The 144179-nt window shown below is 39.0% G+C and overlaps 10 protein-coding genes, 3 long non-coding RNA genes and 1 pseudogene across 15 annotated transcripts; 8 read left to right on the top strand and 6 right to left on the bottom strand.

Moving 5' to 3' along the window:
* Nucleotides 1-39956: 39956 nt before the first annotated feature.
* Nucleotides 39957-41696, top strand: LOC129767732 (fumarylacetoacetase). Its single transcript, XM_055768889.1, has 4 exons — nt 39957-40186; nt 40254-40337; nt 40447-41182; nt 41279-41696. The coding sequence occupies exons 1-4, from the start codon at nt 40103-40105 to the stop codon at nt 41617-41619; spliced, it is 1245 nt and encodes a 414-aa protein (XP_055624864.1). The 5' UTR covers nt 39957-40102; the 3' UTR covers nt 41620-41696.
* Nucleotides 41697-45671: 3975 nt separating this feature from the next.
* LOC129766547 (uncharacterized) lies at nt 45672-46283 on the top strand. Its single transcript, XM_055767119.1, has one exon. The coding sequence runs from the start codon at nt 45672-45674 to the stop codon at nt 46281-46283; it is 612 nt and encodes a 203-aa protein (XP_055623094.1).
* A 9735-nt stretch (nt 46284-56018) lies between these two features.
* Nucleotides 56019-59906, bottom strand: LOC129766546 (uncharacterized). The gene is made up of 2 exons (XM_055767118.1): nt 59738-59906; nt 56019-59623 (listed from the first exon to the last, which is right to left on the bottom strand). Exons 1-2 carry the CDS (start codon nt 59904-59906, stop codon nt 56019-56021), a joined length of 3774 nt encoding a protein of 1257 aa, XP_055623093.1.
* A 12711-nt stretch (nt 59907-72617) lies between these two features.
* On the top strand, nt 72618-74714 carry LOC129770343 (PHD finger protein 7-like). Its single transcript, XM_055773091.1, has 3 exons — nt 72618-72900; nt 72958-73417; nt 73474-74714. The coding sequence occupies exons 1-3, from the start codon at nt 72742-72744 to the stop codon at nt 74442-74444; spliced, it is 1590 nt and encodes a 529-aa protein (XP_055629066.1). The 5' UTR covers nt 72618-72741; the 3' UTR covers nt 74445-74714.
* Nucleotides 74575-75595, top strand: LOC129770345 (dynein regulatory complex protein 8). Of its 3 annotated transcripts, none has more exons than XM_055773095.1 (5): nt 74575-74714; nt 74779-74895; nt 74952-75075; nt 75138-75348; nt 75533-75595. In XM_055773095.1, the coding sequence occupies exons 1-5, from the start codon at nt 74693-74695 to the stop codon at nt 75542-75544; spliced, it is 486 nt and encodes a 161-aa protein (XP_055629070.1). In that variant the 5' UTR covers nt 74575-74692; the 3' UTR covers nt 75545-75595. The 3 variants fall into 3 exon arrangements, with proteins under 3 accessions (XP_055629070.1, XP_055629068.1, XP_055629069.1); XM_055773093.1 differs by having other exon boundaries at nt 75413-75539; XM_055773094.1 differs by lacking the exon at nt 75533-75595 and having other exon boundaries at nt 75138-75424.
* On the bottom strand, nt 75575-77321 carry LOC129770344 (INO80 complex subunit B). The gene is made up of 2 exons (XM_055773092.1): nt 76592-77321; nt 75575-76536 (listed from the first exon to the last, which is right to left on the bottom strand). The coding sequence occupies exons 1-2, from the start codon at nt 76626-76628 to the stop codon at nt 75590-75592; spliced, it is 984 nt and encodes a 327-aa protein (XP_055629067.1). The 5' UTR covers nt 76629-77321; the 3' UTR covers nt 75575-75589.
* A 432-nt stretch (nt 77322-77753) lies between these two features.
* LOC129770438 (uncharacterized) lies at nt 77754-79231 on the top strand. The gene is made up of 3 exons (XR_008742114.1): nt 77754-77989; nt 78047-78953; nt 79004-79231. It is a non-coding gene; the product is annotated as an uncharacterized LOC129770438 (long non-coding RNA).
* Nucleotides 79232-79597: 366 nt separating this feature from the next.
* LOC129767246 (uncharacterized) lies at nt 79598-82006 on the top strand. The gene is made up of 5 exons (XM_055767941.1): nt 79598-79802; nt 79868-80378; nt 81416-81473; nt 81539-81739; nt 81798-82006. Exons 2-5 carry the CDS (start codon nt 80307-80309, stop codon nt 81821-81823), a joined length of 357 nt encoding a protein of 118 aa, XP_055623916.1. The 5' UTR covers nt 79598-79802; nt 79868-80306; the 3' UTR covers nt 81824-82006.
* On the bottom strand, nt 81803-88478 carry LOC129766545 (DNA damage-binding protein 1-like; annotated as a pseudogene).
* Nucleotides 88479-96894: 8416 nt separating this feature from the next.
* On the bottom strand, nt 96895-97675 carry LOC129769797 (uncharacterized). Its single transcript, XR_008741975.1, has 2 exons — nt 97537-97675; nt 96895-97475 (listed from the first exon to the last, which is right to left on the bottom strand). It is a non-coding gene; the product is annotated as an uncharacterized LOC129769797 (long non-coding RNA).
* A 3030-nt stretch (nt 97676-100705) lies between these two features.
* On the top strand, nt 100706-101746 carry LOC129769653 (uncharacterized). Its single transcript, XR_008741935.1, has 3 exons — nt 100706-100825; nt 100885-101319; nt 101376-101746. It is a non-coding gene; the product is annotated as an uncharacterized LOC129769653 (long non-coding RNA).
* Nucleotides 101747-106154: 4408 nt separating this feature from the next.
* Nucleotides 106155-107521, bottom strand: LOC129765318 (BTB/POZ domain-containing adapter for CUL3-mediated RhoA degradation protein 3). Its single transcript, XM_055765495.1, has 2 exons — nt 107316-107521; nt 106155-107041 (listed from the first exon to the last, which is right to left on the bottom strand). Exons 1-2 carry the CDS (start codon nt 107479-107481, stop codon nt 106317-106319), a joined length of 891 nt encoding a protein of 296 aa, XP_055621470.1. The 5' UTR covers nt 107482-107521; the 3' UTR covers nt 106155-106316.
* Nucleotides 107522-107721: 200 nt separating this feature from the next.
* LOC129765317 (intraflagellar transport protein 20 homolog) lies at nt 107722-123032 on the top strand. The gene is made up of 3 exons (XM_055765494.1): nt 107722-107941; nt 122651-122805; nt 122860-123032. The coding sequence occupies exons 1-3, from the start codon at nt 107818-107820 to the stop codon at nt 122974-122976; spliced, it is 396 nt and encodes a 131-aa protein (XP_055621469.1). The 5' UTR covers nt 107722-107817; the 3' UTR covers nt 122977-123032.
* A 56-nt stretch (nt 123033-123088) lies between these two features.
* LOC129765316 (probable protein phosphatase CG10417) lies at nt 123089-139215 on the bottom strand. The gene is made up of 6 exons (XM_055765492.1): nt 138587-139215; nt 136704-137779; nt 136479-136642; nt 136236-136417; nt 135973-136170; nt 123089-124247 (listed from the first exon to the last, which is right to left on the bottom strand). Exons 1-6 carry the CDS (start codon nt 138695-138697, stop codon nt 123918-123920), a joined length of 2061 nt encoding a protein of 686 aa, XP_055621467.1. The 5' UTR covers nt 138698-139215; the 3' UTR covers nt 123089-123917.
* Nucleotides 139216-144179: the final 4964 nt, after the last annotated feature.

Below are 144179 nucleotides of genomic sequence, written 5' to 3'. Positions count from 1 at the left end.
AGTAATCTTTCGGTTTTTCCTCAAAATAGGCCTCGGTTTCGGTAATCACTTCATCATCGGTCTTAAATTTCTTGCCAGCGTACATTCTCTTCAGGTCTGCGAACAGAAAATAGTCGCTGGGGGCCAGATCTGGAGAATACGGTGGATGCGGAAGCAATTCGAAGCCCAATTCATGCAATGTTGCCATAGTTTTCATTCGTTTGTGATTTTTAAATTTTTTCACAATAATAAAAGTTGCTTCACTCTCAATGCTGTAACTCACGAACCAATCGACCGATTGCTGTCAAATTTTGACACGTATCCATGATGGTGCTTTGTGATTTTTTTTTTTCCAAAATATATATTTTTATAAAGGCTCATATGGCGTTAGCCTCACGGGGCCGGGAGTTCAATACAAATTTTCTTATTATCTATGTTAGTAATATGTAACCGATTACTCGCGGTTGGCTCGAGGTTAGTATTACAAGTGTTTTCGTAATTCGGATGTTGCTGTCTCCAATGCTCTGTACGTGTGCCCGACACGGGATACTTCTTATTGGGATGCAGCTGACCATTAATCAGCAACGCCCCCCTAGTCTGTACTCATTTCTAGCGTGGTGCGTCTTTCTCGACTCGAGGAATCCAGGATAGAATGGTCACTAGCCGGCGCAATCATCAGTTCGTGTAGAGTTGTCATGAGCGGTACAACCTTTGGCTTTTGTTGAATCATCAGTGGACTGCACATCCTTTGGCCCGTGTATCTGTAAAGAGTGTGTGTATGTATTGCCGCGACTAAGTAAAAGTTTATAGATCGGATAGGAGGGATATGAAACGGGGACACAACGAAAGAAAAATCATTAAACGTTGACATCGGCGTTCCTGAGGAACAGGTATAGATGAAGCAGAAGATCAGGATCACGGCTACCTAAGATATCCCGGACGGGGATATCCGATTGTCTGCCTTTTGCTCTTAGTGCTCTAGAGAGCTGAGAGCGAGCAGCATGGAATCGGATACACGACCAGACAACATGCTCGATGTCGTGGTAGCCATCGCCACAATCACAAAGATTGTTTGCTGCGAGCCCAATGCGATAGAGATGCGCGTTTAGGTTGTAGTGATTGGGCATAAGCCGAGATATCACGCGAATGAAATCACGACCTACATTCAATCCCTTGAACCATGCCCTCGTCGAGACCTTAGGGATAGTCGTGTGTAACCAACGACCGAACTCATCTCCACTCCACATGCGCTGCCAACTTACGAGCGTATACTGACGAAGAATGTGGAAAAATTCATTATAAGCAATTTGCCTTTCAAAAAGAGTGCCTTCTAAAGCGCCCACCTTAGCTAGCGAGTCCGCTTTCTCATTCCCCGGAATTGAGCAATGAGAGGGAACCCATGCTAAGGTAATCTTGAATAATTTTTCGACCAAAACACTCAATAGATGTCTTATTCTTGTTAGGAAATAAGATGAGCGTTTATCAACCTTCATTGAGCGGATTGCCTCTAATGAGCTGAGACTGCCTGTATGCTTTGTGATTGTCAAGTATATTTTTGCAAGAGGTTCTAGATGGACCGTCAACCTTATGAATTTTTCAGCCGAACTGTTACAGCTCAACCAAATAAATAAAATTGGCAAATAATTGTATATGATTATAAAGAATGATAATAAGAATAAGAAAAAAAGAATTTCCGAGAATAGATTCTCAAGTGATTTTTTTATATGGATTTCAGCGGTAAAAACAACCTGACAGCATAAATGGAATTTAGAAGAAACTAAAGAGCGATACAAATAACTTCCCGGAGAATGCTGGATAGAGAATAAACGAATTTAAAATAAACCGCTATTATTATTTAAGCTAACATTGTTATCCATAAAACTATAGAACACAAAATAGAATCAATCCCAAAATGAAATTTAAGAGAGGTTCAATTTTATTTGGATTTTTTTTAGAAATAATTGGTGTAATGTCCACGTGGACAACAGGGGGAGGGGTATAGTAAATGTCCACGTTTGTCCACGGAGGGGGAGGGGGGTTCAAAAACACGATTTTTCTGTCCACGTGGTATGTGGACAGCCCCTAGATGGATAGTTTAATGATTTATGTATTGATAAAACATAGTTTTCATGCCGAAATTTCTTTTTTTTTGCGTTTGGAATTCATTTTAGTCCTTTATAGCGTTATCCGTGATTTTCGTTATCCGCGGTGAGCTAGCCCGACTATTCCGCAGATAATCGGGGTTCTACTGTATTATGTTTTTCAGTAAAACCTTTTTTATTGTTTTTTTTATTGGCAATGTTTTGTGAGCATATGAAGAGTAGCAGTTGGATCTTCCACGAGATCTTTCAACTATTTCCTTTTAGAGATTTTGTTTCACAGATCACGGTGATATTTTTGTGTTTTGTCTCGATATTCCAAGTTAATTTTTGACGTAGAACTACGTCTTCCATTTCCGTACCGGGGTGTAAGCTCAATGTTACGAAAACGAGAGAGTGATTCCACATTAGATACGGAAAAGTAAATTTTCATTTATTCTGAAAGTGCATTCATTCCACCTGAAAATCCAACAAGATTTTCGCTCCATAATATTAGAAATAAATTTCTAAAGTCCGCGAATTGAACATATGAATAATGAGGAAAATGCTGGATTTTTTCCTCTCACTCCAGAATCTTACTTCAAGGATGAAAGATTTACATTTGGCAGGTTTTATATGTATAATTTGTAATATTCTCAAACGGTTCAAAATTCAACACTTCAAGCATAATCTTTCGCAAGTAATCTCGAAGCTAAACCTATATATAAACTTATTCTCGAATCACATAAAATCATCCAGGCCAGTCGCTTTCAGAAGAAGAGTTGATTCTGATGAAAAAATAAAGCGGCAGCATCAGTGATTGTGACAGTGTCACACAATTTGACCGTAAAACCTCAAATGGATTGCATCTCCATTGCGTTTAGGAAGCAACACACTTCATAAACGCAACGAAAATAAGTGATAGTCGCTTGGGGCGAGGGGCGAGGTCTGGGGAGTAAGGAGGATGTTCGAACACAGTCCATTTGATTTTTTTCAATTGCTCTTTAGTTACGCGAGAAGAATGGGGCCGCGTATTATCGTGGATTAGGAACACTCCTTTCGTCAATAAACCTGGCCTTTTGTTCTTAATCGCGGTTCTTAATCGGTCCAAAACTTCACAATAGTACGGTGATGAAACAGGCGTTCGGCGGTCAACGATTCGATAACATTAAAGAAATTCGTGACGCAGTTACATCGTACTTCAAAAAGTTGGACACTACGCACTTCGCGCTCGGAATAGAAAAACTCGTGCCACGCTATGAAAAATGCCTCGAACGTTACGGCAATTATGTAGAAAAATAGAAAATAAAACGTAGATTACGAAAATCACGTTGTTTTTTGTCCTAACTTTATTTTTCTACGATTTATGAGGCACTGAAACTTATTTTTTTAACGACCATTGTACGATAGAAATATTCTTTGATTGTGTCTTCATCTTAGTGGAAATAAATCTATCTTCATCTACCAATGGAAATAAATCGATCGCTCTCAGTTCATATGGATGACTTTCAGAATACATATTTCAGGGAAGAAATTAAGCCATATGAAAAATACGGATGTTTGATGCACTCAAGCAGCTCAACCCTTTTTTTAAAAACACAGAATGCTGAGTGTTCGAAAAGTTCAATAATTATTGAAAATACAGCTTGAAAATTTGTCGTGTTCACGTGGATATTATCTAAACCTCTTCCTCCCTCACCATGGACAACCGTGGACATTTTCGCGACCCCTAGAAGATGCACCTGGAACTGGCCCTTGAGTTGTTTTCCTCCGGCCAAAACCGAAAGGAAAAAACCTTAACGTGATTCAGATCATGAAAGATCTGGCCAGATACACTTCTGTATCTGAAATTCGCAGAGTTAGACCGAACAAATTGCGAGTTGTCGTGAATGTACGGAAACACGCAAACGAGTTTGTTGCTGATCAACATTTCACTCTCGAATATCGAACATTTATACCCTCCCATAACGTAGAAATTGAGGGAGTGATAACTGAAACGGGTCTGACAAGCGAACAAATAAAAGCAGAAGGAAAAGGCAAGTTCAAGAAGCTCCCCTCAATGGAAGTGAAAATCTTGGACTGTAGCCAACTCGGGAAACTTTCCCATGATGGGGACCAAACTAAATTTACGCCGTCCGACTCGTCCGACTTTGCTGGTGCCGTCCTCCCTGACTACGTTATGGTGGACAAATTGAGACTACCTGTGCGACTCTTCGTGCCAAAGCCCATGACTTGCAACAAATGCAAGTCAGTTGGTCACACTTCGGATTATTGTGCCAACAAGGAGCGCTGTGCCACTTGCGGAGAGCAACATGAGGGGAAATCCTGCAGTGCGACTGAGCATAAATGTCCATATTGCGGGGGATCCCCACACGAGCTCTCAGTTTGCGAAAATTACAAGAGTCGCTGGGAGAAACAGAAGCGCTCTTTAAAGGAACGCTCGAAGCGCACATTTGCGGAAATTTTGAAGGGCGCTTCGCCACTGACCCAACAACAAGAACAACCAATCTCAACACACAATACCTTTTCCACGTTGCCAGTTGATGAAATGGAAGCGGACGCAGCTAGCGGGGGCACACCGTTTATTTTCAATGGGAATCCCGGCGCAAAAATGTGACCACTCCCAAAGTTCAAGAACAAGTCCCCACGGTTATATCCTCTGTTAGCTTGCCTAAAAAATCGAGTGCAGCGGACAAGCAAAACCAGGTTCCTCCTGGCTTCCGTGGGAATATTTCATCTTCGAACGACCCAGCACTCGAGGGGACATCAAAAACCCCAACTGTCCCTATTTTTCCGTCCAGTTCAACTTCCCAATCGGGATTTATAAAGTTGTCTGACCTTTTGGATCAAATCTTCAAGTGTTTTAATGTAGCCGACTCCATCAGAACCATTGTCATCTCAATGCTTCCAGTATTAAAGACAATTTTGCAACAATTGATGCAAACATGGCCCCTCCTTGCAATGATTATCTCTCTTGATGTCTAATTCAAATAGAGAGGTCGGAAATATCACTGTTTTACAGTGGAATTGTCGTAGTCTTATCCCTAAATTGGATACATTCAAATGTTTAATTCATAACTTCAATTGTGATGTTTTTGTTCTGTCCGAAACTTGGCTTTCTTCGCGAGATGATATCTCTTTCCACGATTTTAATATTATACGCTTGGACCGTGATGATAGATACGGAGGGGTGCTTTTGGGGATCAATAAGGGCCACTCATTTTTTAGAATTGACCTTCCACCTATTGGAGGGATCGAAGCTGTTGCTTGTCATGCAAACATCAGAGGCAAAGACCTCTGTATTGTCAGCTTGTATTGGCCTCCGAGAGCTGCGGTTAGCCGCAAACAACTTGATGACATGTGCTCACTCCTTCCTGAGCCACGATTGATCTTGGGAGACTTCAACTCTCACGGAACTGCCTGGGGGGAACAGTACGACGACAATCGTTCATTGTTGATATATGACCTTTGTAACAGCTTCAATATGACCGTTTTGAACACTGGGGAAACAACACGTGTACCTAAACCTCCTGCTAACCCAAGTGCTCTTGACCTCTCGCTTTGCTCGAATTCACTATCGTTAGATTGCAAGTGGAATGTAATCCAGAACCCCAACGGTAGTGATCACTTGCCAATCAAAATTTCCATCACCATTGGGTCGAATTCTTCTGAATCTAAACATGGCATATGACCTCACAAGACACATTGACTGGAAAAAATATGCGGACGCGATTGCTCTAGCCATCAATTCCAGAGATGGTTTACCTCCATTGGAGGAGTATAACTTCCTTTCTCGTTTGATCTATGACAGCGCGGTTCGCGCTCAAACGAAACCCATCCCTGGTTCCACCGTTTCCCGAAGGCCTCCCAATCTATGGTGGGATAGCCAATGTTCCAAGCTTTATGTAGAAAAATCGAATGCATTTAAAGCTTTTCGGAAACGTGGAACCCCTGAAAATTTTCAAACGTATTTAGCCCGTGAAGATCAATTTAAAAACTTAATCAAAGGGAAAAAACGTGCTTATTGGCGAAATTTCGTGGGAGGTTTGTCACGAGAAACGTCAATGAAAAAATTATGGAATGTGGCTCGAAACATGAGAAATCGCTCTTCAACGAATGAAAGCGAAGAATATTCACATCGATGGATTTTTAATTTTGCACGGAAGGTTTGTCCTGATTCCGCTCCTGTGCAAAAAAATTGTTCGAGATATACCACAAGGTAGGGGCGATCTTGATTCCGAGTTTTCGATGGTAGAATTCTCTCTTGCTCTGCTTTCATGTAACAATTCTGCTCCGGGATCGGATAGAATTAAGTTCAACTTGCTGAAAAACCTCCCTGATGTGGCGAAACATCGCTTGTTGAATTTATTCAATCGGTTTCTGGAGAATAATATTGTTCCAGATGATTGGAGACAAGTACGAGTTATAGCTATTCAAAACCCCGGAAAACCCGCGTCCGACTTCAATTCGTACCGCCCAATAGCAATGCTGTCTTGTATACGGAAATTGTTGGAGAAAATGATCTTGTTTCGCCTTGATCGATGGGTTGAAACGAATGGCCTACTCTCAGATACACAATATGGGTTCCGCAGGGGCAAGGGGACGAATGATTGTCTTGCGTTGCTTTCTTCAGAAATTCAAATGGCTTACGCCGAAAAAAAACAAATGGCTTCAGTATTCTTGGACATAAAGGGGGCCTTCGATTCTGTTTCAATAGAGGTTTTGTCGGACAAATTACACTCTCGGGGTCTGCCGCCTCTATTGAATAATATGTTATATAACTTGCTTTGTGAGAAACATTTGAACTTTTCTCACGGAGATTCGGCAGTAAGTCGGGTCTCTTACATGGGCCTCCCCCAGGGCTCATGTTTAAGCCCCCTTTTGTACAACTTCTATGTAAGCGACATCGACAATTGCCTTACACAAAATTGCAGCCTAAGACAACTTGCAGAGGATGGAGTGGTGTCTGTCGTAGGATCAAACGAATCCGACCTGCAAGGACCCTTACAAGATACTTTGAACAATTTTTCAACCTGGGCCATTGGGCTAGGGATCGAATTCTCCACGGAGAAAACAGAGATGATGGTTTTTTCTAGGAAGCATAGACCAGCAACCGATCACTCATGCTATGTCATTCAAGTATCTTGGGGTCTGGTTCGACTCCAAATGTACTTGGGGGCCCATATTAGGTATCTGAGTAAAAAATGCCAACAAAGAATAAACTTTCTCCGTACAATTACCGGCACCTGGTGGGGAGCCCACCCAGAAGATCTTATAATGTTGTATCGAACAACTATTCTCTCAGTGATGGAGTATGGCAGTTTCTGTTTTCAATCAGCTGCCAAAACACACCTCATTAAACTCGAGCGAATTCAGTATCTTTGTCTCCGTATCGCGTTGGGATGTATGCCCTCAACGCATACCATGAGTCTCGAGGTTTTGGCAGGCCTACTCCCACTAAAAGATCGCTTCAATTTATTATCTCTTCGGTTCTTCATCCGGTGTAAGGTCATGAACCCATTGGTGATCGGAAATTTTGAGCAGCTGATCGAGCTAAATTTTCACTCCGGATTCATGAGTTCATATCATGAATTCATCTCTATGCAGGTTGATCCTTCTTCGTATATTCCCAACCGTGTTTGTTTCCCTGACTACATAAATTCCTCTGTGCATTTTGATCTGTCCATGAAGCAAGATATCCATGGATATTCAGATTACCAACGATCGAGGATCGCTCCAACGATCTTCGATGAAAAGTATGGTGGTATCAATTGTGATAATATGTACTTTACTGATGGGTCCACTATAAACGAGTCCACAGAATTTGGAGTGTTCAACGAATTTTTTAGCACCTCACACAGTCTTCAGAATCCTTGCTCAGTGTATATTGCTGAATTGGCAGCAATTCATTGGGCGCTGGACAGCGTCGCCTCACGACCTGTTGAACACTATTACATTGTAACGGATAGTCTTAGCTCTGTCGAAGCTATCCGTTTAGTGAGGCCGGAAAAGCACTCGCCGTACTTCCTTGAGAGAATACGAGAAATTTTGAGTGCTTTATCCAGACGCTGTTATGTCATTACCTTTATCTGGGTCCCTTCACATTGCTCCATTCCGGGTAATGAGAGGGCTGACTCATTAGCAAAGGTAGGTGCAATTGAAGGCGATATTTATCAGCGTCAAATCGCCTTCAATGAATTTTATTCTTTAGTCCGCAAAAATACCATCGCTAACTGGTAACGCAAGTGGAATGTAGATGAATTGGGCCGGTGGTTTCACTCGATTATCCCTAAGGTTAGCCTCAAACCGTGGTTCAAAGTCTGGAATTGAGTCGGGACTTTATTCGCACCTTCTCCCGACTCATGTCCAATCACTGTTCGTTAGATGCACTACTCTTTCGTTTGAATCTTGCCAGCAGCAATCTCTGCGTGTGTGGCCAAGGTTATCACGACATCGAGCACGTTGTTTGGTCGTGGGAGGTGTATCTGGTCGCCAGATCGAATTAAGAAAACTCCCTTCGGGCCCGAGGAAGACAGCCCAATGTGCCGGTGAGAGATGTGTTGGCTCGGTTAGACCTTGATTACATATCCCATATATATGTTTTCCTTAAAGCTATAGATCTTCGTGTGTGATTGTCCCTACATCCTTATACCCTCCTTTCCTTCCTTTGCGGGTAATTCGTCCCCTTGGTATAAATAGTAGAATAAGTTGAAATGTAAATACACTATAGATATACGAATAGATTTATGAAATGAGTGTTCATCAACATTGTTACAATTTCCTTATATCCCATCCTTCTCCTAAAAATATGTCACCCTCCTAAACTCGAGTACACCGCGAGTAATCGGTTTTCCACCTTACTAACCATAGATGTAAGAAAATTGTTTATATATATAGTTTTAAAATTATATTTAAGAAATCGGCTCCTTTAAACTTAAGTAACTGAGCCTGTAAAAATAAACGAATTAATAAAAAAAAAGTAGTCTGTAATAAATAGAAATAGAAAAATTTTCATTCCACTGTAATACTCCATAGAAACCAGTTGTTTCATTCAACTACGCATTGCTAACAGGTTATGGGCCATTATCAACATACTGTTTTTTCACTTGGAAGATTAAAAGTTTCTGGAAGATCGACGGCGAGTCAGTTCTGCAATAGGATGGATCTGAAGAATTCCACGAAGCTGAACAACACAAATTATGAAGCATGGAAACTTCGCACAGAAGCGTTGCTGATTCGTGAAGGTTTGTGGGCCTATGTCAAGAACGACGCACCGGCAGCTGGAGAAGGTCACGTTGGTATTCCGGCAGTGTGGGCCCAAGGTGATGAAAGGTGCGAGCAACGATTTTGCTGCTTCTGGAAAATAACCAGTTTGGTGTTATTCGAGCCGCGAAGACAGCGAAGGAAGCGTGGGCAGCGTTGGCCAAACATCATCAGAATGCCACCCTATCGACGAGGGTTTCTTTGTTGAAACGGATGTGTGAGACCCGCTACACGGAAGTTGAAGATATGGAAGATTATCTATCGAAAATGGAAAGCCTGTACACAAAGTTGTGTAGTGCTGGAAAGGACCTGAGAGAAGACACCATAGTTGCTTTCATCGTGCGGGGACTCCCGAAATCGTTCGACGCATTGGCAACAGTTTTGGAAACGCGTGCGCATGATGCTCTGACGCTGAACTTATTCCGAAAAAAGTTGCTGGACGAGCAGAATAAGCACAATCGCGATGTGAAAGGTGAGTCGGCGTTGAAATTGTTAAACGGAAAATGGAAAACGATCGTTTTTGAAAAAAGCCTGGCCACAAACAACGCGACTGTAGGTGGCAGAAGAAACAAGCTGTACCCAAGAAACAAAACACGAAAGAAGCTCAGGACGGGTGTTCCGGGAATATGTTTGCGTTGACCGTTGGATCCTCTGTGAATGACTGGATCATCGATTCCGGCGCAAGTTCACACATGACATAGAATAAGGAATTTTTCGATGATTTGAAGCCATTTGGACACCGCGATCCGGATGCATTGGAAGTACTCATGAAGAAGAATCTTGTTACGAGCATGAAGATCGCCGACAGCGGAGTACGTGAAGGGTGCGAATGCTGTTTAAAAGGTAAACAGGCTCGAACTCCCTTCCCCAAGACCTCCGAGAAAAAGACAAATGCGCCTCTTGACCTCGTACACGTTATTTCTCAACATTAGTGGATGATTACAGCCGAAAGTTGTATATCTCCAAAACTATTTACCATCGAGAGCTGTGAATTCGACGCCTTACGAGCATTGGTGGGGACGCAAGCCGGACGTTTCATACTTGAGAGTGTTTGGCTGCAAGGCGTTCGTCCATGTGCCAAAGGAGAAACGAAGGACGCTAGACGATAAGGCAAATGAGATGACATTTGTGGGCTACTCCAGCAACCATAAAGCCTACAGGTTCATTGATATCATTACAATCAAACTGGTCATCAGTCGTGACGTCCGTTTTGTTGAGGAGAAGGTAGTCCTCCCTGGACAGGACCTATTTAATCCGGAGGAAGTTGAATCAGTTGACGAAATTCTTCAGCCGTTGGCTTCGATAAAAGTTGTGAACCATGATGTTCATCAGGAAAATGTCATTGAAGAAACTACGAATCCTGTACGGGATGAAACAGATGATACCGCTGAAGACATCTTAGATGATGAGACCGACGAGATTGACACTTGCGATGAGGAAATCGAACTAAGGAGATCTGATCGTTCAACCAAAGGCATCCCGCCAATACGATACGAAGAAGCAAGTAATCTGGTATACGGTAGTGAACCAAAATCCTACGAAGAAGCAATGAATGGAGCAGAAGGTGCATCTTGGATCGCAGCGATGAAGGAGGAGCTTCAAAATCTTCAGAGAAATTCCACGTGGACAATCGGTCCTCTCCCAAAAGAAAGAAAAGCGGTCGGCTCTAAATGGTTGTACAAGCGTAAGTTGGACGAGCATGGCAACGTTATACGATATAAGGCGAGACTGGTCGCTCAAGGCTTTAGTCAGAAGTATGGCACTGACTACGACCAGGTATTTGCTCCTGTGGCGAAACAGATTACTTTCCGTTTTTTTTTTGTTAACCATTGCAACTCATCGTCAACTTTTGGTTAAACATGTTGATATCAAAACGGCTTATTTATATGGAACGCTTTCCGAGGCCGTTTATATGCGCCAACCTAAAGGTTACGAAACTGCAGGTCTGAACGAAGTATGTCACTTGAAGAAGAGCCGCTACGGCTTAAAACAATCTGGAAGAATTTGAAACAAGACTATCGACGACTGTTTCAAGGAGTTGGGATTTGTGCAACCATCGCTGACGCTTGTTTGTACGTAAAGACCAAGGATAACATGCAATCGTTTATCCTCTTGTATGTCGATGACATGCTGATAGTTTGCCAATCAGATGCAGAATATGGAGTAATATTAGAATCATTGCCTAAGCAATTCAATACCACGCTCCTTGGCGATGTGCCAAATATTTGGGCATTCAGGTGGATCGCACAAGCGATTGACGTTTCTTGCTAAGTCAACAGTGCTATATAGAAAAACTGACCTCTCGATTCGGTTTGGAAAAAGCGAAACCATCATCCATTCCAATGGAACCAGGCAATCTTCAAGCAAAGGAGGAGAACAAACTACCAAATATTGATTTTTTTTTTTCTAGTTTGGTTGGAGGTTTGCTTTACATAGTGGTAAATACGAGACCGGATGTGGCAATTAGTGTATCCTTGCTTGGGAGAAAGATGACTTCTCCTGATGCTGCTGACTGGACTGAAGCTAAACGTACGATGCGGTATCTGCTGACAACGAATAACTTTCGACTGAACTTGGGCGACGCGAAAGGTGTTCATAAAGCGTATGCGGAAGCAGATTGGGCAGGTGATCACCGGGATCGCAAGAAAACCAAATATGCGTTGCACTGTCGTCGACAGAGGCCGTTCATTGCAGCTGCGGAAGCTTGCCAATAGCTTCTCTGGATCCGAAAACTAATGGAAGATTTTCGTGAGCCTGTGAGCAAAATCTTACTCTACGAGGACAATCAAAGTGCCATCCGTCAACTGGAATCGGAGAAACTTGAACGACGTTCTAAACACATGGATACGAAATTCCAATTCACCAAGGAGTTGATAAAACAAGGTGTTCTGTCGGTAATTTATTGTCCATCCGATCATATGGTTGCAGACATGCTCACAAAACCACTGAACAAAATGAAACTATCAAAGCACCGTGAAATGGTTGGTGCACTACCTGGACCGTTCGAGGAGGAGTGTTGTGTTTCATTCCACTGTAATACTCCATAGAAACCAGTTGTTTCTTTTCAACTACGCTCTACTAACACGGACAAGGCGTCTTCCCATTAAGTCAAGAAGACGTACCCGAGGAAAAACGAATACCGCACGTACCCAAGAAACGGAACCCGACCAACTTACCTCAGTCCCTTCCGATCGAGGATTTTATCGGCTCCCTCGGTGCCCTGAAGAACCAGAATAATTGGTGGGCCACAGACACCAAACAGCTGACCACGAGGATCTGTAATTGGATCCGTAAGATAGATGTCGGTGCCGTCCAGCGCTCTTGTGAGAGCATCTCCACCAAGTTGCGTCGTACGGCTGAGCACGACCCCTTTGCCAACATTCCCTTTTTTTTTTTGAATAATAACCGTTATGTTTTTAATAAATAGTACTGAATTGCTTGAAATAGTTTTTTTTTATTTTTACTATATCACTGAAGAAATTCTCATTATTTTTATTTTTTATTATATTTTTTTTAAACACCCTTCAAGATTTCTAGTGAACGTCCATCCGTCAGCGATTTATTTTATCATTTGGTGAGAAGTTTCAAACCCACCTTATTATTAAATTTGATGAATCTACTAGATGAATGGATGAATCTACTAGATTTTGCCACACCTCTGCCAGAAACAAAGAATATGCAATTTTGGTGTTGCCCTATGACTGAGTATAGTTCAAATGGTTACTGTTTATTATAGGTTTCTAAAGCTGGCAACTTAATCCAAAAGTGCAAATGTTGTGCGAGTGAACTCAAATCAAAAAATAAAATTCTGATACTCATTTGCTATCTAATTGATCACATTAAGAGTTATTTTTATTTCAACATACAATTATCGAAATTTAATCCACGAAGGGTGGAATGGTTAAAAATTGATCAAACATGATGAAGACTATGTCAAGGGAGTCTTCGTAGCCACTTGGTTACGCGTTCGCTTACCAAGCGATCGATCGTGAGTTCAAACTCAGGGCCCTCAATTGACCATCTTTGTGTTGTTATAGAATAACTACGTCCACGCAACCATCATCAGCGATGGAGATCGATCCACGGTGGAACAAAGATCGATTCATCCATACAACTGCTCTGCTCTGCAAGAAACATCGGGCTGCTGTTCTATAAATAACCCAACAATGATCAATATCAACTGTCTCCGCTGTCCGGTCTGCTGAAAAATGGAAGAACAGAAAGAATACCCTTAGTAAAAAGGTAATGTTGATGCTGGGAAATCAATATATTCGATCTACGGTGGGATGATGACAGCCATTGAAGTTTCGCAAACCCAGCCGAGAACTTTAATACTAGATTAAGTGCACGATCTTTTCTCCCGGCAGTTTACACATTTCTATGTAATTTGTACTACTGGTGCGATGTACTAAAGGATAGAGGGTTGCTGAGGAAAGACAACAGACTTTTCTCCAGGCATTCCTTGACGTATAGGTCCTGGCCTGTGTTGCTAAACGTATAGATTTATCTGGAATGGTACAGATTTTTTCGTCATTTTTGGTACAGATTCTGTACGGTACAGAGTACGGGTTTTCTTCAAAAAACTGGAAGTGGGTTATATCTATGGTATAACCCCAAGGGTGACGTAGGACTATCGTTGATTTAGAGATCATTTGTTTGAAGTTGAATCTAAATCCATTCTGAATGAATGAAAAAATGTTCTGAAGAATAATCTTCAGAAGCTAACCTGCTAACTGTACTTGATTGACAAATCACAAACCCAAATGTATTATATGGATATTTTATGGATAGAAAACATTAAAATAAACTTTTTCGCTTGAATGTAATTTTCAATTCCAAGGAGAACTGGCAGATTATTTTCCAGCAACGATTAGATATTTCCACATTTTCCTCGATACTGGAAGCCCACCAGTGGTTAATACTAACTCGATAACCACCTGTTAATAGTACTTGATTGAAAAATATTTGGTCACAGTGTTACATGGATAGAAAACATTCAAATAAACTCTTTCACATGAATGTATTTTTAAATTCCCAGAGGAACTGGCAGATTATTTTCAATAACGATTAGATATTTCCACATTTTCCTCGATACTGGAAGCCCACCAGTGGTTAATGCTAACTCGATAACCATCTGTTAATAGCACTTGATTGAAACATATTTGGTCACAGTGTTACATGGATAGAAAACATTCAAATAAACTCTTTCACATGAATGTATTTTTAAATTCCCAGAGGAACTGGCAGATTATTTTCCAGCAATGATTAGATCTTTCCGGAACTTTCTCGATGCTGAATGGCATCCAAACGGAAAGAAATCTGCGCGTGTATGTGTGTGTAGCGATGTCTTCCCGGGGAACCGTTTGTGGCATCACTCTCCTCCTGATGGATTCCCTTCTGGCCTAGGGTGCACAAATAGGCTCTTGGTGACACCGTTCATCCGCGCTTTCATGATAAACGAAGAGCTTCACCACAACAGCGACAACATGCTCCAATCGCTGTTCAATTAGAACTGAGTGGATTTCCGAGCGGCGCTCGCTTATATACCGATTGGTGATTTCAATAGCCTGTTTTGAAAACAATTTTAAGACTATTGAAACAAGTTTTTGGATCAAAAAGTAACAAGTATAGAACGCGTAGACATTTTATCTTTCGAATGGAGTGTTTATCATACCATTTCGTTCAGTTGTTTAGGAGCTATTAACGCTCAAAATCTCGGTCTCCGGCGTAACGCTTTCGTTTTCGAAACTTTGATTTTACACTCCGGTATAGAAATGAAAGACGTAGTCCTACGTCAAAATACCTCATGAACGCCCGGCCTATATTCATTTGGGTCAAGTACTTCACACTAGGAGGTCTCCGTAGCCACATTGGTTACGCGTTCGCTTAGTAAGCGATCGATCGTGAGTTCAAAACTCAGGGCCCTCATTTGACCATTTTTGTGTTGTTAAAGAATAACTACGTCCACGCAACAATCATCAGCGATGGAGATCCGATCCACGGTCGAAATAAGATCGATTCATCCATACAACTGCTTTGCTCTGCAAGACACATCGGGCTGCTGTTCTATAAATAACTCAACAATGATCAATCAACTGTTTCCGCTGTCCGGTCTAACTGGATAATGAAGGAACAGAACGAAAAAACTCTTACGCCTAAATGGCTACTGTGTAAATGTGTACCATATGCAATGGTATAGAAGGGAATATTCTAACGCCGAAAAATGGCAACTGTGTAATGTGCTAATTATAGATATGATAAACATGTGACATGCACACGATTAAAATTCGGCTCTGTTACAGCTAAAATGCTAATGAGCCTAAAATAAACAAAAGAGATAAAAAATAAAGTACTTCACCATTTGGCCGTATGCTCCAACCTCCCGACTCAAGGCCGAGAACGATGAGACCGCATTGCTGTACTGTACTGTACTACCTTAACACGTTCGGCGCTCAACGCGTTTTTGAGTTTCTTGCAGAGCCCAACTTGCGATTAAATTATTAAATGAAGATCAAACTTAGTTTATAGATAACTTTTACATGATCTAGCAATGTTTGTTTTCAATTGAAGACGAATTGATGACAATAACACATGCCAAAGTCATAGTATAGGGGTTTTGCAAAAAACTGCAGTTCAAACCATCGGTACTATAAATTAATAAAAAGTATAGTATAAACAGTATAATATTATGGTTATGATTTCATTATTTTTCTTCATATCCTATAGGGACATTTAGGTGCCTATTCTATCAAATACCTTCTAAAAATCCTACTCAATTCGAGCGAGGAAAGTGTCACCCATATCTGGGTGACGGGGCGTCGAAAGTGTTGATGCCGTCTTTTTCATCTATCTCTAGATACCTTCTTTTATGATTAAATTATTTTTTTTATTATTTTAATATCTTTAGGGTTTTTATTCAACCACAATTCTATATTTATTTATATGTCCTGTCCAGCTCTCATTAGTGTTTCATCTTTTTTCCCAAATTAATCCATTGAATGTCGTGGGAGGAGACAAAGCCTCGAATAATCTAAACAAACAGGTGACCTGTCACATTCTGCTGCGCTTTACGGTCACGTAGCACCGTCTGGCTGCCGGAACCAAAGAGAGAAAGAATGGTTTTCATACCAACACCACCTCCGGATGACTTCGGGGCTCCCATAGAGCTTTTGGCGGAGCATTCCGGTTCAATATATATTTTGATTGAGGTTGCTGCTAGCCTGTCCACTGGCGTTAACACGACGATACGCAGTATCACTAAAAACGGAGCATCAGCATTCTACGGAGCAAGTGGATGAGATACTGTAATCTTATTTACAGGCAAATATTCCAGTAATGTGAAAATCTAAGAACAGACAATGAAAAGTCCAAGTCGAACTAATACTTTATGGATTACAATGAGTTCATTGCATCATTCCACCAACAGTCCTCTTAAAAAATGCGGTGAACATCAGATAAACAGATTTTTTGGAATATTATTTTACTCTGACATCAATTTCATTTAAATTTTTAACTGTTTTAAAAATAATTAACTCCCAACTTTGATGATAGTTATACAACGAATTGAACAATCATTCTCTGAAATCTGTTCGAATAATTGAACAGTGACGGTAGAATATGTACCAAGCTTAAAACAGGATCTGTCGGATATGGCTCTTTGTTTGGGTGTTCATTTCTGCAGTAATACATTAAACCAGTGATTTTCAACCGGTGGGTAATTTCCCCCAAGTGTGAAGATGGCAATGATTAGCAAAAATTGCCACAAAAACTTTTTTGGATACGCTAAAATTTGCGATCCTCTGCAAACATTTCCAAATCTGAAATTTAATGTTCAATTGAACAATTTCGCAATGTTTGAAAGACTTTCATCAGTGAATGTTCATGGAACAGACGACGAAACAGTACAGAAGATCGTAAACAAGGAAATTGTACAGCATTTATCAAAACTTTTTACAACAAATTAAACTTGAAACATATTTTCCTTATATCAAACCTTATATCTTTTTTTGTAATCAGATATAAAAGTATAAAATCAAAAAGCCTGGCCGGGTAAGGGAGTAAAAAGTGCCCCCAAACCAAATCACGAGCTGTATATTGTATAAGATATTAAAAATAAGAAATTTTGACGGTTTATTTGAACCCCTATGTGGTTTAACATAAGATCTATAGTGAAAAACGTACTCTTTCGTTTATTTCACGCCATCCTCAAAAGCTTCGTGATGAAAATTTGAAAAAAAATACTGAATGTACATCTTACTACGGTGTATCAAGAAAAATTATCAAAAAAAAAAATCATCAAAAATTTTAGTATTAAAAAAAATATTGAAATTTTGAAAACAAACATTTTTTGGGATTTAGAAGTTCAGTACTTCTCTAATTCATATTCAAATGTGTTTCTAGGGCTTTTTTAGACATGTATGTTTTTTTCAGGTTTTTTTCAGTTTTGCGCGATTCAAAAAGTAGTACCATATATTTGAGTCCTTATATGGTACACCATTCTCAATAGCTTTGAGACAAAAATATGAAAAAATATACTGAAAGTACATCTTATTTAGGTGTATCGATTAATATTTTCAAACATTTTTTTCATCAGAAAATCAAACACTAAAAACATTTAAATTAATTTTTATTTTTATTTTAAATTAATTTTTTTTTTTTGAGATTTAGTACTACTCTAGTTGTATTTAAATTTCTTCCTACGTCTATTTTAGGTATATGTGATTTTTTTCAGAATTTTTAGAGTGTTTTTCGCGGTACAAAAAAAATTATATATATTTTAGGCATTTCGAAATTTTGAAAAAAAAAATACTCTGAGACCCAATTTTACTCTAATTTTTATTTAAATGCATTCGTATGTGTTGTTTTTTTCCACATGTAGCGTTTTTTTTTCTTGAAAAAGTACGTTTTTCACTATAGATCCTATGTTAAACCACATAGGGGTTCGAATAAACCGCCAAAATTTCTTATTTAATATCTCATATAATATTTGCCATACAGCTGGTGATTTGGTTTGGGGGCACTTTTTACGCCCTTACCCGGCCAGGCCCTTTGCTCCGAATATAACTTGAAAACCGTTTGTGTTTCTTTATTATTTTACTGATGCTACAGACTTTCTTCCGAAATACTGACAGGAGGGAAAGACTGGAATTAGTTTTCGTAAAGGGGGGAATGGAGCAAAAAGGGTTGAAAACCACTGCATTAAACAAACCAAACCTCAATGCAATGAACCAAAATATTTCGGCAGGAATAAAGTTTCTTTGCGAATTAGCGTACTTTTTTCATCAGTGATTGGTGTCAACACTTAACCATTGCTTGGGCAGTGTTGGTTTTTATTTTTTTATTGATGTTTGCATTTTTTTTATCAAAATGGCAAGTTAGAGGAAAGAAATAGATATAGTTACACGTACAATGATAATAAATATGAACTGTCGTGGAAATACATTGCAGGAAATAGCAGATATAGTCGGGAGGACTCACTTTACAGCAAATAAAATCATAAACAAGTGGAAATGCGGAGGAACATGGAAAATCTCCCGAGAAGAAGACACAAACATGTCCTGTTTTCTGATGATGAACGAGTAATTATGCGAACTTTGCGAATGAACCCTATAACAAACATTCCTAAATTGACTACCGAAGTGGCCGGCATCATTGGAAGACCTGTTAGCGTAGATACTGTTCGAAGAGCAGCATACAGGAACAATCTGAACGACGTATTGGCCGTGAAAATTGTTTCATCTCAAAGGTGAATATGAAAAAAACGACTATAGTATGCTAATGCATATGTTAACGGACCTAAGGAGCTCTGGAACAAGGTCACGGATAAGCCGAAAGGCAATATCTTTGAATCGGATGGAAGACAGATGGTGTGGACAAAACCAGTATCGATGCTCAGGTTCAGCATTTGGTTCCACAGTAAAACACGGCTGCGGTATTCAGATGGTACATTGGCGGCCTCTGGATCTGGAACCATGGAGTTTATCGATTCGGCAATGGACACAATGGCTTAAGGCTGATTTAGACGGTGCCAGTCAACGCGCTAGTAGAAGAATCCAATCACTAGAGTTTAGTTATTAGATTCATGTAAACACCCGGCTCCAGTTACTTGCGCAAGTATCGCACAAGTAATTGGCCACGCCAGCGAATAGAAAATTTTCTAGATACTGGCGCCAATAGATAAATGACAATTGCTTCCAAACAGTGCGTCATATTAGACATTTGTGTGAAATCGAAATGTGCACCCGTGGCCGAGTGGTTAGCGTCCCACACTATCATGCCGGGTGTTCAATTATTAAACGGTGTTATTTGGCTTGCTCTGTAATTTTTATGTTTGTATGTTTGTAACATGTTTGTTTGTAGCGCTTTACCACATTAAAAGAAATTTAGCCCCCTTCCTGTTGAGCGATTGGTCTCAAATTTGGAACACACCTTTATCTCTGCAGTCATTATAAAACTGGGTATTTCATTATTTTAAAAATCCAAGATGGCGGCTGCTACAAAATGGCGGATTACATATTTTCTCAAAACCCCATCAACATGGGTATCAAATCAAAGGGCTTGACTAGTAGAACACAGTTATGCATGAGGAATGCAAATCCAAAATGGCCGCCTCCACAAAACGGTGTTTCACATATTTTCTCAAAACCCGGTTAATATTGGTATCAAATGAAAGGGCTTGACTAGTAGAACACAGTTATTCATAAGAAATGCAAATCCACGATGGCCGCCACCACAAAATGACGGTTAACATATTTTCTCAAAACCCTATCAATATGGGTATCAAATGAAAGGACTTGACTAGTAGAACACAGTTATCCATGAGAAATGCAAATTCAAAATGACCGCCACCACAGAATGGCGGATTACATATTTTCTCAAAATCCCATCAACATGGGTATCAAATGAAAGGGCCTCACTAGTAGAACACAGTTATTCATGAGAAATGCAAATCCGAAATGGCAACCACCACAAAATGACGGATCACATATTTTCTCAAAACCCTTTTAATATGGGTATCAAATGAGAGGCTTTATCCATATTTGTTCTGATAAAATGTGTAATCCGCCATTTTGTAGTGGCCGCCATCTTGGATTTGCATTTCTCATGTATAACTGTGTTCTACTGGTTAAGTTCTTTTATCTGATACCCATATTGATGGGGTTTTGAGACAACGTGTAATCAGTCATTTTGGAGTGGCGGCCATTTTGATTCGCATTTTTCATAAATAACTGTGTTCTACTAGTCAATCCCTTTCATTTGATATCCATATTGATCGGGTTTAAAGAAAATATGTAATCCGCCAAAACAAAATCGATAAACATTAATTTGTCTCCCAAAATGGTTATCGCCACCAGACGTCGACACTGTCATTTGTCATCGAGGATAAAGTGGCAGCCAAGCTGTCCAGTTGCTGAAAATGTGTATATACGCACAACACCAGTCAACTGGTGATCTAAATATGGCGTGCCGTTGACGTTCAAGTAACTGGCGCCAATTACTGTTCAATGTGTAAATCAGCTATTAATTGATCTTCCTGAAACGTAACCTGCAGTCTCCCGTTCTGAAATTGGGTCTCCCTCGTGATTACTACTTTCAACAGAATAATGACCCGAAGCAAACTGACCTCATCGTGCGGGAATAGCTGCTCTATAATGTTCCAATCAACTCAAAACACCTCCACAATCACCGGACTTCAACACTATTGAGTATCTATGGTGGGAAATAAAAAAAAACATCTGAAGAATAAAATCCAGGAGACAAAGCAGAACTCAAAACGACGATTACGGAAATCTGGTTGGCACTTCCGTCGACAGTGTTCAGAAATATCGACACGGCGCTTGCAGAAAGTGTTGGACGCCAAAGGGGGTGATTTGAAGTCTTTTGTTACAGCTTAGACATCGAGGGACGTGGATTAGCAATGTACTACTCGCCATGAGTTGAGGTGTAAGAATTTTTTTTTTTTTTTTTTTTATCTGTATTATAGTGATTTTCAACTCATTTGGCTGGTTCGTCACTTTTTACTTCCATTTTTGGAAGAATGTCGGGAGTGAGAATTGAACTCGTGACCTTTAGCGTGAGAGGCATGGATGTTACCACTACGTCAGATCGCCTCCACAGGTGTAAGAATGATTTTATTAACTCTCTCAGACATATTCTACCATGCATGCGGCGATGCCTACCTGACACTTTCTGCCGCGGTCAGCATAAATCGCAATCGCCTGTTCTCGGAACTCGGGACTCTTGCTAATTCTGCTGATCGCGCGCCTTGAATGTATCGTTAAGGCGGCCATCCACCACACGCTCTTTCTTATAAAATTCAAAAATTATGCTATAGTTTAATTTTTAAATCAAGTTTAAAGTTGTTATAATCTTCTTCTTATTTATAGTAGTATTATAAGCAATATAATAAATTGAGTTGATGATAAACTGTTATTAATTGATATTGAACTGTTAACACTAAAAATTAATATTGTATGAATATATTTAATTGAAGATCATTTAATGTTTCAAATAGAGTGTTACAATGAATTATTATGGTGAATTACAATTATGGCATATTATAATTATTATATAGAGTTATGGCACTTCTCAGCATTGAGCTGGAATATTCACCTACCCCCGGGCTTCTTAAATGCCAAAGGGGGATTAGGCTCTGTGGTATCTTTTTTTTTTCTTTTTTTTTCTCTTTATAATAGTGTCTGCACAATCATCGTGTTCTAATTATGGTGATTCAGGAACCGTCGCACTATGTTACACGTTCCAAGAATCACCGCTTTCTGCATAACCGCAAGCTGCTCTGTTACTTGCAGCTCCTCCAATGACTGCGTGAGAGAGTGTGGAACCAAACCAGTAGCAGAGATCACTACTGGTATAATACGGATGCCTTTCAAATGCCACATTTGTTTTAGTTCTTCTGCCAAGTCGTGATACTTGGTTATCTTGGCAGCAAACGTAGATTGTAGATTGTGGTCTAACGGTACTGCAATGTCTATTATCAGCACTTCTTTCTTATTTTTATCGTAGACCACAATATCAGGGCGATTAGCTGGTATTCGGACATCCGTAATAATCTCGCGATCCCAGTACAACTTGTAGCAGCTATTTTCCAAAACCGGATCCGGAATATACTTGTAGTAGGGTACCAACTGATCTACCAAGTTGCGTTTTGATGCTAGCTGTTGATGAACAATCTTGGCAACCGAGTTGTGACGATTGAGATAAGCTGATTCGGCTAGCGCTTCACAGCCGGCTATGACGTGTTCTATCGTCTCTCCTACTTTATTGCACTTTCTGCAACAGTCAACAACGTTTTCGTGCAAGATGTACTTCCGGTAGTTTTTGGTCGCTATTATCCGGTCCTGGATGGCTACCATAAACCCTTCTGTTTCAGAAAAGAGTTCACCTCGCACCAGCCACGTGTTCGATAATACTTTGTCGATATGCGCTTGCTCTAAACGATGGGGGTGTGTCCCATGAAGTTCCTTTTGCTTCCATGATGTTGTTTTTTCTTCTATGGTCTGCAAATTGCAGCTAAGTTCGTACTGCTCCTGCGCCAGATGCAGGGCACTGAATCCACGGTCCGCTTCACAGACAGCGCGATAGATATCGTGACGGGTCTGACTTTCCACGAAGTAACTCCGCAACTGCTGGATCTGGGAACTGCAAAGCGCTCTAATGTCAGTGACACCTCTTCCTCCTTCAACACGTGGCAAGGTGAATCTTTCTATGGACGACTTTGGATGGTGCATACGGTGCTTTGTGAACGTCACTCTCATTGCTCTTTCTATTGTTTCTAAATCGGTTTTCGTCCACTTCAGCACCCCGAAACTGTACGTGAGTGAAGGAACGGCAAACGTATTGACGGCTTTGATTTTTTTGCCGCCGCAGAGGTTTGTTTTCAAAACCTGGTTGATTCTGATCAAGAATTGTTCCTGGAGTTCCTTCTTGATTTTTGTGTGACAAATCCCTTTCAATTGCAGAAATCCCAGGTACTTATAGGATTCGCCTTCCACCAAATCTTGAATCACTTCACTCTCGTTAATGCGGAATCCTTCAGTCTCCACCAATCGTCCACGGTGGAGCTGTACTGCCTTACACTTTTCGATTCCGAGTTCCATCCGCACATCGGAACTAAAGTCGCTAACACACTGTAGAAGACTATGTAGCGCTTCTGTTGATTCCGCAAACAGTTTCAAGTCGTCCATATAGAAGGTATGGTTTATTGTCGTTGTTCTGTTGATATGGTAGCCATGGCTGCTTCGGTTGAGTGCTCTGCTCAAGGGGTTCATCGCAAGGCAAAACCACAAAGGACTGAATGTGTCACCTTGGAATATTCCCCTGCGAATATTGAGAGTTCTGGATCTCAACATAGTTGTTCCGTCGGTGATACTAAGCGAGGTGCTCCAGTTTACCATTGCGTGTTCCATAAACCTGATGACGCCATCATGTATCTTGTACATTTTTAGTACCTTTATCAGGTACGTATGCGGTACTGAGTCGTATGCTTTTTTATAGTCAATGTACGCCATACTCAGGTTCCTTCTGTTTCGGCTTGCTTGTCCGACGATGACTGCATCGATAACGACTTGATCTTTGCAGCCCCGCGTGTTCTGTTTACAGCCTTTCTGTTCTTCTGTTAATATTTCGTTAACTTCGCAATGGTTTTGTATCTTTTTATTAATCACCGACGTAAGTAGCTTGTACAGGCTCGTCAGACATGTTATTGGCCTGTACTTCGCCGCATTCGCTGTGTCTTGATCCTTTGGCATCAGATGAGTAATTCCCTTGGTCACGAACTCCGGTGTTGTTTGGGGATTTTCTAATACCTTATTGAAGCACTCTGCCATTCGCCCATGAGTTGAAGAAAACTTTTTGTACCAGAAATTGTGCACGAAATCTGGTCCTGGCGCAGCCCAATTCCTGGAATATCGAATGGCTTCGTTGATATCATGGGCGGTTACCATAACGGCAGGCATTGCTTCAAGTCCGTTTCCATATTCCTCTTCTTCTGCCAGCCACATCCTGTTACTTCGGTGTTGAATAGGGTTCTCCCATAAGCCTGACCAAAACTGGGTAACTTCGTCAATCTCAGGAAGACCACCATCGTAATTATTGCGTTTCTTTTTGATGCGGCTGTAGAACTCCCTTTCGTTCATACTGAACATACGATTATCCGCATGCCTTTTCGTACATTCCGTATAACGTCTTAACCTTTTTGATAGAGCACTCAACCGTTGTACATGGGTGTCGAGGATCTCAATGATGCGGTTTTCATTAAGATCAGAGAGCTCTGCCGGCTTCACAATTTCAGCAACTCCACGAATCAGCTTTCGCGATCGACTTCCCCTCTTGTACTGCGTTAGTCGACCGATTTTTACTCGGAGCGTTTGGATACGACCTTCCAGGCGTCTCATCCAAGCAGGTTTCGGTTTTTTGGAGAGTACGCGGTTCTGTCTATCGTCTTGGTGAAAGGTGCACATTCCTAACGTCCGTACAACAGCTACAGTTCCGCAATAAACGATAAATTGCAGCTCCTCTAGATTCTCTACCACTTCCAGGTACACAGGTAGTACTTCCTGGTCGAGTACTTGGACGGCACTCGTTAGTCGGTGGGAATACTGCAACTTCGGAATGTTGTGTCGGGTTAAGGGGTCCGTTCCGTAAAACTGGGTCACTGCTGCATCCATGTGGAAAGCCAATTCGTTCTTTAATTGACCTCGTTGTTGATCCTCTGCCGGCTCTTGTCCTCTAGGCTCATCCACTGGATCCGGTGGTGGTGCAATAGATTCGCGCCTTTCACTAGCGAACGATGCACTCAGCCTAGCAGAGCTCCTTCTCGACATATCGCTCGATCTTCCACTCTCTCTACGCAGTTCTCGTTGCACTTCCAACTTGATGGCCTCTATTTCAGCCGGGGACAGCATGTTGTGTGACAAAATCGCTCGTCTCCGTGTGTAGAGCTTATTCCGATCTAGTTGGCCGGCAAATCGTGGGAACTGCTCGTTGAACATTTCCAGCATTCTTGGTCTGCCGGACATGTCCGTCTCCAATCTTGTGCAGACATAATAGCAACGAATCACGAATTCATTCATCTCTCTCGTCCACATGATTCGTTGCCGTTGGCGGCCTGTCAATGTGAGCGACTGACGTCGTCCAATCGCAGCATCATTTGCAGGTGCAGCATTGCCATTGTGATTTCTTGTGCTGCGGGTTCTGTTTAGCGTTCGGTTTACGGGCTGAGCCCGATGACTAGGGGTCCGCTCTTGCACCAATTCCTCTAGCCGCTGGCCACTCGCATGTACGCCCGTTCCAGGATCAGCTCCAGTCCGGGGGCCCTCCTCAGGCGATCGCATTACTATAATTCTCCGATTTCTCAATTGCATTATTGGTAGTTTTCCTTTTCCCGGGAAAACACGGGTTGGCACAGGTTGCTTCTTAGAGTCCTCAACCTGCCTGAAGGACGGTATCTCAGCCGTTCCTAACCTGGAATACAGACGCTGTTGTGGGCTGCTCCTAACATGGAGAACAGACGCTACACTAGTCCCCCTTCCCTGTTTGCATACGACCCAAGGTCCCACCGGGGTTGGTTACCCGATCTTTCCAAGGGTTGCTCGCATCTCAGCTAGTACCTCGTGAAGGTAGGGATCGGAGTTCCTGGGCAGAGGCTGAAGGTCGCAATGGGAACTACGAGACACGTGCACCAGGCTTAACTAATAATTAATAATAATTATTATTATTATTATTGTTATTGTTGTCATTTTCCAAACATCCACCACACGTCCTATGTATGGTTTTACTCTACATTTATGCACTAAATCTTGTTTTCCTTGAATTAAAATTTTTATGTTTGGATCTAAATCTTCCAATACTTGAAATGGACCAGAATATTTCTCATCCAATTTCCTTGCTGTTTCATTTTTTAGTAGGATTAAATCTCCTTGTTTATAATTCCTTATTTTCGCGTTTCTATTTATGTGTTCTGTCCTGACGGTTTTTTCTCGTAATAATCTTTCCTTTACTTCGTTGTGACATATTTGTAGTCGTAGTTTCATGCGTTTACTATAATCGTCAAAGTTATAAATAGGTTCAGGTTTGTTGTCTGTAAGGTTTGATGGCATTCTAGACTGTTGATCATACACGAGATAGAAAGGTGTAAATTGTGTAGTAGAATGAACCGTATTATTATAGGCAAATTCATAATATGGTACCCAGTCTATCCATGAAAATAACTTGTTATCACACTGGATTCTTAAGAAATTTCCAAGTGCTTTGTGTGAGTTTTCTAATGCTCCTATTGATTCATGGTGGTATGCTGTGCTATTTAGTTTTTCAATATTCAGGAGTTTTGCAACTGATGTGAACAGTTCCGACATAAACTCTGTTCCTCTATCAGTCGCAATCCTCTCTGGCACGCCATATTTTAATACGACGCTTTTTACGAAAGCTGAGGCTACTGTTTCAGTTGCTTTGTCCTTTATTGTAGTTGCGGTAATGAATTTTGTCAACTCGCACTGCGTTGTCAAGATATACTCATAACCTTCTGAAGGAATCAACGGTCCAACAAGGTCTAAATAAATCTTTTCAAACGCTGCGCCAGCTGTTGTAGTAATTGTCATAGGAGTTTTCTCTTTGTTGATTGACTTATATTTTTGACATTTTACACAAGATTTAACTAATCTCGCTACATCTTGGTTCATGCCTTTCCAGTAGTATTTTTGTCTGATCGTGTTTATTGTTCTTTTGATGCCTGCATGTCCTGCAGTTGGCAACAAATGATAGTCATTAAGGATCAACTTTTTAGTTAATTCGTCCGTTATAATTTTCACCTTGTTTGAGATTTTAATTATATTTGGTATCCCTTTGATTAAATCATGATTTATTATTTTTTCATAGAATTTGTGCGCACATTCATTGTTGATTTTTATGTATAATTTGTCGACGTTATTAATTTTGCATATTGCTCCAAGTTTATCCATTGTTCGTCGTAACGATACCAAGGATTCTGTTGGTTTAATAATTATTTCTTCTTTCTCAGGGATCCACGTTATGTTCTCTTGAAAATCATTATTTTGTATTTTAATTTGAGCTTTCTTTCCATGTGAAGTATCATGGCCATTGATCACATCACCTGTGGAAGATTCCGATTTTTCTTTTCTAGCTTGCATTCGGGTTGTTATGAATGCATCTTGGCTTAATTTTGTATTCATGTCTTTCAATTCAGCTGTTGAAATACGTGATAGCGCGTCCGCTACTACGTTCTCACAACCTTTTTTGTAATAGACATCGAAATTGTATTCTTCAAGAGCTAGACGAAACTTCGTCAGCCTGCTTGAAGGGTCAGTTAATGTAAAAAGGTACACTAAAGGCCTGTGGTCTGTGTACAATTCAAATTTTCGCCCATATAAATAGGTACGGAAATGTCGGACTGCCCAAACCACAGCCAAAAGTTCCTTCTCTATAGTTGAATAATTTTTTTCTGCGCTATTTAGTGTCTTGCTTGCAAAGGCTATTGGTTTGTCATTATTGTTACTGAGTACTGCACCTATACCATAACCTGAAGCGTCAGTATGTAGTTTAAAAATATTTCGTTCGCTAAAATCTGGATAATCTAACACCGGTGGGTTTATAAATTGTTCCTTTAATTTTTGGAATGCTGTTTCACATTCCGAAGTCCAATTGAATGGAATGTTTTTTCTCGTAAGGAAGTTTAATGGAATACACGTTTCAGCAAAGTTTCGAATGTGTTTCCTGTAATAGTTGGCGAATGCTACGAAGCGTTTAACTTCGTCAGCATTTGAAGGGCTTTTCCAAGTTTTTATAGTTTCAATTTTTGAAGGGTCAGGAAGGACACCTTCTTTAGAAATAAAATGTCCTAGATAAAGCAGTTCTTGCTTCAAAAAATTACACTTAGAAGGATTAAGCTTCAATTTTACTTCTCGAAGTCTTTGAAATATAGAAATTAAATTTTTATTGTGTTCGTCAAATGTTTTACCAAACACAATAATATCATCAAGGTAGATTAAACATCTTTCCAAATTAAGTCCCGACATCACTACGGTCATCAATCGTGAAAAAGAGGATGGGCTGGTTTTCAGTCCCATCGGCAGTCGGGTCATCTGATATTGGCCCGACGGCGTTGAAAAAGCAGTAATGTGTCTGTCTTCAGGCTTTAGGTTACATTGGTAGTAGCCTTGCGACAGATCTAAATGAGTAAAGTATTGCGCACCTGCTAGTGAATCAATCACCTCCTCAATATTTGGAAGAGGGAATTTATCATCTTGAAGACTAGTGTTGACTTTTCTATAATCAATCACCAATCTCCACTTCTTAGTATCATCACTTGATTTTTTTGGTACAAGCAATAATGGACTGTTCCACTCTGACTTGGCTTCTTCAATAATTTTTTCCTCTAACATTTTGTCAATTTGTCGACAGATTTCATTCTTCTGTGAGACTGGTAGTCTGTATTGTTTACTAAACGCTGGTTGACTATTGGGTTTGGTGGTCAATGAAGGACAATAAACATTGGTGGTTCCAAGTTTATCTCCCTTTACACAAAATATATCTGAGTACTTCAGACAAATTTGCTTAATTGTTTTTTCATCATCCCCAGATAGATGACTAAGTTTCAATTCTTCCAATAGTTTTTCCGCTCGTGTTTTGTCAATATTATTCTCTTGTTTTTTATTTTCGATAACATTGTACTTTTCAGCTGATGTTATCTTCGGTTCCAGTTGCTTGATTATTACTGGTTTATTTTTTAAATTGATTATTCTAACAGGTATAGTACCTTTCGAGGGTTGACCAATTGAGTTTGCAATAAATACATTTGGCATAACCTGTTCGCTAAGTACTACACACGTGTTGCAAAATTTTGTTTTTACATTGGTAGTTATTTCTGTTCTTGGTGGTATAACAATCGACACAGTTCCATTAAGTGTTAGGGGTATCTGATTCATTGTATTTTGGTTGTTTCTTAATGTCAAATTTAAAGCTTCAAAATCAATATTGGCTTTATATTTCAATAAGAAATCCGTGCCTATCAATCCTGCTATGCTGCTCGGCAATTTTGGAACAACATTAAATTTAATGTCGAAATAGTCATTACCGAACTGCAATACAGTGTTGACGGACCCAACGGATTTTGTTAATCCATTTATTCCTTTAATTGAGATTATATCTTGTTTGTCTATTCTCACATTTTCAGGTATGTGTTTTATATCAATAACACTGCACGATGCTCCGCTATCAATAATAAAACTAATAGTATTGTCAAAAATGGTAAATGCTGTTCGGGGTGACGAGCTTAATTTTCCTTGATTCAAGTCAACGAAATAACTCGATCAGATTAGCTTCCTCTGTAGGTTGCTGTGCTGCAACTGATGCATTCGATTGCTGAGGCTCGTGATCTGCCAAATGTGCATGTTGCCTATGGTTTTGCTGTTGCGAATGTTGTTGGAAATGATTATTACCGTTCCCCTGGTTTTGGTAATTACCGCGTCCTCTTGAGCCTTGATAATTACCTCGACCTTGGTAATTACCTCGTTGTTGTTGTTGGTGGTTACCACGGCCTCGGAAGTTTCCCCTTCCACGAGAGTATCCACGGCCTCGTGGATTTCCACGGCCTCTTTCATTGTTGTTCTATCTTCCTGATCTGTTTGAAAACCCAAACCAGAAAGCATTTTCAGTTTTTGACGCTTCTGGTGCACATTCTAGTGCGTCTGAGATCGCCTTATTTAAAGTACTAGGGTTTCTAGCCTTTAAGAAAAACATGGTCTGGGGATTTTTCAATCCTTCTATGAAAGCTTGTACAGCTATTGGCTGAACAATACTGGATGCAGCAGCTTCCGATGTGAAGGTATTGTTCGACACGTGTGCCGCTGCTAGTTTTGTCGCTAGCTTTTCAATATCAGCGCCAAACTCGCTGACAGATTTGTTCTGTTGTCTTAATTGACGAATCTCGCTCTCCACCGCTCTAGGGGTGAGGCGTATGGTAAATTTGTCTTTCAGAACTTGCTTAACTTGTCCTAACGTAGTCACATTTTCAATGGAGCCATGGGCTGCTCCTATTAATCGAGTTTTTAGGAATTTTATGATGGATGCCTCAGGAACATCTTTCGAATATTCTTTGAGCAGATCCATCGTTTCTAAAAATAATGATAGCCCAGTTGGCTCGCCATCATATTTTTCAATAAGTTTCATAGCTATTCCAAGATCTAGCGTAGCCATTTTGGATGGTTCAGGTTCAGATTCACTTGTTTCCTCTTCTGACAAGTCTGAAAATTCACTATTCTGTTCTTCCTCTTCTTCTTGTTCCAATTCTACCTCTTCTTGCTCTTCGACTTCGTCTTCTTCTTTGTCTTCCTTATTTTCAGTATTTTCCCCAATTTCTAAATCATCATCCTCTATAGCTGTGCATTCGAGGTCGTTTGATTTCAATATTACCAAACACTCCCTTGCTATGTTTTTAAGATCGATGTATCTGTTTTTGAAAGCTATCTGATTTTCCGTTCCTCTAGCATCAATCACTACATGTTTAACTTCTAATAATAGCTGTTTGATATCTTTAATTTTTTGTTTCTTTGTGGGTAGCGTATATGATTTATGCTTTTTTGAATTAGTTAAAAGCTTATTTAATCTATCCCCCACTGTAAAAATAAAATCCATTTACTTACATTAATTTTCGTTGTTTTGCTTTGTACTAATCTACATGGTCGTTGAACTGATTGAAGAACACTTCACTGGCGGTCGTCTGAATCAGGTTTCCGGTTGCTCGTTGTTTGGATGCGGCCTGCGGAGGCGCTCTCCTCTACGCAGCCTGTTGATAATGTTGCTGTTGGCCTGCGGAGGCGCTCTCCTCTACGCAGCCTGTTGTTAATTTTGAAGTTAGCCTGTGGATGCGCATTCCGCATTGCGTCGTGAAATGATAACAGGACAATGTTGATGGTCGCATGCATTCACTGATGTTTGCTGCGGTTGATTGTTGCTGCTTTTAACCGTTCTGCTGTCCCGGTGCTCTCATTCGGTCACAGTATTTTGATAATTAAATTAACTGTGTGCTATTTTTCGTTTTGAATTTCGCACTACGGTGCGGCTGGTCTGAGTCTTTATGAATTATTCACTTTATGGTCTTTATGATTATTCACTTCACAGTTCACATAGCACAAACGTTAAACATCGTTAGAAGTTTAAGGGTTAAACGTTCGCTGCTAAATTGATCATTTGAATGGTCCGGTTGGCCACTCGCTTTGTCTGTTGGCGGTGCAATTTCGCAATTAATTTAATCGCGATGTATCCCACGGCGGCTGCCGCAAGTATGCAGATTGCTATCGTCTGTGCGTGGCTGTTTTCGGCTGTGCTGTTAATTGCTGCCGGCGCGACGATCTCGTCGCTGCTAAACCAACCCATTGTTGGTCGGTAATTAATGATTGCTGTGATCGATTTTTCTTCTGCCACTTATCACTCGACTTTTGCACTGTTAAAACTCAACTTTTACTCTGTTAAAAAGGTTAACTTTTTACTCGACTGGCGAAGGATCGCCATGATTTGAAGTCTTTTGTTACAGCTTAGACATCGAGGGACGTGGTATTAGCAATGTACTACTCGCCATGATTTGAGGTGTAAGAATGATTTTATTAACTCTCTCAGACATATTCTACCATGCATGCGGCGATGCCTACGTGACACTTTCTGCCGCGGTCAGCATAAATCGCAATCACCTGTTCTCGAAACTTTGGACTCTTGCTAATTCTGCTGATCGCGCCTTGAATGTATCGTTAAGGCGGGCATCCACCACAGGGGACCGTACCAGATACTAGGGGATTGATTTTTGTTATCTGTTAACATTTCTGAACTGATTTTAATTTTCTTTTTAAGAAAAACTTAAACTGTACACTCAATTTTGCCACGTCTTATTTGGAGATTTTTTGTTTGTATAATGAAGTAGAAATATGAAAATTTTATTTTTTTTCTTATCAGTACATGAGAGCCTGTTGCTGACGCTCCCAATGCAGGAAGTTCCGGTACATCGCAGGGTGCCGTCAGGAAAAGAAAAAATTACTTCTTTTCCATCACTCCCCAGAAAGACGACCGAAACATCCCAAGTTGGAATGAAAACTCGAATTGAACGTGCTGAGAATAAACCGAAGCAAGTACCCCCTGGTTTAAGCGGTTCTTCTACGCACCAGGGGTCCTCAGCACTGCCTGGAGCAGCACCCACCCCGTCTGTTCCATTTTCGCGGTCGAGGCAACAGCCACAATCTGGTTTGCTTGCGCTTTCTGACCTGGTGGACAACATTTTAAATGCTTTAAATATAAATGACCCTCTTAAAAGCATAGTATAATGTTTACTTCCGATTGTGAGAACATTTTTGAAAGAAAGCAGGTTTTTTAGCAGCGTTCATTTCCCTCGATGACTGATTCAGTGCAAGAGGTCAAGGATTTGACCACTGTAATACAGTGGAATTGCAGAAGCATCATCCCTAAACTAGATCAATTTAAATTTTTAGTTCATAGCTCTAACTGTGATGTATTTTCCCTCTGTGAAACATGGCTTTCTTCAGCCGACGTGCTGAATTTCCACGATTTCAACATTATTCGCCTCGATCGAAATGACTCGTTTGGTGGCGTACTATTGGGGATCAAAAAATGTCACTCCATCTATAGAGTCACTCTCCCATCGATGACAGGCATTGAAGTTGTCGCTTGCCAGACACAAATCAATGGCAAAGACTTCTGCATTGCCTCGATATATTTATATTCCTCCAAGAACCATGGTCTCGCTATCAGTTTTTTGTTATCATCGAGGCATTGCCGGAGCCGCGGCTAATCTTAGGTGACCTCAACTCCCATGGAACAGCAAGGGGGTCACACTACGATGACAGCCGTGCCACGTTGATTTATGATCTGTGCGACAACTTCAACATGACAGTTTTAAATACAGGGGAAGCAACTAGGATAGCCATCCCTCCTGCACGGGCAAGTATGCTAGACATATCACTTTGCTCTTCTTCGTTATCCCAAGATTGCACGTGGAAGGTAATCCAAGATCCCCACGGTAGTGATCACCTGCCAATAATTTTATCGATCGCCAATGAATCAGGTTCTCGTGGGTCAGTCGATATTGCGTATGACCTCACGAAAAATATTGACTGGGGAAAATTTGCAGTAATAATATCTGAAGCACTTGTTTCAATGCATGAACTTCCTCCACTCGAAGAGTATAACTTTATATCGAGTTTGATTTACGAAAGTGCCCTTCAAGCCCAAAAGAAACGTGTTCCTGCTACCACTTTCCGACGTCGCCCTCCATCACTTTGGTGGGACAAGGAGTGTTCAAAGGTCTACCTTTAAAAATCATCCGCTTTCAAAAAATTCAGGAAAACTGGATTAGTGGAATGGTTTCGAAAGTACCAAGCTCTAGAAGCCAAACTAAAAGGTCTGATTAAAGCAAAAAAGCGTGGATATTGGCGGAAGTTTGTTAATGGTTTGTCAAGGGAGACAGCTATGAGCACTCTTTGGAATACGGCTAGGAGAATGCGTGGCTGGAACCATACGAATGAAAGTGAGGAATACTCTGATCGTTGGATTTTCAAATTTGCAAGAAAGGTTTGTCCCGATTCCGTTCCTGCACAAAACGTCGTACGCGACATTCCGCTCCAAGGCGATTATGAGAATTTTTCGATGGTAGAGTTCTCAATTGCCCTCCTCTCATGTAACAATTCAGCTCCGGGATCGGACAAGAATCAATTCAACTTGTTGAAGAATCTTCCCGACTTGGCGAAACAGCGTTTGCTGAACTTGTTCAACAAGTTTCTGGAGCTGAATATAGTCCCACATGACTGGAGACAAGTGAGAGTGATAGCCATACGAAAACCCAACAAGCCGGCTTGCGATCACAATTCGTATAGGCCGATTGCAATGTTATCCTGTATTCGTAAATTGTTAGAGAAAATGATTCTACTGCGTTTGGACAAGTGGGTTGAAACGAACAATTTGCTGTCAAATACGCAGTTTGGCTTTCGCCGAGGTAAAGGGACGATTGATTGTCTCGCGCTGCTATCTTCTGAAATCCAAATCGCATTTGCTCGTAGAGAACAATGGCTTCCGTTTTTCTCGATATCAAAGGGGCATTTGATTCAGTTTCCATGGAAATTCTCTCAGAGAAACTTCATAATCGTGGACTTTCACCAATTCTGAATAATTTCCTGTACAATTTACTCTCAGAAAAGCACATGTTTTTCAATCATGGCAGCTTGAAATTTTCTCGATACAGTTTTATGGGCCTATCACAAGGCTCCTGCCTAAGACCCTTCTTGTATAGTTTTTACGTCAATGATATGGATGATTGTCTAACTAGAAACTGCATGCTGAGACAACTTGCAGACGATGGAGTTATTTCCATCACGGGTACTAATCCCGCCGTTCTGCAAAAATCCTTGCAAGATACCCTGAACAACCTGTTCACGTGGGCTCTCAAGCTGGGTATCGAATTCTCTACGGAGAAAATTGAAATGGTCGTTTTTTCTAGGAAGCACGAACCCGCCCAATTCCAGCTTCACCTATCCGGCAAAGCGATCAGGCACTCGATGTTTTTCAAATACCTTGGAGTATATTTTGACTCTAAATGTACCTGGGGAATACACATTGCGTATTTGAAACAGAAATGCCAGCAAAGAATCAATTTTGTTCAAACAATAACCGGAACATGGTGGGGCGCCCATCCAGGAGACCTCATTCAGTTGTACAAAACAACGATATTATCAGTGTTAGAATATGGCAGTTTTTGCTTCAGATCAGCTGCCAGGATTCATATTCTCAAGCTAGAGAGAATACAATATCGTTGCTTGCGTATAGCAATGGGGTGTTTGCATTCGACACATACGATGAGTCTCGAAGTCTTGGCAGGAGTACCCCCGCTTACTCTTCGGTTCACAGAATTATCCTACAGATTTCTCATCCGTTGCAAGATCATGAATCCATTGGTGATTGATAACTTCGAAAATCTACTCCAACTGACTCCTCAGTCAAGTTTTATGTCTTTGTACCATGATTTCCTTACCCATGAAGTGCACCCTTCACCGAGCACCTCCAACCAAGTTTGCTTCCCATACTTTTGCAATTCCTCTGTCAATTTTGATCTGTCCATGCGACAAAAGATCCATGGAATCCCAGATCATCTACGCTCCGATTATATTCCGCCGATATTTTCGGCAGAATATGGGAAAGTTAGATCTGATAAAATGTTCTATACTGACGGTTCATGCATAAACGGGTCCACTGGCTTCGGCATCTTCAATGAAAATTCCAGTGCCTTTTTCTTTTTTCGACCACTATTTTATTTTTTCAGACAGTCTCAGCTCAATAGAGGCAATCCGCTCAATGAAAGTTGATAAACGCTCATCTTATTTCCTAACAAGAATAAGACATCTATTGAGTGTTTTGGTCGAAATATTATTCAAGATTACCTTAGCATGGGTGCCCTCTCATTGCTCGATTCCGGGGAATGAGAAAGCGGACTCGCTAGCTAAGGTGGGCGCTTCAGAAGGCACACTTTTTGAAAGGCAAATTGCTTATAACGAATTTTTTCACATTCCTCGTCAGGACACACTCGTTAGTTGGCAGCGCATGTGGAGTGAAGATGAGTTCGGTCGCTGGTTACACACGATTATTCCTAAGGTTTCGACGAAAGCTTGGTTTAAGGGATTGAATGTAGGTCGTGATTTCATTCGCGTGATATCTCGGCTTATGTCCAATCACTACAACCTGAACGCGCATCTCTATCGCATTGGGCTCGCAGCAAACAATCTATGTGATTGTGGCGATGGCTACCACGACATCGAGCATATTGTCTGGTTGTGTATCCGATTCCATGCTGCTCGCTCTCGGCTCTCTAGAGCACTGAGACCAAAAGGCAGACAATCGGATATCCCCGTCCGGGATATCTTGGGTAGCCGTGATCCTGATCTACTGCTTCATCTATACCTGTTCCTCAGAAACGCCGATGTCAACGTTTAATGATGTTTCCTTCGTTGTGTCCCTGTTTCATATCCCTCCTATCCGATCTATAAACTTTTACTTAGTCGCGGCAATACATACACACACTCTTTACAGATACACGGGCCAAAGGTTGTGCAGTCCACTGATCATTCAACAAGAGCCAAAGGTTGTACCGCTTATGACAACTCTACACGAGCTGATGTTTGCGCCGGCTAGTGACCATTCTATCATGGATTCCTCGAGTCGAGAAGACGCACCACGCTAGATATGGGGTACAGACTAGGGGGGCGTTGCTGATTAATGGTCAGCTGCATCCCAATAGGAAGTATCCCGTGTCGGGCACAGGTACAGAGCATTGGAGACAGCAACATCACAATTACGAAAACACTTGTAATACTAACCTCGAGCCAACCGCGAGCAATCGGTTACATATTACTAACATAGTTATAAGGCAAACATTGTCGAAATATTGAACTCCCGGCCCCGTCAGGTTGACGCCTTATGAGCTTTAATGAAAATATATATTTTGGATAAAAAAAAAAGTACATGAGAGTAATATGGATCAATTTCACGATGAATATGAGTCGCATTTAATTATTTACTTTTTAACCCCGAAAATTTCAAAAATAACAAAGCCGCATGAGGCGTACACTTAATTTTGCGATAGACTGTATATTCTACTGGGAATCTTCTATATATATATATTTATATATATATATATATATATATATATATATATATATATATATATATATATATATATATATATATATATATATATATATAAATGGATTTCTGTCTGTCTGATTCTTATGGTCCGGTAACTATAGAACCGATCAACTTGAAAATTGGTATGTAGGGGTTTTTGGGGCCGGGAAAGGTTTTCGTGATAGTTTGAGATCCCTCCCCCCTCTCTAACAAATTAAACACAAATTTCTACATTACTCGGGTATTAATCAAGCAAATGAAACCAAATTAAACATATTTAGGTTTTAGGGTGCAATAAATGTTTCTATGGTGGTTGGACTCTCCACCCCCCTCTCTAAGGGGGGGCTGCCATACAAATGAAAAACAAATTTCTGCATTACTCGAGAATTATTCAAGCAAATGAAACTCAATTAGGTATATTGAGGTTTTAGGGTGCAATAAATGTTTCTATGGTAGTTAGACTCTCCACCCCCTCTCTAAGGGGGGGCTGCCATACAAATGAAACACAAATTTCTGCATTACTCAAGAATTAATCAAGCAAATGAAATCAAATTGGGCATATTGAGGTTTTAGGGTGCAATAAATGTTTCTATGATGATTAGACTCTCCACCCCCCATACAAATGAAACATAAATTTCTGAATTACTCGAGAATTGATCAAGCAAACGAATCCAAATTTAGCATGTGGAGGTTTTAGGATGCAATAAATATTTCTCTGGTGGCTAGACACTCCTCCCGCTCTCTAAGGGTGGGCTGTCATACAAATGAAAAACAAATTTCTGCATGACTTGAAAACTAATCAAGCTCAATTTAGGATGTGAGGGTTCTTGGGTATGAGAAATGTTTCTACAGGGTGGGCCATTTAATGTGGAAGCATCTGGCAACCCCATAACTTTTGACAGAGATGTCAGATTAACAAATGTCATACCGCGTTGGAAGCGTCATTTCAGTACAATTTTAACCATCTAAACAATACACACCTAAACAACGCGCTGAAATTGTTCAGCTGTACATTCAAAATAACTTCTCAATTGTGTTAACTAAACGTGCGTGGAAAAATAAAAATAAAGTTAAAACATCGCCTGGAGACAACACGATTTATATGCCAAATTTATATCGTCTGGTAGTGTTGGTAAACCAGTCATCTGTCCAGACAACAACCAAGACGTTTCGACGAGAATATTGATGCCGTTCGAGCCAGTGTTGCAGAGACTCCATCGACATCAGGTCGCCATCTTCGCAAGAGTTAGGCCGATTTTTTGTTGCCATTTGTTCGTGAAAATGAATTGGACAATTACTGGTTCCAACAGGACGGCTACGTACAATACAGCGGCTGCCACGACCAAATTATTGCGCGAAATGTTCCCCGGAAGATTAATATCGAAAAACGGCGATTATGACTGGCCACCGAGATCACCTGATTTGACGCCTCCTGACTTTTTTTTATGGGGATATTTAAAATCCAAGGTATACACTGGTAAACCAAGGACCCTGGCTGCGCTGAAAGACAATATCCGACAAGAAATTGCTGCCATATCGGCCGAAACATTGGGCAAAGTGATGGAAAATGCCGAAAAAAGGACACATTTTGCGGTCAAGGCCAGAGGCGGTCATTTACGAGATATCATAATCAAAAAGTAGTTAGAACAAATCTCCTTGGACCAAAATAAATGAATTTCAAAAAATTTTTTTTTAAATTCCACTTCTTTACTTTGCTATTGCAAAAACAAATCCTTCCACTTTAAATGGCCCACCCTGTATAATGGTATGACATCCCTCCTTCCTCTGGAATGGAGAGGGGGTCCCATAAAAATATTACACATAATTCAGCCAAAAGTATTCCAACCAAACTTGACAATTGAAAATTTTCAGAAAACTCTGAAGGAAACAGGAAAATTCGGAAAATCAAATTCCCATATGTTCTAAAATTACATAGTGACAAGTGCTGTTAGTCCATTTGATGTTTGCGCTAGCGAAATAGATCTTTGTTCGAAACTGGAAATGGATTTTAATATGATGAAACGCACTCCTATATCTTCTTCTATCTATACCAAAAAAAGAATCGCCGGATGTGTTAATAAGAGCAGAACTCGAGGAAAGAATTGTCCGATTTAGGGCTGTCTTTATTCTATCATATTATCTGTATAAAACATTTATTCCATGTAAAGGAGAAACATGTTATTTGCAAGTGGTTGAGAAATCTTGAACGAGAATTGTGTCTGAAAATGATCTGACTTTGAGTTTTAATGAGTTTTGTTAAAAATACTAGGAATTTTGTAGTAAAAAGTAAATTCAACGGGGACGAATAGAAGATCAATCAATGAACAGTTCTGCGATTGGACCCATGAACTTGCTCATAGTAAGAAAACGTGAATGTTTGAAGGTTGATAACAAAAAACAAATTTTGGGCGGGTCGAAGTTTGCTGGGTCAGCTAGTAAGGCATAAGAATTTTACAATTGAGCAACCTCTGCCGGTCTCTCAATTATTTTCAGAACAAGAATTTCATGCATTTTCTAATCTATCATAATGTTCGCACTTCATACTGTTTATATATATTTAAGAAATAATTGATTGGTGCATATAACGAAGCCATGGTACACAAGCATCCTGGCTTTATACCAACTGGCAAAAAGGTCCGTTAACCTAAACATCCATGGTTGTGTTCGAACCGGATGATTCGAATTTCATGAATCTGCATCTCCACAGGAACGGAATACTTGCGTATTCCTTCAATTTTTTAAAACCATTCGCAAAAAAATGTTTGGTTTTACAATATCACACAGTTTTACAATACACACACAGTTAATATTATTCACTAATACTATTGGCCATTGCTGTTGATTATAAATTCAAACCCGGTACATACGTATACAACCGGCAAGAAACCCGGTAGAACAACAACAGGTTTTAAACAGATAAACAGAACTGAATATGATAATTTGGTTCAGTTCGTCCGAACACGCAAAAGGAATAGGAGCTAATCTCGTTCTTGTCTCATTCGTTTTGTATGTGTCCACACGAATGACGCTTTATGCATTGAAATAAATTTCTCTCAGCGCATTCCTTCAAAGTTAAGATGAAGTCTTTCGTACCAGCTCCCAAGTCCAGTGATTTTCCTATTGAAAACCTTCCGTATGGGATTTTTTCCACTCAACAAAATGTAAGTAATAGTAATATTTGACTTATGTGTTCTATTAGAAGGCAAATTATTATTTTTTTCAAACCAGCCCCAGCATCGCATTGGAGTTGCAATCGGCGAATTTATTCTCGACCTTACAACCGTTCACAGCTTTTATCCTGCGAAATACCATGTAAGTGAATTTTTTTTATTCTCCCATCGTCTCGTGTTTTGATGACGTTCTAAAGTCTGAGAACGAATAATTTATTCACCATCTCATATTTTATGTTTATGTTCTGTAGGATGTGTTGACCGCAGATGTTCTAAATCCGCTGATGTCCTTGGGGCATGAAGCATGGGATGAAGTGCGTAACATCACGAAAAACATTCTTCTGGAAGGGTCTGAACTGCATTTGGACGAATTACTTAAAGACAAAGCTTTAGTTTCTATGAGTGCAGCACAAATGCATCTTCCGGTAAACATTGGTGATTATACTGATTTCTACTCATCGATACACCATGCCACAAACGTGGGTATTATGTTTCGTGGCAAAGATAACGCATTAATGCCCAATTGGAAACATCTACCAGTTGGATATCATGGTAGAGCAAGTTCAGTTGTTGTATCGGGAACTCCCATTCGGCGGCCTTTTGGGCAAACTCAACCTGTAGATGGCGCAAATCCTGTTTTTGGACCTTGCCGATTGTTCGATTTTGAACTGGAGGTAGCTTTCTTTATTGGGGGACCACCAACCAAGCTTGGGGAACCGGTAAAGGTCGACGATGCCACTAAGCGCGTGTTTGGTTTCGTACTAATGAACGATTGGAGCGCACGCGATATTCAAAAATGGGAATACGTCCCTTTGGGTCCATTCACAGCAAAAAATCTCGGTACAACAATATCACCGTGGGTCATACCCATTGCCGCTCTGGAGCCATTCAAAGTGAATAATTTTCCGCAAGATCCTGCACCGTTCCCTTATTTGCGACATGAGAACAAATTCAACTTTGACATCAAGCTGGAAGTGGACATCAAATGTAAGAATTTCTCATATCTCGTTCTACTATTTCATAGCAAACCGGTTTGTGTTTGGTTGCTGATTTGAATTTGCTTTTTTCATTTCTCAACTCTAGCAAAAGGCGTCTCAACCACAGTTTGTCGCTCGAACTATCGAAACCTGTACTGGACAGCATTGCAGCAAATTGCTCATCATACCGTTACTGGGTGCAACCTGAAACCAGGCGACTTAATGGCATCGGGAACGATCAGTGGAGATGCATCTGACTCATTTGGATCAATGCTTGAGCTGAGTTGGAAGGGAACTAAGTCCATACCACTTTTAAGTGGCGAAACCCGAAAATTCCTCCAGGATGGTGATGAAGTTGTTATTCGAGGATATTGCCAGAATGATCAAATTAGAATTGGGTTCGGATCCTGTAGTGGAGTAGTGTTGTCAGCAACGGCATACGAATGAGGTCGACCTTTAGGAATCACAATGTTGAAATTATTTCAAATCAAAAAATAAAATTCTGATACACATTTGCTACCTAATTGATCGCAATAAGAGTTTTTTATAATTTTTTTTCTCTGTGATTAGTGACTTTCAACACATTCCGACTGGTTCGTCACTTTTACTTCCAATTTTTGGAAGAATGTCGGGAGTGAGAATTGAACTCGTGATCTCTGCGTGAGAGGTATGGATGTTACCACTGCGCCAGATCGCCTCCATAGAGTTATTTTTATTGCAACATACAATTATCGAACTTTAATCCACGAAGGGTGGAATGGTTAAAAATCGATCAAACATGATGAAGACTATGTCATGCTATCGTATCCACTTCATTTGATGCTAAACACCGATTTGCTTTGAACTTTTTCTTATGTCGAACTGTTTTCTGATTCTACTTGAGGCTCCGCTTAATCATTGTCCAGTATTTTTCAAATTGTTCGCAGCTTCGACTATTTTGAAGAAGTTTCATCTTTGAGGATGATTTACACGTTGTTGGCTATATAACACCTAATTATTTTCCAATAGTCACAAAAAGCCGGGTCTGGCCAAAACAACAAGGAGCAACTAAGAAACACAGTTTTTTTTTGCAAACATTCTACGAACATCTATGTCAACCATTTAGCATATGTTTGTCGTCCATTACCACGCAATCGAACTTTGCTCTATTTCCTTATAAGTCGACATTCCCAAGCCTTTTTATGTTCATTTAGATGGTAGACGATACTCTCAGTAGGCGTTCAATTTAAGATCTATTGTGTAAGATCATGCAATTTTTTCAATAAAATCAATGGTGTATTTGATGAAAATTTCAGGACTAACGTTTGCATTAAAAAAATTGACTTTTTTCGGTTGGTGATAAAAAAAACTAAGACAGATAATTGAGTTTGATAAATTTCCCATGAAAGTTAATTATGTTAGCTTACCTGCAAAAAAAATGTACGCCCTTGCGAGCGGTCTTCCGGCAGTTAACCGGAACATTCGCCATGGCGGACGAAAACATGCATGTAGGCAAGTTTTTGAATTCTTTCTTCGTTTTATTTGTCAATTCCTTCTCAGTTTTCGCGACAAAATTGTTGGAGTAGATCTTACGCTTCTGGTTTGCCCAGAAATTCTCGATGGGACGCATCTGGGGGACGTTGGGCGAGTTTGCCGATCCTAGGTACCACATCGATATTCGGCCAATCCATCTCCTCTAACGATCGCTCCGAGTAGTGGGACGACGTCATATCCGACCAGAACACTGCGTCTTCGCCCTCATGGTATTTTTGATGTCAGTCCGGAGCTAAAGAAGAGCGGCTTGTGGTGTGTGAAATAAACTTCACTACGGAGCTCACTTCACTTCTTCCGATGCTCTGATTGTTATCCAATAGTGCCAAGACTGAGAGCTGTCAATTTTTTTCTGCTGACTCAATACTGTTTATATCTACTACTATCTACTGCCAAATACTGTTTATATCTACTTATGAAATAACTGATTGGCGTCATATAATCAATTCATGGTACACAACCATCCTGGTGGAGCAACTAGAGGTTGTTTTTGAAACGGATGATTCGAATCTCACAAATGTGCATCCTCACAGGAACGACACTGCTTGCCGTCATTTTCTTTTTGTTCCGCAATCTTCATCATTCCGATAGAAACGCTTTGAGAAACGTGTGTTCATCCATTTTGTATACTTCAAATAAAGGCTAATAAACGTATGTAATTCGCGGAGTGTACTGTTTTATTGACCCACAAACAACAGGTTATAGGCCCAGCATCAAAATGACATCGGAAAAGTGCGATTGTCCGGTGCTCGAAGGCAAAGATTTTGGCGATTGGAAATTTCGCATCGACTTGATTCTGGCTTAGAAGGAGCTGCTTGATTTTGTCGAAAAGGAGCCGACAGAAGCAAACGTTCAGGAAGCAGAATGGAAAAAGGGCGATGTGAAAGCGAGGAATGTTATTGTTAAATCACTTGGTCAAAATCTTTTGCATCTTGTAAGAAAAGAAAAATCGGCACATGGTATGATGAAGGCGTTTTGTGACGTGTTCCAGAAGGCAGGTACAGTACAGGAGCGCCACTTGCGGATGAAGTTGAATAAATTGAAGTGTCCGGAAGGTCAATCACTGGAAGCGCATTTTGCCAAGTTCGATTCAATAGTTTCCGATTTGAGAGCGGCAGGTGTTAATGTTTCTGAAGCAGAAGAGGTAACACATTTGCTTTTGTCACTTCCAAGGTCGTACGAAAATGTTGCAACAGTACTGGAATCATTTGACGACCTCACAGTAAGGAAAGCAAAAGGAAGATTATTGAATGAGGAGATTAAGTGGTTCGAATTAGACCAGACGGTGCCGGAAGAACACAGTGATAGCCGGTCTGCTTTCTTGGGAGACAAAAAGAGAATTTTTTTGGGAAAGTGTTGGCGCTGCCGACAGCAAGGTCATAGAGCAGCGGAATGCAAAAACGAAGCTGTAGATGACGTGTCGGAAGGAGCACTTCAAGATCGGGTTGCATCGAAGAAGAAAGTGTTCAGTGTTGTTCGGAAAGCAACGTAGTTGACAGTCGGTAATGATGATGAAGAATCTAACAAAGAGGCATTTGCTTTTGCCACAATAGGAGCTGGAAAAGACAGAGAAATGCATGGATATTCTAAGGTCAAATGGATCTTCGATTCCGGATGCACTGATCATATGATAAATGATGATACGTTGTTCCTGATGCTGAATGAATTAGATTCGCCGTACCCTATTTCATTGGCCGAAAAGGGACAAGCTGTTGTGGCAACGAAAATCGGATTTATTGCTGCAGTTATCACAGTGGGAAAAATGATACATGAAGTTCATATTTCTGATGTACTGTACGTGCCAGGGCTGCGGCATAATTTGCTATCGGTGAGTCGACTGGAAAAGACTGGTTTTACCACACTGTTTCGTGATGGTTGTGTGTAACTGTGGGCACGCAATATACTATTCGCTGTTGGAGAAAGAAAGCACGATTTGTATGAACTGCAGTTCACTTTGAAGGAAAAACAAGCTAACATTGTTGAAACGATTGAGACCAACTCTCTCTGGCACAGGCGTTTTGGACATATTTGTATGAAGAGAATAAGTGAAATGGTCCGGAAAAAAATTGTAACCGGAGTTCACTCTATTACAGATGCAGTTGGAGTTTGTGAACCTTGCATAATGGGAAAACACAGCTGTGCGCCATTTCACAAGCGGAAATCATCAACGTCTCGACCGCTAGAACTCGTACATACTGATATATGTGGTCCTATATCTCCTGAAACATGGGACGGCAAAAGGTTTTTTATAACATTTATAGATGATAACACGCATTTTACCATCACTTTTCTAATCAAATCAAGGACTGAGGTGTTCGATTGTCTGAAAGAGTATCACTCTATGGTTATTGCTAGATTTGACTTACCTGTCTCTCGTATACATTGTGACAATGGAAAGACATCCTCCGGTATGGCACGATGACTACGTAATAGATGTATCTTCCTTATATGCCAGTGGTACTGACGAAGTTTCTGATACGTACGAAGATATTGATAGACGTACGGATTCTGCTGAGTGGCGACAAGCAGTACTAGCAGGTATTGACTATCATGAAACTTACGCCCGTGTTGCAAAACTATCAACAGTTCGATATCTGCTAGCAGTAGGAATGCAGTTTGGGTTCCAGTTTTACCATATGGATGTTACCACTGCGTTTCTTTATGGTAAATTAAACGAAACTATCTATATGAAACCGCCTCCTGGAATGCAGGTAGACACAGGAATGGTTTGTGAGCTATAGAAATCTCTCTATGGACTGAAGCAGTCACCTAAGTGTTGGAATGACAGATTTCATGATTTTCTGGTTAGCCTTGGATTCAATCGATCGACTACAGACTACTGTTTGTACATGAAAAAAACCTGTAACTCAATCGTTTACGTACTCTTGTACGTGGATGATCTACTTATTTGTGGAAGCGATGATGACCAAAAAAAAAAATTTAAGAGAGGATTGTCGTCAGAATTTAAAATGAAAGATCTAGGGCAGGTCGAGCATTTCATGGGTATGCGAATCAACGTTGACAGTCAGAGAGGCAGGGTTACAATTGATCAAACAGCCTTTGCCGAACGTATTCTTCTGCGCTTTGGAATGGAATCGTGTAATTCGGTATCGACACCCGTGGAACCAGGAACAAAATTGGATCAAGTGACAGGAAATAGCAAGAATGCTGATTATCGCCAAGCAATTGGATGTTTAATGTATCTCATGCTTGGAACGCGGCCTGATCTTTGTTATGCTATTAACCTTTTCAGCCGATATCAGGACAAAGCAACAAATGGCCACTGGACTTTATTAAAAAGAGTACTTAGATACGTGAAAGGCACAACATCAATGCAGCTAGTTTATCAAAAGCGTGAAAATGTAAATCCGTTGGAGGGCTACGTGGATTCCGACTGTTCCAACGATTCGAGTGATCGACGTTCGACAACAGGGTTTGTGTACGAAGTGTTTGGAAATGCTGTGTCTTGGGCTACAAAAAGCAAGGTGTTGTTGCAATGTCTACATCCGAAGCTGAATACATTGCTGCGGCTCAAGCAGTTACTGAAGCGATGTGGTACAAAAAGCTATTCGAGGATATAGGCTTCCCGATCACCGACGCGATTCCTATAAATGAAGATAATCAGGGATGCATATTTATGTCCAAAAATCCGGAATCGAAAAGAACAAAACATGTCGACGTGAAGTTCCATTATGTTCGAGAGAAAGTTTGGGAAAATGCAGTAGATCTACTGTATATACCATCGAAGCAACAAAAGGCGGACATCTTTACGAAGGCTTTATCTCGTTCATCCTTTGAACGACTACGAGATCAACTAGGCTTGGAAAGAGTAGGAGTGTAGGCGATCTGTTCATCTATGGCTTTCCAACAGCCTGTAGTTATTGTCGTTCTGGCAGCACTGCTTGCCGTCATTTTCTTTTTGTTCCGCAATCTTCATCATTCCGATAGAAACGATTTGAGAAACGTGTGTTCATCCATTTTGTATATTTCAAATAAAGGCTAATAAACGTATGTAATTCGCGGAGTGTACTGTTTTATTGACCCACAAACAACACGACATACTTGCGTATGAATTCGATTTTTAAAACTATTTGTAAATAAATGTTTGGTTTTACAATATCACACAGTTGGTATTATTCACTAATACTGTTGACCATCGCTGTTGATTATGAATTAAAACCCGGTGCATATGTTTACAACAGGCAAGAAACCCGGTAGAACAGCAACAGGTTTTAAACAGATAAACAGAACTGAATATGATAATTTGCATAACCAAGGACTTCTAAAAGAATGATTTTTTAGAAAAGAAGAAAACAGAAACAGAAACAGAAAATTCTGTTTAAATTGGTTGGAAATGCAACAAGTTGATAAGTTTTTCACTAAAAACGTACTATGTAGGATCTACTGTGTAAAATCATGCAGTTTTTTTCAATCAAACAAATGGGGTTTTTGATGAAAAATTCAAATTTTCAAGTTTGTATTGAAAAAAAATTTTGCTGCACAAGAAATATTGTTTTTGATTTTGGTAAACAGTGTTTTTGGGGTTATCGGGCAGTGGCAACTATATTGCCACCAACTGTTTCAATAGTTTATTTTTTATCTACGGTAAACACACTCGACAAAAAATTGAAGGAACAGAGTGTGAAGTCGAAAATTTTGATTATTTTTTTATATGCTGTAACTTTGTAACTGTAACTACAGATGAGATATAGATACTTTGAAGCTCTAACTTTCAGGTACACCCATACCTCGCTATACGGCCGCTCTTTATACGGCATTTCGCTATAACGGTACTCATAAATTCAGGCACGTTTTCGATTTACGACCTAAAATGATTTGTTGTAACGGTAAAAAAAAATTGAGGATTGGTTCAAAAATCACTATTGTACAGAAGTGAAAAAATATTTGCGATACAATAACTTAACACTAAACCTACCGATATTCATGTATACCCATTCCTACCACAGAGGTCAAATGACCCTTCTTTGAAATATTACTATGTAAAGCTCAAAATATATTATTTTGCACAATTTGATAAGGAGTAAATATTGAAGAATACACTGATGATTTTTTTAAGAAAAGTAGTAAAGACAAATGACGATGACGTAATGTTACTTATATAGCAATTTTGAAAAAAAAACGAAAGGGGTCATTTGACCCCGTCGTGGTAGGTTTAGTGTTAAGCAACAACAAAATTAGGTATGTATACATACACATATTCCATGTAACATGAAGTTTTTTAATTTTTGTTAATAGATTATTGTTGGTTTTTATGTATGTATGTTGTATGTATTGTATGTTTTATGTTGATGTTATGTATGTATTTTTGATTGAAATGAAAAAAACAGGAAGTGGGTTATATCTATGGTATAACCGCAAGGGTGACGTAGGACTATCGTTGATTTAGAGATCATTTGTTTGAAGTTGAATCTGAATTCATTCTGAATGAATGAATATTTGGGGGACTTCGAAAACGAGAGCGTTACGTTGGAGGCACGAGGTTTTATGCATTCAATATTGGATACGGAAATATCCTACTGATGGGGAAGAATAATCTTCAGAAGCTATCCTGTTAATTGCGATTGATTGAAAAATCACAAAACCAAATGTATTTGGTCACAGTGTTACATGGATAGAAAACATTAAAATAAACTCTTTCACATGAATGTAATTTTAAATTCCTAGAGGAACTGGCAGATTATTTTCAGTAACGATTAAATATATCCACATTTTCCTCGATACTGGAAGCCCACCAGTGGTTAATGCTAACTCGATAACCATCTGTTAATAGCACTTGATTGAAACATATTTGGTCACAGTGTTACATGGATAGAAAACATTCAAATAAACTCGTTCACATGAATGTAATTTTAAATTCCCAGAGGAACTGGCAGATTATTTTCCGGATCTTTCTCGATGCTGAATGGCATCCAAACGGAAAGAATTCCGTGCGTGTATGTGTGTGTGTAGTGGCTGCTTCGATGGTCACCTTCTCTTCTCCTGAAGGATCGGCTTTTCTGTGCTCCCTCACAGGTTCAAACAAACTGCTTGCGTTTCAGGGCAGATCTCGATCCTTCGCCGTCCAGCACCCTCAGCAACGATGTTGTCTTGTCGATGTCCTCACGAAAAATGAAAATGGCAAACTAGAGGGGAATGAACTCTCTGAGCTCGGAACTTTCGGCGACTGAGCAATAATCGATTGCGGGCGCATACAATATTGGATACGGAAATATCCTACTGATGGGGAAGAATAATCTTCAGAAGCTATCCTGTTAATTGTGATTGATTGAAAAATCACAAAACCAAATTTGGTCACAGTGTTACATGGATAGAAAACATTAAAATAAACTCTTTCACATGAATGTATTTTTAAATTCCCAGAGGAATTGGCAGATTATTTTCAGTAACGATTAGATATTTCCACATTTTCCTCGATAATGGAAGCCCACCAGTGGTTAATGCTAATTCGATAACCATCCGTTAATAGCACTTGATTGAAACATATTTGGTCACAGTGTTACATGGATAGAAATCATTCAAATAAACTCTTTCACATGAATGTATTTTTAAATTCCCAGAGGAACTGGCAGATTATTTCCCTGATCTTTCTCGATGCTGAATGGCATCCAAACGGAAAGAATTCCGTGCGTGTATGTGTGTGTGTAGCGGCTGCTTCGAGATCTTCCCGGGGAACCGTTTGTGGCATCACTCTCCTCCTGATGGATTCCCTTCTGGCCTAAGGTGCACAAACAGGCTCTTGGTGACACCGTTCATTCGCGCTTTCATGATAAACGAAGAGCTTCACCACAACAGCGACAACATGCTCCAATCGCTGTTCAATTAGAACTGAGTGGATTTCCGAGCGGCGCTCGCTTATATACCGATTGGTGATTTCAATAGCCTGTTTTGAAAGCAAAACAACAAGTTTTTGGATCAGAAAGTAACAAGTATAGAACGCGTAGACATTTTATCTTTCAAATGAAGTGTTTATCATACCATTTCGTTCAGTTGTTTAGGAGCTATTAACGCTCAAAATATCGGTCTCCGGCGTAACGCTTTCGTTTTCGAAACTTTGATTTTACACCCCGGTATAGAAATGAAAGACGTAGTCCTACGTCAAAAAATTAAATGAATTTAATTATTCATTCAAATGAAATAAAATAAAAAGATAAAATGCATTTTGAATGATAAACCATGTTACACATTCAACAAATTTGGAGCCGATTTGATTGAATTTGTATGAATTTGTATTAGAATAATTGTTTGCTTCTACGGCCTCTCGCTTTGCGGCCAAATTCCGTGGAACGTATCTAGGCCGTAAAGCGAGGGATGGGTGTATTAGAATATTTTTCGTACATATTTTTATCTTGTATGTGCAGTGGTCAAGAGCATTTGAAAGAAATATAAAAACGATTTATTTCTCGGTTTTTTTAAAAGATTTTGTGGACTAACACATTTCTTTGCAAATACAATTAACGTAATCAACCAGCTTTCATTTAGTTATTATATTTTATATATTTTGTTCGAATGAAAATCCCTTCGACTTTAATGATGAATAATTGAATAAGTAATCTAGCTTCGCAAATCGGAAGGCAGTTTCGAAAACTCCAATAAATCCTATACAATGTTTTTATTGCTATGACGAAAACAAATATTTAAATTATTCGCAGCTTATAAAAGCAGTTTTATAAAATCATCTGTAAATTTGCAAATATTGCAGTAAGTTCAAATGTTTGCAGGCAAATTTTTAGTCTAGTGTATCCCCAAAACACCTATTCAGCCGATTTTCAAAGTTTGGAGTAAATTAGAGGAGCACTTCATCGCAAATCGATTCGTAACTTTCGTTTCCATGAGTTTGTGGGTGAGTTAGTAAGTGCGTGTTTATGTGTACGTATCATCACTCTTCGCAATCCTCTGAATCTACTGCTACTAATCTAGTAGAACGTTAGATGTTTCACTAACTATGATGCATTGAGTGCAGATGACGTGATAAACATTACGCATACTGTTTCCAGGAGTATGATATACGTCGTGTTGTACTAGGAAAAAGCCAGACCTGAAGTCTCTCGATAACTCAGCAATTTTTTTAGGAGTTTGGCCGGGATATGCGAATCCACTCAACGTAGTCACCAAATAATGCACCTGCAGATTATCATTTGTTCAGCTCTCCACCAAATTTTCACAGGGGCAAGAACATCAACTTTTTGGACAGCAGCTTGCATAGTTTTTTGACGAGAAACCAAGAATGTTCTGGGAGGATACAAACGTTTGTAGAACAAAACGATGCACACAACCCAAATTTATGGAGTTGCACAAAAAGCATTGGTAAATGAAACCATTAATCACGGGAAGCTATTACATTTTAATCGTTTTGACTAGGCCATTGTAGCCACTAGAAACCATCTCTACCCAGTTCTGTACTATATCGTTGATATATTTCTGCAATAGTAAACTAATCCTAATGGAATGATGAACCTTTCGGATCAGCCACGTAAACGGCGTCAAGAATTGTGCACTAATTAGAGTCTATGAGTTTGAACGGCAATTTGGGCGTTGAATGAACCAACTTTGCGTTACACAACAAATTCACGCTGTTAGATGATATCTATTTCGAGATTCAGCTTTTCTTGTATAATTTTCTTTGGAACTTTGCCCTTTTCCCTTGATTTCATTGAAAGCTCAAATAGCTCAGCCATCTCACGTCGGTTAATATAGGGTTGGGGAAAAATAAATGTCGTATTTCTGATCGAAATTTGACGCTTTATTTAACATACTTAAAATTATCCAATTTAAGTCAAATATGCGCCGTTTTGTTCGCAAACTTGTTGCCTTATAAAACCCCCCTCCTTATTTGCAAAAAACTCAAACAGCCAGTTTTCGCAAGCCTCTTTTGAGGCCAACTTAGTATCACCAAGAGCGTTTTGCATGGACCGGAAAAGATGATAATCACTTGGAGCCAGGTCCGGACTATACGATGGGTGCAAAAGGACATCCCATCCGAGCTCCCGTAGCTTCTGGTGGGTCATCAAAGATCAAAAATGGGTCAAGTTCGTTCCGTTTCAGCAGTGCATCGCAGGCGTTGATTCGGTCGAAAAGATTTTTTTGCGTCAACTCGTGTGGCACCCATACATCCAGCTTTTTTTGGAATACAATCTTCTGCAAATGGTTCCAAACGGTTTTATGGTCTATACCCAGTTCCTGGTCAATCGAGCGAGTGCTCACATGCCGGTCTACTTGGATGATTTCAACGATTTTATCGGTTTCCACGACGATTGGCCTGCCAGTACGGGGTGTATCTTCGACAGCCACTACACCAGAACGAAATCGATCAAACCAACGCTGTGCTGTGCGAATCGTTGCAGTATCGGGTCCATAAACTACACGATTTTTTTCGGCCGCTTTCATTGCAGTTTTACCTCGCAGGTAGTAAAAACGTAAAAAATGGCGAATTTCTTGCTTGGTGAACTCCATCTTTGACACGCTATAACTTGAGACTGAGAAGGACAATCACAACACTGTCAAAACGACACCTGTAGCACAGATTGTCGTCATTAAATAGCCGTATAGTATGACCCGATGCGATCAGTACAACACAAGATATGTTCAAGTGTTGCCATATATTGACAATATACGACATTCCTTTTTCCCCAACCCAATATAACGAGAAATTAGAAAAATTCCCCACATCTTCATCGAGATGCATCTGCGATGGGAAGTTATTGCTTTTTAGCTTTTTTTACGTAATTAAAGAATATATTCGGGCACAATTTGACTTCGGTTTCCACCATTCTATAATATTCTTCGCGTGCACTTTTAATGGAAAAATTTTGTTCTTGGGAAATATTCTAATATTATAGCAAATATTAACCCTCCCCTCACTCGCGTGCAAAACAGCGACAACATGCTCCAATCGCTGTTCAATTAGAAATGAGTGGATTTCCGAGCGGCGCTCGCTTATATACCGATTGGTGATTTCAATAGCCTGTTTTGAAAGCAATTTTAAAACTATTGAAACAAGTTTTTGGTTCAGAAAGTAACAAGTATAGAACGCGTAGACATTTTATCTTTCAAATGAAGTGTTTATCATACCATTTCGTTCAGTTGTTTAGGAGCTATTAACGCTCACAATCTCGGTCTCCGGCGTAACGCTTTCGTTTTCGAAACTTTGAAAACTTTGAATCATAACACGTATACTCGCGCACGGTGTCACAGACCGAAAATTGAACTTCTCTGTAATGTTGCCATTTTGTATTTTCAGGCTTTATTGGCATTTATTTTAAGAAGAGGGTATAACTAAATGAAAAAACTCCAGAACATGCGTTTTCTTCGTCTTTATTATGTTTTAATAGTCATCTAATTCAGCCTCCTCAAAACAGAGTAATTTTTGATACTCCAACACAAATAACGAAATTCGAATTTTTCACTGTTATTAATTAAAAGTAAGCAACGGAATATAATCCATGGAAGTATAAAGAGCTATAAAGTAACATAAAAACGTATCAATCGATTGTGGTTTCATTGGAGTAAGAATCAGAACACAGCATAACTGCATGCTCGAAACAAACATAATTTTTACATTTCATGCAGTTGTTGCGTGTTCGTTTTTCGAAGTCTTTTATTTTATCGGGTCTTTAATCGAAGAGAAGAATGTATACCGACCTTCTAGATAATCACCAGATGATAAAGGTTCTAGAATATAAAGTTTGCATATTTTTAATATTCTTTGTCTCTGTATTGTTGTTTGTAAACTAAGAATTAATGCCTTTTTATAGATAGGGCATAAAAAGATGATATAAAAGGATTTCTAGGAACTTCCTTTTCTTTCTCTTGTTTTCTTGTTGATATATAAAAAAATATCCCCGAAACTGTAACTGTTGAAAATTACTATAAGCCACCGATTAGTTTATAGTTTACTGTTTACAATTCTGCCACAAGTGAAATTCTTTCACAAGTGTGCATATGTATGACCATTATATTTAGCGAATAATTATACGAAAGTCAAATATTTATATTTAGCTTTTGAGCGTATGAATCTAACGGCGAATAGTTAATATTTGGATCCGTTCAGTCCAGTTACAAAAGGGACTGAAATCAAATAAGAATAGTCCGGTAATGAACTTATGCATTATATTCAATAAATATTCCACGCCACTAACATTAATTTAAACATTTCATTCAACAATATTCTATCCCCTCCTTTTCCTGAAGAAAATATGTCACCCTTCTAAACTCGAGTCGACCGCGAGTAATCGGTTTCCTATATTATTAACATTAGAATTAAGGAAAAATGTATATATACTAGTAACAATACAGTAAGGAGTTCGGCTCCTTTAAACCTATGTAACTGAGCCTGTAAAAATAAACGATTTAAATAAACAAAAAAACAATATTCTAGAAAATGAAAAAAGCCACTTGTCCAAAAAAGTTACTCCTATACTCGCGTCGGTGTGTCAGACCGAAAATGTTAAAAAAGCGACACACGTCCCCTTTGTACCAACACATGCGCTACGCTGAACGATGACGAACGACGAATAACGAAGCTAGAGAGAAACGCAAAGTCGTAGTGTGGATATTTTCTGAGAAATAAACAAATTATTGATTTCTCGGTCTGACAGACCAATGCGCGAGTATAGGAGTGTTAATGACTTTCGTCTATTTTGTATCATTTATGGGCTTTTTGCTTTCCATTCTTCAAATTTCTTATTTGAGCGTTAAACTAAATAGGATTGATGGTTGAATTTCTTCGTCTCCTTTTCTTCGGCACAAATTCTGATATTATGTTATTCAGAATTCCGTGAAAAATATGTACAGAAAAGTTGACATCTCCTTCGCTGTTTAATAAAGTTGCTATTATGTGGCTTGTAGGCTGTAGGAGATGAGATGAAGATAAGAGAAAAAAAATCTTAAATAAAAAAAGAACCAGCGTTGCCAAATGTCTTTTACAATAAGATGCATGAGAAGTATAAATAAGAAAATTGGGAAACATTGGCACCATTGGTCCGAAAGAGTATACGTATAAAAATGAGCAATTACCGAATATCTCTTTGGCTGATGCATATCACTAGTTCGATGGAACGTCAGTATCTAGAGTAAAGTTAAAAAAACGGTCGCTTAATTTTAACGATTCCAAAACGGAAACACGACAATGGTGCAGTCGGTAGCAGTTTTTTTATGTGAGTATAAAGTGGCAAATTGAATAGAATGCAAAAGGAAAACTTTGCAATTGCTTGGTTGTGTGACGAAAGATTTTCTATTTTACAGTACTACTATGACAAAGGCAAAAATGCATCTCAAGCTGCCAATAAAATTTGTGCAGTTTATGGACCAGATAGAGTTTCCATTTCCACCGCACAACGATGGTTTCAACGTTTTCGTTCTGGTGTAGAGGTCGTCGAAGATGTGCCACGCTCCGGAAGGCCTGTCGTCGAAAATTGCGACAAAATCGCTGAATTAGCCGAGAAAGACCGGCATAGTAGCAGCCGTAGCATCGGCCAAGAGCTGGGGATAAGTCATCAAACCGTTATTAACCATTTGAAGAAGCTTGGATTCACAAAGAAGCTCGATGTATGGGTGCCACACACGTTGACGCAAAAAAAAAAACATCTTTGACCGTATCGACGCATGTGAATCGCTGCTGAATCGCAACAAAATCGACCCGTTTCTGAAGCGGATGGTGACTGGCGATGAAAAGTGGTCACTTACGACAACGTGAAGCGCAAAAGGTCATGGTCGAAGCCCGCTGAAGCGGCTCAGACAGTGGCCAAGCCCTCATTAACGGCCAGAAAGGTTCAGCTGTGTATTTGGTGGGATTGTCAAGGAATAATCTATTATGAGCTGCTTCCCTATGGCCAAACGCTCAATTCGGACCTGTACTGCCAACAACTGGACCGCTTGAAGGTAGCACTCATGAAGAAGAGGCCATCTTTGATAAACAGAGGCCGCATTGTCTTCCATCAGGACAACGCCAGGCCACACACTTCTTTGGTGACGCGCCAGAAGCTCCGGGAGCTCGGATGGGAGGTTCTTTTGCATCCGCCGTATAGTCCGGACCTTGCACCAAGTGACTACCACCTGTTTTTGTCCATGGCGAACGAGCTAGGTAGTCAGAAGTTAGCCACAAAAGAGGCCTGTGAAAATTGGCTATCCGAGTTTTTTGCCAATAAGGAAGCGAGCTTCTATAACAGGGGTATTATGAAGTTGGCATCTCGTTGGGAACAAGTCATCGAACAAAACGGCGCATATTTGACTTAAAACAGATGATTGTTACTTGTTGCGAAGCAACAGATGAAACAGATTTCCGAAATTTTAATATTTATTCACGGATAATTAAAATTTTCCTGCAGGTTTACCGAGAGCCAGCATAGGACATCGCGAGCATCCGTCCAAAAATAGCGTTTGTTGATATTATACGTGTGACCTTGTTGGATATTGCTCGCCAATCGAGAAACAACAACAGCTGCCTGGAGCTCGAGACGCGGAATGGAGGTAAATTTAAGAGGAGCGACTCGACTTTTTGCTCCAACACATTCCACTTGACCGCGTTCCTCGAACCGGAAGTAGCACACTGCAGCGTAGCCTTCTTCACTGGAATCTACGAAAGTGTGGAGTTGGATGTTGGTGCAAAGACCAATTGAGAGAGACAGCCGATAGCAGCGTGGGATCTGCAACGATTCCAGGTTCGGAAGTAAGCGCAGCCAAGTTTGCCACTTTTCCCATTCTCGATCCGCTATACACTCGTCCCAGGACACGCCTGATCTCCACACGTCCTGAAGGAGTACTTTCACGAACATTAGGTAATGTGCAATCATTCCCAGGGGATCATAAATTGACATCATGGTCCGCAGCAATTCACGCTTCGTTGGACGCTTTCCTTCCAGAAGAATTTTCTCATTGCGTTGTGTAAACATTTTGTATGTGAAAGTATCTGAGCTCGGTGACCACCACATACCCAAGACCTTTTCGTTGGCCAACTCAGAGGCAATATCCATGGATTTCTCCGAAACTTGCTCTTCGCCCATGGCTTTGAGTACTTTGCGGGAGTTAGAAACCCAGTTTCGCATTTCGAAACCCGCATGAGAGTGAATTTGTTTCACTTGTTGGGCCAGTTCGATTGCGTCATCTTCCGTCTCTACGCTGGTAAGCATGTCATCCACGTAGTGGGCTTTCTGGATAACATCAACTGCTGCTGGGAACTGCGATCGAAACCTCTCGGCATTCTCGTTCTTAACGAACTGAGCACAGCTTGGAGAACATGTGGCTCCGAACGACATCACGGCTAGAACGTAAACATCAGGCTCATCTTGCGCATCCTCGGTGCGCCAGAGACAATGTTGATCGTCTTCAATCATCTGCACCTGGTGGAACATCTCTCGGATGTACCCACCAATTGCCACCAGGTGCTCGCGAAACTTATACAATACTGATGGGAGCTCGGTCAACTGATCGGGACCTTTAAGAAGAAACGCATTCAGCGATACACCGTTTACCTCTGCTGCTGCGTCCCAAACTATCCGCAACTTGCCGGGCTTGTTCGGGTTGAACACCGGAAAGACCGGTAAATACCAAATCCGATCGCGTGGCTGCTCCAGTTCTTCAAGGGTCAACTTTCGAGCATATCCCTTTTCCACATAGTCGTTCATCTTATGACGGAGCGCCTTAGCTAGCTCTGGCTCCCGTGCCATCCTCCGCTCTAAGCAAAGAAGTCGTTTCATCGCCATGCTCTTACTGTTCGGCATCCTCACGTCGTCATACTTCCATAGCATGCCCGTCCGGTAGCGGTCTTCTTCTAGCGTGGTTAACGAACGCATCATGTATAAAGCACGCTCGTCGTCACGGCTGATTATTGGTTTTTCGGACTTGATGATCCCCAAACTATCCAAAGAAAAGAACTCCTTTACAGATTTGTGCAAGTCTTCATCAGTTTTAGAGGAGCCACAATTTATGTGGTAGCTGTAATGTACTGAAACCGGATAACGACCACTAGAACACGTTCCGAATACCATCCAGCCCAAGCGTGTCTTCGCTGCGATGGGTTCCGCTTCTTCTCCCTCTTTGCTTTCGAGTACGTGACCAACACGCCAGTTGTTGATCCCAATGAGAATTCTTGGTCGTACGTTTTGGTAAGAATCAACGGGGAGCCCCTTTAGGTAGCGATACTTTTCCGATAATTCGTCGAAAGCGAGAGTTTGCGATGGAAGCTTCAACTGCTTAACGGTGTGCACATCTGATAGAGCAAACTTTGCTTCCTTGTTTAGAATACTGGATATCATGATCGAAACCCGACGGGATGAATCTTCATAACGACATGTGTCACCCGTCCACTGAAGGCAGATTGGATGAGGACTTCCTTCGAGGTTTAACTCGTTTGCCAAGTCATCCTCCAGCAGAGTCAGGGAAGACCTATCATCCAAAAAGGCATGTGTGTGCACCTTGGTTCCTTGGCCGTATAAGACAACGGGCACATATCGAAACAGCACAGATTTACAACTGCTACGGTGAGTATGGCAATTGTGCCCACGAGATGACCCAGCTTCCGGAATATTCTGTTCCTCGGTCGACTTGGGAGAGGTTAGAGGATTTGGTGGCTTCGGAGTAGATGCAACGGATGAATATTCGGGACCGGATGTATTGGTTGGGGGTTTAGCCAAGGGATTATGCAGCAGGCGATGGTGCTTGAACGAGCATCCATTAACTCCACAAGCTGATGAGGATCTGCAAGCACCACGATGATTGTTTAAACAGCGTCGACAGAGTTTACGGTCTCTCAACATCGACCAACGTCCAGCGTGGTCCAATCCGAGGAACTTATTGCACTTTTCCACTTTGTTACACGACCCCTCACACACACAGCAAGCGTTGGGACAGGAATCAACAGCGGACTTCCTTTCCGGTGGTGGAGATTGTTCACGGTGTGCGTTTAAGTACCCGTCGTCTTTCTTGCCACGATGTTGCTTGTGATCAGCTGAAGAAGTGGATGGAATACTCACGGAGCTTGCAGCTTCCGCCACGGAATACAACCAGTCACTGAATGAACTCAGGGTAACACGAGTATTGGCAACCTGGCGATGCATGGCACAATTGAGTTTTATCATCGGTGGTAAACGATCGACTAGCTCCTGCAACAGCGACACGTTGTACAGATAATCGTCGAGTTCGCAAGCTTGTACGGTTGCCACCATGTTCCGGACCGCCACGGCAAAGTCGATCAATGATCCTAGTTTGTCCACCTTCGGGGCTGGCAGCGCTTGGATCTTCCGAATGAGAGAATGAATCACAATCTCCGGACGTCCGAAAAGTATTTTGAGGGTGGCGATGACACTGTTCACGTTCCCAGGGTACAGCAGCTGACTTCGTACAGAATCCTTCGCTTTCCCACGCAGGCACTTCTGTAGCCTGACCGCATTCTCTTCGGGGGTGTACCCGCACATCCTAGTGGTACTTTCGAATGTGGCAAAAAATAGCGGCCACTCTTCGGGGTCCCCATCGAAATAGGGTAGTTCCCTGGAAACAGCTTGCCTCGCTGCTATTTGGCTCCTGTTTAACAGCGTTTGATAAAAACCGCTCTGCTCTAAATCAATGGCCTGCTGGCTAGGCCGCGGATGGAATTCCTGCGCGTCAGGACGGAGCGGTGTGTGCGGAGACGAATGGTAATGAGGACGCCCAGGTGAGTTTATTTCACCTTCAGGAAAACAACTTGCGTTGGTTTCCATCAGGATCTGGCGCCGTCTCGCCATATACTTCATTTCGAGAGCGTGCTCCTCCTCAAGAAACTTCAGCTTCATTTCCTGCGCCAGGGTGAGATTATCACTACCGGATGATTCTCTAATCGCGTTCGACGTCTGCTCCTGGGAAGTTCCCTCATGTGCATCGGGGGCCACCGCACTGTTTGCGAGTGGATCTTGTGGGTCGTAACTCTGTTGTGCTGCTTGGGTAGCGGTGACATTTGTTGTGGATATCAATACGGTTCGTGCTTATGTGGTCGGTTGTGGCGATATTGACCTGGATTTGGCTGCTCTGGCTAGTACGCACTTCTTACAGCTCCAGTCTATTTCCTCCACGTCTTGTGACACACCCACGCATTCGTAGTGGTACCAAGTATCACACTCGTCACATGCGACCATGCGACTGTTGTGCATGGACTGACAGGCAGCGCAACTTGACTGCGGCGGCGGATCTTTTTTTCCTTCTCTCGGGTCCTTCGGCATCTTCACGGATAGATCCAGTCCAGGAAACGAAAATTTTAAATTGTTGCGAAGCAACAGATGAAATAGATTTCCGAAATTTTAATATTTATTCACGGATAATTAAAATTTTCCTGCAGGCTTACAATAATAGGTTATGTTACATTGAATTAATAGTTTGTATCAGGACTCACGTTTGTGGGTTTCTCGTGACTTCGTACCCAAACTGGATAATATAATTACCGCGATCCCTTAATATTCCCTAAATACAAATATTATATAAGTATGGCCTTCAATCGTGATATCTACATGAACTACCTTTCAGCGTATTTATATATATAGTACAAAGCTAGATTAGATTGCACAGAGTTTATCAAGTGAGTAGAGATAACGTTTCTTCAGGATAGTTCAACTTGCATTGTCCTTTTCCGATCAAAAGAAGAAGAAGTTGAGCTGTTTTAGGAAACGTCAAAAAAGGCTTTTCAAGAACCTGAACAAGGTGGATCTCAAAGCTCTCGCAGTTCAAACGTCAGCGCGTTGCTTCTCATCAGGGATGTACGCAACAGTAACTAATTTTATGAACAAATGAAAAGTCAAAAAAAATACCGCAGGACTTTTTTGACAGCCTAATATTATTGTGGGACGAAAATGAATTCGTCGGCCATGGAAGTCGTGGGATAGGTATCTCCTATCGGCCATGCAAATGTAATCGTGGGACAAATAAGATTTCGTTGGCCATGGAAGTCGTGGGATAGGTATTACCTATTGGCCATGCAATATATTATCGTGGGACGAAAATGAATTCATCGGCCATGGAAGTCGTGGGATAGGTATCTCCTATCGGCCATACAAAACGTAATCGTGGGACGTATAAGATTTCGTTGGCCATGAATGTTGTGGGATAGGTGTTACCTATTGGCCATGCAATATGTTATCGTGGGACGAAAATGAATTCATCGGCCATGGATTCATGGGATAGGTATCTCCTATTGGCCATGCAATATGTAATCGTGGGACGAAAATGAATTCGTTCACCATGGAAGTCGTGGGATAGGTATCTCCTATCGACCGTACAAATGTAATCGTGGGACGAATAAGATTTCGTTGGCCATGGAAGTTGTGGGATAGGTATTACCTATTGGCCATGCAATATATTATCGTGGGACGAAAATGAATTCGTCGGCCATGGAAGTCGTGGGATAGGTATCTCCTATCGGTCATGCAAAATGTAATCGTGGGACGAATAAGATTTCGTTGGCCATGAAAGTCGTGGGATAGGTATTACCTATTGGCCATGCGATATATTATCGTGGGACGAAAATGAATTCGTCGGCCATGGAAGTCGTGGGATAGGTATCTCCTATCGGTCATGAAAAACGTAATCGTGGTACGTATAAGATTTCGTTGGCCATGAAAGTTGTGGGATAGATGTTACCTATTGGCCATGCAGTATGTAATCGTGGGACGAAAATGAATTCGTCGGCCATGGAATAGTTAGGTAAGGGATAGGTATCACCTATCGACCATGCGTTAAAATAAATGAAATGAAAATATCCAGGATTAAAGCGTGGGAGAAAGAAATTTTATTGTTATAACGTTCAAAATAATTTCGTTAGAAGAAAAACAAACGTTGGAACTAATTTTGTAATATCCTTCGATTTTTCTAATGGAAAACTGTTGGAGAGTTCGACTAAAATGAGAAAACGGATCGAGACTTCGTTACTTAGTTGGATTCGGTCCCGTCGATGGGAAGTATGAGCAGTGTCAACTTACGAGTTTGTTCCGAGAACGATGTGATATTGACGTGATTAGTGGATCACAGTTAGTGTTCGAAAGGTTCCAAAGGGTCATATGAAGAATGCGAGGCTAAGAGTAGGTAGAAACAGAGAAAATTTACGGCGAAGAACAGAGTAAGGAACGGTTTGTGGTAGAATAGGAACAGTGATATCGTTCGGGAGATGGGGAAGCAAGTGTTCATGTTTCGGAAGGCCGATCTTCTGCTTCCGAATGATCGTAGGAACAGCGGGAACTTCCGAACGACCGAAGCATATTATTATCGATGCACCGAAGTGCTTAGAGAAGAACCAATCGAATCTGGTGTTGTCAAGAATGATTATGATCAGAGATTTATATCAGGGCGTAAAAGTTTTTACCCATCTGTGAGTTGGTGGTTCCGTACGAACGAGAGCATGATGGGTGCACCCAATGTGGTCACGGATGTTGGAAGCAAGGCGGAGCACAGTCTGGTAGCCTGCGTAAGAGGGATATATGATAACGCGTATGCTAGATCACTGAGTGGCTTGCATGAGAGGTTCAAAAATACGCCTAAAAAGCTGCACGAACACAGTGCGGGGCACATTCTCGTACGCCTGCATGACGGTCTCGTGCTTGCTAAACGGTAAAGAGGTAAGAATGATCGCATAAATGCTGCATGCAATGCACTCACCAAATGGTGGAACGCAAGGCGAAGCTTTATCGAAAGCCTGCATGCATTTGTTATCCGAGTGATCTGTGTATGATAGCGCATCATGGGCGTAGTTGCTCCATGTGAGCACATGCACGACACAATGTATACCGGATATAGCAACCAGCGCATGATGAGGCCTCTCTTCTGTGTGGAAAGCATTAAGGGGATATTGGTGATGCTATTCATCATCTTGTCAGACACTTAGGAAGCGATTGCCCTTTGAGGGTAAGAACTTGGAAACAACCTGATACTTTGAGTGGAATAAAATTGATTCAATTGATTGTGTTCAAGTAAGGAAATTTATTTGAGTTTCAATACCTTCCAAGTTTCAATGAATTAATGAATATTGCCAACTGTATAGGTTCAGATTATTGTTTAAAGCCTAATTAATTGGTTCATTATATTTATCAGTAGTATAGAGGCGGGGGATAATGTAGGAGATGAGATGAAGATAAGAGAAGAAATTCTTGAATAATTAAAATAGGTATATGTATATGTAAATATAAATCGATTATAAAATCCTTGTGTTTCATCTGCTCATGGTGTATGGTAAAGCTTTGACTCTGTGTGAAAGTTAATTCATGAACTACGCATACACACGAGCAAGACGTGAGAATATTCCTCCACAAACAAGGAGAGGAAAATAAAATAAGAGCGAAAAGAACCAGCGTTGCCAAATGTCTTTTACAATAATCCAGATGCATGAGAAGTATAAATAAGAAAATTGGGAAACACTGGCACCATTGGTCCGAAAGTGTATACGAAAAATGAGCAATTACCGGATATCTCTTTGGCTGATGCATATCACTAGTTCGATGGAACGTCAGTCTCTAGAGTAAAGTTAAAAGAAACGGTCGCTTAATTTTAACGATTCCAAAACGGAAACACGACATAGGTTACGTTCGATTGCTTCAAAGTTTGTCTTATTATATTCCGGTACTTCTTCATACTCCCAGTCAATGGGCAATTATCTGTTACGTATAAAAAATTAGATTCAATCGCCGTGTGAAATTTTTCATTTCCAAAGAAGCGTCATGGACTCATTCACACAAAAATCGTCGGTGATGTTAGTGAACGACTTAATAATAATTTTGAAAATTTTAAACATTATTTATTTTGTTTGAATCGAGATGTGCAATTTTGTCAAATATAAATTTTAGGGTTTTTCCCCGACGACTGGAAGAAGAATGCATTAATTATCATTATTTTGGTTCTAGTTTTTCTGCAATTCGATTTGCCGTCTGAAAAATAATTCATTCGACTTTTTTGTATACATCTTCAAGTGGGAAATACACAGAAGCAAATATGAAGTACAACCAGTGTTACAACCACTGGGCACTAACGACGGTCGGCTTACCGATGTGATGCGAGGAACCTTGCGCCGAAATGTCAAGTAATGCAATGACTGGCAGATGTGGACAGAGAGAGAGGAATTGTTCTATTCAGGGGTTAGACATCAATTGAATATAGGCTACCCAAATTCAAAATCAATATGGCGTCATTTGTTTATCAACATATCATTTACGAGGATTGAAATCGAAAAATGCGCTGCTTTATTCTAACTGCATGAGCGATTTTCATATTTCGGTTTCACATGGAGGTGTTCACATTTAACATGGAGTTTAAAGTTAGCCACTATTCGACTATATAACCGGACCGAGTTGTAAACAACAGTAATTGATTGAACCAAAATGTCAGTAAACCGCAGCAATATTGGGTACACTGGCAATATGAGGGATTTGACGTTTTAGTCGTACCCCTGGTTCTATTAAAAAGTGACATGCAAAAAAAGAAACGTGCTTACTAAATCTAAAGTTATATTTCCTAAAGTATATGCGATATCTTCTTAAAACTAGCTTACAATAACCTTATCCTATTGATTATATTAAAAGCTACTGCTGAACATTAAAATTGTTATACAACTAGCATAAACTGAATTTATGTAAGTGAACCTTAAAATCAACCATTCTCCACTTTACTAATGATCGAAATTAGTAGCACATTCATCATCGCGGTCGCAGGATCTGATCATTGTACGGTGCACTTGAAACTAATTTTGTAAGTTCTTGAAATATGATACTGTTTGTTCATTGAAATAAAAATATTATTTACAGTTTGAGCTGATTAAACCAAACGAGCTGCTACAAAATTTAGTTGTTCTACTGTATATCCGAATAACCAGCTATTCATAATTTTGCCCGTACATTGGGATATTTGAGAGAAGATCAATTGTCGAATTCAGAGGGAATCAATAAACGTAAGTGAAATTAATTGTACCTTTAAAGTATTCAAAAAAGTACGTTTCTACATCAGGAATTAAATATTACTTTTTCGTGGAAAAAAAGAAGTTTTCATTAATTTGGAACTTGTTTCCTGAGCTCCGAACTAAAGGATCGTCTCCTACGTTTCGAAATAACCAGGTAATCGTAGGAAAATAGATTACCTTGCGAGAGGCCGCCATCTTCGAGGGCAGATCGGCGGCCGACTTGGACAGTGTCACATCGGCGACCGGTTTGTTTTCCTCGTTAGATGGAGACTTTGCCCATACACTGAGAAAAATAATTAGTGTATATCACAATTTTTTTAGTTATTAATATCAATTCGTTAGTCATTTTCTACCGTACTAATTATTCGTATATTTTGCGCGAGTAAATTGGTAAATACAAATGTCAAAACATGTACCAGAATATCGCCCCAATTTCGGTCCTGCTTTCGGGATTTCGTGTCAATGCCCAATTTATTTTTATCGGGTTGAAATCGTATTGTTGTTAAATTTTCAGTTCTTGCAATAATGACTATAAAAAGATTATAAAGGGTGTGTCACATCAAATTGCATCACGGAAAAAACGCTGTAGAAATTTAATTTTTAGGAATTATATCTTTAGCTTTCGCTTATAATCAGATAAGAGTGTATAGATCACGTTGGCCATGCTTCACTGTCAATTTTTCGTAAATTTGGAAAAATGTCGTCGAACGAAAAAGAGCGTCGTGAATTAATCCTGTGCACTTATTTCGAGAATCCGGAGTTGTCACATCGGGACATCGGTAAGATGCTGGGAATCGTCCAATCCACGGTCAGCAGAGTACTAAAACGATACTTCGAGAACCTAACCATCGACCGGAAGGTGAAGAACGGCAAAAATGGATGCTCCGTCAGTGAAAAAGATCACAAGCGCGTAGTTAAGCAGTTTAGACGTGATCCGAGAAGTTCGGTCCGGGATGTCGCCAATAAGCTGAATTTGTCAAGTTCATTCATCCAGCGGAACAAGCAGCGGGAGGGCCTGCGTACATACAAGGTTCAGAAGGCTCCTAACCGCGACGAAAGGCAAAACATGGTGGGGAAGACGCGAGCCCGGAAGCTGTACACCGAAATGCTGACGAAGCCGCATTGCCTGGTAATGGACGACGAAACCTACGTCAAAGCGGACTTTTGTCAGCTGCCGGGCCTGTTGTTCTTCTCCGCAGAGGACAAATTCAGCGTTCCGGAGGAGATTCGCAAGCAGAAACTATCCAAATTTGCCAAAAAGTACATGGTGTGGCAAGCGATCTGCTCTTGCGAAAAGCGGAGCGCCCCCTTCGTGATGACCGGCACGCTCGGAGAATTTTGCTGCTGGATGATTGACATGTTGGTAATGGATATCTGCATTAGAATTTTGTTGCCGATGCCGTCGAAAGAGTTTGTTTAGTACAACAATCGGATGACGTTCGCTGGCGCAATATTTGTACAATGACAATGACCCAGCGCCCGGAGGCTCTTCAATCTAAAACGGAAACAAAAGGGCAGTTTTGGTCTCGCTGGATCCGAGGGAATGATAAGTACTTCCGAAATTTGTCTAGTCTAAGTGTATTTGCCAACAATTTCACAACCGACGGGTCTAGAAATACACTTCCTTTCGAGGTCAAAGTTGAGTTGAATAAGCGCCATTACAAATGGTGCCACCTCGGAAACTCATTTACTTCGTTTGGAAACACCACTGCTACTCAGCGACATAATAGCGTTTCTTCCGATGTATGTATTCGGTGTGGCTCTACCTTTCCTTTCCGGCGAAAATAACTTCGCGATCGAAAAGAAATATAAATGGATAATTATATTTTAAATAAAAAAAACTGCTTACCTCCGAATTGCATCACTTTCAAAAGTAGAGATGGACAAACCGTTCACGAACGGTACGAAAGATCTAGTTCGCTAAAAACAGGAAGTGGGTTATATCTATGGTATAACCGCAAGGGTGACGTAGGACTATCGTTGATTTAGAGATTATTTGTTTGAAGTTGAATCTGAATGAATGAATATTTGGAGAACTTCGAAAACGAGAGCGTTACGTTGGAGGCACAAGGTTTTATGCATCCAATATTGGATACAGAAATATCCTACTGATGGGGAAGAATAATCTTCAGAAGCTATCCTGTTAATTGCGATTGATTGAAAAATCGCAAAACCAATTGTATTTGGTCACAGTGTTACATGGATAGAAAACATTTAAATAAACTTTTTCACATGAATTTAATTTTAAATTCCCAGAGGAACTGGCAGATTATTTTCAGTAACGATTAGATATTTCCACATTTTCCTCGATACTGGAAGCCCACCAGTGGTTAATGCTAACTCGATAACCATCTGTTAATAGCACTTGATTGAAACATATTTGTTCACAGTGTTACATGGATAGAAAACATTTAAATAAACTCTTTCACATGAATGTAATTTTAAATTCCCAGAGGAACTGGCAGATTATTTTCAGTAACGATTAGATATTTCCACATTTTCCTCGATACTGGAAGCCCACCAGTGGTCAATGCTAACTCGATAACCATCTGTTAATAGCACTTGATTGAAACATATTTGGTCACAGTGTTACATGGATAGAAAACATCAAAATAAACTCTTTCACATGAATGTATTTTAAATTCCCAGAGGAACTGGCAGATTATTTTCAGTAACGATTAGATATTTCCACATTTTCCTCGATACTGGAAGCCCACCAGTGGTTAATGCTAACTCGATAACCATCTGTTAATAGCACTTGATTGAAACATATTTGTTCACAGTGTTACATGGATAGAAAACATTTAAATAAACTCTTTCACATGAATGTAATTTTAAATTCCCAGAGGAACTGGCAGATTATTTTCAGTAACGATTAGATATTTCCACATTTTCCTCGATACTGGAAGCCCACCAGTGGTCAATGCTAACTCGATAACCATCTGTTAATAGCACTTGATTGAAACATATTTGTTCACAGTGTTACATGGATAGAAAACATTTAAATAAACTCTTTCACATGAATGTAATTTTAAATTCCCAGAGGAACTGGCAGATTATTTTCAGTAACGATTAGATATTTCCACATTTTCCTCGATACTGGAAGCCCACCAGTGGTTAATGCTAACTCGATAACCATCTGTTAATAGCACTTGATTGAAACATATTTGGTCACAATGTTACATGGATAGAAAACATTTAAATAAACTCGTTCACATGAATGTAATTTTAAATTCCCAGAGGAACTGGCAGATTATTTTCCGGATCTTTCTCGATGCTGAACGGCATCCAAACGGAAAGAATTCCGTGCGTGTATGTGTGTGTGTAGCGGCTGCTTCGATGGTCACCTTCTCTTCTCCCGAAGGATCGGCTACTCTGTGCTCCCTCACAGTTTCAAACAAACTGCTCGCGTTTCAGGGCAGATCTCGATCCTTCGCCGTCCAGCACCCTAAGCAACGATGTTGTCTTGTCGATGTCCTCACGAAAAATGAATGCGTCTCACCACCAGAATATCGCTTAAGTATGCTTTTTGTGCGTGATTGAATCGAGAGAAGGCGTGGTTTACGATGGCAATTTGGAAGGCAAACTAGAGGGGAATGATCTTTCTGAGCTCGGAACTTTCGGCTACTGAGCAATAATCGATTGCGGGCGCATACAATATTGGATACGGAAATATCCTACTGAAGGAGAAGAATAATCTTCAGAAGCTATCCTGTTAATTGCGATTGATTGAAAAATCACAAAACCAAATGTATTTGGTCACAGTGTTACATGGATAGAAAACATCAAAATAAACTCTTTCACATGAATGTATTTTTAAATTCCCAGAGGAACTGGCAGATTATTTTCAGTAACGATTAGATATTTCCACATTTTCCTCGATACTGGAAGCCCACCAGTGGTTAATGCTAACTCGATAACCATCTGTTAATAGCACTTGATTGAAACATATTTGTTCACGGTGTTACATGGATAGAAAACATCAAAATAAACTCCTTCACATGAATGTATTTTAAATTCCCAGAGGAACTGGCAGATTATTTTCCGGATCTTTCTCGATGCTGAATGGCATCCAAACGGAAAGAATTCCGCGCGTGTATGTGTGTGTGTGTGTAGCGGCTGCTTCGAGGTCTTCCCGGGGAACCGTTTGTGGCATCACTCTCCTCCTGATTGATTCCCTTCTGGCCTAAGGTGCACAAACAGGCTCTTGGTGACACCGTTCATCCGCGCTTTCATGATAAATGAAGAGCTTCACCACAACAGTGACAACATGCTCCAATTAGAACTGAGTGGATTTCCGAGCGGCGCTCGCTTATATACCGATTGGTGATTTCAATAGCCTGTTTTGAAAGCAAATTTAAGACTATTGAAACAAGTTTTTGGAACAGAAAGTAACAAGTATAGAACGCGTAGACATTTTATCTTTCGAATGAAGTGTTTATCATACCATTTCGTTCAGTTGTTTTGGAGCTATTAACACTCAAAATCTCGGTCTCCGGCGTAACGCTTTCGTTTTCGAAACTTTGATTTTACACCCCGGTATAGAAAGGAAAGACGTAGTCCTACGTCAAAAGAGTGAACGAACGGTCGCTCTTTTTTAAAGAACGGTAGTGTATGTATGGAAAAGAACTGTTTGAGAACGAAGTGTTTGCGGGCGAACTGTTTGCGAAGAAACGAATGCAGCTGAACTGATTTGCGCTGGACGGAATAAATAAATAGAACGAGAACGCTTGTAAGAAAAATAAAACAATATTGTTATTCATGAGCAAAATTCATGTAATGCAGGATTTATTTTGTTGGTGTATACTCAATTTTGGGTTAAAAATAAAATTTTATTTTTAAAGGAAAAGCTATGTATTTTCAATTTCATGTGTTTTTTCAATTCCGCGTAACATTCATATACTTCCTGATTATCAGAAAAAAATCTGAATAAGGTAAACATAAAATCTTCTAGTGAGGGCAAGTTGAGAAAAAATTTTTTTCGTTGCTTTCAATCCATTATTTGGCCTATTGCGTGTACGTTTAATCGTAATTGTTCGGATGATTGATTGTTAGCTAAAATGCTGGATTTTGGACTCTGAATGAACCGTTATGAAACATGATCTTACATAGATCCTGTATTTCGTCCTAACAGAAAATATGAAAAATTGCATATATTCTGTGCGCATCAAATTATCACATATATTATAGTCGGCCGATAAACGTACTTTCACATACAATTTGCTACTTTTAAAGAAGCAGCTTATCTTTCTCCACCAAATTTCAAAAATATAAATCCTATGCGAATTAAAAAAATCTATCCAATTCAACGATATCAATGAATAGCTGTCTATTGATGTTGGGTTCCAGCAATTATTCTATGTTGTTTTTAATACCGCTGAACGAAAGAGAGAAAGAACGGTTAAAAGGAACTAATTCTCTTAAATGAACAGTTAGTGACTGAACCGTTCATCAAAATGAACCGTTTTGCCCATCTCAGTTCAAAAGGGAAATAGCGACTGCGAGCTGTTTTGGTAAAATGTACTAAAAATGCATTTCCCAATTTATACATTCTACCGATTTGTCGACTACTAAAGAATGGTAGTTCCAGTTTCGAATTATTTCTTCTACACTGGAGAAATAGTTTAGTAAAAGCAGCTACCAAATCTTTAGTAGCAAAAACATTGGTAAAATATACACATTTTTTGTAAATATTACTAGAATTGCGTAAAAAAGATGTCAGACGCAATGAAAGTTCCTACCAGGAATTCGTATATTTTACTTCATACCATTAGTAAGTTTGTTTTTATTGTCATACCTAACAACTGTGATGTGCGCACTTTGTCTTTTGTCTTTTGGAGACGAAGCGATTCGGAGGTAAGCACTTTGTTTTTATTGAATTCAATTATGTATTCATCTCCCCCGAGAATTTGTTTTCATATTTTCGGCGGGGAAAATATCACAAGAAATTTTGATCCATATTATCTTAATTGACCTAATACCATTTTTTTCTTTTTTAGTTGGCCTTAAAATTATATGCAGTACAATCATTCATCATAAACAAATCGGAGATAAGTATTCGTTTTTTTACATCATTACATCAGTCACCTCGGTCGGGAAACTATTTTCATATTCCCGCCAAGGATAAACATCAGTTATATTCTATACATTACAACACTATTGACCTTTTTCCTTGTCTTTACAGCTGGCATGATCCCAGACTCGTAATACTTGTTTACCAAAAACTATCCGAGCTATGGGATTAAAGGTAACGGCGAGTTTGTCGCTAAGATTGGAATCTTTCTTCAACACATCATCGACCGTAAAAAACTTAAGGTGAACATACATAATTTATTGCATTTTTAATATCATTAACATATGTATTTCTTTTCTTCATAGGGACACGAGAGAACAAAATACGGATGAAACGTGCTATTTCTACCGTCACTCTGCTAATCAGCTAATGCAAATCAGAGCGATGCAGCAGGAAGAGGAACGGGAACTTGCTTTGGAAATGCTCATCAAATTGAGGTGGTTGAGGCTGCGATTGAAATTTGCCTCTTGTACGCAGTTTATAGAATGATTCCAACGAGAATTATTGATGTTGTTTATAGAATAAGTTATTAGTATAATGCATTCTAAGTAAGTAGAATTAAACGCAATTGAATACAATTTTTTAAATTAAAAATAATTATTAAAAAATATTGTCATTATCCCTGATCTCACAAATATGAAGCAAAATTTTCACTGTTATTGCACCAATGTTGGACCAACAATTTGTAGTTTGTTTGACATGTGTGTCTACCATTCTTTTTTTGTAACATGTACCAATGATTAGTAGGGTAGAAAATGACTAGAGAATTGGTAACATGTACCAAAAATTTCGTCATATTTACTAAATTTTCCTCTCAGTGTAGTGTATATTGACCTCAGAATAAATTTCATTACAAAAAATAAATTCATTAAGGCTGATTTAGACGATGCCAGTCAGCGCTCTAGTTGAAGTATCCAGTGAACAGAGAACAGACAATCTGTTCAAGTTACTTGTACCAGTATCGAACAAGTTATTGGCCTCTAACCCGAACAGAGTGTCTGTTCTCTATTCACTGGATACTTCAACTAGAGCGCTGACTGTCATCGTCTAAATCAGCCTTTATGAATATTGTGCTCCAGTGAGGTTAATCCGCGTTGACGGCATTGAGTTTCGTATTACGAAATGGGGGAGCAGGCATGACAATATGGGTTTGCAAAAGACATAAACGTGCTTTTAAAATAAAAATTATGAATGAAAATTATTTTTACCAAACCAAATTAGTACTCTAGGTAAACTAAAATCACTTTTGCTTGCAAGTAGTAAAAAAATATCATACACAAATTGTGTTTAAAGATAATTTTGTATTATAATGGCAAGTTTTGGTGAGAATATCTGAAAACTGATAGAAAATAGTTTAAATTGGGGTCAGAACAGCGTACTTATAGAAGGCAAATAACGCAAAGAAAAAAATTTCATTCAAATTTTAGCAATTTAAAACTGCCTTAGGGTCGACTAATCTGATAGAGAATAGTTGACCTCATACAAACTAATATCGTATCCAGATGTCGACACCATTCCGCCGTCAACGCGAATACCAAGACGGGTCTATGGTACTAGGTGAGGCCATTTCGTCACTAAGTTGGTTAGGGGAGCGGTATATGAAAACAGTACGGAAGAAAGCAGAAGGGGAATTATTTGCGTGAAAGAGACAGACTGATCACGAGCGAGCTTCGCCACTAGCGTATTGTGTATTGTTTACAAACAAAACACAGTAGACTTCCAAGATGGCTGAAGAGTCGTTTTAGCAAGTTGGCCCACCTTAGGATATACTTCTAGGCGCCTTGGTTAATACGTAAGTATCAAAATCTCTCTCCCAATTCAAGTAAACAAACTCCCTCGCTTTCTGTCATATTGTTCACATATACCGCTTCACTCGATTATATGGTCCACCTATAACAATAACTTTTGGCATAAAGTCAAATTTGAAGCGTCGAATAACATTTGTATTTTGTTGACATATGAAAACGAATAATATCGAAAATATATTTGTTAATGATTACCACTGATCAAGATTGGTTTTATAAGATATTTTGTACCAAACACTCTCGGAACGATGAATCTCAATGAAGATTTCTTGGAAGAAGAAGATTATTTCTATGTTGGACTTGATCGGCTCCGCTTCATCTGCTGTCGTTGCTGTTCACGCTATACGCCGTTTCTTTTCCATCTACCTCCAAGCGAGGATCTTGCAAATTTTGCGGGTGGACTCCAGGTTGGTTATTTCAAAATATTGTGATTTGATTCACTATTACTGCTGATTTGATTGTAGAAAGATCAACTGACGTTCTGCCCTGGGTGCCTGCCACAAGCAAAACAGTTATTAAACTTTTATTCAGTAGCAGATGAGAGCGCCGTACTCAACTTTCGTCTTATCGAGCTAATGAAAGGATTTGAGTATTCAAATCCTTACTTTCGCAAATATGCACGACTACCGCGGTTGTTAATAACGATCGATTCTAATGCAAATTCGGTTAATTTTAATGACCTTGAATGTTTAGAACCATCCTTAAGATTAGAAAAACTGCAACACCTACTCCCTCAAATTCACCGTACCGATAACATGAAATATTCGGGATTACAAGAAATATTGGATGTGCTTACTGTTAAAAGCAGAGAAATTCGAGACTTCTACAATGAACAAAAAATAGTACCGGCATCTACATCCACCATTCAGAATACAATCTGTACCTATTCTAATGATGCAACTCAGGACATGGAAGAGAGCAGCAGTAAGATTTTTATGATACCACCTAACTATATTTTTTAACCTTTCTTGCATCTGCAGAGCACTCTGAATCTCAAAATAATAATGAATCAACACAAGTACTTGAACCCGGCCCGACATCATATATCGCAGCGGATTCACGTTTCAAATTAACCGTCCTCAGTTCGGATGCGACGCACGTTTGCGATATTTGTTTGTTGTCTGAGAAAAACAGTTTAAAGTACGGCGAGTTTATAGAAAAGCAACAGCAAAAACGAACACTCCGATGTCATTATTTTTGTCTTCTATCCGGTACATATATATCCCAGAAAGGAGGGGATAAAGCAGGAATTCTCGGCTTTCTACTGAAAGACATTAACGATTCATTCAAAATGTATCGTGATAAGATTTGCAGTTATTGCAACTGTCGCTCAGCTGCCATCAAATGCTGTGAAACAAATTGCGAACGTTGGTTTCACTATATATGCGGATACAAAAACAATTGCTTGACGCAGTTCGTGGGAGCCTTCGTTTCATACTGCCATGAACATCATCCTGTTCGTCACGATGAACCACACGAAGAAGATGATTTGTGCTGGATTTGCTGGGAAGCGATGGATATTGATAATCCTATATCGAGTATTCGGTCGATTTGTGAACCAAACAGTAAAGAAGCCTCACAACCCGATATTGCGTGGTATCATCGAGAGTGTTTACAGCGGTTCGCATTTGAGGCTGGTTATTACTTCAAGTGTCCCAACTGTTTCGACAAGAGCTTCGCGGACCATGCGAGACTGCACGGAGTTTTTGTGCCATTGCGCGACGCAAGTTGGGAGTTAGAGCAGGGTGCCTTCAAGAATATTCACAAACGCAACTGCACTGCTGAAGATTGCAAATTGGCAAATGCTAGAATTGGTCGAAAACGTACCCAACTGGTGGGATGTAAGGCATGCGGTGGGGGAACTATGCACATGGAATGCGCCGGGGTGGACGACCCGAATGAATTTATATGCGCGGAATGTATGGATGCTACGTTCATTAAACTGTTTTAGTTGAACGATCTTGTTATTGAATTCATTATGAAACAAAAGGGGAAACCCTCAGAGAAAAACTCCTTCAGAAACATCAGTTTTAATATGACAGAGACAAAGCAACCTAAGGCTAAAAACCTCTTCGATAAAAAAAAGAATTCGCCCAGCTCAATAGACCAAGTATTCACTGGTTGCCGTTGACAACCAATGTTTTTGTTAAATCAAATTTTTCGCCCTGTTATACCCAATAAAAGAAAATCGAGGAAAGTATGGCTGATTTAGATTACCCTGGTAAATTATTAATAATATGATATATGTGTTAATTACTAGATTTTTCATAATTATTAACCAACAGAAATAAATCCGGCTAACGAGCTAGAGAAACGTGTAGCTGATGCATTCTTGATATTCGATCATCATGGCAATAAAACAGTTGACGTTCGCGAAATCGGAACAATTTTGAGATTTTTAGGTTTTATACCAAATGCATATCTCTTTTCACCAATAAATAATTTTATTCATCCACAGGATGTGTCCCAACGGAAGCGGATGTGAACGAGGTTATTTCCGCAACTGAATTTGAAGATTCTAATGGAACAGTTCATCTGTCCAAGTTTCTACCTTATGTTAGCCAACTAATTGCAGAGCATAAGTTCGAAAATTTATCGATAACACATAGTTTGATTCCTAGATTATTCTACATTTTATTCACAGATTAGAACCTGCACCTCCCGAAAAACTGCTGAAGGCATTTCATGTACTGGATCAAGAACGTAAGGGCTTTGTGGATCGTGAATACATGACGAAATTGATCACGGAGGAGGGAGAACCGTTCACGGCAGAAGAGCTCGAAGAAATGATGGCAGTTGCAGTCGATATGTCTACTGATAAGATTCCCTATGAAAATTACTTAAATCAGTTATTGGTAAGAATTTTTCTATCTTATTCCTGCAATTTTAAGATTCACGCATTAAATATCGAAACATTAGTATGAACCTCAAGACTCCATTTACGTTCTGGCTGATCAATTCAAAAATCAAATGAGACGAAAAACTATTTTCAAATTTTACAGAAGATAATGTTGACAAGTATATATATATATATTGCAGGTTGACTTCTAAACGGATTTACTGTGGGGTACAAAAGAACATAAAACTTTGATAAAATCAACAAATGATGTGTTTTATTGAATCAACATTCATTTTGTAACACCGATAGCTACAAAGTGGAATGTTAGTTTTCGAACAATTATAACGCTTCACATTCGTGCAATTCGGCATTCCACACAGAATAGGTTTCGGGGGATCTTTTGCTTTCTTAGGTTGCAAAGGAAATTCCATATTCGGTGGCAGCGAAATTGTGGATCCTTCCAAAGTGTTCTTGTAAGTTATAACCGGATGTTGCGCCTTCACCGGGCGGTTCTTTATGGCTTTCACCGACTTTGAATCCTGTTTTTTCAACAATCGTTCCATCGTTTTCTTCTTGTCCTTCTCCCTTTTTTCATCAGCGAGCTGTTTGCGTTTTTGTGACTTCAGCTGGGCTTTCTGGATTGCTTCGGCCGTCATAACTTTTTCCTTGTATCCAGTCGGTAACGCCATCAACATTTCTGTCGCTGAACTTGTTGTGTCCTTATCGGTATTTCTCTCGTACATTGCCCTCTGGCGAGCAGTCATCAATTTTGGATCCTTTGGTTTGATCTTTTTGAGCTCATCGTCAACTTCTTCGAGTTTGCCCGACTCAATTGCATCGAGCCACCGCTCTTCTTCGCTAGATGTGCCGCTGTCTTTACCTTTGCCTTTCTTTTTCTTGGATTTTGCTATAGACGATCCCTTAGCTGGTGGAGTGTTTTTCGCTGGAGTTGCTGGCGAGGGAGGCACCGCATTTGTTATGGTCGAACTGAGCGATTCTTGTTCGGGTTCCGCTTCTACTCCTGAAATTATTTCTGGTTCCGGATCTGCTTCCATGTACTCAATTTCTTCCACAATTTCAACTGTTTGGTCCACTTCGTTTGGTACAAAATCATATGTCGGAACGGAGAGTTGCGATTGAGATTTACTTTTCTTGTGTTTTTTGTGCTTTTTATGTTTCTTGTGTGCAAATCCATAGCCATCATCTTCAAGATAAATGAAGAAATAGTAAGTTTACCTATATTTTAACCAGATTTTTACCTTCACGTTCAACATTGGAATCCTTTTTCTTTCCCATACTTGCACTGTAAAATCAAGAACTATCTGACCAGAATTGTAGCAAAATATTAGAATCACTAATTTAATTGATTCAATTGGATCATTTTTGTTTACATGTTTACCACTAAGTCCTAGTGCACACTTCATACCAAGGCGCTTGTATAAATGTATAACAGGTGAAGCAACATCATCACTTCAATAAGAAGGGGATTACGGTTTGTGGAGCGGGGGTTGTTTGTTTTGTTATTGCTAGGATACGCCATTTTTGCATTTTCACATGCGAGAGTAGTGGATGAACTGGATGAGAATGAAATTCTACAAAATCATCCCGTCTTTTTCACATAAATTCGCGAAAGCCGAACAAAGTAGGCATCGTTCGAATAAGCGTCGCAGCAGTTTGTAGAGAGCCGCCGGCAGCGTTCTGATGCTGTTTGTAAACAATACCGACAGCAATTCCAATATGGCTGAAAGTGCATTTCATATGATTGTTTCACCTGGTATATATAGAGGCGCCTTGCTTCATACCAAGGTATCTGATGAAGCCTGGTTTAGAGTTCCCGTGAACGTGAACATGAACAAACACTTTTTTGTTAATAATTCATCAGTCCAGAAATAAAACGAGAGGAAAACACCTTCAAACGATAGGTAGAAACATTTTCTAGTTGATAAAAGTAGATTATTTCAATGTTTCACAACGATTCTGAATTTCCACCGTGGAATCGAGTCTCGATTGTGTAGATTCTACACTGACAATCAGGGATGCCAGGTTTGAAGACATGTCTTCATTTTGAAGACATTTGACTTACTGTGAAGACATTTGATTTTGTGAAGACATTTCGAAGACATTATGAAATAAGTGAAAACATTTCAGTATGATGGCGTACGTGAATTTTTGAGAGATATTCGCCCTTATTCTCATTTACGGCCGTATCCGTATATTGATTCGTCGGATACGATACGTCGTCAAAGAAAAAGCTATCCTCATTTACGGCCGTATTTCTGTGTACTAGATTTGTTTGGTAAACTGTTTTATCGACATCGATGAGAGATGTTTTTTTTTATTTTTTCACTTCTGTTTTATTTTCATTTGAGATTCCTACATTGTGTACAGTTTTTGTCGGGAAAAAACGGAAATTCCCGGGTTTCTGAGTGATCCGCAGACAGTTTACTGTGCGAATGTCGATTATGACCAAGTTATTCGGGTTAATTCATAACAGCACGATTGATCCAATGTGACAACAAATCGATGATATGTGAATGGAATCCGCCGGATGATAAATGCATTAGTGTAGTCGCGTGAAATTCATGTCAGCTTGCGTGTGTAACTGCATGCGACATTTATTATATCAAAATTGAAGCAGGCAAGTCGGAGCACTAGAGGTATGAAACGGCCAATTGCACATGTTCACAATAATAACCTTCTTTTCCCTCCCTCAGCACTGTCACATTCACCCTTGAACGAAAGCTCCAGCCGTTCGGAACCATTCGACAGCGGTTTTCTCGAATGTCAACCTGAAGGAAGTAAATCATATGTGCTCACTTAATGCCGGAACGTATCCGGACAGTTCGGCTCTTGGAACCGAATATTCAGTTATTCTTGGTACAATTAATGAAATTAGGAGGCGATCTGGCGTAGTGGTAACATCCATGCCTCTCACGCAAAAGGTCACGAGTTCAATTCTCACTCCCGACATTCTTCCAAAAATGGAAGTAAAAGTGACGAACCAACCAAATGAGTTGAAAATCACTATAATACAGATATAAAAAAAATTAATGAAATTCAAAAGCTGCACATTCGAACGGTACAAATAGGAACAGGAAGCTTCTCAATAGTTTGGTGTTATAACGGTGCGAATGGATCTTCAGGACTCGAGTGGTCTGACTCCTTCGAGACAGAGCACGTGACTCAGACGACAAATGTAACTTACTCGAGCAGCATGGCAATGCTTAAGCCAGGAGCCAGCAGTGCCGAGTTTGGTCAAGAAGTTGAAATTCACAATCTACTTATCATCGATCAGAATACGTTCGAGTTGCTACATGCACATCAATTCATGCAAACGGAGTATACTATGTCACTGATTTCGGCGAAGTTGGGTAACGACTCGAATACTTATTGCATCGTCGGCACAGCACTGGTACATCAAGTGGAACCGGAACCCAAAGTAGGAAGGATTATCATCAATCACTACGCGGATGGAGCCCTCACTCAAGTTAGCGAGAAGGGAATCAAGGGCGCGTGCTATTCTCTCATTGAGTTTAACCGTCGTGTATTAGCTAGCATCAATTCAACTGTACGATTGTAACCATTTCATTAACGTGTTCTCATTATATTGTAAAACCAAGGGTAAACAAGATTAATAACTTGGATTCCTCAGAGTAATGGTTTTTTTACAGGCGACTTCATTTTGGTGGGTGATTTGATGCGATCTGTCACGCTGGAGGTAATTTCGAGGAGATCGCTCGCGACTATTAACCAAATTGGATGACAGTGATTTCCTCGGGCGGATAACAGAACAATCTATTTGTTTGCATAAAAGATGTAAGTAAGATTTCCGTAGCTCTGTTTATAATACGAACAATTTTTGTTTTTATTTGAAGGGCCGCAGCAACGGACGACGAACGATAGCAAGTACCAAAGGTTGCTCAATGCGATCTCGGTGATATGGTCAATGTATTCCGCCACGGTTCGCTCGTGATGCAAAACTTTGGTGAGCGAACGACGGCGACAACGGGTTGTGTACTATTTGGCATAGTCAGCGATGCAATTGGTCTGGTCACACAAATACCACCCGATTATTATGAATTATGAATTTCTTCGAATATTACAGGGAAATTTGACTGAAATTCCACTGTTATTCGCTCGCTCGCGATATTTACTCAATTGACGGTATATCATGCCAATTATCATTTCTAAACTCATGAAATTTTGTTCGCAGTTGCGGAATATACACCCTTATCATAGTTTTCGAACGAATAGGATACGTACGCAAATCCCATCCTTGTTTTCGTACGAGCCATTCGTCGTATTTTCAATTTACAGTCGTACTAGATCAAGTTATTGGTGTACTACATTATCGACATCGTTGACAATCAGGAGGTGTTTACGTATCGAACGTGTTCAATTTATGATACAGAGTTATCTCAACGTTGTAGTTTTTTTTGTAGTTTTGAATATAAACGAGATATAAAGCAGGTGAGATCTCTGTAAACATGTGCAGACGATTTTTACTCTGAATAATTCAAAATTGTTGAATGCAGATAAACTTCCGCTAGAGGAACAAGATCCGGCTATTCTACATTGCAGATTGCCGGCTATCATACTATCGGGCATGCAACTCATGTGTCCGCCCTATTCGCTATACGACTAGTCAGTCCCTGTTCTGCAACCGCCGTCCGGTAGCAATAGATGACCCTATTGTGTCAAATTTCGCAGCAAGGTTCCGTCGCAATTACAAGTTCAGCAACCGAAACAACTACATAAGTGCAGATGAACAACGACACCAAGATACAGCAAACGAGGAAGAGCCAGAATGGGTGTCGGCAGGACCTACCTTTCGCCTGGACAAAATTTGTGAATTCGATGGAGATATTTCAAACAACGCCTCACCAATCGATTAGTTGACATGCTAGCACAAAATCAAGTCAACAGTAGCATGATTACTCAGCAACAAATTCTCAGTGAAAATCAACAGAAACAATGAAAAACAACGTTGAGAATGCAACTGATCCACCACAAATGCAACAACCCAACCCAACTATCCATCCCAATGTGAGCTGCAGTTCCGTACCCAATCCATAATTCAGAACGCTTTGCTCCGCAAAAAAACTGCAGGATCAACGTAAGGCGCTTTGTGATCAGAACGGTCGAATTGTTGCCGCTGCCGCTGTGATTAACAACGGCGAACCAAATGCAGCTGTGCAGCAATTCGTACAATAAATTTGTCCAAACATGCAGCGAACTCTTTTGGTTCATAGTCACACAGCTAACCGGCTGGTGACAAATATCCTAATGATACATATTTCTCTGCAAAGCCGACTGCAGGAGCCACTACCCTCCGTCACGTAAAAATTGTGCCAACAGAAACGAGGTGGTCCCATGAGCGTTAGAACTTCTTAGGAAGCATCGAATTCTACAGATCAATTCTTACATGTTACGATAGAACTGGATTCTTACAATGCATTTACCAGTGCAGAAATGGTTATCTCTTGCAGCATTCAAATTTAATGCTGTTTTGTACTATATATTACCGTTCCTCATGATCATATTTCATATGTTGTGGATGTTCTTTGTTTTTGTTCGTGCTCCCTTGGTCGAGTGGTTAGCGTCATAACTAACATGCCGGGTGTTCGGGTTCGATTCCCGTTCTGGTCGGGGGAATTTTTCGTCAAAGAAATTTCCTCCGACTTGCACACTGTGATCACGCGTATTCTAGAGCTTGCCACTCAGAATGCATTCAAGGCGTGTTATTTGGCATAGAAATCTCAACTAAGTACTAATAAAAATGACGCAAGTAATACTACGTTGAGACGGCGAAGTTCCTCTAGGAACGTTAGTGCCATTGAAGAAGAAGAAGAAGGATGTTCTTTTTCTTTTATTACTATTTATAATAACGTGCTTCGTTTCATCATTGTCATATTTTTTTGGGCAAGCGAAATCTTGATACAAATTCTCACTGCCTGATTTATGTTTTGAAAAATTGCATCGATTGATTTGTCGTTAGGTTCTCCCATCAAGTTTATTAGTATAAGACGATTGTAAATTATAGGAACGAATGTTCGTTCTTTTCTCTTTGTTATTTTTTTTAGACTGCAATCGCTAAATATTTTTTGGAAAAGCCGTTGTTTAACCTCACCACCAGCAAGCGTTAGCATCACATATATTGCCTAAAAACTGTCTCAATTATTCTCATGTGAAACTTTTACCCCTAGCTTTGCTCGAGTCTCGTATCAAGTCATCTAGAAACAGCGGCAGCCAAAGAGGAGAGCTGCAGCTGGTCGTTCTAATGTGGTTCCTCTGTCTGTTAGGTCTGCTCAGTGATGAAAGCCACGGTGGTGGAGCCATAATAGGTTCGCTTGGGGAGCAAGCACCCCGCTGCAGGATCAGCACGAGCGAAAGAAGAATTCGAATAAGTATTATGATCGCATTCGGAAGAGTTCGAAATCAACTAACCTATTCGTTCATTCGCAGGGCCAACATTTCTCCAGGTGATTTGACACTTGGTAGTGTGAAGTCGGATGGAAAGATGTGAACGCTAGGAAATATCCAACCTGATAGGCATACCACTATATTTCATTCAAATTGTAGCTCATAACATCTTTCAAGACTCCAATTACAGCACCAACACTAACATCCCCCTACGCATACCGCGTTACACCTGAATATTCTATGTTTCATATTCAAAAAGTAATAAAGTTTTGATAAAACTTTTAAATAGTTTTGAGAAATACGCCGTGCATGACTATTCGAATCAAAATAACGAGATGTTGTACGAACTTCACTGTACATTCACTGGTGTCTCTTTATTATCCAACAAACATGAAATAATTCTTCGCGAGGAATGCTGAAATTCACGAGCTTAGCTCGATCTGGTTCTATTGTCCGTCCAGCTCTATCTTAATGAGTTGAATTATTAATAAACTTTTTTAGAAAAATTTGTAATATCTCGGTTTCCCAGCATTTGTGTCAGAAAACAACTGATAGCATCGATTGAATAATATTGATCAACACTGAACATCCTAATGTATTCTTGTTAGGTCTTCTACAATATTGATTATATCATCTTCGGCCACTCCTTCTTAGTTCTATCCACGTCGATCTGCAATCCCAGTACATCGTACATTTTTCCCGACTTAAATCTAAAAAACCTTCTATAAGGTCTCCATCAATAAATTCCCCGCAACGTTCCGTTTTCATTTCGGTATGATAACTATGCCAATGCGAATAATCAATCTTGCCAACAGATTTGATAGTGTCAGTCAAACTTTCTTGTAACTTTCGAAGAAATTCATAATTCATAATCAGGTGATATTTGTGTGACCAGACCGATAACTGACCAAAATAACAAACAGCCCGTCGCGTCGTACGCTCACCAATGTTTTCCATCACGAGCGAACCGTGGTGGAATATATTCATCATATTGATAATTGAGCAACCTCTGGCATTTGCTGTCGTTCGTTGTCCGTTGTTGCGGCCCTTCAAATAAATACAAAAATTCGTATGATAAACAGAGCTACGGAAACCCTACTTATCCATCTTTTAGGCAAACAAATAGATTGTTCTGTTATCCACTCTGCTGTCATCCAATTTGGTTAATAGTCGCGAGCGATCTCCTCAAAATTACCTCCAGCGTAACAGATCGCATCAAATCACCCACCAAAATGAAGTTTCCTGTTAAAAAAAACCGATACTCTGAGGAATCCAAGTGGTTGCATTAATTTTGTTTACCCTTGGTTTTACAATATAATACCAACACGTTATTGAAATGGTTACATTCAAGTCGCAAATCCTTATCAGTCCACTCATACAATCGTACAGTTGAATTGATGCTGGCCAATACACGGCCGTTAAACTCAATGAGAGTTTAACCCTTGATTCCCTTCTCGCTAACTTGAGTGAGGGCTCCATCCTCGTAGTGATAGATGATAATCCTTCCTATTTTGGGTTCCGGTTCCGCTTGATGTATCAGTGCTGTGCCGACGATGAAATAAGTTTTCGAGTCGTTGCCCAATTTCGCCGGAATCAGTGACATAGTATACTCCGTTTGCATGAATTGATGTGCATGTAGCAACTCGAACGTATTCTGACCGATGATAAGTAGATTGTGAATTTCAACTTCTTGACCAAACTCGGCACTGCTGGCTCCTGGCTTAAGCATTGCCATGTTGCTCGAATAAGTTACATTTGTCGTCTGAGTCACGCGCTCTGTCTCGAAGGAGTCAGACCACTCGAGTCCTGAAGATCCATTCGCACCGTTATAACACCAAAACTATTGAGAAGCTTCCTGTTCCTATTTGTACCGTTCAAATGTGCAGCTTTTGAATTTCATTAATTGTACCAAGAATAACTGAATATTCGGTTCCAAGAGCCGAACTGTCCTGATACGTTCCGGCATTAAGTGAGCACATATGATTTACTTCCTTCAGGTTGACATTTGAGAAAACCGCTGCCGAATGGTTCCGAACGGCTGGAGCTTTCGTTCAAGGGTGAATGTGACAGTGCTGAGGGAGGGAAAAGAATGTTATTATTGTGAACATGTGCAATTGGCCGTTTCATACCTCTAGTGCTCCGACTTGCCTGCTTCAATTTTGATATAATAAATGTCGCATGCAGTTACACACGCAAGCTGACATGAATTTCACGCGACTACACTAATGCATTTATCATCCGGCGGATTCCATTTACATATCATCGATTTGTTGTCACATTGGATCAATCGTGTTGTTATGAAGTAACCCGAATAACTTGGTCATAGTCGACATTCGCACAGTAAAATGTCTGCGGATCACTCAGAAAACCGGAATTTCCGTTTTTCCCCGACAAAAACTGTACACAATGTAGGAATCTCAAATGAAAACAAAACCGAAGTGAAAAAATAAAAAAACATCTCTCATCGATGTCGATAAAACAGTTTACCAAACAAATATAGTACACAGAAATACGGCCGTAAATGAGGATAGCTTTTTCTTTGACGACGTATCGTATCCGACGTATCGTATCCGACGAATCAATATACGGATACGGCCGTAAATGAGAATTAGGGTGATATTCTTCGTTTACATTTAATGAAATAAACTTCAAAACCTCAAAGTAAGTTTAATGAAAAACGCTTTATAACAATGCCAATTAGAATAAACATTGAATAAGCTGTCAAACTTTGTTCAAAAGTAAATTATGAATTTTTATTTTCCTTCAATATGAAGAAGGAGACATTTTTTCGTACGATGTAAAACCTGTAAAACCATTTAAAAAAACCACCTGTCATCCCTGCTGACAATTTCATATGTTTGAGGGCCAGTTACTGCCCAGCAAACATTAAATCGTATAATTTTGCACGTGCTAAGTCTTACAAGAAATCCGAATAAATCATAATCGCATATAATATCAATCAAAGTATGTGTCGTGTATATTTGAAATAGCATAAAATGCAAAAACTTGATTTTATATACCATTATCAAATTAAGTCACAATTCGGTATAATAAACATCAATTTTATGATGTACATTGTCGTAAAATATATTTAATCCGCATCATATGCGTATATTACGCTGATGCAGTTTGTGTGTCGTATAAGCGTATAATTTAAATCGATTCAGTACTGTAGTAAATCGTGTTGCATGCTGAAGAAAATCATGAAACAGTAAATCATATTAGATCCTAATAAAGAACATATTACATCATATTGAAATGTCAATGAAATTCTGATGTACTCGAAAGTTTCAACCGCTGTTGTAAATTTCAGATAGCCGCGCGAGATAGCTGGTGGATGATAATCCAGACGACCGGAGTTCGAACCCACATCGGAGCAGTTTTCACTAAATATTAATCTGTGCCATTTTAAACATTCATATTCCACGCCCAACACAAGTCAATCAAACAATTATTATTTCTACAAACATAAATACTCATATATAAAAATGGCAATTCGTGAGGCTATAATAAACATTTCACGAAAATATTTTGCGTCATTTGTTTTTTTTCTATGTCTGTAATAAATCGTATATGAGTATGGCAAAATTGGTGCTTTGACAATTCATGAATATATTCATATTAGATCGCAATTCAATTCAACATAATCGCTATTATAGCCGGTCAAAATTGCATATTCATCCAAACAAATTCGGTAAGCATTTGCCATGTATGTATATGGCCTCCACTTTTGCATGCATATGCCAGTTAGGCGCATTATATGCCAACCAAATTTTAGGGCATATGATGTTATATATACGCTTGTTATGCGATTTAAATATGATTTAAATATGCCCTGAAGTTAATTCTTCAATAGGGTAAACAGCGCAAAAGAAGACGACTTCTTCATTCACGCTGTTTTAGCCAGGGCCCTGACCATATCAACACAAACTGAGCGTAGGTAGCATAAAGCTAGGTTCACGCGTGACCCTGAATGCATTGTTTATTGTTTGGAGTCAATATTGATGCAAATATGTTCAGCATTTGTAATGATTACCCAGCAAACATTAAATCGTATAATTTTGCACGTGCTAAGTCTTACAAGAAATCCGAATAAATCATAATCGCATATAATATCAATCAAAGTATGTATCGTGTATATTTGAAATCGTATAAAATGTAAAAACTCGATTTTATATACCATTATCAAATTAAGTCGCAATTCGGTATAATAAACATCAATTTTATGATGTATATTGTCGTAAAATATATTTAATCCGCATCATATGCGTATATTACGCTGATGCAGTTTGTGTCGTATAAGCGTATAATTTAAATCGATTCAGTACTTTAGTAAATCGTGTTGCATGCTGAAGAAAATCATGAAACAGTAAATCATTTTAGATCCTAATAAAGAACATATTACATCGTATTGAAATGTCAATGAAATGCTGATGCACTCAAAAGTTTTAACCGCTGTTGAATTAAATTTCAGATAGCCGCGCGAGATAGCTGGTGGATGATAATCCAGACGACCGGAGTTCGAACCCACATCGGAGCAGTTTTCACCAAACATCAATCTGTGGCATTTTAAACATTCATATTCCACTCCCAACACAAGTCAATCAAACAATTATTATTTCTACGAACATAAATACTCATATATAAAAATGGCGATTCGAGATGTTATAATAAACATTTCACGAAAATATTTTGCGCCACTTGTTTTTTTTTCTATGTCTGTAATAAATCGTATTTGAGTATGGCAAAAGTCGTATTTGGTGCTTTAACAATTCATGAATACCCAGCAAACATTAAATCGTATAATTTTGCACGTGCCAAGTCTTACAAGAAATCCGAATAAATCATAATCGCATATAATATCAATCAAAATATGTATCGTGTATATTTGAAATCGCATAAAATGTAAAAACTCGATTTTATATACCATTATCAAACTAAGTCGCAATTCGGTATAATAAACATCAGTTTTATGATGTACATTGTCGTAAAATATATTTAATCCGCATCATATGCGTATATTACGCTGATGCAGTTTGTGTGTCGTATAAGCGTATAATTTAAATCGATTCAGTACTGTAGTAAATCGTGTTGCATGCTGAAGAAAATCATGAAACAGTAAATCATATTAGATCCTAATAAAGAACATATTACATCATATTGAAATGTCAATGATGCACTCGAAAGTTTTAACCCCTGTTGAATTAAATTTCAGATAGCCGCGCGAGATAGCTGGTGGATGATAATCCGGTCGTCTGGACGTGAGGTTGTAATAAACATTTCACGAAAATGTTTTGCGCCATTTTTTTCTATGTCTGTAATAAATCGTATATGAGTATGGCAAAAGTCGTATTTGGTGCTTTGACAATTCATGAATATATTCATATTAGATCGCAATTCAATTCCAACACAATCGCTATTATAGCCGGTCAAAGTTGCATATTCATCCAAACAAATTCGGTAAGCATTTGCCATGTATGTATATGGCCTCCACTTTTGCATGCATATACCAGTTAGACGCATTATATGCCAACCAAATTTTAGGGCATATGATGTTATATATACGCTTGTTATGCGATTTAATGTTAGCTGGGTAGGGTTATCATCTTTCCGATTCAGCAGGACATGTCCTGATTTTGAGATCTATTTTAGGCGTCCTGATTTATTTTTCACAATCTAGCCTATGTCATGATTTTCATGAGAAATTCAATTTTGTTGCAGAATTAGAATTATTTTCAGGGTACAGTAATTTACATTTAAGGCAACATGCCGAGGCACCACTCAGTGTTGCATTGGAGGCGATTTTGATCTGTAAGGCGGCTCGCACACCGGAGCAATGAGTAACTAGCAACTATCAACATGCAATAAGCAATATTATCGCCAATGGATTTTTCCATTTATTTATTGTTGATCTCGCATACCGACGCAATACGATATCACTATCGCCTTTACAGAGCAACACATATCGCTGGCAACACAACGTGTCGGTTAAAGAGCAACTTATCGCTAATAATTTGACAAGTTTCATACATTAAGTAGATTGTTTGCATAATGTCAGGCGTTTTTATTGCTCTGGTATGCGAAGAACAACAAAATATGTTGCATGTTGCATATTGCGTATTGCAGTTTGCTAGTTGCTTATTGTTCGGTGTGCGAGCCGCCTAATTGGACATTGGCGATGAGAGTGGTACAGTGTCGACGTCTGGTGGCGACTTTCAATGTGGGGCCATAATTTGGGCCCCGAACTCGATGTTTACAAAAATGTCCAATTAGAGGTAAAAAAGTCCAATTAAACGTGTCGCATTACAGGTCTGTCCAATTAGCAAAATGTCGCATTAAATGTAAATTACTGTAAATCTGTCACTTAGAGCCTTCGCAGACTGCAGACTTTTGTCGGCCGATAGATTGGTCGGACGACTGAATCAGTATGCATATCGAGCATACGCACACTACACCGATTCAGTACCGACCGATAAAAAAGTTTGATAGGCTTCCCGGTTGTATTCAAACTATTCGGTCGATCAACTATCGCCCGTCCGTTCAATCAGTACTGGCTAGCATCGATCTACGCACACACGACGATTGTTTATTGGTCGATAGTTCAATTCACCCTCGATTCGCTCTAAATTCGCTCTCAATTTTGGCATCCAACATACGTGCCGTGCGAATAACTGAGAATGGGATGTACCAAATGCTCTCTGAATCTTTTTGATTTCCCTTCATCGTTCTCTTCTCCGTTGTCAAACACAAATTGAATACACAGTCGTTCGAGAACATTCGGCCTACAGTTGGCTAGTGTACACACTCTCGACCAACACGACTGTTTGGTTGGCTCGGTGTGCGCACTAGCAACCCACCCCGATCAAACCATCGACTGGAAAAAAGTGTGCAGTGTGCGTGGGCTCTTAATCTTGCCTCAAGGGCTCTCTTATGGGCTAAGCCCCTGTCATAAAAATCCCGACTAACGTAGTCGCAAAAACACTTCATAATCAGGCGGCTCTAGATGGGTCCTGATAATCGTCCGATTAATCGATGATTCGAGTACTTCCTACTGAAATCGATTATTAATCGAACGAATACTGTGCGATTCACATAGAACCTTACGGAAAAGAACGTCCACGTTCCGTCACCGTCTCCACCAATTCACACATGCAGTCTACACTGGAGAAATAGTTTAGTAAAAGCATCTACCAAATCTTTAGTAGCAAAAACATTGGTAAAATATACACATTTTTTTAAATATTACTAAAATTGCGTAAAAAAGATGTCAGACGCAATGAATGTTCCTACCAGGAATTCGTATATTTTACTTCATACCATTAGTAAGTTTGTTTTTATCGTCATACCTAACAACTGTGATGTGCGCACTTTGTCTTTTGTCTTTTGGAGACGAAGCGATTCGGAGGTAAGCACTTTGTTTTTATTGAATTCAATTATGTATTCATCTCCCCCGAGAATTTGTTTTCATCTTTTCGGCGGGAAAAATATCACAAGAAATTTTGATCCATATTAACATAATTGACCTAATATCATTTTTTTCTTTTTTAGTTTGCCTTAAAATTATATGCAGTTCAATCATTCATCATAAACAAATCGGAGATAAGTATTCATTTTTTTACATCATTACATCAGTCACCTCGGTCGGGAAACTATTTTCATATTCCCGCCAAGGATAAACATCAGTTATATTCTATACATTACAACACTATTGACCTTTTTCCTTGTCTTTACAGCTGGCATGATCCCAGACTCGTAATACTTGTTTACCAAAAACCATCCAAGCTATGGGATTGAAGGTAACGGCGAGTTTGTCGCTAAGATTGGAATCTTTCTTCAACACATCATCGACCGTAAAAAACTTAAGGTGAACATACATAATTTATTGCATATTTAATATCATTAACATATGTATTTCATTTCTTCATAGGGACACGAGAGAACAAAATACGGATGAAACGTGCTAATTCTACCGTCAGTCTGCTAATCAGCTAATGCAAATCAGAGCGATGCAGCAGGAAGAGGAACGGGAACTTGCTTTGGAAATGCTCATCAAATTGAGGTGGTTGAGGCTGCGATTAAAATTTGCCTCTTGTACGCAGTTGTTAGAATGATTCCAACGAGAATTATTGATGTTGTTTATAGAATAAGTTATTAGTATAATGTATTCTAAGTATGTAGAATTAAACGCAATCAAATACAATGTTTAAATTAAAAATAATTATGAAAAATTTTGTCATTATCCCTGATGATTACCTCTCACAAATATGAAGCAAAATTTTCACTGTTATTGCACCAATGTTGGACCAACAATTTGTAGTTTGTTTGACATATGCGCCTACCATTCTTTTTTTGTAACATGTACCAATGATTAGTAGGGTAGAAAATGACTAGAGAATTGGTAACATGTACCAAAAAATTCGTCATATTTACTAAATTTTCCTCTCAGTGTACGCTCGTAGCAGCACCGTCACGTCAAACGAATGAATTAAGTGCGATTCACATACAACATACACGTCACGTTCACGTCCCGTCACGTCACGATACGTCAATGATTCTACCATGCAATTCTCATGAAAACATTCACATACACCAGCAACGTAACGACTCGTCAGCATACGTTCAACGAAAACGACCGGCAGGGTTTGTAGAAAAGAATAATTGACGGAGACGGACGGCTCGTTTGGTTTTTGTCTGGGCTTTGTGTCTCGGCTTTTGTTTTGATTTGGTTGTACAGTAATTTACATCTTAATCGACATAAGGCTAATTGAACAGATCTGTGATGCAACACGTTTAATTAGACATTTTTACCTCTAGTTGGACATTTTTGTAAATTTTTGTAAACATTGAGTTCGAGATCCAAATTATGGCCCCACATTGAAAGTCGCCACCAGTCGCAAATGTCCAATTACTGGTCAAAACCGACTCCAATGCGACACTGAGTGGTGCCTCAGCATATCGCTTTATAAGTAACTTACTGTACTTTTCATGCCAACATATCTCTTAGCTCCAAATTTCGGAGTGAAAATCATTCGCGACTAGTTGAAAGAATTATTCTATTTATTATTATTGTTGCATGAGGGTCGGACTACGGGGTTTAAGCATTTAAATAATTGAATTCAATGATTCTCATTGAATTTTTCAAAATTTAGAACTGATTCTAGGCATGCTGATTTGAAAGAGGACATTGCAATTTAAAATTGTTGTAGGTGGCGACACCATGAATAAAATTAAATAAATCATTCGTTTGGCATTTGACGGGACGGTGCTGGTGGAAGCATTGACTGCATGTGTGAATTGGTGGAGACGTTGACGGAACGTAGACGTTCTTCTCCGTAACGTGCTATGTGAATCGCACATTATTCAATATTATTCATGGTGTCGCCACCTACAACAGTATTAAATGCCCTCTCTCGAATCAGCATGCCTAGAACCAGTTCTAAATTTAGAAAGATTAAATGAAAATCATTGAATTATATGATTTTAATGCTTGAACCCCGTAGTCCCCATATTCAATAATAATAATATATAGACTATTTTCCTTAGCTAGTCGCAAATGATTTTGACTCCGAAATTTGGAACTAAGAGATATGTTGGCTTAAAAAATATAACAAAAATCAAAACAAAAGCCGAGACACAAAGCCCAGACAAAACCCCAACGAACCGTCCGTCTCCGTCAATTATTGTTTTCTACAGATGCTGCCCGCCGTTTTCGTTGAACGTATGCTGACGGATCGTTACGTTACGTGAATGTTTTCATAAGAATTGCATGGTAGAATAATTGACGTAACGAGACGTGACGGGACGTGAACGTGACGTGGATGTTGTATGTGAATCGCACTTACTGCGCAACCAATAATCGAAACGTCTCAGATCGAGGCGAATCAATAATCTACGTCGATTAATGTGCGATTCACATAGAACGTTACGGAGAAGAACGTCTACGTTCCGTCAACGTCTCCACCAATTCACACATGCAGTTAATGCTTCCATCAGCACCGTCGCGTCAAATGTCAAACGAATGATTTATGTAATGTTATTCATGGTGTCGCCACCTACAACAATTTTAAATTGCAATGCCCTCTTTCAAATCAGCATGCCTAGAATCAGTTCTAAATTTTGAAAAATTCAATGAAAATCATTGAATTCAATTATTTAACTGCTTAAACCCCGTAGTCCGACCCTTATCCAACAATAATAATAAATAGAATATTTCTCTCAGCTAGTCGCGAATGATTTTCACTCCGAAATTTGGAGCTAAGAGATATGTTGGCATAAAAAGTACAGTAAGTTACTTATCAAGCGATATGCTGAGGCACTATTCAGTGTCGCATTGGAGTCGATTTTGACCAGTAATTGGACATTCGCGACTGGTGACGACTTTCAATGTGGGGCCATAATTTGGGCTCCGAACTCAATGTTTACAAAAATGTCCAATAAGAGGTAAAAATTTCCAATTAAACGTATTGCATCACAGATCTGTTCAATTAGCTTAATTTCGAATTAGATATAAATTACTGTACAACCAAATCAAAACAAAAGCCGAGACACAAAGCCCAGACAAAAACCAAACGAGCCGTCCGTCTCCGTCAATTATTCTTTTCTACAAATCCTACCGGTCGTTTTCGTTGAACGTATGCTGACGGGTCGTTACGTTGCCGGTGCATGTGAATTTTTCCATAACAAATGCATAATAGAATAATGTGCGATTCACATAGCACGTTACGGAGAAAAACGTCTACGTTCCGTCAATGTCTCCACCAATTCACACATGCAGTCAATGCTTCCACCAGCACCGTCACGTCAAATGCCAAACGAATGATTCAATTAATTTTATTCATGGTGTCGCCACCTACAACAATTTTGAATTGCAATGCACTCTTTCAAATCAGCATGCCTAAAATCAGTTTCGAATTTTGGAAAATTCAATAGGAATCATTGAATTCAATTATTTAAATGCTTAAACCCCGTAGTCCGACCCTTATTCAACAATAATAATAAATAGAATAATTCTCTCAACTAGTCGCGAATGATTTTCACTCCGAAATTTGGAGCTAAGCGATATGTTGGCATAAAAAGTACAGTAAGTTACTTATAATGCGATATGCTGAGGCACCACTCAGTGTCGTATTGGAGTCGATTTTGATCAGTAATCGGCCATTCGCGACTGTTAGCGACTTTCAATGTGGGGCCATAATTTGGGCCCCGAATTCAATATTTACAAAAATGTCCAATTAGAGGTAAAAATGTCTAATTAAACGTGTTGCATCACAGATCGGTTAAATTAGCTTAATGTCGATTTAAATGTAAATTACTGTACAACCAAATCAAAACAAAAGCCGAGACACAAAGCCCAGACAAAAACCGTCCGTCTCCGTCAATTATTCTTTTCTACAAATCCTGCCGGTCGTTTTCGTTGAACGTATGCTGACGGGTCGTTACGTTGCTGGTGTATGTGAATGTTTTCATGGGAATTTCATGGTAGAATCATTGACGTATCGTGACGTGACGGGACGTGAACGTGACGTGTATGTTGTATGTGAATCGCACTTAACTGAGGTAACGTGACGTGACGGAACGTGGACGTGACGTGGATGTTGTATGTGAATCGCACTTAATCGTTCCAAACCCAGAGAAAAAAAGTACGACCGCTGCAGTTTTATCCTGAAAATCAATCCTTATTTTTGACGTACCCCTAAACTCGTAAACGAAGCTTAATGCCGTTAATGTGCGATTCACATAGCACGTTACGGAGAAGAACGTCTACGTTCCGTCAACGTCTCCACCAATTCACACATGCAGTCAATGCTTCCACCAGCACCGTCACGTCAAATGCCAAACGAATGATTTATTTAATTTTATTCATGGTGTCGCCACCTACAACAATTTTAAATTGCAATGCCCTCTTTCAAATCAGCATGCCTAGAATCAGTTATAAATTTTGAAAAATTCAATGTGAATCATTGAATTCAATTATTTAAAAGCTTAAACCCCGTAGTCCGACCCTTATGCAATAACAATAATAAATAGAATAATTCTTTCAACTAATCGCGAATGATTTTCACTCCGAAATTTGGAGCTAAAGGCCCATTTATACGTTGCTAGTAGCTGACTTCACAATGAGTAGCTGCTGACCCGGTGAACTCGCTTGACAAATGGTTGACTCGCCTTGTCCGTTCACACAATGTGAGCTGCTGGCAAGAAACTAGATACTACGGCACGGGTTCACCATAGATGCCAGACGATTTTTCAAATGCCCATCAAATAGTCAGAAACAGCAATTAGGTCCGAATTTGTCAGATGATTGATCCGAAATCGACTTCTTTATTGGCAGTTTTCGTCTTAGGTTTTCAGTTGAATTTATCATTACACAATTTTATCGCGAAACACACGCTGACCCTGTTTACAAATACTCTGGAATATCGTTCAGATTATTGTCGATATTTTTTAGAATCTCGGAAGCATCCATAGCTAAATTAATTCCGAAAGTATGTGGTGCTACAAATGGCAGTCTAAAAGATTTCTCAAAATTTGATTTATTTCCCCTTGACAGCAGCTTCGTGTATCAATTTGTGAAATGAAAATGATAGTAGATTTGCAGGAGGAATAAATACGCCTCAAAACTAAAATAATGAAAGAAAATCTACTTTTTTAAATCGAATATGTATTCTGTTTCTTAGAACAATACTTTTTTTGCAAGTTGTGAGTGAATTCTCGCGTAACTTTTGAAAAGGTCCAATGTAACATTTTCGTCAACTCGAGAAAAACGAAGTTGAAGACCCGAACATTAATCTGCGAATTGTATTAAAGGTATCGATCTCTATCGCTACTTTCACCACTAGCAGTCAAGAATAACTCTGAAAAACCAATCGTAACTGTTGTTCCGTGATTTGAGATTAAAGTTGAAGACTAGGAGCGAAAAATGTTACATTGGACCTTTTGACTGCCCGCATTTGCACATTGGACATATTACGTTGCACGATGCGAATCTGAAACTAACTACTAAACAGCAATTCAAATATCAGCATTTCGTTCTAAAGACTTATTATTGTTGTTATCACTCGTTGAATTGCACTGAAATCGCTAACAACGCCTGTAAGAAACAAAAACCCAAAACGACCGAAGTACGACTTTGTGTTGTTTTGACTGCTTTGTTACTTCGGACGTTCCGAGCGTCGGAGGAAAGTGGCGTCCGAAGTAACAGCCGAGTGCTTAAAATACGAATCTGCACATTGGATATTTTTTGTATCGGCGATAAAAAGATGAAGAAGATAGATACATGAACGATTGTTTTTGTAATGCATTCAATGATTGAAAACTAAGAGCGTGCATCCATTAACTCGATTTGTTTACTTTTGTTACATAGGACCTTTTCAAAAGTTAAGCGAGAATTCTGAATGAAAATTGTGTCCGATAATGATTTTATATTAAGATTCCCAATAAAACTATCTCAAAAAGAAAACGTGCCCCGCCAGCGTGCAAAACAAAATAACAACGATTCCGTTTAGAAACTATGAGGGTTTTATTAGTTTTTCCAATAATTTTCAAGTCTATAAATATCTTCGCATATTTTAAAATATCTTAAAAATAGAGACATGTAAAGACAATGTAAAGATTTGGCATCCATGATTCGAGCGCTAAATTCTGTTTTTGACGTTTTGAGCGATGCGAGTGCGAGTAAATTCAAAAAACTTTGAAGTAGCTCGCACGCCGAATCACACATGACACTAACTGGCATAATGTGTTCACACGGTGTGAGTAGCTGCACTGCAGTAACTGACTAGATCGACTCGTATGCTTACTCGCACCGTCTGAACCCGGCTTTAAGGCCCATTTATACGTTGCTAGTAGCTGGCTTCACAATGAGCAGCTACTGACCCGGTGAACTCGCTTGACAAATGGTTGACTCGCCTTGTCCGTTCACACAATGTGAGCTGCTGGCAAGAAACTAGATACTACGGCACAGGTTTTCCAGAGATGCCAGGCGGTTTTTCAAATGTCCATCAAATCGTCAGAAACAGCAATCAGATCCGAATTTGTCAGATGATTGATCCGAAATCGACTTCTTTATTGGCAGTTTTCGTCTTAGATTTTCAGTTGAATTTATCATTACACAATTTTATCGCTAAACACACACTGGCCGTGTTTAAAAATACTTTGTGCTGAATTTCTTTGAACTGAAGGTACTATCCGGAAAAAGCAGAAAGAAAAAAGGATTCGGTCCAGGAATTGGATGCAAAAAAAAGGAGCAACAAATACAATATTGAAGTAACTCTACGATGATGATCCCCGAGAGTACAGAGCAGTGTTGAGAATAACACCTGAAAAAGTGAAAAAACTGTTGGATTTAATTGCTCCACAAATACAACGCAAGATACACTCATGAGGGATGCTATACCTACATAAGTGAAACTAGAAATGTTGTACCTTTCTTCTGGAATATCGTTCAGATTATTGTCGATATTTTTTTAGAATCTCGAAAGCATCCATAGCTAAAATAATTCCGAAAGTATGTAGTGCTACAAATGGCAGTCTAAAAGATTTTTCAAATTTTGAATTATTTCGCCTTGACAGCAGCTTCGTGTACCAATTTGTGAAATGAAAATGATAGTAGATTTGCAGGAGGAATGAATACGCCTCAAAAACTAAAATAATGAATGAAAATCTACTTTTTTAAATGGAATATGTATTCTGTTTTTTAGAACAATACTTTTTTTGGAAGTTGTGAGTGAATTTCGAATGAAAATTGTGCCCGATAATGATTTTATATTTAGAATCCCAAGAAAACTATCTCAAAAAGAAAACGTGCCCCACCAGCGTGCAAAACAAAATAAAATGAGTAAAAAAACTTTTTAAGTTAAACGGTTTATTTGTGATTAAACATAATAATGTACTAAAAGCTAGAGAAAATAATTAGGCAAGTTGCAGTTAGTAGTTATCACACCTCTCCTTCATTAGTCTAGGGCATTGATAAGACTAAAATAAAATAGTGGGACATATGATGAAATCACTAATTGTGGATAATGAAAATGAATGGATTTTATAATTTAAAAAGTTTTTGTTTACTCATTTTATTTTCTAGTTTTTAGTACATTATCTGTTTCATTAGAATATTTCTCTACAATAAAGGCATTGTACTGTATTCTATCAGTCAAAAAATTTCATTTGATACCGATATTGAGTAGATTGCAGAAAATACATAGTGTGTTCTCCAAGTCAAGTTCGTTGGTTTGATACACATATCTCAATCAACCTTTTTTTTTGAGATGATATGGAATCAGCGATTTTGAGCGGAGGCCAAATTGGATTTTTCAAGATAAGCAGTTTTAAAATGACAGCAGTTCCTATCCGGTCAGTTCCTATTGGTCAAATTTCTATTACTGTGGGACAATCCTACAGACATACATACATACATACGAACAGTTCAAGCTAAATAAAACCGTTTAATAAAGTATATTGCTATTTTGTGATTGCGGCCATCTTGGATTTTAATTTTTCATGATCTACTGTGATCTACTATTCAAGCCCTTTCATTTGATACCCATATTAATGGTGTTTTGACATAATATGTAGTCCGCCATTTGGTAGAATTTTGATGGATTTGCATTTTTCATAAATAACCGTGTTCTGCTAGTCAATCCCTTTCATTTGATACCCATTGTTACGGGGGTTTCGGAGGTTCTATTCAGCACGCGTTTTTATCAATGTATAGCGAGCTCAAAGCTGTATTTATTAAGAGAAACAATAATTAAACAAGAACTTTACATTATTAGGTTTTACCTACATTTGATCTCCTCGTTTTAAATTCAAAGCACGACAGGATGATTCAATTATTTAACAATTTGGGAATTCAACTTTATTTTGGGTTCTATCTCTACTCCTTTTTTGTGATTAGCAAAGAATGTGTGGTACGAGAGAAGTTTTCAGAATGACAGTGATGACAGCTAGCTGTCAATGATTGTCTGGGTGCGTCATGGAGTGGCACCGTCCGGATGCGCAGGTTCAGATCAAGTCATCAGTGGCGTAGTTTGCTTCCCCCCAACACCCATATTAATGAAGTTTTGGGAAACTATGTAGTCCGCCATTTAGTAGTGGCAGCCATCTTGGATTTGCATTTTTCTTAAATAACTGTATTCTGCTAGTCAAGCCCTTTCATTTGATACCCATATTGATGGGGTTTTGGAAAACCCACATTGATGAGGTTTTGAGGAAGAAAGGGATCCGCCATTTTGTAGCGGCCTCTATCTTGGATTTACAAGATAATGAAATACGCAGTTTTGTAATGACTACAGAGATAAAGGTGTGTTCCAAATTTCAGATCAATCGGTCAACAAGAAGGGGGTCAAATTTCTACTAATGTGGGACATGTTACAAACATACAAACAGATTACAGGGCAAGCTAAATAAAACCGTTTAATAACAACGATTCCGCTTAGAAACTATGAGGGTTTTATTTGTTTTTTCAATAATTTTCAAGTCTATAATAATCTTCGCATATTTTCAAATATCTTAAAAATAGAGACATGTAAAGACAATGTAAAGATTTGGCATCCCTGATTCGAGCGCTAAATTCTGTTTTTGACGTTTTGAGGGATGCGAGTGCGAGTAAATTCAAAAAAATTTGAAGTAGCTCGCACGCCGAATCACACATGACACTAACTGGCATGATGTGTTCACACGGTGTGAGTAGCTGTACTGCAGTAACTGACTAGACCGACTCGTATGCTTACTCGCACCGTCTGAACCCGGCTTAAAGGCCCATTTATACGTTGCTAGTAGCTGACTTGACAATGAGCAGCTACTGACCCGGTGGACTCGCTTGACAATTGGTTGACTCGCCTTGTCCGTTCACACAGTGTGAGCTGCTGGCGAGAAACTAGATACTACGGCACGGGTTTACCAGGGATGCCAGGCGACTTTTCAAATGTCCATCAAATAGTCAGAAACAGCAATCAGGTCCGAATTTGTCAAATGATTGGTCCAAAATCGACTTCTTTATTGGCAGTTTTCATCTTAGGTTTTCAGTTGAATGTATCATCACACAATTTTATAGCAAAACAAACGCTGATCGTGTTTAAAAATACATACTTTGTGCTGAATTTCTTTGAACTGAAGGTACTATCCGAAAAAGCAGAAAGAGAAAAGGATTCGGGCCAGGAATTAGATGCAAAGAAAAGGAGCAACAAATACAATATTGAAGGAACTCTACGATGAGGATCCCCGTGATTACAGAGCAGTGTTGATAATAACACCTGAACAAGTGAAAAAACTGTTGGATTTAATTGCTCCACGAATACAACGCCAAGATACAGTCATGAGGGATGCTGTACCTGCAAGAGTTAAATTAGAAATGACATTGATGTGCCTTTGTTTTGGAATATCGTTGGGATGGTTGTCGATATTTTTTAGAATCTCGAAAACATCCATAGCTCAGATAATTCCGAAAGGATGTGATGTTATAAATGGTAGTCTAAAAGATTTTTTTTTTAATTTTATTTATTTTGTGAAATGAAAATGACAGTCGATTTGCAGGTGCAATAAATACGCTTCAAAAATTTTAATAATGAATGAAAATGTACTTTTTTAAATCGAATATGTATTCTGTTTCTTAGAACAATACTTTTTTTTGTAAGTTGTGATCTGATAATGATTCTATATTAGAGATTCTCAAGAAAACTATCTCAAAAAGAAAGCGTGCCCCGCCAGCGTGCAAAACGAAATAACAATTATTTCGTTTAGAAACTATGAGGGTTTTATTTGTTTTTCCAATAATTTTCAAGTCTATAAATATCTTCACATATTTTCAAATATCTTAAAAATAGAGACATTTCATTACATTTGGCATCACTGATTCGAACGCTAAATTCTGTTTTTGACGTTGTGAAGCATGCAAGTGCGAGTAAATTCAAAAAACTTTGAAGTAGCTCGCACGCCGGATCACACATGACAATAACTGGCATGATGTGTTCACACGGTGTGAGTAGCTGCACTGCAGTAACTGACTAGACCGACTCGTATGCTTACTCGCACCGTCTGAACCCGGCTTAAGAGATATGTTGGCATAAAAAGTACAGTTAGTTACTAATAAAGCGATATGCTGAGGCACCACTCAGTGTCGCATTGGAGTCGGTTTTGACCAGTAATTGGACATTTGCGACTGGTGGCGACTTTCAATGTGGGGCTATAATTTGGGCCCCGAACTCAATGTTTACAAAAATGTCCAACTAGAGGTAAAAATGTCTAATTAAACGTGTTGCATCACAGATCTGTTCAATTAGCCTTATGTCGATGTAGATGTAAATTACTGTATAACCAAATCAAAACAAAAGCCGAGACACAAAGCCCAGACAAAAACCAAACGAGCCGTCCGTCTCCGTCAATTATTCTTTTCTACAAACCCTGCCGGTCGTTTTCGTTGAACGTATGCTGACGGGTCGTTACGTTGCTGGTGTATGTGAATGTTTTCATGAGAATTCCCACAATCCAATCGACGAAAAAAACATCGACCTAACAACGACCGTAACGCTGTTACCTATTCACGATGACGACGATTAGGTATCGACATCTGGATACGGCATTAGTTTGAATGAGGCAAACTATTCTCTATCATATTAGTCGGCCCGAATCAGTTTTTATTTGCTAAAATTTGTATGAAATTTTTTTCTTGGCATAATTTTTTCAACTTAAAGTACGTTGTCATGACCCTAAATTGAATTATTTTTTATAGACGTTCAGATATTCTCAAAAAAACTTGTCATTATAATATAAAATTATCTTCAAACATATTTTTTATGACGTTTTTTCACCACTTGCAGGCAATGGTGATTTTCACTTACATAGAGTACTAATTTGATTAAGGAAAAATCATGTTCATTCATAATTTTCATTTTAAAAGTGTATTTATTCCTTCTGCAAATCCATACTGTCATGCCTATTCCCCAATATCGTCAACGCGGATAGTTCATTAGTCGAAATACTGAATAATTAAACAAACCAAATGGCATCACTGGTGGTTCTTTTTTCCACTCCGCTAAACTGTCATCTCAAACAAAAACAAATGGATCATACAACTGGTGAGTATGAAATATATTTCGGCTTTTTAATTATTAATTATTTTATCTTGTCTTATCAGCTATGAATACATTCGACTCGTTTGCTTCCATCAATCGGTAAGGTAGAAAGATGATTTCTCCCATCACCACAGTGCGGATTTCCACTTCTATCACAGCAGCCAACAACATCCGTTTTCCTGCAGCAGTAACCTACAACCCCTGTTGGCAATGCCGGGGGACAGCATTAACAGCAGCAGCAGCAGAATTTGACCATGGTATGGTATTGCGAAGAACTTTCCCCATTAGAGGTTCCGTGCTTCGCGCACATTCAAAAATCCTCTTCAGACACGAAAACTCAACAAGGAGGTATTTATCAACTTGCTCAGCTGAATTACCACCCCGGAAGAACCCGAATGCACTGATTCCGTTGTATAGTAGAATGAAAATAGGTGAGGTAAGCGAACGTAATCGCATGATATTTTAATGTTCGCATTTTTATCCGGATCATACAACTGGTGAGTAGGGAATTCATTTCTGCTTTTCACTTACTAATCATTTTATTTTGTTTCAGCTATGAATACATCCGACTCAATCAATCGGCGAGTGAGAAAGATGATTTCCCTCATCACCACATTGCTTATTTCCACTTCTGTCACACCAGCCAACAGCATCAGCTTTCCCGCAGCAGTATCCTTTAAGTCCAGGGTGCTATTCCGGGGAACAGCATCAACAGCAACAGCAGGTCCTGGCCATCGATAGTATTTCGAGCAATTTTCCCCATCGGAGATCCCGTGCTTCACGCACATTGAAGAATCCTCCTCAGCCACATATCTGTGTCATCAAGGGCAAGGAGGTATTCATCAATGTACTCAGTCGGATTTGAATCGTCAATCCAGACAACCCGGATGCACCGACTCCATTATATACCTTATTTTTATTATACATGGATTTTTATTATTTTTTTTTTTCAATAAAATGATTAAAATCGATCAATGTATTTCCTTTTCATTTTCAATAACAAACCAATACAAACAAGCAGCAAGCAGTGCTGAAAGCAGCGCTGCAAGCAGGTCGACGCCTTGCACATGTTGGCGAAAAAGTGGCGTCAAGTTGTTCGATGAATGCATATGAAAGGTCGATAACTCGATTGCAAGGTGGCAGCATTTGAGGTCGATTGTTGACATTTCATCGACCCGATCTTGGCAGGAAAAACGGAATGTGGGTTGCATGGTAGAATCATTGACGTATCGTGACGTGACGGGACGTGAACGTGACGTGTATGTTGTATGTGAATCGCACTTAATGCGAATAGACCTAGGCTTGCGCGTGAGCCCTGAATACATTGTTTATTGTTTGGACTCAATATTGAGGCAAGTATGTTCAGCATTTGCAATTACCTGTAGCCAATGATTCCGTAGGATGGTTTCCTTTGGGAAACGACGTTTGGATACTCATCCGCGATTTTAATTGCAAATCATTTGGCGATTTGCAATAAAAATCACTACTGCTGGATCGCGCGGAGCACTTCATTTTTAATTTCAGGTTATGATTTTTATGCTGATGATTTTCTATACTGGCTACAAAAAGAAGGCAGTTTAGCAACCTCCTGGTTTTAGCTGATACAGTAAGTAACATCTAATTCAACATGCCGTGGCACAACTCAGTGTCGTATTGGAGGTGATTTTTACATGTAATTGAACATTCGCGATGACGGTGGTACAGTGTCGACGTCTGGTGGCGACTTCCAATGTGGGGCCATAATTTGGGCCCCGAACTCGATGTTACAAAAATGGACAATTAGGCCCTCTTTAAATTATTTTGAATTAGAGATGGGCAAAACAGTTCACTTTGATGAACGGTTCACTCACTAACCGTTCATCTAAGTGAATCAGTTTTTTGAACCGTTCTTTCGCTCTTTCGTTCAGCGGTATTAAGAACAACATAGAATGTTAGCTGCAACCCAACATCGATAGACAGCTATTAATTGATATCGTTGGATTGGATAGTGTACGTATGGGATTTTTATTTTTTGAAATTTAGTGGGGAAAGATAAGCTGCTTCTTTAAAAGTCACAAACTGTATGTGAAAATATGTATATTGATCGACAAAAGTTTATGTAATAATTTGATGCGCACAACATATGTGCAATTTTTCATATTCTTTTTTTGGACAACACACAGGTTCCATGTAAGATCATATTTTATAATTTTCATTCAGACAAAAAAATCAGCAGCAATTTTCACTAACAATCAATCATACAAACAATCACGATAACACGTACACGCAATAGGCCAAACAATGAATTGAAAGCAACGAAAAAACTTTTTTCTCAACATGCCCTCACTATAATATTTTATGTTTACCTAATCCATGAATCGCCCCAGCTTCCCCCAGATTTTTTCTGATAATCAGAAAGTATATGATTGTTACGCGGAATTGAAAAAATACATGAAATTGAAAATATATAGTTTTGCTTTTAAAACTACGAAAATCTAATTTAATTTTTAATCCAAAATTGAGTATACATTAACAAAATAAACCATGAGTTATACCAGGGACAGGCATACAGCTGTACTTGCGTTGTAAGAGTACAGCGTTGTACAGGTACTATCGTACCATGACAGACATACTTTGGTTGTACATTGTACCGTATGTCAAACTGACAATCAAAAATTTTTCCAATTTTCACCACATATTTCAATGAAAAAGGTTTTTATTTAGTGTCTAAACTATCAAACACAACAAACAAATTTCCAATCTGAGTTATTAACTCAAGAGAAAGTCAATGAAAAGAATGTTTACCAAGTGTTTTGATTCGGTTTGTTTATTCTACTCATCACTAACCGTCTATGGCGCTGCGCACAGTACAACTGTAGCCATGTACAGCGGTAAAATAGGTCGGTACAGGTACAGCGATTGTACCGATTTGCTTGCATGGTTCCAGCGCTGTACATGGTGACAGACATACAATTTTCGAAGTACAACGCAAGTACAGCTGTATGTCTGTCATAAGTATTACATGCATTTTGCTCATAAATGACAAATCGTTTTATTTTCCTTACAAGCGTTCTCGTTATATTCATCCATTCCGTCCAGCGCAAATCAGTTCAGCTGCAAACACTTCGTTCTCAAACAGTTCGTTCCCAAACAGTTCACTCTCAATCAGTTCTTTGCCATACAGTTCACTCTCAAACAGTTCGTTCACAAACAGTTCACTCGCAAACCGTTCTTATACCATGGACAGACATACAACTGTACTAGCGCTGTACGTGTACAGCGTTGTACAGGTACCACGATAGCATGACACACATACTTTGGTTGTACATTGTACCGCATGTCAGACTGACAATCAGAAGTTTGAATTTATTGCATTGTATTTTCACCAATATTTCAATGAAAAAGGTTTTTATTTAGCGTCTAAACTATCGAACACAACAAATATGTTTCCAATCTGAGTTATCAACTCAAGAGAAAGTCATTGAAAAGAATGTATACCAAATGTTTTGATTCGTTTTGTTCATGCTACCCACCACTAACCGTCTATGGCGCTGCGCACAGTACAACTGTAGCCATGTACAGCGGTAAAATAGGTCGGTACAGGTACAGCGATTGTACCGAGTTGCTTGCATGGTTCTAGCGCTGTACATGGTGACAGACATACAATTTTCGAAGTACAACGCAAGTACAGCTGTATGTCTGTCATAAGTATTACGGAATCAGTTCGTTCCGTTCGTTCACAAACCGTTCGCTCGCAATCAGTTCGTGGGGAGAACTACCGTTATTTGAAAAAGAACGACCGCTCGTTCACTCTTTTCAGCGAACTAGTTCTTTCGTACCGTTCGTGAACGGTTTGCCCATCTCTAGTGTAGATAGTAGATAGAAAGTAGATAGAAGAGGAAGAAGAAGAATTAACTTCACCTACACTGAGAAAAATAATATGTAAATATTACGATTTTTTTGGTAAATGCTACCAATCTATAGTCATTTTCTACCGTACTAATAAACATCCCAGCAAACATTAAATCGTATAATTTTGCACGTGCTAAGTCTTACAAGAAATCCGAATAAATCATAATCGCATATAATATCAATCAAAGTATGTGTCGTGTATATTTGAAATCGCATAAAATGCAAAAACTCGATTTTATATACCATTATCAAATTAAGTCGCAATTCGGTATAATAAACATCAATTTTATGATGTACATTGTCGTAAAATATATTTAATCCGCATCATATGCGTATATTACGCTGATGCAGTTTGTGTGTCGTATAAGCGTATATAGTGATCCCCGATTTTTGAAATTAATCGTTCATCAGCTAATCGAATAGTTTTCAGCAGTATGTTATTCGATACGATTAATCGGCCCAAATAATCGATTAATCGCCAAACTGAGGGAAATAATTAGTTGATTAGCATTTCTCATTTGCTAGAAAGCCATATGGAATCAAAAAAGTGTTCATTCCGCCTGAAAATCAATTATTATCTTTTACTCACCCCTAAAGTCGTAAACGAAGTTCAATTTACGTTGGCGGCATTGAGCTTTGTTTACGAACTTAGGGGAGTGTCAAAGATAATGATTTGTTTTCAGGATAAAACTGCCGAGGCGGTACGTTTTTTTCTCTCTGAGTTTGGATCGATTAATCGACGTAAATTATTCGTTCGCTTCGATTATTGGTAATGCAGTATTCGTTCGATTAATAATCGATTTCTGTAGGAAGTATTCGATTAATCGATTAATCGAACGATTATCGGGGATCACTAAGCGTATAATTGAAATCGATTCAGTACTGTAGTAAATCGTGTTGCATGCTGAAGAAAATCATGAAACAGTAAATCATATTAGATCATAATAAAAAACATATTACATCATATTGAAATGTCAATGAAATTCTGATGTCCGGAATTATTTTATTCAATCCGCGTGAGTTCAAATTGTAGATGGCTCATTTATACCAAATAAGTTGGAAACGAGTGTATTAGTTGCTCGTTATTGACGGTACGGATACGGGAAGCACACAAATCAGCAGAACAAATGCATGTAAAAATGGGAATGCTTCTAGTTTTCATTAATTTTAAACGTTTAGGGATTTAGGGAAATTGTAATGTAGCATATCAAACAAAACTTAGAGAATTTCCAATTCGATTGGTATGCAAATCATCATAATCCGTTCGCTGTGAAAATAGTTATTAACGTTAACTTTATTTCATAAAAATGTGACCTGTTTTTTGATTTGGCACCCTTCTTGAAAGACGTAGTTCTACGTCAAAATCACACTGGGCTACATCTGAAGAGTACGACGCTGTTCAATAATCAACGAAAGATTATTCAAGTTAAAAGAAAGTGATTTTGCATTTCTTAACGAAAACAAACCAAACCATATTTATTGAAATCATTAATTATGTTCAATTGATATTTATAGTATCTGTTGCACGCAGTTTGCTTCTTCGCAGAAATAAATACTGCTTCAATATATCTTTGGCAACAATGTTTCCTTCAGCATTCGTCAATCATGTGGGATTGTTTTGTTTGTTGGAACGTAGCCTGGCTAATCCGGTACGTTCCTCTTCCTCGTCACTAGTGTACGACGAGATGCCACCAACCGCACCTCGCAGCGAAGTTGCTTGCATAAGCTCCTGATCAGGAGCGTTCTTATTCTCGTATAGTAATATGTTGAGTGTTTCTTCAAAAATGCGTGCTTCGGGAAACTCCACTTTGGTGTGCTTTTTATCGGTGGCGTATACTATTGAAGTGCAGCATACCTCAGCCACTTTTTTGCTGTTTCCGTAAAACGACCAGCAACATATTTCGCTTGATCCGATTACGTCCTTGATGAAAAACACACGTCCGCTAAAACGCAATGATAATTTATCGAACAATTCGATGTTCTTCAGCAGATTATCATCTGACGTATTCGTGTAGCTGTATTTATTGTTATGACGATTAATCAGTAACTTCACCACAGGCTTCGTCGCTGTTGTTATCAGATATTGTTCTTCTTTCTGGGACGTGATTAATGGTACACGACAAATCGGCTCAGACTCTCGGGAATCACGCTCCTTTTTGGCAAGCACTTTTTCACAAGCCTCAACCAATTCTTCAATGCAATAATACTTAGATTCAGCTAGTAACTCCGCTATTCCTTTAGTAGTCTCAGGGAGCGCTACGCTTCCATCTCTCAAAAAATTGAGAATTGTTCCGAAGTGTGACCCACAGCGATCAATGAGTATCCAACCTAAAAAGAAGTTGTATTATAAATCTATGAAAAAGCAGTTCGAATCATTTGCGATGTGCGATGAATGTTACAAAAAAATTGAAACTGCAATTTCAAGTTTTTTATACCAACAAATCTTCGTTCGTATAGAAAACTATAGGCTTCCAGTCCGCAAATTCAAACTCTCATAAGAAATCGTGCTCAGGAATTCATTCTAATTTATATGAATTGTCGTGTTTGCCACCTAAATGCATTTTGGGTATGCTGAAATATGTTCATTTATAGAATCTCCTACCTTCTGAATCGGTTAGCACTTCCATTCGACCGCTAAACATAGCCCGGAGCATAGTATCCTGCTTACAAAGCGTTCCGATTGTTGTATAGTGTAGGGATCCTCCTACATTCAATTTTACGTACTGTGATGGGTTGCCCTTGATGAGGGTTTTCTGATCACCCGACATCCTGGCTGATTCTCCTTCGTTCTCAATTTTGCCGCTTATTAGGTGAAGCTATTGAACACAAAATGCTATCAAAACCAATTGAAGAGCTTTTTTTTTCAAAAATTCCTTCTAAATTTATGACTTCATTTGCTTCTTTCTGTGAGAAGGAACAAGAATCGAAGCGATTTGTCGACTATTGTCGATATGAAAATGACGTTTCACAGTGGAGGCTCGTTAGATGTGCACACCTCTGAATGTTTCGAACTCTGTAGTCGCCATGACAACAAACTCAAAATAACATTTCTAGCAAAATAATGGACAAATCGATTCGGGTTATGAATCAATTTACGTTGCAAAATGAGTGAAGAGCTGGGCAGATCTGGTATATATATTGATGACCTCTATACTTTGCGAGTTATTGATCCTGAAGTGGCTAACGAAACTAATGATCTAAAAGAAGAATGTGAAAATTTTACAGATAGTGAGTATTGGTTGGTCAATATAAAAACAAATTTAGCGCACTCGAAGCGATTCGTACACAGCTGCATGGAAAAGGATTCGGTTTCAATGAAATGGTGTTGTAAAAGCTAACGCTTAATCCATTAGTTTTTTTTTTCTTGAGTGTGATTTTTACATAATTTGCATATCAAGTGTTTGTTTTACAGGATTTTGTGTATTCGAGTAGCCTGTAAATATTGCCAATAGAGATTTAAGCTCGGACTCATAAGTAGGTATATTTATTACCAATACAAGCTAATTCTAAGTACAATGGCGCTGCATGTCGTTGATTTCGAAGATCTGTTATCTTAACCCCTTGCTGTACGATTCAATTTCCAATTTTTTGTATCGTATCGTTAGGAGCAATCCCACGAACAACATACGCCCGAAGCTATGTATTCATTTCACATCGATACACCACGAGTGAAATTCGACGTTATACAGTCAGCACAGTCACAGTCGACTCGCCACGAAAATGGTTCGACGTGATACGTGAAGGGGATGATGAACTTCTACAGTTGGAGTTGTGGAGCAGTAGGCCGAGTATACCCAGCAAACATTAAATCGCATAACAAGCGTATATATAACATCATATGCCCTAAAATGTGGTTGGCATATAATGCGCCTAACTGGCATATGCATGCAAAAGTGGAGGCCATATACATACATGGCAAATGCTTACCGAATTTGTTTGGATGAATATGCAACTTTGACCGGCTATAATAGCGATTATGTTGAAACTGAATTGCGATCTAATATGAAAATATTCATGAATTGTCAAAGCACCAAATACGACTTTTGCCATACTCATATACGATTTTTTACAGACATAGAAAAAAAACAAATGGCGCAAAATATTTTCGTGAAATGTTTATTATAGCCTCACGAAAAAATAATTGTTTGATTGACTTGTGTTGGGAGTGGTATATAAATGTTTAAAATGGCACAGATTGATGTTTGGTGAAAACTGCTCCGATGTGAGTTCAAACTCCGGTCGTCTGGATTATCATCCACCAACTATCTCGCGCGGCAATGTGAAATTTAATTCAACAGCGGTTAAAACTTTCGAGTGCATCCCCAGCAAACATTAAATCGTATAACTTTGCACATGATAAGTCACATATAATTTCGTATCAAATCACAATCGCCTAAAATATCAATCAAAATATCGATCTAAAATCGCATAAAATGCAAAAACACGATTTTCCATGTCATCGATGGATTGAGTGGTAACGTTGTCGTATCAAATCGTATATCAGTCCAAAAAGCATCGCATATCGTTATATACGGCTTTATATGCGTACAAAATATGGCATATGCGTATATCACCTCCACAACGACGAAATTATTTCATTCAATTCGCTAGTTTTTAAGAACCAAATGTACACAGTCTTTTTGTTTAACACTTCTATACTCGCGCATAGGTCTGAGAGACCGAGAAATCGCTCATTTCTCAGAAAACATGAACACAACGACTTTGCGATTCACTCTAGCTTCGTCATCATTTAGCGTATCATATGAGTTAGTAGGAAGAGGACGTGTATCACTTTTTTCCAACTTTCGGTCTGAGACACGACGCGAATATAGGAGTAACTTTTTTGGACAAGTGACTTTTTTCCTATTTTAAAATATTGTTCAATGAAATCTATACATTAAAGTTCGCATGAATTAGTGACTCCGCAAAGCTCATGCAATTGAGCCTTACAAATAAATGAATTACATTAATGTCAGTGAAATGGAATATTTATTAAATATAATGCATAATATCATTACCGGACTATTCTTATTTGATTTCAGTCTTTTTTGACAACGAATTGAACGGATTCTTATATTATTCGTCGTTAGATTCATACGTGCAAAAGTAAAATACAAATGTTTGACTGTCGTATAGTTGTTTACTAAATACAATAGATACAAAGAATTGCACTTGCGGAAGAATTGTAAACTGTAAACTATAAACTTATCAGTGACTGATGGTTATTTTTTACAATCTAATTAACATTTCGGGGATACATTATTGTATAACATATTGGTTGAACAATATCGACACGATAACAATCCTTCTTTATCATCTTTTTATGTCCCATCAAAAAACAGGCATTAATTCTTCGTTTACCAAAAAAAAATTAGATATATGCAAATATGATATTCCAGAACCTTTATCATCTGGTAACTATCATTCTTCACATTCTTCTCCCAAAGCACACGCTACAACTGCATGAAATGAAAAAAATATGTTTGTCTCGAGCATGAAATTATGGGCCCTATTATAAAAATCGAATCGAAGATTCGATACAATCACTATCACTATCACACCGAGTAAAATCTGGAATTATAAAAATCGAGGAAAACAGCTCGATTCGTTACTCTGCTCGAATGTCAGTGGAGGTTCTGGAATATTTTGAAACGAGTTTGAAATGTTTTGGAGAAAACTGATATTCCCTCAACGGATGCATGCATGGATGTGTAATAAAAACGATATCATGGAACAATTTGCTTTACAAAAAATATAATTAAAAATATAAAAAAAAATTCACGAACGGTACGAAAGAACTAGTTCGCTGAAAAGAGTGAATGAGCGGTCGTTCTTTTTCAAAGAACGGGAGTTCTCCCCACGAACTGATTGCGAGCGAACCAGCCGTATGGCCCCGCCATGTTTTTGATGCCAACATCTCACACGTCAGAAGTATTTGTTTGCTTCAAAACAGCGATCCGCGTTGACGGCAGTGAGCTTCGTTTACTAGTTTAGCGTCAAAGAACAGCTGATTTTCAGTCGGAGTGAACGTTTTCAAAATTAAAATTATGAATGAAAATTAGCTTTTCCATATCAAATTAGTATTTTGTTTAAATTAAAAACATTTTTGTTTGCAGGTGGGGAAAAAGTCTCATACGAAAATTGTTTATGAAGATAACTTTATATTATAGAGAAAAAAATCAGCAACAATGTTGGAATTGTATGACCATATGGATGAATGAAAGTCAGAAATACGTGTTTCTAATAATTAAATAACATAATGTGAAAATTTTCATTCAAATTTTAAAATTTGAAAACCGGCTCCGTGTCTTCTAATCTGGTAGAGATTACACTAACGATTTTGGGACCCAAATTATGGCTCTAACTTGAAGTCGCCACCAGACGTCGACGTCATCGCGAATTACCAATTTACCACCATCTGACATATTGTGATGTCGATGATGAACTTTTACAGCAGAGGAATAGTGAGATAGGCGGTGACGGTAGGTAGAGTGAGATAACGATGATCGTGTCATACACCTGGAGCGAACGGTTTGTGAACGAACGGAACGAACTGATTCCGTAAGAACGGTTTGCGAGTGAACTGTTTGAGAATGAACTGTTGGAGAGTGAACTGTTTGTGAACGAACTGTTTGAGAGTGAACTGTATGGCAAAGAACTGATTGAGAGTGAACTGTTTGGGAACGAACTGTTTGAGAACGAAGTGTTTGCGGCCGAACTGTTTGCGAACAAACTAGTGCAGCTGAACTGATTTGCGCTGGACGGAATGGATAAATATAACGAGAACGCTTGTAAGGAAAATAAAACGATTTGTCATTTATGAGCAAAATGCATGTAACTCATGGTTTATTTTGTTAATGTATACTCAATTTTGGGTTAAAAATTAAATTAGATTTTCGTAGTTTTAAAAGCAAAACTATATATTTTCAATTTCATGTATTTTTTCAATTCCGCGTAACAATCATATACTTTTTGATTATCAGAAAAAAATCTGGGGGAAGCTGGGGCGATTCATGGATTAAGTAAACATAAAATATTATAGTGAGGGCATGTTGAGAAAAAAGTTTTTTCGTTGCTTTCATTTCATTGTTTGGCCTATTGCGTGTACGTGTTATCGTGATTGTTTGTATGATTGATTGTTAGTGAAAATCGCTGCTGATTTTTTTGCCTGAATGAAAATTATAAAATATGATCTTACATGGAACCTGTGTGTTGTCCAAAAAGAGAATATGAAAAATTGCACATATGTTGTGCGCATCAAATTGATGTTGATGTTGGGTTCCTGCTAACATTCTATGTTGTTCTTAATACCGCTGAACGAAAGAGCGAAAGAACGGTTCAAAAGAACTGATTCACTTAGATGAACGGTTAGTGAGTGAACCGTTCATCAAAGTGAACTGTTTTGCCCTAGGTAGTGCGGACTGAATCAAAACGGCTGTCAAAAAAGATCCAATTGAAATGTCAAAAGAGATCCAACGATCAGGAGTGTTATTTTTCTTATGATAATCAACACTATAAAAGAGGTATTGTTGTCAAGGGCAAAAATAAGTAAAATTATAAAATGAACGAACTACATTTTTCCGTCAATTGTTTAATTAACCATTGCATCTCTAAAAGACCATCTCAGCCTTTCACTGAGCAACGCATTTTTAATGTCCCCTCTCTTTGTCATAACGTTTTTCCGAACGTAATAAAAACAAACAAAGTCAGAGTCACGTAAATGTTTACTCCTGCGATTTGGAAATATTCGATAAAAAGTGGAAGGAAGAGCTGCCAGATGATTTTTAAAAAAAGTCTGTAAAAACATGTGAATGTCTGTTATAAATGTGGAAAAGTCTGTAAAAGTGTGCAGATCTATAGAAATGTCTTTTAACGTTAATTTTCACTTATTCATTAATACTTTGTACATCACGATGCACGTAAGATTGTATTCTGTATATATATATATACAGCCATTCCATGCCAAACTAATATAGTGGTTCTCAGCTCTTCGTCAAAAGTGGTAATTTTGTTCTTTATCGCAAAACATTAAACTCGTATTTTTTTAATTTGTCATTAGGGTGCCCATTTCCATTTTAGGGTGATCCCAAAAATCATTTTTTCCACTTTTTCCCAAAATGACTTTTTTCAAAAATTTATAACTTTCGAACCACTCAACCGATTTAGATGATCGACATATCAAATTTAAGCCAATGAGCTTTAATTGAGAAATATTTAACTTGCATATAATATGGATCCTATTTTTAATATGGATTGAAAGCTGAGAACTTTTGCATAAAATATCTCGATATCAGAGATGCTATTTTTTTCGTTTTTGAAATATGATTTTGCAAAACTAATCGATGGTTCGATGGCACTACAAAAAGTCATAACTTTCGAACTATTGGACCGATTCATATCATCGACATATCAAATTGAAGCTTACGAGATATATTTTTTTTTAAATATTATTTTATTATTTTATAAATATTTTTGTTTTTGTAATTATGGATTGAGTTAGTTTTTCATAGTTTTCTCGGTTAAAGATAGGAGCGCTATATTTTTTTATATTTTTTATGGAAAGCTGAGGAGTATTTACTTAACATATCTCGATATCAGAGATGCTATAATTATCGTTTTTAAGTTAGAATTTTGTAAATTTAACATGTTTTAAGTCTTCGATCAATATTCATATGTGACTAAACTAGACCTATGCTACTAGAATCCAATCTTCCCGCAAGTGTGAGTTTTGCTTATTGGCTTCAATTTAATATATCGATCATCTAAATCGGTTCAGTAGTTCAAATGTTATGATTTTTTGCAGAAAGTTATTTTTGGACAAATGGGGAAAATGATTTTTTTTTAAAATCATATCTAAAAAACGAAAAAATAGCAACCCTGATATCGAGATATGTTGTGTAAAAAATCCTCAGCTTTCAAGAAAAAATATAAAAATATATAGCGCCCTCTAGTCCAAAGTCATAAAAAAATAAAAAACGACTACAATCAATAATTACTAAAATATAATTATGTTTTTCGCAAGTTAAATATTTTTTCATAAAAGGCTAGGTCAATTTTATATGTCGATCATCTAAATCGATTCAGTGATTCAAATGTTATTAATTTTCATTTCATTCATTTCAATGATTTTTCGGACCACTTAATAACTTATGTGCTGTAAGTGTGTTTAAATGTTTCAACGATCTACACATACATACATACACATACATACACAAACATACGCGTTGTTAATTTTTATAAAACACAGTATTTCTCCGTTGATATATTGGACATCCACCAAGGCTTGCGGTCTTGTCGTTTTTATTTTTAAAAAAATGCAGTGTATATTTTCCATCCGCCATGCAAGGCTATACAAGTTTTAGACCACCACACGGCCATGAACCATGTCTGTCGTAACAATATCGAACAGTAACCCATATTTCGTCATAAGCAGACCCGAAAGCAAATGTAAGTTGTTGAAAATAGAATGAAAATTTTTATTCGATGTTGTTTAAATACATAGGTTGCATAGTCCTGACCCTAACTTAACTATTTTTCAATAAATCTCCTTGCATTTCAGCAAAACAATCTTGTCTAGAACAGAAAATAATTATCAGAGACAATTTTCGTTCAAGATTTTTCCTTACCTGCAGAGAATGCAATTGTTCATTAATTGTGAATAACCGTATCCTCTTTTTCGTCTGCAATGATGTCAAGGCAAAAGTACTTATGTGTATGAGTTCCAAACATCATACACACCAGTTGGGCCAACAAGAAGGACTGCCGGGCCGCAGGTTGAGTATCGCTGGTCTAACGTCATGTGTATTGATATATACTAAATATAATAACTTTTCTGTATTAAAACTATGGAAAAATGTCATATGGTGAGTCAAATATTTTTGATGTGATGAATAGATGTGATGAATGTTTTACAGATATGTCTGTAAATTTACAAACATATTTGTAAATCTGGCATCTCTGGTGGTCTGAGAATTTATTGCAAGAAATCGCTTGAAAACATGCAAGAATTTGCTTGAGAATGAAGTGGATTGAGTCCGCACCACTTAGGTTTTGCCCATCTCTAATTTGAACTGCCTCCACAAATACCTCGAGCAATGTTTACATTCGCTTTCATTGGTTCAACGAGTCGTTAAAACTGGTGGTGATTTGTCTGTCCACTCATTTTCAGCCACTGAAATATGCGCTGGAAGTAAGTTCTGCATTGTAAATGATAACATGATTAATATTAATAATGCTGGATTGAACACTTACCTTGTATAGACTATTCTGGCAGCACCGTAAAACAAATACTTATCAAAACAAACGAACATGTGTTGAAAATTGCCTATATTTAAGCGCTCCTGAAATGTTTCCCAAAGGAAAATATCAGGGACGCAAACCAAAACAAAATAATTCTCTGAAGATATGTAACAAGTGAACCAAACAACTCGAAAAGTTGTGACACTTGCATCGATAGCTATCACTCGCTCGATGCTATCGAATTGCTCGATTTCTATAATAGTAAAAAAAAGCTAACGAGCAAAATTCTTATCGCCTCGATTTCTATAATAGGGCCCTATGGCACGTTCTGATTCTTACACCAATAAAACCTCAATCGATTAATACGTTTGTATATTATTTTATAGCTCTTTATACTTTCATGAATTATATTCAGTTGTTTACTTTCAATTAATAACAGGAAAAAAGTCAAATTTCGTTATTTGTGTTGGAGTATCAAAAATTACTCTGTTTTGAGGAGGTTGAATTAGAGACTATTAAAACTGAATGAAGATGAAGAAAACATACTTTCTGGAGTTTTTTCGTTTAATTATATCCTCTTCTTAAAAAAAATCCAATAAAGCCTAAAAAATATACAATAGCAATATTACAGAGAAGTTCAACTTTCGGTCCGTGACGCCGTGCGCGAGTATACGTGTTATGATTTTGCACGCGAGTACAGAAGGGTTAATACCTTAGTTTGAAGGAGATGATTTTCTCAAAAATATCACAACAAATACCTCAAAGAATCAGCTACATTTCGGAAACCGATTTGAAACTTTGAGAATGATTTTTGCATTTCTGCAACCGTTCGATTTAAAGCCAATTGACATATGTGTTGGCGCGATCCTCAGCGCCAAGGCAGTGGACTGTATTACCGGGAGACTCTTTAACTGTATGGAAATAACTCTTCTTCCGAGAAAGACAGGCAATAGTTTCCACAGCAGTCTACTCAGCTAGATCTCAATGGTGCAAATGGTTTTCTTGGACGGCAAGAGTGAACTAAGGAAGTCAGATAACGCGTGTAAACTGAATGAACAAGCTCTGTTCAGTTCAGTTCAGTTTTTGGTTTAATGAACTTTAACCCGATGGCCATTCGTCCCTGACACGAACATGCACTTTCTTTCTTTCTTTCTTTGTTTTTAAGAGGCTTTAAACTTTGCAGTTCATTCGCCTCTATCACAAGCACTCAACCGCCACCTCTTTTTATGTGGTTGTGAACGGTGGCGTTAGCGATGTATATTGGTTTGTCGGTGCACGGTGATGTCGGTGATGTATGTCCCCCGAATGCGCTCGATGCAAATATAAGAAGCTTGCCTTGTTGTAAAACCGTATCCAATTTAGGCCGTCCTCACACGAGTCAACTGAAACTCAACCTCAGCTGTATAACTTGAATTCAACTTCGATTCACACACGAAGAAACTTGAAATTGACAAGTATCATTAAGTTTTTTCTGTCATTTTTAGAGAATAATCTGATTCTGGAACTTTTGTGAAGCGACAAGGAAACTGCTATAGCGAATTGAAAATATTTTCTCTGAAACAAATATTGATATGTGAAAACGCACGCTGACATTTCTGGTTCCAAATGAATGTTGCGTCCTTTTTCATAGGGCTATCCTAATCAGATCGTAACTGGTGCGTCTCTCACACGAATTTCCCGTAGAAGTTTTCGGCGTTCAGGTACGATCACAATGTACAGGGTTTTCCATTTCGGGGACTGTGAATGGTGAGCGCTATGGCCGCATGTTAACCGATTTTTTTTGCCACAAATTGAAGATATGGATACGGATGACATGTGGTTTCAGCAGGACGGCGCCACGTGCCACACAACACGACCGAACATGGCCATATTGCGAACGAAATTTGAGGGACGCATGATTTCGCATTTTGGTGATGCCAATTGGCCGTCCAGATCATGCGATTTGAACCCGCTAGACTTTTTTTTGTGGGGTTATGCGAAAGACCGTGTCTATGCCAACTCTCCGCAAACTCTTGAACATTTGAAAGACAACATTCGTGAACTTATGACCGAGATACCGAAAAGTCATCGAAAATTACCTATTCCGGATTAAGGTGTGCGAGGAAGCCTTAGGTGGACATTTGAATGATGTTGTATTTCACACATAATGGCATAAACCAAACTTTAATTTGAAATAAAAGTTTCATCGAAATTCGAATTCTAAGTGTGTTTTATTTCAATTTACTTTCGGAATTTAAAGTTGGAAAACCCTGTATTAACTGGTATCTGGGAGATCGCCAGTTTTCGCTGATCGGACCGGCTTCCAGTTGCATCAACTGTATGTCCGAGGTATTTAATCTCCTTCTGGTTGGATCAGCATTTTGGCAGAACACGAACTGAATTTTGCCTCGCCGCTACTTTAGGTGCTAAACATGCTAAACAAGCACGGCTCTGTTTGGAGAGCAAAGGCAACTCGTTCCAGTGAACCAATCAGAATGTGGAATTTATGATAAGTTCTTGACAGGGTTTTATTGCAGATTTGTTTAAAAAAAAGCTCGTCGAGTTAGAAGTGTTCGAAATGTTTCTTATTTTTGTTTTAGGCTGAGTCTAATACAAAGAATGAAATAATAATGTTAATAGAATGTGTTCAATTCTAAGATTTCCATTCTATACCCTATACCTTTTTATTAGACAAAGTCCAATGTTGAAACCACTGCCGGCAGGAGATGTCAGTAGTGATGGTATCTTCACTGAAATGATACACTCGCACACGAGTTTCATGCCTAAACTGAGGATACAGTCATCATTCACCAGAGAGATACCATTCGCTTTTCCCTCTCACCGACGAATATATAAAGAGCCAGTGTGCGTTAGTTGGGAGAAATCTTGGTGCGAGTGAGTCACACTATCTCACATTCTCTTTGCTCTCGGGAATTCGAGTGTGCGAAAACCTGTGTCCAGCATTGGAGTACACTGAAGAGTAAACTGAAGAGTGCAATCTCATTCGACATATAATTCACACGCATGTTTCGCCTCGGTTCACTTTTTTTCAGAAAACCACAGCGTTAAGAAAGCCACTTCTGTTCTTCTTACTGTATGCATCCGCCAGAGCGTACAGGTGAACGCTCATCAGAGTTTACTCTCCAGTGAATTTCTCCGCTACACCGTAGAGAGTTTGTGCGCTCTCTTTCCACACTCTAGTGCGACCGAGAGTCGAGTGAAAAAAAACTGATCTTCCATCATCTTGCGCTCGCACATATCTAGAACTATGGTGATTATAGACCAAAGAGGAGCGCTCTCGATGAGGATGTGTGAATTTAAGTTTCTCTTTGCTACACAGAGTATATGGACATCACTGAATGTCAGGATGGAATATGATGCGGCTGACCAAATCTTCGTTCACACCAAAACCGCATATGATGAGAACGATCAACGACAATTATGGAGAATCATGGCCGAACACAGCTTCACCGAAAAGTGAACCACAACAAGCAGTAATCCAGAAATAACAATATTGCTACATCCCATGAAGTGATTGGATCTTATTCGCAACATTGTTTCGCCAAGAAACCCTGTACATAGCTGCTGTTCACCAACTCCGGGCCGCACCAATTTTTGCCAAGCCCTGCTCCACCTGGCTCAACTCGCCGGACTCCTTTTCCTCTTGTCCCTACCAGATTCGATGCAAACACCATTTTCACAAGGCTGCTGTTAGGCAATCTTGCAATATGCCTTACCCATCGCATTCGTCGAGCCTTGACGACTTTCTGGATGTGAGGTTCGCCGTAGAGTTGCGCCAGTTCGTGGTACATCTTCCTTCTCCATGCCTCATTTACCTGTATACCGCCGTATATCGTTCTGAACATCCAACATTCGAAAACACCAAGCGCTTGTGAGTCCTCTTCGAGCATCGTCCATGCTTCGTGATCATAGAAAACAACAGGTTGAATCAGACAGGAGATTCCATCGCCTTGGCGAAGGAGACTCTGTGAGTCTCAAACGTTTCCGGCAGTAGAGATGGGTAAACCGTTCATGAACTGTTCAAAAGAACTAGTTCGTCAAAAAGAGTGAACGAACGGTCGTTCTTTTTTACTGGGCAACAGTTCACATGAACTGCTCACCCAGTTCAGAACGAACTGTGTACGAAGACCGCTGGCTGAACTGTTTATACAGTTCAGTTCAGAACGAACTGTGAGCGGTGAACGACGAATTATGTATACAGTTCAGAACGAACTGGTTACGATGGCCGCTGGCAGAACTGTGTATACAGTTCGGAACGAACAGACCGCTGGTTGAACTGTACATACTGTGTATGGTGTATGGTGTATGGGAACTGTGTATGGTGATCGGTGTATAAGAGGAAGGCGAGCGAACGAGTGATAGATTAATGCTGCTGCAAGGTAAAAAGTACTCAAATTAACGAATGGAAACAAACGATAGCCCCATGAAATAAAAAAAAAATAATGTCGGTAATGTCGTTTTCACAATAAAACGCAATATTCCAGGATACGGTAGTTCTTAAATTGGATTGTTCGATTATTTATCAAATGAGGTTTTAATTTCATATTTTTAAGTCGAGGGTAAATATTTCAGTAAGATATGCGAATCTATCTCACCAAAATATACAATTAAAAACGGAACGATTCAAACAGTCTTTTTGAACAGCATAAAAAAATATGTGTCGCTGATAAGAATTGTTTTTATATTATATCATATTGTGCTCGATAATTTCGAGAAAGTCGTTCGCGTTTTGATACAGTTTAGCTATAGCAGTTATTGAAAAACATCGTAAGAAAAGCAGCGCAACGCTAGTTTTTGCTGAAAAGAATGAATCACGGCTCAAACTAAATAAAAATTTCAAAATCATAGTTTGATTTTCTATTCTGCTAAGATATTTTTAACAAAATTCGGACACATAATTATTTGCTAACAAAAAGCATTTTATGAATGAAAAGTCCTACCTGACATCTCACACTTTTTTATACTAGCTTTGGCATATCCCTCTAATGTACGAAAGAGTGAGTGAACTGCTCAAAAGAACTAGTTCACTTAAGTGAACGGTTCATTAAAGTGAACCGTTTTGCCCATCTCTATGCGGCAGATTGCCTGAGATCCGCACCTGCACCGCACAACGTTCGTCATTGTCTGAACCAATCTTGTCAGCTTTCGAGGAAAGCCGTATTTTTCCACGATTCTCTATAGCTGTCGTCGGTAGATTGGCTTCAAAGTCAATGGAGATGTGGTGCGTTGAGAATTGATACTCGCGGCACTTTTGGAAGACTTGCCGCAGTGTAAAAATCTGGTCCGTCGTTGAGCAACCGGTCCTGTGACCGACCTTATAACTTCCCACAAAGCTGCTTAATATTGGCGATATATGGTGAAAGATGAACCGAGACAGAATTTTGTAGGCACAATTTGATCGCGATCGCACGGTTGTTTTCATAATTCAGCTTGTCACCTTTTTTATAGATGGGGCAGATTACTTTTTCTTTCCACTTCTCCGGTAGCTGTCCTGTGTCTCAGATCCTAACTATGTATAAACTGTACATGTTTTGCTGGGCCTCTCTTGAAGAGCACCGCTACGAGGTGGCTCTTTTGTTGATTAATGGGCACATCAACTTCACCCATCCTATGAGGTACTACAACGTCGTTGTTTACTGCGCCGGAGTAGTCCTCTTCAACGTCATCTAGGTCTCTTGTATGCGCACTGTTCAGGTGTTCATCGTAGTGCTGCCTCAACCTTTCGTTTACCTCACGTTTCGTTCGTCAAGATGCCGCCTTTCTTGTTCCTGAACTTTTTTCCCCGCGGCAAAAATCCTTCGTACGGACGTTTGGTTTCTTGAAAAACTTCCAAGATTGACGAGAACGATAAAGCAGCTCCATCTCCTCACACTCTTTCTCTTCAGTCGGTATCGTTTCATGTTTTCTCGAGTTGCTCGTTGCAACGTGACTGCGAGTGCTGCATCCTACTCGCTCAGGAGCGCTCGACACTCATCGTCAAAATAGAATGTCTTATGAGTCGACTGGGTTCCAACTTGTCTAGTTCTAGTCTGTACAGTTTTCGTAGGGCAGGACCATAGAATATATAGAATGATGAATATACCCAAATCTACGTTGAACGCAGCATCCAACTAATACTGAAAGAGTTCGTAGGGTGGGACACACTTTAACACTCGTTTTCATTCTTATTCGCATATTTCAGGAACGTTTTTAAAACTATAACATAACTATAACATTCCTGTTTTGACGTGGGACTACGTCTAACCGGAGTATATGGGGGGTAAAATGAAGAACCTAAACACTGAACATGCAGGAAAAATTGAAAGATTTCGAATGCTTATAACTCGAACATTTCTTACTGGATCGGAAAGTTGTTTGCATCAATTGATAGGAAATATTTCTACGCTTCTATCGCCATTAATAAAATGCTATTTTTCATTAGATAAACAATTGAATAACTGTAAAATGTTAAGCGTTATCTAAACGCCCTAACTGCCTCGTTTTGATTGGCCCGATTTACGGTTTCCTCAACACATCCATCAAAACCAAGCAGCCTTGTGGAAATCGGCATTGCAAATACACGAAAGAATGGGGACTTTTGCTCTCACCGAAATGTGTTCCCTAACACAGACGTCAAAACCAAGCAGCGTTGGAGAAATTGACATTGCAAATTCATGCAGGTCGGGGGTATTTTTGTTCCGACTGAAATGTGTTCCCCTATCACAGACTTTAAATCCAAGGAGCATGAGGAAATTGGCATTGCAAATACAATACAAGCCGGGGGCATTTTTGTTCCGACTGAAATGTGTTTGCCCAACACAGACTTCAAAACCAAGATGTCTGAGAAAATTTGCTTTGCATATACATTCTTTGTGTGGATACCGACTGGACAACATCGTTGCTGGACGAGCTGGACGGCGAAAAATCGAGTGCCTTCCTCAAGGCAATAAGGGTGGAGGTGTAGTGCAGGAGTAGAATAAAGTTTTCCAATAGCCTTTCTCAAGGCTAGAGACGAATGAACTGAAAAAGTTTAAGGTCTCTATAATACAAAACCTTCCTTCCTTTGCAAATACTCGCAAACTGCGAGTACTTTTGTCTCTTGTCTTTGTGCAGACTAGAATATGTTTCCTTAACACGGTCTCCTAAACATAGAACCTGGTAAAATCGTGCAGACACTAGAGGCGAATGAAATTTCAAGTTTAAATCCTCTATAGTATAGAAAGTAGAGATGGGAGTTGTTGATTCATGCAAGCCATTTTTTGCACACCGAAAGTGTTTTCCTAACACGGATTACAAAATCGAGTACGAACACAACGCTTCGGTTCGGTTATTCAAGATTGCATTGAAGGATATGCCTTAATATCTTCTGCTCACTGAATTTCTACGCACACCATTTGGTGATTAGGCAAGATGTTGATAACCATTTGCTGCGATAATGCCTAGTGATTAAACAGTATGCGTTCCAAACGTAAAAGGTCTGTCATTAAATTTACTTGTAACGAAGCACATAATCTATCACAATGCATGAATTGACTTTACATGACATTATACAATCTTTTTACTCACAAAGCAAATATATTGAACTGGATTCGGAAATTGCTTCATTCAATGAAAAATTTAATCAACACAAAAAAATTATTGCTAAGCTGAGGTGGTCCCACGTCAACCTTGCGGTTATATCATAGATATAACCCACCCATTTTTTATACTATTTTACAGAATTAAACGAGTTTCGTCGGATCACGGAGCAATTTACAAACATCATAGAGAACATTGCCGTAGAAGTGGACCATGAAAAAATGCGTGCTATCGGAGTTCAAAATATCCTCAAAACATTCTCCAAGCAACGGGAATCGGAACAACAGCAAATACAGGTGCAACAATCAATTCAATATATTTATATCTCTAATGAATATATATTTTTGTAGAGCGAAATAATTGAAAAAATGGTTGAGTTGGATAAATTGAAGATTGAATACCAATACTTACAAAGAATTGAATCCGAACAGCAAGAAATAATCGACAACTTTTATCAGAATCAATGAAATCCGGATCTGTACTATCTACATGTTGATAAAAGCATACGCTGATCCTTCATTATATTGCTATTAATTAGTGGTTTGTGATATATCACTCACATCATATTGAACAGGGAAATTGTTCAGACATTTTATTGTGTTTCTCGAAAGACTAAGATTAATGGGCCGAACGCTTGGAAATTATGCTTTCAATTATGTTCTTAATGTCCTCGATGAAAAGGGCGTTATGTATGTTGTTGTTACATTCGGTAGGACTGAAAATAAGGTTTGTTATGCTCTCCTGGTGAATTCCATTGAATCACTGAAACAAATATCTACACAATTTGGTAAGATCAACTCACATCTTCGCGTTTCTATAAGAATTTACTACAAATACATACTGTTAATTTTCTTCGCATTCTAGACACACTATATTGGCCATGTATGCAAAAAATCATTTGTAAGGTATCGACTTATAAGATTGTTTTTATTACAGTTGAATAATTCTATCGTCTTATGTGAATATTATTCATTTAATTTGTAGTTGTCATATCGTGTAGTACCCCCTAACAATCAATACACTGCGGGAGATACTACATGATCGAAACAAACGTTCTTTTTCGTCAATGTTTGTATAACTCTGTCATCTACCTCTCAAATGTTAAACGAATGAAATAATGTCATTAAGTATGGTTGCAACTATTGCCCATTATGATTTGTTTGAATTGTTTTTCTAATGATAGCGCAAACGAGTATTGGTGAACGATCTACGGTTGACCAAATTTAATGTAATATAATGTTCAGAGAAGTTGTAAACTATATAAAGTTGGATTTCGCTTTCTCAACAATGACATCGAATTCACAGAACAACTCGATCGATTCAGATGAACAAAAAAATAGGAGCGATTACAGATCGCGATTGTTGCTATGGGTTTGAGTATGCATGTAAGTATCTAAATGTCATAGATTCACGTTGAAGAAGATGCTGCATCCTCATTAGTATCTGTTGGTAAACTAGATCCAACAGATTCCACCGTTGTCCCAGTCGGCTCTTCTTTGTCGCCCTTTGTAGAGGTACATCCATTGCTGCCCGCACTTGTTGAGCTTCTTGCGTTTTGCTCTGTTTTAGCTTTTTTGCAATCGCTCTCAATTGCATATGTTTCCGGCTCTAACGAAGCGGCCCGTTTTCTCGACACTGCGTCAGTGTAGCTTGGCTTGAATTGGACGATAATTGCAGTCATGTTGTCGCATCCGGTCCCGTCACCCTTGGTGTGTGGTGCTAGGCAGTAATCAAACATCTTGAACAAAAGCAATGAAGCGAAACAAACATGTGAATTATTGCAGTCATTTGAAGCGAAATATTACATAACGAAAATATATACACTGAATTATTTCGCTCGTCAACGAGGCGACGATAATCTTAATCGCGTAATTTCACGTAAAGATGTCGCGTAGAAAGAATTCAGTGTAACTCCAATGGTACCGAATTCAGAGAATAATGGGAACAATAATGCAACTAAATTTGAACATACCCCCAAAAATTAAAAAGCAAAACGAAAGAAAATATTGCAATTGAAACCAAAATTGGACAAGTCGGCCCAGTCTATAATTATATTTCTTTCGTCAAACACGTCGAGATAGTGTCATTTATTCCGCGCGGTGAATGGGGTGAGATGGATCAAGTCACAGCTTTTCCGTAGGCGAATGGCGTGACAATAGTTTGTCACTAGGTGAGATTTGAAGTCGTGTTCTCATATGTTATCCACTCGGGTATCAAAAAGAAGTTGAAAAGTAAGGTAGCTTCCACAATGGAGCGAGAAACTTCACTATCTCACGTCACTCACCGCGTGGAATAAGGGGGGGGGGGGATTTTGTGATTTTGATTTATTCATGGTAACGATCATTTGCTTTTTCTATCGATTTATCAAAATTCCATTCATTTTCGATTGCTAGAAGTAGCCGGACGTTTGCAACTTGTTCACGTCTCCGTTCCGTTATCGGCTGCCGTTAGCTATTTTTTTCATTCCGAGCTTTTCTAGCATTTCGAGCATTTTCTAGTGGAAGAAGTGCCATATCCAAGGGAGAAACGAAACAGTCATCAAGAGCTGCATCTGGCAACAGACTTGTGGATTGACCTTGATCACAGGCGTCTCGTCCGCCTGTTCAAACTAGTGTAATCTAGTGTGCAAAAATTGGTGAAACAACGGTTATTCACTGTCGCACAAACGTATTGAACTTGGTTTTGCTTCACTCGTGCACAAACAAGAAAATGTCAAGGTTTTTCAATACGATCTCATCTCTTGCGGCATTTTTCTCGCAGTCGTCAAAACGCAGCGAGACATTGAAGCAATTTATGGAAACCAAAATACCAAATATTTGCAAAAATTTGAATTATGCACCTGAATCAATGAATGTTTGGGTGGGATTTTCCTTGGCGACAGTGTCTTTGATGATGAAAATTTTACTACATCAAGAGGTCTTCACGTATTCATGCTTGAGTTCAACACTGTATTCTTGCTAAAACTTTTTATATTTTTGCACATACGGATGTTCTTTATCAAATTTTCTAAAAAAAAAGAACTATGCCGGATTTACAATCATCCACAATGAGCGCGATTTTTTTTCTTCAATTGCGATTTTTATTCGTCAACCAATCAGAGCAAAGCGCGAAATCACCCATGACAGTGCGAAAAAAGTTAGAATCTTAAAGCCAAGGAGCTGGAATTGACGGGTGGTTCGTTTTCGACAGTATGAGGATAAGACATGGAAGATGCGAGAGGGGATGAAAAATGACAGCGACTATTTTTGTTTATAAACAAACCAGGTCCAATTTTTATGCTACATAGCGTTTTCTGCACATCAACAATTACCTACGCTGGGCCGGTTTCAATCGAACTAGCTGTTGCGTCTCCAACCCGCACGATCAGGTGAGTCTCCAGCTGAAGCAGCAGTCGCCGGGAAACGACATCAATCGCTAATCAATCGTAATGGGTCGTCAACGACTAATGTGATCAAAGCGAATGGAACCAAGAGCAGTATGGTACAAGCCCGCCGGTAGTGGCTCTTTCATATACCCACTAGCACAGCACCCACAATCGCTGAATTGCCAATCCCAGCAGCAACGGCAACAACCCTCACGTCCGTGAAACAGCAATGAAGACAATGGGCCTGATCACGAACGTCACTTCACGGTGAAAACGAGATGAAGCGTATATAACCTTGCATACAATTCATTTCGTTTTCACCGTGAAGTGACGTTCGTGATCGGGCCCAATAACTTGCAGCAGTCACCGAAACACAATAATGTTGCCAACAGCGTAAACAAGCAAACACATAGCGGTATGCACCAGTCGCTATGATTGATGCTAGGATCGTTAGCAAAATCTCAAGCAGAACTGTCAGTGGGATACCCAATTCATATGAAAACAAAGGGAAAATGTCAGTGGGATACCCGATATGTTGGCTCCTGTCAGTTCAATGGGGGTTCTCTAAAGACGTCACCCGGCTGGTATGCACTCCTCATTGCATGCCATTTGTTATCCTCTTTCTTGAAAACTCTAGCCAGAAAAGAGAAGTGGAACTTGAGAGAAAAAAGTGGCAACGATTTGTGGCAAGAAAATGTAAACAGTGAAAAAATTGACAGATAGTTTACGCTCTAAAAATTGAACATAATGTTAAGATGTCTCTAAAAGGGTGGGAGACATCATATATAAGGTGGGAGGTTCGTATATAGTGTTATTAATGTTAGCATCATCATGATAACTGAAATTGAATAAAATATACATATAGACGCAAAAACGCTGTGGATAGATATTATAATGCATTTTTATCGGTTTATGTATAATGCATTATCAAAATAAATCCATATGTATTGTAATCATAACTTGCTGTGCTATTCATAACAACATTTATGATCGTATTCCACCAATGATGACAAATGTGTAATTTACGAATGAAGCTTCGCCATAGAAACTGAACATTGAATAAAAAAAATTAAAATGTGGTAAGAGCATCAGTTGAAATATTTTAAAGCATTCTCATCGGAATAAATTGAATGATACAATAATTATACGACTAAATAATGTAGGTACGCTTAAAAAACAACATAAAAATATGATTTCTGAATATTTTTTTTTCAGTTTTGAACACACTATTTTTACAAGGTAATAAAACGTTAACGTCAATTAGTTTCTAGTAATCAGTTTTTTAGTTGCAGGGGAAATTAACACCAAACTATCTTTGTTTAGTATTATATATAGATTCCATGCCAAACTGACATAGTGCTTCTCAGATTTTCGTGTAAATTGGTAGTTTTGTCCCTTTTCGTTAAATATTAGATTCCATTCCATTTTAGGGTGGTTTGAAAAAACTAGTTTTCTCCTTTTTTCCAAAGATATTTTTTTTAGATTCATATCTTTTGAACTACTAAACCGATTCAGATGATCGACATATCAAATTGGCCAGTTAGCCAGTTTTTTTTAAATACTATACTTGCAAAAAAAATAATTTTTTTTTCTTGATTATTGATCGTAATTGTTCTTTATAGTTTTCATTCAAGGGCGCTGTTTTTTATATTTTTTTCTCGAAAGCTGAGGATTTTTTAGATAACATTTCCAAAAATGTGTTCTTCGTTTTTAAATTATGATTGTTCAAAATTAACCGATGGTTCAAAAAATCATTTTTCTCCTTTTTTCCTAAAATGAGGTTTTTGAAAAATTCATAACTTTTATCTCTTGAATCGATTCATATAATCGACATAGTTAATTTAAGTCAATAATTTCTCAGGCGCAATTTTTTTTTTATTTATGAAAAACAAAATTTATTTTTATTTATTTTTCGTTTTATTATTTCTCGAACAACTCTGAATTCTTGGCTTTAATTTGATATATCGATCATCTGAATCGCTCTAGCAGTTCAAATGTTATGAATTTTTGAAAATAGGAAAAAGGGGAAGAAATTAATATTCCGAACTTTCGGTTAACTCTAAAAAATTATAACTCAAAAAAGAAAAAAGAATATATCTATATTTGAGTAAAAAATATAAATGTGTAAAAAAATCCTCAGTTTTCAAGAAAAAAATATAGAAAAATATAGCGCCGTTGGTCCCGAAGACTAGCTAATTTACTTCAATTTGATGTATCGATCAACTGAATCGGCTTAGTGGTTCAAAAGTTATGAGTTTTTGATAAAAGTCATTTTGAGAAAAAGTGAAAAAATCGAATCACCCAAAAAAATAATAATATAGGTTCAATGTTTTACCATGACGAAAACAAGCTACCAATTTTCCATAAATCTGAAAACCAATGTATCAGTTTGGCATGGAATGGCTGAAGTAATACTGCAATAGTTCACAAATTTCAAAGTTCGCGTTTTTCTTGTTGTTTTTCATGTCTTTTAGTGCGGCCATAATAATAATTAGAATTACTGAATTTGGATTGATGCTAGAAAATATCATTAACTTCCTTGAATAGTGGATGTGATATAATTCACTTTATATATGTAGATATATTAATAAATGTTTTCAAACGAATACATTTGTCAAACAAACTGCAAAAATACTTTTATACTGTGCCTTCATTTTTTGAGTTTAACGTTCAAAGACCCGTCAATAAAAATGGCATTGGAACAACATAGTAAAACTGACATACAATTATGACAGATGATTGCTTCTTGATTGGCGCGTGCTCCAACTGGTGAACCGCCAATTAAAAGGCACTCCAACTAAAAAAACACCAATAAGCAAACGGTACTGTAAAACTGTGAAAAATATATAAAAAATATACAATCTAAGACGCTTTTTGTCGTTTATGAGTTTGTTTTTTTTAAGTTACTGTTGTATATGTTGGTTTGCACATGCCACTAAGGCCTTTTGCTGATTAAGTAAGTAAGATTTCTTACAAAACGTCATAATTTTACAACCATTGAGTCGATTTAAAAAATCGTCATATCAAATGAAATCTTATTCATTTATGAATCAACTTTAATCTGTCATTCACACAAACTCAAAAATTAAATACTACAGAAAAACTTTAATTATAACGCTTAGAGAATTTGCGACTTAATTTTCCACAATTCGCTCTTTCACACCAAATTTTTATCTTGTCGCAATTTTAAACCTCTCAAATTGAATTGTTAAAATGATGGGTCAAAGAACGAAAAGCATGAGAAATTAACAATTAATGGAGGGTAAATAATGAAGCAATATTAATCATGGATTTTTAATAACCATCTCAGAAAAATATTGAAAAAAAAAATTCCTTTTTTAATTTCTCTTTAAAATTTTGATAAAATTGCACTGAATAGTTAAATAAGAGCAATATTAATATTTGAATAAACTTATGTAATTATAAACATGTTTATATAAACCTTCCCATCTTCTCATTCTTTATTAAAGACCTTGCGTCAAGACAGCTAGAAATCCATACACTCTCAAATCAAGTGTACCTGAAAAAATTATATTCTTCACGTAAACAAGCGATGAAAATGTGGACACTTTTAGTCAGTGAATTGTATGGAGTTCCACTGCTGTGCTCTAGCCGTTCATTTGGCCGCTGTCAGTTCGAACTCGAGTAATGGCTGAACAGCAATTCTGACATAACGTTCCACCTTATTATACCGCCTTGCTCCAAGCTTTGGCTGCGAAAATCGCGTTGCTTTGACAGGGGATACTACGTACATCAGACAGGTGGAACCAAGGCGCCTCTATATACACCAGGTGAAACAATCATATGAAATGCACTTTCAGCCATATTGGAATTGCTGTCGGTATTATTTACAAACAGCTGCCGGCGGCTCTCTACAAACCGTCACGACGTGCATTCGAACGATGCCTACTATGATCGGCTTTCGCGAATTTATGTGGAAAAGAAGGGATGATTTTGTAAAATTTCATCCTCATAAAAAAAAATTATACAAGCGCCTTGGGTGAAACAATATATGTTAGATGGGTGGAACGATATATCGAAATAAATGTTCAGCTCTTTACATATGAAACGCTTCATCAAGTGAGACCTCAGTCGACCACCTATTGCAAAGCGTATTGCTGCATAATTATAATTATTTTTCAAATTATTGTTAATATTCGATTGAATTTGTTAATTTTTCAATTATTAATTAACTGGAATTTGATACTTGCATTCACAATTCTAGCGATACAATTTCGTTCCACCAATCTAGTATGACCTTGTCCATAACAAATAATGGCAATATGATGCAGATTTGACAGACAGATTATGACAGATTATCGCGCGATATCGAGCACCATTGTAAAGAGCTGTACTGAAAAATATCGCGAGTGAGTACATCGCATGCGTTTAAAAGCCTGCATTGTAAAGGAAGCATTAGACGTAGTAGAACTTGTGCGTAACGTCAAGGCTTGCCTTGCTTCTATAGAGAAGCTCAAAGCAGATCATCATTTCGATAGTACGCTCAAAAATGCAATTGATGTATCTGGCGAAACTATGAATGACAGTAACGTCATTTATTGTCGTCGTTTATATGAATCGATTATAGACAAAATTATTGACGAATTGACGAAACGGTTTAAGGAACTAAATGAATACAAATTCGTCGCGTTGTTGAATCACGAAAAATTTGCCGACTTCGATGTCGTATTACCTACTGGGAATTTGAAAATGCTTATTTCATACCACTCGAAGTTCGATGAAGCGAAGCTTTGTAATAAGCTGGCGGTTCTTTTTAAATTATAGTCATTATTCCGATTATCGTTGGACAAAACCTGCATCAACCCTTCTCCGAAACGGTATTCGTTGAAAGAACTTCTTTTGTTGTTCGACTGATCAAGAATTATTTGCGGTCGAGAACTGATCAGAAACGGTGGAAAAAGATTTCCTTTATGAGATAATGCAGATGCATTTATTTTAAGAGGATATCACTGATAAGTTTGCGCTCATAGTTGACCGTAGGATTCTTTTGTTATACAGGCAAAACTGTTGTTGATAGGGACCGCACAAAAAAATCGTGTTGTTTAGCGCAAACATCAAATGGACTAACAACGCGTGTCTCTATGTAGTTGTAGAGCATATGGGAATTGAATTTTCCGAATTTCCCATTTTCCTTCAGTTTTCTGAAAATTTTCTATTGTCATGTTTGGTTGAAATATGTGTAATATTTTTATAAGACCCCCTCTCCATTCCAAAGGAGGGAGAGGTGTCATATCATCATAGAAACATTGCTCGTACCCAAAAACCCTCATATCCCAGTTTGGCTCCATTTGTTTGATTAGTTCTCGAGCTATGCCGAAGTTTGTGTTTCATTTGTATGACAGCCACCTTAGAAATGTTTTTTGTCCCCTGAAACCAGAGGCGACGCGTGACCACCTGAGCTACCTGTTCAATTTCATTTGCACCATTAAAACAGCAGTATTGCGATGACAGATTTTAACATTTTTATTTCTCAACATTTATATATACAGTAAAACCAGTTTTTGTGCGGTTTTTTATGCGGTATGTATTTGAAAGAAAATGAAGTAATCGCTCATTTTTTTCTATCTTTGATATGTATTCTATCGCTCTACATAGGGACTGTTAATTCCCATTCTCATGTTTTGTTTTGTTTGTTTTAAGGTGTCAGTAGGAGCTTAGTGACAGGAGCAAATAGTTGATTTTATGATCTGCGCAAGTGAGTAAGTCGCTTATGAAAGTAAAAAAAGGAAATCGAATGCTGATCACGAATGGAATCATTAATTTTGAATAACCGTTTCTGGTCAGATCTCGACCGCAAATAATTCTTGATCAGTCGAACAACAAAAAAAGTTCTTTCAACGGATGCCGTTGTATTAGGCAATGTCAGTATAATTCTGGCCGTTTCAGAGATGGTTTGATGCAGGTTTTGTCCAACGATAATCGGAATAATGACTATAATTAAGCTTATTACAAAACTCCGCTTCATCGAATTTCGAGTGGTATGAAATAAGCATTTTCAAATTCACAGTAGGTAATACGACATCGAAGTCGGCAAATTTTTGTGATTCAACAAAGCGACGAATTTGTATTCATCTAGTTCCTTAAACCGTTTCGTCATTTCGTCAATAATTTAGTCTGTAATCGATTCATATAAACGGTGACAATTGATGGCGTTACTGTCAATCATAGTTTCGCCAGATACATCAATTGCATCTTTGATCGTTCTATCGGAATGATGATCTGCTTTGAGCTCCTCTATAGAAGCAAGGCAAGCCTTGACGATACGCACAAATTCTAATACGTCTAATTCCTTTTTTTTCGACGTGGGACTACGTCTAACCGGAGTATATGGGGGGTAAAATGAAAACCTAAACACTGAACATGCAGGAAAAATTGAAAGATTTCGAATGCTTATAACTCGAACATTTCTTACTGAATCGGAAAGTTGTTTGCATCAATTGATAGGAAATATTTCTACGCTTCTATCGCCATTAATAAAATGCTATTTTTCATTAGATAAACAATTGAATAACTGTAAAATGTTAAGCGTTATCTAAACGCCCTAACTGCCTCGTTTTGATTGGCCCGATTTACGGTTTCCCCAACACATCCATCAAAACCATGCAGCCTTGTGGAAATCGGCATTGCAAATACATGAAAGAATGGGGACTTTTGCTCTCACCGAAATGTGTTCCCTAACACAGACGTCAAAACCAAGCAGCGTTGGAGAAATTGACAGCGCAAATTCATGCAGGTCGGGGGTATTTTTTTTCCGACTGATATGTGTTCCCCTATCACAGACTTTAAATCCAAGGAGCATGAGGTAATTGGCATTGCAAATACATGCAAGCCGGGGGCATTTTTGTTCCGACTGATATGTGTTCCCCTATCACAGACTTTAAATCCAAGGAGCATGAGGTAATTGGCATTGCAAATACATGCAAGCCGGGGGCATTTTTGTTCCGACTGAAATGTGTTTGCCCAACACAGACTTCAAAACCAAGATGTCTGAGAAAATTTGCTTTGCATGTACATTCTTCGTGTGGACACCGACTGGACAACATCGTTGCTGGACGAGCTGGACGACGAAAGATCGAGTGCCTTCCTCAAGGCAATAAGGGTGGAGGTGTAGTGCAGGAGTAGAATAAAGTTTTCCAAGAGCCTTTCTCAAGGCTAGAGACGAATGAACTGAAAAAGTTTAAGGTCTCTATAATACAAAACCTTCCTTCCTTTGCAAATACATGCAAACTGCGAGTACTTTTGTCTCTTGTCTTTGGGCAGACTAGAATATGTTTCCTTAACACGGTCTCCTAAACATAGAACCTGGTAAAATCGTGCAGACACTAGAGGCGAATGAAATTTCAAGTTTAAATCCTCTATAGTATAAAAAGTACAGGTGGGAGTTGTTGATTCATGCAAGCCGGGGGTACTTCTGCACCCGCATGTTTTTTTGCACACCGAAAGTGTTTTCCTAACACGGATTACAAAATCGAGTATGAACACAACGCTTCGGTTCGGTTATTCAAGATTGCATTGAAGGATATGCCTTCATATCTTCTGCTCACTGAATTTCTACGCACACCATTTGGTGATTAGGCAAAATGTTGATAACCATTTGCTGCGATAATGCCTAGTGATTAAACAGTATGCGTTCGACATACATGTCGAAATTGAAACTGAGTACCAAACTCGCGGTTCGAGAAGTACGTACACTTGAGAGATTCAAACTTCAGAGGGAAATGTAAAATAAAATAATCGTTTGATAATTCTTCCGTTCACATATTTTGTCCTAGGCACCATTCCAAACGTAAAAGGTCTGTCATTAAATTTACTTGTAACGAAGCACATAATCTATCACAATGCATGAATTGACCTTACATGACATTATACAATCTTTTTACTTACAAAGCAAATATATTGAATTGGATTCGGAAATTGCTTCATTCAATGAAAAATTTAATCAACACAAAAAAATTATTGCTAAGCTGAGGTGTTCCCACGTCAACCTTGCGGTTATATCATAGATATAACCCACCCTTTTTTTGCAAAATTTGGTAAAGAACATCATGTTGAAAAATATTGGAAAAATGTTTTAGCAAGTATACAGTGTTGAACTCAAGCATGGATGCGTGAGGACCTCTGGATGTAGTAAAAGTTACAGCATCAAAGACACTGTCGCCAAGGTAAATCTCACCCAAACATTCATTGATAGGTGCATAATTCAAATCATCTATTTTTGCAAACATTTGGTATTTTGGTCTCCATAAATTGCTTCAATGTCTCCCTGTGTTTTGACGACTGCGAGAGAAATGCCTTAAGAGATGAGTTCCTATTGAAAAACCTTGACGTTTTCTTGTTGTTTGTGCACGAGTGAAGCAAAACCAAGTTCAATGCGTGTGCGCGACAGTGAATATATCCAGTGAATAACCAATGTTTGCACACCAGATTTATCTCCGGGCATTACAGTAGCGCCATCATAGCTCTGGGCCACAATTTTGTCAGCATTATGCTCAAAGTACCTAGCTATTTCATCCACATGTCCGGCCAATGCAGCGGAGGTTTTGAAACGTAAGCAATGATGATGATGATGGATTAAAGAGACTTTAAACTTTGGGAGTTCATTTCTCTCTACAACGTAAGCAGACATACGTCTACTATATGTACCGGGTTCAAGTTGTCGAATGAATAAAATCGATAAAAACGCTCGAATTAAAACCACACATTAACGAAGAATACCACCACATCCACAGGAATCATGAATGAATTGGTTCGTTCTTTTATTTGTATCATGCTCGCTCGGGGTGTTTGGTGCTGTGTACTCTCGCGGTCTCGTGCCCTCTCTCAAATTTTAATGACGTCAGGAATAGGAAGAGAAACAAAAAGGAAACGATGACAACTACGAACAAACACTAAAGAATGGTGGTGTGTATTTTCCATCGTTTGCATCGGTTTTGTTCAGCAGAAGTATTGAACCGAAAACGTCATTTGTACGGAAGGCGGCGCATAAGTAGTAATGATCGTTTCATACGTAGTTGACAGTGTTTGCCCTGTATTTGGATGACGGCGGGTTCAAGTGGATGGTTTGAACCGGTAGTCATTACTGCTTATTTCGTAGCGTTAAAGCTGTTTGCGCGCGAGTTGGGGTGTATTCAAATGTAACTATCGGATTATATTATTCACTGTGGGTTTGAATTCCACCAAAATAGAAAATATAATAAGGATATTCGGGATAACATGGAAATCACAATAGGCGGAACAGGCGGCCGAGACGCCTCTGCCTAAAACCTCCACATGCCAAATTTGGTTCCGTGTACTTAATTAGGTCTTTAGTTGTGTAGAAGTTTATGCTTCATTTGTATGGTAGTCTTTTTAGAGAGGGGGGGGGGAGGTTTGGTAAGGGTGAGGTGTGTCTATTCACCATATAAATGTTTCGTGCCCTCAAAAACCTCCACACGCCAAATTTGGCTCCATTTGCTTGATTAGCTTTCGAGTAATGCAGAAATTGATGCTTCATTTGTATGGTAGCACCCCCTTAGAGAGGGGGAGGAGTGTCTATTCACCATAGAAACGATACGTGCCCTCTCAAACCTCTACATGCCAAATGGCTTCATTTGCTTCATTAGCTCTTGAGTTGTGCAGAAATTTATGCTTCATTTGTAGGAAAGCACAGGGGGAGGGGTCTCGAATTATTATAAGGCCCCAAAACCCCTACATACCAATTTACACGTCGATCGGTTCAGTAGTTTCCGAGTCAATAAGAATCAGAAAGACAAACAGAAATCTATATATATATATATATATATATATATATATATATATATATATATATATATATATATATATATATATATATATATATATATATATATATATATATATATATATATATATATATATATATATATATATATATATATATATATATATATATATATATTGATTTTGGAAATATATAAGTATCAAAATCAAAAGCATTACTGCGAAGGACTAAAAGAACAGCCTCGCCTGAGGAGTGTAGTTACATATGAAGAACAAGCAAGTACATGAGATGGAACAGAATGTCACAAACATTGACAGAGGCCGAATTACGCCTGCTTACCTCTTCGCAGATTTCGGATAGTTTTTTTGTGGGATCGCTGATGCGTTCTTGCACAAATTCTACAACGTCGTCACTTGTCATGAAATTCCAGATTCCGTCGCAGGCCAGAACCATGAATTCATCTTCTGGTTCAATCGCAATACGCTTGATATCTGGCATCGCCGAGATCATCTGATCCTCTGGAGGTAGTTTCTTATTCTATGAAAAAAGGAAAATAACTATCTCGCTTTTGGGCATTTTCAAAGGAACACGATCGTACTTACCATTTTGTACCCATGGTCTCCTATAGCACGGGAGAGATTCAGTCCACCGTTGACACGACCATCTAATGTAACACGACCACCTGCGTTTTGTATTCTGTCGAATTCGATTTGATCCTCGGGTTTGTGATCGAAGCTCATATCCAAAGCTTTGCCATTGCGACAAACAACGCAGCGTGAATCACCTGAAGAAGAACACTTATCAACATTGCTTAGAATACAAAAAGATGGTAAATCAACACCTACCAGCATTGGCAACATATAAATCCTTATCGTGTAGTAACGCGACAACAGCTGTACAACCACTGTCTTTTCCTGGCTCATCGGTTATGTTATTCATGAATGCTTCATCTTCCTCGTTCAAGAATTCTTCATCATCCATTTCTTCTTCATCGTCGCTTGCATCCTCGCTAAAAAAATAACACATATCATTTGCGAAATGCCTTTGAGAATATATACTCATGTACTCACCAGAAATTGTCATCCTCCCCATCTTCGGTACTGGACGTTTCATCAGGACCTTCAGCAGTTGGGTTGCCATCGCTTTCGGTGTCATCGTCATCGTCATCATCTGTAGAATCAGCTGACAGGGAACTGCCCGGTCCATTGCTAGCATCTTTCTTCAGTGACGCTGAGATTGACGAAGACGAAGCAGGTGAAGTGTCAACGTTGTTAGTGTTTTTAGTCGTACATGAAACTGAATTGCTTGAGGCAACGCCATTATCCTGATTGGAGGTGGAAGATGAAGAAACGGTGGATTTACCAACAGCTTCGTCTACGCCTCCATTAATAACAGGAGTCGGCTTCTTGGACTTTTCCTCTTCGTCCGCTTTTGACGAAGAACTGTCAGGTGCACACTCTTCCTTTGTGGTTTTGGTCAATGCATTTCCATCGGTATCGCTTATTTCGTCACTTTGGTCCACTTTTTTCTCGTCCGACGCTGATGACGATTCTGGTGTCTGCTGAACTGTTTCCTTTTTATTGCTTGAGCTACTTACAGTAGAATCAGCTGTGTCCGAAGCACCAGCCTCCGTGTTGGATGTTGCATCTGCTTCTGCAGACGAAAGACCTGCATTGCTAGAGCTCGGTCCTGGCTGGTCTGTATGGATCTTTCGTTTTCCCTTTAGGAAAGGAGATGCCGGTTTCGAACAGTTGCCTTCCTTAATTTTATTAAGTGCTGGATTTTTCTTGTACATCTGCAAAACTTCGTTCAGAGGCATGGTGGCCTCTTTGCATAAATCATCGACATTGTCGTCGTAATCTTCTTCGTCCTCATCTTCCTCTTCTATGGCATCTTCTCCATTGGTTTTATCCGAAAGTTTCTTCAGTTCTTCGATTACCTTATTGTCCAGCAATTTAGCATCGATTCCTAGAAAGGCATCCTTCAAAGCCTGCTCAAAGTTTTTGGCTACATACTTCTCGAGTCCTTTGAGGAATGTCGGAAGATGAACGCTACAGTACTGGGCAACCTCAGCTCCACCATGCCCATCATACACGGCAAAAAAAGATGTCTTTTCATCGAAATTCAGGATACAGTTGTGGGCATCCTACAAATCAAAATAAAAAGGATTAAAAAAATGTTTGAAACAAAACAAATATTATTTTTTATATACAAATTATATACATATTTTTGATCAAATTAAATTCTATACGTTACGGCCGTGAACATGAATCCAATGGGTTATTATAGCAATATTTTTGATACGATGATACGAGACCACTAATAAGGATGTGTTCGCAGAACGATGAGAAAAATTTAATGAAATAGGGGACTTCAGAGCGCTACGAACCAACGAGCAATATTTTCAGAACGTAAACGTAAACATAACACGATTGAACCCTAGTACATGCAAAGCTTAGGTAATCATAATGTACATGTATTTGTTGGATTTGAGCTACGAATCAATCGTAGCATCAAAATAATCCGCGTATTGGAGCCTCCGAAACTATGATTTTTACAATTTTCCAAATTTCAAATCATATGTAAATAAATTCCAACTGTAGCTCACGCATTCTCGCGATAAAGTTCGCTAAAATGTGTTTAATCTGTATAAATACTTGGACTCGCAATTCTCACCGGAATCACTTCAGAATTTATAATTAGGTTTATTTTGTTTTTTGTAATATCAATTTATAATTCGGTTTCGAAAATTGAAGCCAGCATGATGACGTCATACATGCAAGCGGAGTTGTAATTTGTGTACCACTAAACGCACTCCATGACACTTGCACACCACATAAAAATCATGTCTCTTCATTCTTTTTCCTGTCAAACTTCAGAGATTAAATTTTATGCATTGATATTAATGCATCTACAAAAAAACGTAATTAAAATGAGTTATTGTTGTCCATACCTCTTGGCTAATTCTCCAACCCTGCATGGAGCTGGATCCGGCAGCGAGAAAATCGTTCGCTTCATCGCTAGAATCCTTGGTTGTGAGAGGTTCTGAAAGATACGCGCCCATTTTGGCTTACAAAACAGTGGCAGCAATCTTCTCAACTTCAGCAAATCACACTGAGATTCCACGCTACTACTTGTTCTCGATTCAACACTTCCGTTCCTTGGCTTCTGTTACACTCAATAGTAAACAGTAACGATTCCAATTCGAAACAGCATTTATTATTTTCGGTAGTTTATTTTTTCGCCATGTTCTACGATAGAGGCGGCGTAAGAAAATACAATCCACACGGATACTGTTTCCAGGTCCGACTCTTGCTTCTGTTTGCTTGCACTAACATGAATACACTTTGTTCGTTCAAGCCCGCGCACACATGAAAATAAATTTTTGCTTCTTTCGAGAAAACCGACACCTAGCCAATACGCCGGGTTTTTCTAAAACCGCTTGTGAGATTGTCCATTAACACTCTAGGCAACGTTCAAGCATTTTTGCAAGACAATTGGATAAACGCTGTTGAATTTCTCTCTTCGAACACTACGATAATCATTTGTTTTCTTCACTACCGACCACATTGAGTTGGACCAAGGCGCTTATATCAATGTATAACAGGTGAAGCAACATCATCATTTCAAACAGAAGGGGATTACGGTTTGTGGAGCGGGGGTTGTTTGTTTTGTTATTGCCAAGACGGGTCTATGGTACTAGGTGAGGCCGTTTCGTCACTAAGTTGGTTAGGGGAGCGGTATATGAAAACAGTACGGAAGAAAGTAGAAGGGGAATTATTTGCTTGAAGCGTGGAAGAGACAGACTGATCAGGAACGAGCTTCGGCACTAGCGTACTGTGTTTTGTTTACAAACAAAACACAGTAGACTTCCAAGATGGTTGAAGAGTGGTTTTAGCAAGTTGGCCCACCTTAGGATATACTTCTACGCGCCTTGGTTATTGCTAGGATACGCCATTATTGCATATTCACATGCGAGAGTAGTGGAAATGAGAATGAAATTCTACTAAATCATCCCTTCTTTTTCACATAAATTCGCGAAAGTCGAACATAGTAGGCATCGTTCGAAAGAGCGTCGCAGTAGTTTGTAGAGAGCCGCCGGCAGCCTTCTGATGCTGTTTGTAAACAATACCGACAGCAATTCCAATATGGCTGAAAGTGCATTTCAAGACGGGCTAGGTGAGGCCGTTTCGTAACTAAGTTGGTTAGGGGAGCGGTATATGAAAACAGTACGGAAGAAAGCAGAAGGGGAATTATTTGCTTGTAGCGTGAAAGAGACAGACTGATCACGAGCGAGCTTCGCCACTAGCGTATTGTGTATTGTTTACAAACAAAACACAATAGACTTCCAAGATGGCTGAAGAGTCGTTTTAGCAAGTTGGCCCACCTTAGGATATACTTCTAGGCGCCTTGGTGCATTTCATATGATTGTTTCACCTGGTATATATGGAGGCGCCTTGAGTTGGACAAGCGGTATTCGCGTTGACGGCGGAATGGTGTCGACCAAGGCGCCTAGAAGTATATACTAAGGTGGGCCAACTTGCTAAAACCACTCTTCAGCCATCTTGGAAGTCTACTGTGTTTTGTTTGTAAACAAAACACAATACGCTATTGCCGAAGGTCGCTCGTGATCAGTCTGTCTCTTTCACGCTACAAGCAAATAATTCCCCTTCTACTTTCTTCCGTGCTGTTTTCATATACCGCTCCCCTAACCAACTTAGTGACGAAACGGCCTCACCTAGTACCATAGACCCGTCTTGGTGTCGACATCTGGATACGACCAAGACGGGTCTATGGTACTAGGTGAGGCCGTTTCGTCACTAAGTTGGTTAGGGGAGCGGTATATGAAAACAGTACGGAAGAAAGCCGAAGGGGAATTATTTTCTTGAAGCGTGAAAGAGACAGACTGATCACGAGCGAGCTCCGGCACAAGCGTATTGTGTTTTGTTTACAAACAAAACACAGTAGACTTCCAAGATGGCTGAAGAGTGGTTTTAGCAAGTTGGCCCACCTTAGGATATACTTCTACGCGCCTTGGATACGACATCAGTTTGTATCTAGGTAGTGCGGACTGAATCAAAACGGCTGTCAAAAAAGATCCAATTGAAATGTCAAAAAAGATCCAATGATCAGGAGTGTTATTTTTCTTATGATAATCAACACTATGAAAAAGGTATTGTTTTTTTTTTTTTTTTTTATTAAATCGTTTATTTTTACAGGCTCAGTTACATAAGTTTAAAGGAGCCAAACTCCTATTTGTATAGTTACAAGTATATATAAACATTTTTTATTAATTCTAATGTTAATGAAGTAGAGAACCGATTACTCGCGGCTTGCTCGAGTTTAGAAGGGTGACATTTTGTTTCAGGAAAAGGATGGGATATAAGGATATGTTGACAATGTTCACACTCACATTCGCACTCACATTCATCATACTCAATTCTTAAGCCTATCTTATATCTAACATGTATTTACATTTCACCTTATTCTATTGTTAGTAAGAAGGGATTTGATTTCTCGCGAAGGGAAAGGAAAAGGAGAATATAAGGATATAAGCACAATCACACACGAAGATTGATAGCTTTTAGGAAGACATATATTTGGGACATGTAATCAAGGTCTAAACCAGCTAACACATCTCTCACCGGCACATTGGGCTGCCTTCCTCTAGCCCGAAGAGAGTTTTCTAAATTCGATCTGGCAACAAGATACTCCTCGCACGACCAAACAACGTATTCGATGTCGTGGTAACCTTGGCCACAAGCACAGATATTGCCATCGGCAAGATTAAAACGAAAGAGTAGCGCGTCTAACGAACAGTGATTGGACATGAGTCGAGAGAAGGTGCGAATAAAGTCCCGACTTAAGTCCAGACTTTTGAACCATGGTTTGAGGCTAACCTTAGGGATAATCGAGTGAAACCACCGGCCCAATTCATCTTCGTTCCATTTACGTTGCCAGTTAGCGATGGTATTTTTACGGACTAAAGAATAAAATTCATTGAAAGCGATTTGACGCTGATAAATATCGCCTTCAATTGCACCTACCTTTGCCAATGAGTCAGCCCTCTCGTTACCCGGAATTGAGCAATGTGAAGGGACCCAGACAAAGGTAATGACATAACAGCGTCTGGATAAAGCACTCAAAATTTCTCGTATTCTCTCAAGGAAGTACGGCGAGTGCTTTTCCGGCCTCACTGAACGGATAGCTTCGACAGAGCTAAGACTATCCGTTACAATGTAATAGTGTTCAACAGGTCGTGAGGCGACGCTGTCCAGCGCCCAATGTATTGCTGCCAATTCAGCAATATACACAGAGCAAGGATTCTGAAGACTGTGGGAGGTGCTAAAAATTTCGTTGAACACTCCAAATCCTGTGGACTCATTCATAGAGGACCCATCAGTAAAGTACATATTATCACAATTGACACGCCCATACTTTGCATTGAAGATCGTAGGAATGATCCCCGATCGATGATAATCTGGAATTCCATGGATTTTCTCCTTCATGAACAGATCAAAATGTACAGAGGAATTGATGTAGTCAGGAAAACAAACACGGTTGGGAGTATACGAAGAAGGATCAACCTGCATGGAGATGAATTCATGATATGAGCTCATGAATCCTGAATGAAAATTTAGCTCGATAAGCTGCTCAAAATTTCCGATCACCAATGGGTTCATAACCTTACACCGGATGAGGAACCGAAGAGATAATAAATTGAAGCGATCTTTTAGTGGGAGTACGCCTGCCAAAACCTCGAGGCTCATGGTATGCGTTGAGGGCATACATCCCAACGCAATACGGAGACAAAGATACTGAATTCGCTCGAGTTTAATGAGATGTGTTTTGGCAGCTGATTGAAAACAGAAACTGCCATACTCCATCACTGAGAGAATAGTTGTTCGATACAACATTATAAGATCTTCGGGATGGGCTCCCCACCATGTGCCGGTAATTGTACGGAGAAAGTTTATTCTTTGTTGGCATTTTTTACTCAGATACCTAATATGGGCCCCCCAAGTACATTTGGAGTCGAACCAGACCCCAAGATACTTGAATGACATAGCATGAGTGATCGGTTTACCCAAAAGTTGAAGCTTTGGTTTTGCTGGTCTATGCTTCCTAGAAAAAACCACCATCTCTGTTTTCTCCGTGGAGAATTCGATCCCTAGCCCAATGGCCCAGGTTGAAAAATTGTTCAAAGTATCTTGTAAGGGTCCTTGCAGGTCGGATACGATTGATCCTACGACAGACACCACTCCATCATCTGCAAGTTGTCTTAGGCTGCAATTTTGTGTAAGACAATTGTCGATGTCGCTTACATAGAAGTTGTACAAAAGGGGGCTTAAACATGAGCCCTGGGGGAGGCCCATGTAGGAGACCCGATTTACTGTCGAATCCCCGTGAGAAAAATTCAACTGTTTCTCACAAAGCAAGTTATATAACATATTATTCAACAGAGGCGGCAGACCCCGAGAGTGTAATTTGTCTGACAAAACCTCTATTGAAACAGAATCAAAGGCCCCCTTTATGTCCAAGAATACTGAAGCCATTTGTTTTTTTTCGGCGTAAGCCATTTGAATTTCTGAAGAAAGCAACGCAAGACAATCATTCGTCCCCTTGTCCCTGCGGAACCCATATTGTGTATCTGAGAGTAAGCCATTCGTTCAACCCAATGATCAAGGCGAAACAAGATCATTTTCTCCAACAATTTCCGTATACAAGACAGCATTGCTATTGGGCGGTACGAATTGAAGTCGGACGCGGGTTTTCCGGGTTTTTGAATAGCTATAATTCGCACTTGTCTCCAATCATCTGGAACAATATTATGCTCCAGAAACCGATTGAATAAATTCAACAAGCGATGTTTCGCCACATCAGGGAGGTTTTTTAACAAGTTGAACTTAATTCTATCCGTTCCTGGAGCAGAATTGTTACATGAAAGGAGAGCAAGAGAGAATTCTACCATCGAAAACTCAGAATCAAGATCGCACCTCTCTTGTGGTAAATCTCGAACAATTTTCTGCACGGGAGCGGAATCGGGACAAACCTTCCGTGCAAATTTAAAAATCCATCGATGTGAATATTCTTCGCTTTCATTCGTTGAAGAGCGATTTCTCATGTTTCGAGCCACTTTCCATAATTTTTTCATTGACGTTTCTCGTGACAAACCTCCCACGAAATTTCGCCAATAAGCACGTTTTTTCCCTTTGATCAAGTTTTTAAATTGATTTTCAAGGTCCAAATACGTTTGAAAATTCTCAATGGTTCCACGTTTCCGAAAAGCTTTAAATGCGTTCGATTTATCCTGATAAAGCTTGGAACATTGGCTATCCCACCATGGATTGGGAGGCCTTTGACGAAAAGTGGAGCCTGGGATGGGTTTCGTTTGAGCGCGAACCGCGCTGTCATATATCAAACGAGAAAGGAAGTTATACTCCTCCAATGGAGGCAAACCATCTCTGGAATTGATGGCTAGAGCAATTGCGTCCGCATATTTTTTCCAGTCAATGTGTCTTGTGAGGTCATATGCCATGTTTATA

This window comes from Toxorhynchites rutilus, chromosome 2 (assembly GCF_029784135.1).
Source record: "Toxorhynchites rutilus septentrionalis strain SRP chromosome 2, ASM2978413v1, whole genome shotgun sequence".
In the NCBI taxonomy this organism is placed as follows: Eukaryota; Metazoa; Arthropoda; class Insecta; order Diptera; family Culicidae; genus Toxorhynchites; species Toxorhynchites rutilus.
The sequence above is the reverse complement of the archived record's forward strand: the minus strand, read 5'-3'. Positions and strand labels throughout refer to the sequence as shown.

Excerpts from the sequence above, each read along its gene's own strand:
- LOC129767732 (XM_055768889.1), top strand. The coding sequence starts at position 40,103 with ATGAAGTCTTTCGTACCAGCTCCCAAGTCCAGTGATTTTCCTATTGAA. Across the intron at positions 40,338-40,446 it reads TTTATCCTGCGAAATACCAT|GATGTGTTGACCGCAGATGT; the intron begins GTAAGTGAATTT and ends TATGTTCTGTAG. Across the intron at positions 41,183-41,278 it reads GCTGGAAGTGGACATCAAAT|CAAAAGGCGTCTCAACCACA; the intron begins GTAAGAATTTCT and ends TCTCAACTCTAG.
- LOC129770344 (XM_055773092.1), bottom strand. The coding sequence starts at position 76,628 with ATGGGAAAGAAAAAGGATTCCAATGTTGAACGTGAAG. Across the intron at positions 76,537-76,591 it reads TTCCAATGTTGAACGTGAAG|ATGATGGCTATGGATTTGCA; the intron begins GTAAAAATCTGG and ends TTTATCTTGAAG.
- LOC129765318 (XM_055765495.1), bottom strand. The coding sequence starts at position 107,481 with ATGTCGGGTGATCAGAAAACCCTCATCAAGGGCAACCCATCACAGTAC. Across the intron at positions 107,042-107,315 it reads AGTGCTAACCGATTCAGAAG|GTTGGATACTCATTGATCGC; the intron begins GTAGGAGATTCT and ends ACTTCTTTTTAG.
- LOC129765317 (XM_055765494.1), top strand. The coding sequence starts at position 107,818 with ATGAGTGAAGAGCTGGGCAGATCTGGTATATATATTGATGACCTCTAT. Across the intron at positions 107,942-122,650 it reads ATGTGAAAATTTTACAGATA|AATTAAACGAGTTTCGTCGG; the intron begins GTGAGTATTGGT and ends ACTATTTTACAG. Across the intron at positions 122,806-122,859 it reads CGGAACAACAGCAAATACAG|AGCGAAATAATTGAAAAAAT; the intron begins GTGCAACAATCA and ends ATATTTTTGTAG.
- LOC129765316 (XM_055765492.1), bottom strand. The coding sequence starts at position 138,697 with ATGGGCGCGTATCTTTCAGAACCTCTCACAACCAAGGATTCTAGCGAT. Across the intron at positions 136,643-136,703 it reads GGGGAGGATGACAATTTCTG|CGAGGATGCAAGCGACGATG; the intron begins GTGAGTACATGA and ends TTATTTTTTTAG. Across the intron at positions 124,248-135,972 it reads TATCCGAAATCTGCGAAGAG|ATGTTTGATTACTGCCTAGC; the intron begins GTAAGCAGGCGT and ends CTTTTGTTCAAG.
- LOC129766546 (XM_055767118.1), bottom strand. The coding sequence starts at position 59,906 with ATGCCGAAGGACCCGAGAGAAGGAAAAAAAGATCCGCCGCCGCAGTCA. Across the intron at positions 59,624-59,737 it reads GGAGGAAATAGACTGGAGCT|CACAACAGAGTTACGACCCA; the intron begins GTAAGAAGTGCG and ends CTACCCAAGCAG.
- LOC129767246 (XM_055767941.1), top strand. The coding sequence starts at position 80,307 with ATGAAAAACAACGTTGAGAATGCAACTGATCCACCACAAATGCAACAA. Across the intron at positions 81,474-81,538 it reads TAACCTCACCACCAGCAAGC|CTTTGCTCGAGTCTCGTATC; the intron begins GTTAGCATCACA and ends TTTTACCCCTAG. Across the intron at positions 81,740-81,797 it reads CGAAAGAAGAATTCGAATAA|GGCCAACATTTCTCCAGGTG; the intron begins GTATTATGATCG and ends GTTCATTCGCAG.
- LOC129770343 (XM_055773091.1), top strand. The coding sequence starts at position 72,742 with ATGAATCTCAATGAAGATTTCTTGGAAGAAGAAGATTATTTCTATGTT. Across the intron at positions 72,901-72,957 it reads ATTTTGCGGGTGGACTCCAG|AAAGATCAACTGACGTTCTG; the intron begins GTTGGTTATTTC and ends ATTTGATTGTAG. Across the intron at positions 73,418-73,473 it reads GGACATGGAAGAGAGCAGCA|AGCACTCTGAATCTCAAAAT; the intron begins GTAAGATTTTTA and ends TTGCATCTGCAG.
- LOC129766547 (XM_055767119.1), top strand. The coding sequence starts at position 45,672 with ATGAAAGATCTAGGGCAGGTCGAGCATTTCATGGGTATGCGAATCAAC.
- LOC129770345 (XM_055773093.1), top strand. The coding sequence starts at position 74,693 with ATGGCTGATTTAGATTACCCTG. Across the intron at positions 74,896-74,951 it reads AACAATTTTGAGATTTTTAG|GATGTGTCCCAACGGAAGCG; the intron begins GTTTTATACCAA and ends ATTCATCCACAG. Across the intron at positions 75,349-75,412 it reads ATTACTTAAATCAGTTATTG|TATGAACCTCAAGACTCCAT; the intron begins GTAAGAATTTTT and ends TCGAAACATTAG.